At 35.8% G+C, this 144179-nt stretch overlaps 8 protein-coding genes, 2 long non-coding RNA genes and 3 pseudogenes across 11 annotated transcripts; 6 read left to right on the plus strand and 7 right to left on the minus strand.

Annotated features, from left to right (window-relative positions):
• Positions 1 to 38730: 38730 nt before the first annotated feature.
• LOC146906685 (putative FBD-associated F-box protein At1g61330) lies at positions 38731 to 41327 on the plus strand. Its single transcript, XM_085728935.1, has 4 exons — positions 38731 to 39280; positions 39494 to 39624; positions 40173 to 40337; positions 40974 to 41327. Exons 1-4 carry the CDS (start codon positions 38731 to 38733, stop codon positions 41325 to 41327), a joined length of 1200 nt encoding a protein of 399 aa, XP_085585061.1.
• Positions 41328 to 50790: 9463 nt separating this feature from the next.
• LOC146906686 (B3 domain-containing transcription factor VRN1-like) lies at positions 50791 to 53098 on the plus strand. Its single transcript, XM_085728936.1, has 4 exons — positions 50791 to 50871; positions 51508 to 51898; positions 52245 to 52369; positions 52841 to 53098. The coding sequence occupies exons 1-4, from the start codon at positions 50791 to 50793 to the stop codon at positions 53096 to 53098; spliced, it is 855 nt and encodes a 284-aa protein (XP_085585062.1).
• Positions 53099 to 59173: 6075 nt separating this feature from the next.
• On the minus strand, positions 59174 to 60010 carry LOC146906687 (uncharacterized). The gene is made up of 2 exons (XM_085728938.1): positions 59788 to 60010; positions 59174 to 59727 (listed from the first exon to the last, which is right to left on the minus strand). Exons 1-2 carry the CDS (start codon positions 60008 to 60010, stop codon positions 59174 to 59176), a joined length of 777 nt encoding a protein of 258 aa, XP_085585064.1.
• A 501-nt stretch (positions 60011 to 60511) lies between these two features.
• LOC146906688 (secreted RxLR effector protein 161 pseudogene) lies at positions 60512 to 61234 on the minus strand (annotated as a pseudogene).
• Positions 61235 to 70423: 9189 nt separating this feature from the next.
• On the minus strand, positions 70424 to 71660 carry LOC146906689 (uncharacterized). Its single transcript, XR_015020519.1, has 2 exons — positions 71508 to 71660; positions 70424 to 71383 (listed from the first exon to the last, which is right to left on the minus strand). It is a non-coding gene; the product is annotated as an uncharacterized LOC146906689 (long non-coding RNA).
• A 10134-nt stretch (positions 71661 to 81794) lies between these two features.
• Positions 81795 to 87395, plus strand: LOC146906690 (uncharacterized). Its single transcript, XM_085730291.1, has one exon. The coding sequence runs from the start codon at positions 85646 to 85648 to the stop codon at positions 87152 to 87154; it is 1509 nt and encodes a 502-aa protein (XP_085586417.1). The 5' UTR covers positions 81795 to 85645; the 3' UTR covers positions 87155 to 87395.
• A 5102-nt stretch (positions 87396 to 92497) lies between these two features.
• LOC146906691 (protein FAR-RED IMPAIRED RESPONSE 1-like) lies at positions 92498 to 98944 on the minus strand (annotated as a pseudogene).
• Positions 98945 to 99027: 83 nt separating this feature from the next.
• Positions 99028 to 103639, minus strand: LOC146906692 (pentatricopeptide repeat-containing protein At4g21880, mitochondrial-like). Its single transcript, XM_085730290.1, has 12 exons — positions 102822 to 103639; positions 102569 to 102751; positions 102379 to 102443; positions 102047 to 102154; positions 101740 to 101853; positions 100667 to 100771; positions 100454 to 100558; positions 100200 to 100364; positions 99997 to 100121; positions 99814 to 99919; positions 99482 to 99699; positions 99028 to 99400 (listed from the first exon to the last, which is right to left on the minus strand). The coding sequence occupies exons 1-12, from the start codon at positions 103438 to 103440 to the stop codon at positions 99160 to 99162; spliced, it is 2154 nt and encodes a 717-aa protein (XP_085586416.1). The 5' UTR covers positions 103441 to 103639; the 3' UTR covers positions 99028 to 99159.
• A 5364-nt stretch (positions 103640 to 109003) lies between these two features.
• On the plus strand, positions 109004 to 116239 carry LOC146906693 (uncharacterized; annotated as a pseudogene). Its single transcript, XR_015020511.1, has 5 exons — positions 109004 to 109140; positions 109546 to 110746; positions 114824 to 114916; positions 115025 to 115092; positions 115582 to 116239. The product of XR_015020511.1 is annotated as an uncharacterized LOC146906693 (transcript).
• Positions 116230 to 118380, minus strand: LOC146906694 (wall-associated receptor kinase-like 20). Its single transcript, XM_085730299.1, has 2 exons — positions 117507 to 118380; positions 116230 to 116749 (listed from the first exon to the last, which is right to left on the minus strand). The coding sequence occupies exons 1-2, from the start codon at positions 118363 to 118365 to the stop codon at positions 116697 to 116699; spliced, it is 912 nt and encodes a 303-aa protein (XP_085586425.1). The 5' UTR covers positions 118366 to 118380; the 3' UTR covers positions 116230 to 116696.
• A 1432-nt stretch (positions 118381 to 119812) lies between these two features.
• LOC146906695 (B3 domain-containing protein At4g01580-like) lies at positions 119813 to 137196 on the plus strand. Its single transcript, XM_085730302.1, has 3 exons — positions 119813 to 119893; positions 135624 to 136083; positions 137159 to 137196. Exons 1-3 carry the CDS (start codon positions 119813 to 119815, stop codon positions 137194 to 137196), a joined length of 579 nt encoding a protein of 192 aa, XP_085586428.1.
• On the plus strand, positions 124077 to 125155 carry LOC146906696 (uncharacterized). Its single transcript, XM_085730308.1, has 5 exons — positions 124077 to 124168; positions 124261 to 124324; positions 124431 to 124526; positions 124627 to 124729; positions 124882 to 125155. The coding sequence occupies exons 1-4, from the start codon at positions 124125 to 124127 to the stop codon at positions 124717 to 124719; spliced, it is 297 nt and encodes a 98-aa protein (XP_085586434.1). The 5' UTR covers positions 124077 to 124124; the 3' UTR covers positions 124720 to 124729; positions 124882 to 125155.
• LOC146906697 (uncharacterized) lies at positions 128379 to 129720 on the minus strand. The gene is made up of 3 exons (XR_015020520.1): positions 129569 to 129720; positions 128788 to 129468; positions 128379 to 128633 (listed from the first exon to the last, which is right to left on the minus strand). It is a non-coding gene; the product is annotated as an uncharacterized LOC146906697 (long non-coding RNA).
• Positions 137197 to 144179: the final 6983 nt, after the last annotated feature.

Genomic DNA, 144179 nt, shown 5'->3' on the forward strand with positions numbered 1-144179 from the left:
ACTATAGTAGTATCAATTCAAAGCATATAGAAAAACTATCTCCCGTCTACTAGCTTATCACTTAATCACTACCCGTGCAATTTTTATCTAAGACTCTCCTAGATATGAGATCCCCTACTCACTTCCTCTCAATCACAATCCCAGTGGTCAAATCAGTAGCAAAGACATTAATTGAGTCACTCTCCTAAACAGAGAATCAACTCGTGCTTACAAGCTTTGAGTGATTCAGAGTTTACAACTCAAATACACAGTCCAACTCTGTTATACCCTAATTTTGGACCTAAAAATACTTGCTCAAAATGTTTTCCATCTTTGATATATGTCTATTACTCTTGAGAGATTGCCAAGTTGATATTGTTTTACCCTGATATTTCACCATGCTTTATCTGCATATGTTACTGTCTTTGCTTTGAAAATATTTTCAACTGTGATTTTGTCTGTGGTTTTCTTGCATTTCAAGCCATCCAAAAGGGTTTTCTTGCATTCCAAGTCATTTGAAGTTGTCTCTGATCGATTGCATATTTCTCTACATTTTATTTCAATGTTGTTTGAATAAATCCTTGCTTTAATTCCATGTTAAAATCCATTCCAAAAATTGCATTTGAGTCATTTTCAGTCAGTCTAGTCCCTAGGGGCATTTTGGTCATTTCACATGAAATTTTGACAGAGAGAGGTTACTTTAAAGTACCTCTGTAGTTGGTTCATTTTAGTCCTTTTTGTGTTTTTTATTTGTTTCACTTTACATTTTTTCCATTTTAACCAATTTTATTCCAATTTTATTATTATTTTCATTTTAGTCCTTCAAAATTTTAAAGTTGCATTTTAGTCCAGTTTGTCAAATTGCAGTCCAGTCCCTCATTATTTTAAAGTCTATTTTTTAGTCCTTTTACTAAAATTGCAGATTGGTCCCAAAGTTCCAAAAATTGCAGATTGGTCCCAAAGTTCCAAAAATTGCAGAGAGGTCCCTAAGGCAAGAAACTCAACAAGGCCGAGCCATTTAGTCCAAGTACACATGTCACAAGCTCATTGGTTCAGATATCACACTTGACCTATAAATATAAGCCAACTCACCAATGCACAGTACCACATCACCATTCATTACACGCCAACTCATCAAATCACAGAAACAGAAAGAAATTTTCTCTTTCTTGGCAGTTACGATCAAAATCCCAAAAAACTCAAGAACACCAAGAACACCATCAAACCCTAGAATTTCCAGAACCAAAATTCATCACAAATTGAAGCAATTCGCTCCAGTTCTCAGTGATTCCTTGCATAATCATCATCATCGAACCATTATCTTCGCAATTCAAGCGAGAATTCGTCAACCACAGGGACGAATTCATCACGATCACGAAGGGTTGGTGAGGCAGAGAAGAAGAGGGATTGAATTCGAATTGATCCAGAGAGGAAGAGGAGCGTGTACACCGATTTATTTTCGGTTCGAAACAACAACGAAGCATTCACCAGAAGATCAAAATGGATTCAAGAAGTTTCTTTTGCCTTCTCTTTCAAATCTCCAAATCAAACCACAGGTAAACACGTAAACCTTCTCAGTTTCTCTTTAAAAACATCAGCGAAGATAGATCGAAGTAGATCGGTGGTTTCTGGAAAACATATGTGAAAAAGATTCAAAACCGAAAAGTTCTCGAAAAAACCGTAAGTTTAAACCCCGATCTACTCCGTTTTAGTCACAATTTCACAAAACTAGTTCCAGAACCTTAAAGAGGAGACAAAGACGAACACAACGATGTAATTTTTTTTTCCAGAAAACGTTCAGGTACGGCGGCGCCACCGGCAGACCACCGTACATCCGCCGTTGTGTTCGTCGGAGAAGAAGAGAGAAGTTGCAGAGCTTCTCTCTCTAAAACACTTAGAGAGAGAAAGGAGAAGAGGGAATGAAACCAGACCGGTTTCAAGCCTTTATATAACCAGTAAACCGGTCTGGTTCACTCCTGGTTCACTTTTCTTTCAATCTTCACCGTCAGATCTAGGTCTGACCCATTTGGATCGATCTGACGGCTCCTGTAGCTCCCTGGTGATTTGGATCCGTTTTTCCCATGGGTTTGGGCCTGTTTCTTTGTTTTTCTTGGGATTCTTGCTATATGTACCCTTGTTTGTGCTATTTGAACCTCCTGTGTATGTGTTCTTGTGTTAAAAAATTTTAGAAAAATTCCTATGAGTTTTTCTATGTGTTTGGTGATATTTTTATCCTTTTACTTGCCATTTTATCTCTCAAAAAATATGAAAAGATATTTTTGTTAAGGTTTCTTGAATTTTTGTTTTTGTTTGATTGATTAAAAATGTAGAAATGAATATGATGATTATGCACAAATAAATTGTTATGAAAATTATGCTTTATTGATCCTTGTTAATCCCTGTATTGTGACTTAGAAAATTTGTTATGGAATTAGGACTTTTGGATCAATATTCCATAATTTGCATGATGGTTTATTTAAGTATATGGTTATTTCCATTTCTTGCATTTTAATCCTCCTTTGTCCTTGACATTTTCTTGCTTGCAAAATGTGCCAAAATACATGCTCATGATTCTTGATTACCTCTATCATCTTTGCTTTGTTCTTCAATGTTTCTATCATTTCATAATGTCCTATAAAAATGCCTAAAAAATGTTGGGTTACAATATGCTTACTTGCTATATTTTTTTCTTGCTTATATTTTGGTTGATATTTTTCTATATTGTGGTACTAACCCTTGCATGCATTTCCATCTTTTGTCTCATTAGCATTTCATCTCTTATTTTCTAGCATTTATCTTTCTTGCAATTTGAATTTCCTTGCAATATTAGAATGTAAATTAGGGACTTGTAACTTTGCTTTCATGTCATTTACTCTTCTTACAAGACCATAGAATGTAAACTAGGGCATATGTAAAGGACAACGGACTCTAATGATGTACACCGACACAAGCACCGACACATACACACACATCACATGGATACTTTAGATGTATGTTTAGGAAATGTATGCTTAGATGTATGTTTAGGAATCTTGAAACTTAGAAAAATTCTCTTTTCAAAAAAATGTGAACAACTTCACTCAAATAATTTTCCAAAGAAACATTGGGATCAAAATCCCATTGAATTTTCCCTTTATTTTCTTAAACTTAAACCTTAATGAACTTTAATCATACTTAGACTTCTTTTTTGCAAAATAACTAATTCCACCTCACATTTTCGAAATCTTATGCCCTTGAGGCCTCTCTCTCTTATTCTTCAAAATTCTATTTTCAAAATTAAAATCAACCAACAAAAACAAAAACATTTTTTGGAAGAGAACTACATGGAGTTTGATCCCTTAAAAGGGTATGTAGGCAAGAAGTCAAAACTTCTCCAAGTCCAATAAAACAAAAATCCAAACACATTCTTCTCCCTCCAATTCTTAACATAGCAAACCTTTAGGTGTAAATAACACTTTAAAATAGCATTTAAAAATAAAGCGCGCGCGTAGAAAGTAAAGATGGTTCCTATAGGATACTATAGTCGTTATGGGTGCCTAACACCTTCCCATAACGAAAACAACTCCCGGACCTCGATTCTCAAGGGTTTTTCTTATTTTTCCCTTCTCAAGAAAAAATGAGTTATCAAAGGGTAAAAAGGTTCAAACTTAATCAATGTTTGACACCCGAAAAACCAAGATAAAACAGCTGGCGACTTCACTGGGGAGAAACGAGAGGTACGCCTAGTCTTTATTTTCACGCTTGCGCTTCGTTTTTACTTGCTTCTTTTTGCTTTCATATGTGAATAAATGTTTAAATTCTTGCAAAACGTGTGGGGGTGAGAATATCAAAGCCCTACACCCGGGATGAGTGAACTTAGGATTTAGGGGGGATATAATCGACAATTCAATCCGAGGGTTGCCTCGTGTATTGGATTATGCGATCAATCCCACATAGCTGAGGCATTTTGGGGGTGATGTTGTCGGCGCGTGTGGTCGCGTTTAGGCACTTTGCTTCCAATTGTTCTATGACGCTATGAACTGTAGATAACCGAACCCATCCATGGCCATTTTCTAGGATGTAGTGCGGAGGCTAAACCGAGTGTTGCCTCGAGTTTTAGTCGTCACGCGATACTACACTCAAGTTAGACCTTCTCGCAGATAATCATGGAGCGAGTGTTTGTCTCGTGGTACCATGATATACGTGGGAGAGGTTGCGACTTGGGAACCTTTTAGAACCCGGTTACTATTACCCAAAGCCTTAGTATCACCGGACACCGTGTCCACCCATGACTCCTTGGCTTTGAATCTTAACCCTCCATGTTTTCTTCATACTTGAATGTGATCATACATACATGCATACATGCATACATGCATAAATACTTTTTCCATGCATTTATCGAAGGGCTTAGACAATTTGAATTTGTAAACATTGTAGGAATGGGGAAGACTAAGTCCTACAAGTTCATGAAGGTTGATTTGGCTAGTTTGAGAGAGTTGGCACTCAAGGTCAAGGATCCGACAGGTTTTCGACGTCGTTACGGGGATTTACTTACTCTTCTTCGGACTAATGTGGAAGAGAAGCTTGTGCACACTCTAGTGCAATTCTATGACCGGGAGTATCGGTGCTTCACTTTTCCTGACTTTTAGTTGGTGCCTACTCTAGAGGCTTATTCTTCTTTGACAGGTTTACCCATAGCCGAAGGGACACCATTCACGGGTCTTGAACATCCTCCCATTCCTTTGGTTATTGCCCGTGATCTCTATCTCAAGACCTCCGATGTCTCCAAAAATCTTGTTACTAAGGCTCGCATCTGAGGGTTTACTTCAAAATATCTACTTGAGAAAACCAATCTCAAAACTACTTGTCAGGACACTCTTGAGGCTATTCTTGCACTACTCATCTATGGGCTTATCCTTTTTCCACATCTTGACGACTTCGTGGATATGAATGCTATCATGATCTTCCGCTCCAAGAATCCGGTTCCTACTTTGCTGGCTGACACATACCATGCTATCCACGATCGATCTGGCAAGGGTCGGGGATACATTCTTTGTTGTGTACCTCTCCTCTATAGGTGGTTTATTTCGCACCTTCCGAAGTCTTTCCATGATAATCTAGAGAATTAGACTATTTCACAGCGGATTATGGCTCTCACCCCTAATGAAGTGGTTTGGCTCACTCCCGCCGCTAAGGTCAAAGAAATTATCTTCGGTGGTGGAAAGTTTCTTAATGTACCTCTTCTTGGTACCCGGGGTGGAATCAACTATAACCTGGAGCTCGCTTTGCGACAATTTGGTTTCCCCATGAAAGAGAAGCCCATCTATCTTGCTACATCTCCTTATTTCTTCCATTATTCCAATGCTCCTACAGGAATAAGAGAAGATTTCATAGAGGCTTGGTCCAAGATTCGGAAGAAAGATGTGAAGCATATGGGTGTGAGATCCGGTATTGCTCATGAGGCCTATACTCAATGGGTAATAAGCCAGGCTGAGGAGATTGGCATGCCTTACCCCGCCATGAGATATGTGTCCGCATCTATTCCAACCATGCCTTTGCCTCTACCCCTACCTACTCAGGAGAAGTATCAGGAGCATCTAGCTATGGAGAGCCGAGAGAAGCATCAGTGGAAGGCTAGATACTATGTGGCTGAGAATCTGATCATGACCTTGGATGGAAAAGATGAGCAGAAGACTCATGAGGTTTTGACATTGAAGAGGGAATTGGTGATGATTCTATATTTAGTCTATTTTTATGCATTATTTAGTTTCGTTTTAATTAGATTTAGTTTTATTTTATTTAAATATTATTTCCTTTTTGAGCTAGTTTACTACAAATTGCATACTTTATATTTTAGGAACGAATATATGATGGAAGGTGTCTTGGAGCAAAGGAAAGGAGTCTGGAGCTGAATGCATTATTTAGTTTCGTTTTAATTAGATTTAGTTTTATTTTATTTAAATATTATTTCCTTTTTGAGCTAGTTTACTACAAATTGCATACTTTATATTTTAGGAACGAATATATGATGGAAGGTGTCTTGGAGCAAAGGAAAGGAGTCTGGAGCTGATTTGGAGCAAAAATACAAAAGATTCGGAACAAAAATATAAAGCCCCCAAGTCAGAAGCTTGGCACGGCCCGTGCCAATATGTGGCACGGCCGTGCCACCTCACAGAAGCCTTTTGCTGCTTTTTCTTCGGGCCCAAGTTACTCTGTTGTAGTTTTACTGATTAGCCCTTATAGTTGCTTAGATTTTAAGTCGATTGTAAAGCTATAAATAGAGTAGAACTCCATCATAAACATTCATCTTTTGTTCTTGGAATAAAAGTTCACTTTTATATTATTGTTCTTTTACTTTATTGCTTTCTCTCTTCTTCCCCCATGTCTACAATGAACGTTAGTGAGTACACTCTTCTTTGTCTTGGGATTGTTGGATAATTCTAATGACGTAATCCGGATCAAGCCAAGCCTTAAACCCTAATTATATATGTTACTTTAATTCCTAATCTAAATTCACCGTTTTAACATGAATTAATTATTATCAAACTGTGGAAGCGAACACGGAGGGTTTGATAATGGTTAATTCATCATCACAGATATCAATTCATAAAGCGAAGGCGGAGCTTTGATATCCGAACAAGTGAATTTAGACAAGGTTTGCGAAACATGAGAATAGTCTAGCAAACCTTGGGACACATAAAGTTTCGATCTTCAAGGGTCCCAAAGGCAATCACCCATGAGAATAGGTGTGGTTGTTGGAGGGATACACTCACTGACTTCGAGAGAAGCTGTGATATGCTAAAGAGAAACTTGTCCTTAGAAATTAAGATTAACGCATAATTATAAGTTTAAGGCTTGCTTGTGAAAAGATTCGTTGTTATGATGAACCAATAATCCCAAGGCTCTTTGATCATTATTGTTATTTTCCTTCAGCAATTAAACCTCCCTTTTATAATCTTTCTTCTTTTCTAATCATTCTCTAAAAAGTTAATCGAATTCATAACTCCCTAGCGGAACGATACTCTTTTACTACTATTACTTCGATAGACCGTGCACTTGCGGTTTGGCCTATCAATTGGCTAAGGCTAGAAAAGAAATTGAAGAAAAGGATAAGTTGCTTATGAGGGATTCCAAGAGGGCTAGGAGTGCCCGTGACTTCTATGCCCAATATTGCAGCTATGAGTCTGAGGCTGAGCCTGAGGATGATCCTTCTACTTCCTATGCTTGAGGATTCCTGTTTTCCTGTCGATGTTTCCAGTTGTTTTTTTGTGTTTTACAATTTAAAGTACATCCCTTGGCTTGGCATTTCAAAGGGAATTGTCCTGTAAAACTATGTGTTGGTTGTTTGTTTCCCATTTATGTTAATTGTTGTGTAGTAATGTTTACAAAAGTCCTAATTTGTCTAAAAAACCCTTCGATAACACAAAAAGAGTCTTTTTGCATACGCATCTGTACATATCATGCATCATATGCATCATACATTGGTTACCAAAAAACACAAAACTTCCCTGTGCTCATTACCTCCTGGTTCTTCTGCCGCAGTCTGAAAAGTGGCTCGTGCTCGTAAAGTTTACCAACCAGCTAGAGTTCATCAGACAAGATTGTACAAGAGAAGAAACATGGCTAACTTTAAGGAAGAGAATGCTCAGCTCCGCGCTGAATTGGCTGCTATGAAAGAAGACTTAGCCAAGGCTCATGACACTATGTCTACTCTGATGGCTGCACAAGAACAACCAGCCACATCTGTTCCGGCTACTACTGAAGTGATTCCATCCAACCCATTATCCACAGTGGCTTCTGATGCTCAATTTGTTATGCCCAATGGGCGCCCTTTTGGACTCTCAGCTTTCTATGCTCCCAACACTGCAGTCGGTGCTTCTGGTATTGCCAATCAAGGGCAGATTCCTACAATAACCTTCGCTCCTACAAATACTTCCATGCCTCAAGCGGCTACCGTTGTCACCAATCCTGTAGTACACACTGTGCCTCAGGTAATTAATGTTGACACTCCGCATGGACAGGACCCTATAGTAGAGGCTATGAGAGAACAGTTAAGAGAGCTAGCTGGAGAGCTCCGTGAGGTCAAAGCTAGCCGTGAGAATGGTGTTTCTGCTAAGGCTCGTGATCTATGCCTGATATCCCAGTTTGAGATTCCTAAGAAGTTCAAAGTGCCAGATTTCGATAAATACAATGGATCTTCGTGTCCACATAGCCACGTCATTCGGTACGTCCGGAAGATGGCCAACTACGCAGATAATAATGCACTGATGATCCACTGCTTCCAGGAAAGCCTGGCAGAAGATGCGGCAGACTGGTACACTGGCTTGAGTAAAGACAATATCCATACTTTTGAGGAACTCGCTGTTGCTTTTGAAAATCATTATGAGTTCAATACCCGCTTGAAGCCAAACAGGGATTCTCTTAAGTCTTTATCTCAGAAGGCAGATGAAACCTTCCGTGAATATGCTCAGAGATGGAGAGGGGCAGCTGCCCGTGTTTCTCCTCGGCTTGATGAGGAAGAACTAACACAGACATTCCTGAAGACTCTGAAGATGGAATATGTTGAAAGGATGATAGTCTCTGCGCCAAATAACTTCTCCGACATGGTTACCATGGGAACTCGTCTAGAGGAGGCTGTCAGAGAAGGTATCATTGTTCTTGAAAAAGGTGAACCCTCAGCTAGCGCGCCAAAGAAGTATGGTAACGGCCACCATAAGAAGAAAGAATCTGAGATAGGGATGGTGTCCGGTAACCAATCCACAGCTGCTGTCTCTCCTATTAATGCTGCTCAGTTATCTCTACCCTACCAATATATGCAGTACTCTCAACATCCTTTCTTCCCACCATTCTACCAGCAATATCCTCTGCCACCAGGTCAACCACCAGTGCCCGTTAATGCCATTGCTCAGCAGGTACAACAGCAGCCTCCTGCTCAACAACAACCGCCACAACAGGGCCCTCGGCCCATGACTTATTTTCCCCCAATACTAATGCGGTATGCTGATTTGCTCCCAACCCTACTTGCTAAAGGGCATTGTGTCACCAGGCCAGGCACACCTCCACCTCCGCCATTGCCTCCTATGTTCCGACAGGATCTCAGATGTGAATTCCATCAGGGTTCTCAGGGCCACGATGTTGAAGGGTGTTATGCTTTGAAGTACGTTGTAAAGGATCTAATAGACATAGGACGATTGACTTTTGAAAATAGTGTTCCACACGTTCTTGACAATCCACTTCCAAACCATGCAGCTGTGAACATGATTGAGGCTTTTGATAAAGTTGAAATATCTCGGGTTCCCCAATAAGTCCCCGCTCTAGATGTCCGTAACATTGCTACTCCTTTGGTGCCGCTACATGTCAAGCTTTCCCAAGCCTCCTTGTTTAATCACGATTATGCTTCCTGCTCAGAGTGTCTTCAGAATCCTATGGGTTGTTGTACAGTGCAGGGTGACATACAGAGCCTAATGGACAATAAGTACTTGGTTGTCAGCGACGTTTGTATGATTGTGCCGGTGTTTCATTCTCCTGCCAAAAGTGTACCTCAGGCAAGGGAAGTGGAACCCTTGGTGATCAGGCTACCTGGCCCATTGTCTTATGCCTCTACTAAAGCAATCCCTTACAAGTATGATGCGACCATGATTGAGAACGGGGTAGAAGTGCCTCTGGTATCCCCAGCTACGGTTAGTAATATTGCTGAAGAAACTACAACTCTGAGAAGTGGAAGGGTCCATCCACCCTTGTTCCAAAAGAAGGTTGTTACACCTGCCGTCACAGTAACTCCACTAGTTGCTCCTCCTGCTGACAAGAACGCCAGTCCATCAGGCCAGTCTATTGAAGAGTCCAATCTGGATGAGATTTTGAGGCTCATTAAAAAGAGCGATTATAAGATTGTAGACCAGCTGCTGCAAACCCCGTCAAAAATATCCATCTTGTCTCTGCTCCTGAGCTCAGAGGCCCACAGGAAAGTGTTGATGAAAGTACTAGAATAGGCCTATCTTGATCATGAAGTCTCCGTGGATCAGTTCGATGGAATAGTGGGTAACATTACTGCTTGTAATAACTTGTAGTTTGGTGATGATGAACTTCCCGAAGCAGGGAAATACCACAACTTAGCATTGCATATCTCAGTGCACTGCAAGTCTGACATGATATCCAATGTGTTGGTGGACACTGGATCATCCTTAAATGTAATGCCTGAGTCTACACTGAGACAGTTGAGCCATCATGGAATTTCTCTAAGGGGAAGCAGTTATTTGGTTAAGGCTTTTGACGGATCTCGTAAGGATGTTCTTGGAGAAGTAGATCTGCCAATTACCATTGGACCGGAGACGTTCCAAATCACTTTCGAAATCATGGACATCAACGCCTCTTACATTTGCCTCCTCGGAAGACCGTGGATTCACGATGTTGGGGCAGTAACTTCCACTCTGCATCAAAAGCTCAAGTTTGTGAAGAATGGTAAGCTTGTCACTGTACATGGCGAAGAAGCGTATCTGGTTAGCCAAGTGTCATCTTTCTCTTGTGTTGAAGCAGGGTCCGCTGAAGGGACGTCATTTCAGGGCTTGACTGTTGAAGGTGCGGAGCCTCGGAGAGCTAGTGCTACTATGGCCTCATTGAGAGACGCCTAGAAAGCTGTTCAAGAAGGGCAAGCTGCCGGCTGGGGCAAAGTGATACAGGTTCTGGAGAATAAGCGCAGAGAGGGCCTTGGATTCTCCCCGACCTCAGGTGTTTCAACAGGAACTTTCTACAGTGCTGGGTTTATCAATGCTATCACCGAAGATGCTACTGAGAGTGATTATGTGCCTGCGTTTGTTGTACCAGGAAGCACCGTGAGAAATTGGGAGGCCGTTGATATTCCTTTAGTCATGCATGCTTCCATGTAATGTGTCTTGTTGCTCATGTTTTTCTTTGCTTTCAAAATAACAATCCTTTCGCTCTGCCCAAGGCGAAAGTGATGTCTTTGTAAGGGCATGTTTGTTTCGGCATTGCCGTTATCAATAAAAGTTGTCGTCTTTTCCGCGACTCTTTGTTTTTTACTTTTTAGTGCCTTTTTCTTGGAAATAATGGTAATGCCAGAAAAAACCAAAACGTCTTTATTTTCTTATTAATTTCAAAAATCTGCATGAAAAAACCTTTTTCAAAAATCATCCCAAACATTATGCAGATTGAACCATAATAAACCCGTTGAGCACAGTGACCGTACGTTTCCTCCAAATTTTGAATTCCCTGTATGTGAAGCGGAAGATGAGGATGAAAATGAAGAAATACCATATGAAATCACTCGACTGCTTGAGCAAGAAAGAAGAACCATTCAGCCTCACCAGGAAGAAATCGTGCTCGTCAATCTGGGCACTGAAGAAAACAAGCAGGAGATCAAAATCGGGGCTGCACTTGAGCCAGAAGTGAAAAAGAAGATTACTCAGCTTCTCCGTGATTATCCAGATGTCTTCGCATGGTCCTATGAAGATATGTCGGGTCTAGACCTCAAGATTGTGGAGCATCGGATACCGACAAGGCCTGAATGCCCTCCCGTCAAGCAGAAATTGAGAAGGTCTCGTCCAGACATGGCTCTTAAGATCAAGGCTGAGGTGCAAAAACAAATTGACGCAGGTTTTCTCATGACAACTGAATATCCTGAATGGATCGCCAACATTGTACCAGTGCCAAAGAAAGATGGGAAAGTTCGGATGTGTGTTGATTACAGAGATTTGAATAAAGCCAGTCCAAAAGATAACTTACCATTGCCTCATATTGATGTGCTTGTTGACAATACTGCTCAATCCAAAGTGTTCTCCTTCATGGATGGTTTCTCCGGATATAACCAGATACGGATGTTGCCTGAAGATTGAGAAAAGACGTCCTTCATCACTCCATGGGGGACATTTTGTTATAAGGTAATGCCTTTCGGCTTGATAAACGCTGGTGCTACCTATCAAAGGGGTATGACTACTTTGTTTCATGATATGATTCACAAAGAGATTGAGGTATATGTAGATGATATGATCGTGAAATCAGGTGATGAAGAGCAGCATGTTGTGTACTTGAAAAAGATGTTTGAAAGGTTGAGAAAGTACAAACTGTGGTTGAATCCCAATAAATGTACATTCGGTGTAAGATCTGGAAAGCTGCTAGGCTTCATTGTCAGCCAAAGAGGCATCGAAGTGGATTCTGACAAAGTCCGGGCCATCAGAGAGATGCTGGTTCCTCAAACGGAAAAGTAAGTCAGAGGTTTCCTCGGACGCCTGAATTATATATCTAGATTCATATCTCACATGACTGCTACTTGTGGACCAATTTTCAAATTGCTCAGAAAGAATCAGCCTGTGGTATGGAATGATGAATGCCAGGAAGCTTTTGATAGCATTAAAGAATACCTGTTGGAACCACCTATCCTTGTCCCGCCAGTGGAAGGAAGGCCTTTGATTATGTATCTGTCAGTGTTAGATGAATCCATGGGTTGTGTTCTCGGTCAACAGGACGAGACTGGAAAGAAAGAACATGCTATCTACTATCTGAGCAAGAAATTCACTGACTGTGAGACTCGGTATACAATGCTTGAAAAGACTTGTTGTGCTTTCGCTTGGGCTGCCAAACGCCTACGGCATTATATGGTGAATCATACAACTTGGTTGATATCCCGAATGGATCCAATCAAGTACATCTTTGAAAAGCCTGTTGTTACTGGAAAGATTGCACGTTGGCAAATGTTGTTGTCTGAATATGATATTGTGTATAAAGCTCAGAAAGCAATCAAAGGAAGTATCCTTGCTGAGCATCCTGGTTGTCAACCTCTTGATGATTACCAGTCAATCAAGTTTGAATTCCCTGATCAAGAAATTATGTATCTAAAAGCAAAGGATTGTGAGGAACCGCTGATTGATGAAGGGCCGGATCCCAATAGCAGATGGGGGTTGGTGTTTGATGGTGCTGTCAATGCTTATGGTAAAGGGATGGGGCCATTATTGTAACCCCGCAAGGGCACCATATTCCTTTTACTGCCCGAATAACCTTTGAATGCACGCACAACACGGCTGAATATGAAGCATGTATCTTGGGAATTGAAGAAACAATTGACCTAAAGATCAAGCATCTTGACATCTACGGTGATTCTGCACTTGTTATTAATCAGATAAAAGGTGAATGGGAGACTCATCATGAGAAACTGATCCCTTACCGTGACTATGCAAGACGTCTGTTGACATACTTTACGAAGGTTGAGCTGCACCATATCCCTCGGGACGAAAATCAGATGGCGGATGCTCTTGCTACTTTATCTTCCATGTTTTGTGTGAATCACTGGAATGATGTGCCCATAATCAAAGTACAGCGTCTTGATAGACCCACTCATGTGTTCGTCGTTGAAAAGATGTTAGATCAGGCAAATGAGGATGTGAATGATGGAAAACCTTGGTATTATAACATCAAGCAGTTCTTGCAGAATCATGAATATCCACTTGGTGCTTCCAATAGGGATAAAAAGACCCTGAGGAGATGGGCTAGTAGATTCCTTCTAGATGGAGAAGTCCTATACAAGAGGAACTATGATATGGTCTTGTTGAGATGTGTTGATGAACAGGAAGCTGAGAAATTAATGCATGATGTACATGACGATACTTTTGGGACCCATGCTTCGGGTCACACTATGTCAAGAAAACTGTTAAGAGCCGGATATTACTGGATGACTATGGAGCGTGACTGCTACAAACATGCCAAGAGATGCCACAAATGCCAAATCTATGCTGACAAAATTCATGTGCCTCCACACTCTCTCAATGTTATCTCTTCCCCATGGCCTTTCTATATGTGGGGCATCGACATGATCGGAAGAATTGAGCCAAAAGCTTCCAATGGGCATCATTTCATTCTAGTGGTAATTGACTATTTCACCAAGTGGGTTGAAGCTGCTTCCTATGCGAATGTGACCAAGCAAGTGGTTGTCAAGTTTATCAAGAATAACATCATCTGTCGATACGGCGTTCCCAGTAAGATCATCACTGACAATGGTTCCAATCTGAATAATAACATGATGCGAGCTTTATGTGAAGAATTCAGGATTGAACATCACAACTCTTCTCCTTATAGACCTCAGATGAATGGTGCAGTTGAGGCCGCTAACAAGAACATCAAGAAGATTGTTCAGAAGATGGTCACTACCTACAAAGACTGGCATGAGATGCTACCCTTTGCCTTGCATGGTTACCGTACTACAATGAGCAGTTCAACTGGGGCAACTCACTTTTCTCTGGTATATGGTATGGAAGCAGTTCTCCCTCTGGAAGTGGAGATTCCATCTCTCCGAGTGATCATGGAAGCAAAGTTGACTGAGGCTGAATGGTGTCAGAGTCGGTAAGATCAGTTGAATTTGATTGAAGAAAAACACATGGATGCTATGGCTCATGGACAGTTGTATCAAATGCGTATGAAGAATGCTTTTGACAAGAAAGTCCGACCTCGAGAATTCAAGGAAGGCGAAATTGTATTGAAAAGGAGGATAAGCCAGCAACCCGACCCGAGGGGCAAGTGGACACCTAACTACGAAGGTCCTTATGTTGTCAAGAAGGCTTTCTCTGGTGGTGCTTTGATTCTTACACATATGGATGGTGTCGAACTTCCGAATCCTGTCAATGCCGATATAGTCAAGAAATACTTTGTCTAAAAAGGAAAAGAACAGCGTGGTAGGTCGAAAACCCGAAAGGGCGGCCTAGGCAAAAATGCGCTTCCCGGTGGATCGAAAACCCGAAAGGGTGATCCAGGCAAAAGTTAGGGAAAAAAAATGAATATGAAAAAGCTCGCTGAGATCGTACGCGACTCAGGCAAAAATGAGCGTCTCGATGAGCCGAAAACCCGAAAGGGCGGTTCATGCAAAAATGAGATTGATAATGTAAAGACAAGTAACTATATCTGGCAAATCACCACTACCCCTTGGGGCATCTGCAACTGTCAATGATCGTTTTCATCGGAAGCTTTTGTACTTGTGAATTCAAAATTTCTATGAAATGTAGTGGTCATCGTGTTCAATGTACCACCAACCAATAAAATTACCATTTTCCAAGCTTTGTAAATCCGTGGAGTTATGCCCTTGGCTAACTTTCACCCTTCTACATCAATTTGAGCCTGTGCTTTTGTTTGAAATTCTATTTTCTTTCTATTTTCAATGCTATATACGAAATATTTTCTTTCTATTTGATAATGCCAATGTCTTAAACAAACATTTTTGAAAAATTGAAAAAACCTTTTTCCGTCTATTTTGAAAGCAAACATGAGCAACAGGGTACATTCAAGTGAATCATGCATGAATAAAGGAGCGTCAATGTCTATTTCAATACATGTTACAAGCAGATTGTTCCCCGGGATGATCTGTGGTCAATGGCAAGAATGAAAAAAACAGAGTGAAAATGAAAAAATGAAAAGATGAAAATGAAAATGAAAAGCTCGCTAAGTCGAAAACCCAAAAGGGCGGCTTAGGCAAGAATGAGCACTCCGCTGATTGACAACCTATGAAGGCAATTCAGGCAAAAATGGGGCCATGAAAAGAATTTATTCCCGGCGGATTGAAAACCCGAAAGGGCGGTTCAGGCAAAAATGGGATTGAAAAATGAAAGAATGAAAAATGATATGAAAAGCATTGACCACAGATGGGAACATCCAATGTCTACCCAGCACTGGTACGCCTAGCAATGGCAACCTGTATCAAAGAATCTTCCAAGGTTCCCTCTTCTGTAAGTTTTGTATATGTGATGTGATATATTGCCCTCAGCCATGGTTTCGATACGTCTCTCAACGAAGGTCTCTCCGAAGAGGATTTCCTATGTGTATATGTTATAGCACGAGCCACTACGTGCCCAATCCTCCAATGTTTTGTCTGCCTCTGTGAAACTTCTCTGCCAAATTATAAACCAATCATGCATTTCAAGCATTCATACATGCATAATCATGCATTCTATGTGCTCATCCATTTGATAATATTGTTATACCATACATACATGTTGCATTTCCTATCTCAATTTCGATTCAACTCAATCTCAACTTCCAATTCAATTCAATTTCAACTCTCAATTCAATGGCTACGTCTATGTCTATGCCTATGTCTATGTCTCTGTTAAACTCTCAATTCAATTCCATGTCTATGTTTATGTTTGTGTCTCTGATTATTTTCAACTTTCAATTTCTCTTTCAATGTCAATTTTCAATTCAATTCAACGTCCCTGTCAATGTTAATCCACTCTCAATTTGCTTTTGGGCCAACGATAATGGTCATGTATATCTTCAAATCAAGTCGATGTCGATTTACCCTCAATTTGTATCTTGTTGAATCAAATCTCCAATGTATCTTGATATATGTTTTGTCATTGGTCAAGTGGCTAGTTCGATCCAAAGAACAGCTTGTACCTGCTTATATGCCTGTATTTCCGGTCAAACGACAAGTTCGATCCAAAGAACAGTTTGTACCCGGCTTATGTTTTGTTATCGGTCAAACAACAAGTTCGATCCAAAGAACAGTTTGCACCTGCCAGCATGTTGTGATATTGATCAAGCAGCAATTTCGATCCAAAGAACAGCTTGTATCTGCCTTTTGTTTATATCTCCAGTCAAGCGGCAAGTTCGATCCAAAGAACAGCTTGTACCTATCTATCTGGTTGTGCTTTTTGATCAAGTAGCAAGTTCGATCCAAAGAACAGCTTGTATCTGCCTACATGTCTATGGTTCCGGTCAAGTGACAAGTTCGATCCAAAGAACAACTTGCACCTGTCTTGTATTTCTATCCCCGGTCAAGTAGCAAGTTCGATCCGAAGAACAGCTTGTACCCACCTTTTGTTTGTATTGCTTGGTCAAGTGGCTAGTTCGATCCAAAGAACAGCTTGTACCTATCTTTTGTCCCCTGGTTTGTCTACCCTGTTAATGTCTACCTAGGTCCCCAGTGATATGACATGCTCCGTAGACTCCAGTTGTTTGTCTTGCATTCATAATCAAAATGTTGCATGGCATTCATGTTTTTGCAAGTGTGAGAGCGTATTTTTATGTCCAAAAGCAGTGCAAATGTTAATATTTAAGTATCTTCGTCCCGTCAAATCAAAGACTTCGTCTCTTGACCCTCCGGACAAAGAAACTTAAATAGGGGCAGCTGTTATACCCTAATTTTGGACCTAAAAATACTTGCTCAAAATGTTTTCCATCTTTGATATATGTCTATTACTCTTGAGAGATTGCCAAGTTGATATTGTTTTATCCTGATATTTCACCATGCTTTATCTGCATATGTTACTGTCTTTGCTTTGAAAATATTTTCAACTGTGATTTTGTCTGTGGTTTTCTTGCATTTCAAGCCATCCAAAAGGGTTTTCTTGCATTCCAAGTCATTTGAAGTTGTCTCTGATCGATTGCATATTTCTCTACATTTTATTTCAATGTTATTTGCAGGAATTCATGAAAAAGGGTATTTTAGTCATTTCCTGCATTCAAACTCATTTTAATCCCTGAAAATTGTCTCTGAGTCTTTTCAATTTGTTTGAATAAATCCTTGCTTTAATTCCATGTTGAAATCCATTCCAAAAATTGCATTTGAGTCATTTTGAGTCAGTTTAGTCCCTAGGGGCATTTTGGTCATTTCACATGAAATTTTGACAGAGAGAGGTTACTTTAAAGTACCTCATTCTGTAGTTGGTTCATTTTTGTCCTTTTTGTGTTTTTTATTTGTTTCACTTTACGTTTTTTCCATTTTAACCAATTTTATTCCAATTTTATTATTATTTTCATTTTAGTCCTTCAAAATTTGCATTTTAGTCCTTCAAAATTTTAAAGTTGCATTTTAGTCCAGTTTGTCAAATTGCAGTCCAGTCCCTCATTATTTTAAAGTCTGTTTTTTAGTCCTTTTACTAAAATTGCAGATTGGTCCCAAAGTTCCAAAAATTGCAGAGAGGTCCCTAAGGCAAGAAACTCAACAAGGCCGAGCCATTTAGTCCAAGTACACATGTCACAAGCTCATTGGTTCAGATATCACACTTGGCCTATAAATATAAGCCAACTCACCAATGCACAGTACCACATCACCATTCATTACACGCCAACTCATCAAATCACAGAAACAGAAAGAAATTTTCTCTTTCTTGGCAGTTACGATCAAAATCCCAAAAAACTCAAGAACACCAAGAACACCATCAAGCCCTAGAATTTCCAGAACCAAAATTCATCACAAATTGAAGCAATTCGCTTCAGTTCTCAGTGATTCCTTGCATAATCATCATCATCGAACCATTATCTTCGCAATTCAAGCGAGAATTCGTCAACCACAGGGACGAATTCATCACGATCACGAAGGGTTGGTGAGGCAGAGAAGAAGAGGGATTGAATTCGAATTGAACCAGAGAGGAAGAGGAGTGTGTACACCGATTTATTTTTGGTTCGAAACAACAACGAAGCATTCACCAGAAGATCAAAAAGGATTCAAGAAGTTTCTTTCGCCTTCTCTTTCAAATCTCCAAATCAAACCACAGGTAAACATGTAAACCTTCTCAGTTTCTCTTTAAAAACATCAGCGAAGATAGATCGAAGTAGATCGGTGGTTTCTGGAAAACATATGTGAAAAAGATTCAAATCCGAAAAGTTCTCGAAAAAACCATAAGTTTAAATCCCGATCTACTCCATTTTAGTCACAATTTCACAAAACTAGTTCCAGAACCATAAAGAGGAGACAACGACGAACACAACGATGTAATTTTTTTTCCAGAAAACGTTCAGGTACGGCGGCGCCACCGGCAGACCACCGTACCTCCGCCGTTGTGTTCTTCGGAGAAGAAGAGAGAAGTTGCAGAGCTTCTCTCTAAAACACTTAGAGAGAGAAAGGAGAAGAGGGAATGAAACCAGACCGGTTTCAAACCTTTATATAACCAGTAAACTGGTCTGGTTCACTACTGCTTCACTTTTATTTCAATCTTCGCCGTCAGATCTAGGTCTGACCCATTTGGATCGATCTGACGGCTCCTGTAGCTCCCTGGTGATTTGGATCCGTTTTTCCCATGGGTTTGGGCCTGTTTCTTTGTTTTTCTTGGGATTCTTGCTATATGTACCCCTGTTTGTGCTATTTGAACCTCCTGTGTATGTGTTCTTGTGTTAAAAAATTTTAGAAAAATTCCTATGAGTTTTTCTATGTGTTTGGTGATATTTTTATCCTTTTACTTGTCATTTTATCTCTCAAAAAATATGAAAAGATATTTTTGTTAAGGTTTCTTGAATTTTTGTTTTTGTTTGATTGATTAAAAATGTAGAAATGAATATGATGATTATGCACAAATAAATTGTTATGAAAATTATGCTTTATTGATCCTTGTTAATCCCTGTATTGTGACTTAGAAAATTTGTTATGGAATTAGGACCTTTGGATCAATATTCCATAATTTGCATGATGGTTTATTTAAGTATATGGTTATTTCCATTTCTTGCATTTTAATCCTCCTTTGTCCTTGACATTTTCTTGCTTGCAAATGTGCCAAAATACATGCTCATGATTCTTGATTACCTCTATCATCTTTGCTTTGTTCTTCAATGTTTCTATCATTTCATAATGTCCTATAAAAATGCCTAAAAAATGTTGGGTTACAATTGTTATACCCTAATTTTGGACCTAAAAATACTAACTCAATTCTTCTTTTCTTGCATTTCAAGTCATTTGAACTGTCTCTGATCAATTGCATCTTTCTCTGCATTTTATTTCAATGTTATTTGCAAAATTCACATGTAAGGGTATTTCAGTCATTTCCTGCAATCAATTCATTTTAATCCTTGAAAAGTGTTTGAGTCTTTTAAATTGGTTTGTATAAGTCCTTGTCTCAACCTCATGTCAAAATTCATTTCAAAAATATCAGTTGAGTCATTTTTTAGTCAGTTTAGCCCCTAGGGGCATTTTAGTCATTTCCTATGTCAAAATCTCTTTCAATCTTTAAAAATTTGGTTGAGTCCTTTCAAATAGTTTGAATAAGTCTTCATTTCAATTCTATGTCAAAATCCATTTCAAAAATCGCGTTTGAAGTCATTTTGAGTCAGTTTTGCCCCTAGGGGCATTTTAGTCTTTTCATGTGTCAAAACCCTGTTTAAATTCTAAAAATTGTCTCTGAGTCTTTTAATTTGTTTGAATAAGCTCTTGCTTCGATTCTCTGTTAAAAAATCATTTTTAAATTTCATCTGAGTCATTTTTAGTCGTTTTAAGCCCCTAGGGGCATTTTGGTCATTTCACATAATATTTCTGTTTCATTTTAATCTGCTTTGTTGTTTTAATCGTCTCGCTTTACGTTTATTTTTCAATTTAATTTTTCAATTCAATTTTAGTTTTAATTTTCATTTCGGTCCTCGTACTTTTGTTATTTGCATTTTAATCCCTTTTTAAGTTTGTTAGAGTCCAAGTGCCATGTGTCCAAATGTTATTGGTCCTTAAGAGTTTGTTACAAGTCCAAGTACACATGTCTCATTCCAATTGGTCCAAGGCTTACCACATCATCTATAAATGGGTCAAAGTCAAGTCAAAGTCCACACATTCAATCATTTACACAAAAATCATAAAAAATTCATTTTCTTTCCCTCCTTTCTTTCTCTCACGTGGTCTATCTCCATCACCACCCTAACAAACTTTCAACACCTCCATCACCACCCTAACAAACTCTCCTCCACCACCTTCATCCCTAACAACCTCTCTAACCACCACCAAAACCACCACAACAAACTTTAACTACCACAAACCTCCATAACCACCATTCACATTTTCTTTCTCAAACTCCAATTTCACTCACCAAAACCGCAATTCTCCCAATTTCTTCGATCCGATTCATTTCGCAATTTCATTCAATCAATTCCTCAAGCAATCTGAATCCTAATCAATCGCCATTGCTCAATTAATCATGGCGATTCAATTGTTGAATCTCGAACACAAGGAGTCGTACGGCGAATCCACAAGATTGATCACGAGAAGCCCCTTTGTAGAATAAAGTGGGGATGATTTTCTGAACCAAAACGGAACTGGAAATTAGAATCACAGCAGCAAGAGGAAGGAACAAGAACGAAGCAGAATCTCGTGGAATCAAGAAGAAGAATACGAAGCTTTATGTTCGGGAAATTGCTTTGTCTCCAATTCAAATTGAGGTAAGATTCTTGAACGTTTTGATGCACAGCCGTATTTACTCAATGATTGTGTTTCTCTGAACTCAAATGTCAGATTTGGGGGATATATGATTTATTTTCGAAGTTTCGAATTCGGATTTGTGCTTAAAATTGAAAAAGATTTGGAAATCGTTTGGAAATTTTTGAGGTCGGACAAATTTGGTGTTCGCCGGAAAACTGCATTTCTCAACGGAGAAGATGAAGTTTCCGGCGAACTATGAGTTTTCCGGCGAGTTCTTGCTGTCCTGGTGCTGTGTTCTTGTAGAGAGAAGTGAGAGTAAAATAAGGGTAGAGAGAGAAGTAATTTAAGTGAAATGAAGAAAATCAGCAAAAAAGCCTTTTATACTCCTTCAGCCCAATTCGAAATTGCCCTAAGCCCATTCCTCATGCTGTTTTTCTGATTCTCCTCTGCAGTTTCGCTATATCCACCCCCTTTCCTGCGTGTGTGTGTTATATTTTGCTAATTGCACCCCTGCGTGTTCAAAAAGTCCTTTAAAAATTCCTAAAAAATTCCTATAATTCTCTTTGTACTTTTTGATCAATTTTGACATATTGCATGTCAAGATTGATCAAGAAATACTGGAGAATTATTTTTACTTTGGTTTATTGTCTTTTCTTCAATTTTTGTTGAAAATCTTGATGAAAAACTTGTAAAAACCTTGTGATTTCTTTTACGTTTGTTTTGAGTGATTAAGACTTGTTTCTTGTGACCTTTTGCATGTTGAAAATTGTTAGAAAGAAATACATGTGAAATTGTGAGTGTTTTGTGTTGTTTTTATCATATTTTGTGAAGTCTTTTTGCACATTTTAATTACAATATTTCGGCTCATGATAATTGGTGCTTGAAGAGTAATTTTGGGGCATTATTTGTTGTTGATCTGGAATATTTGGTGCTGTTTGTAGTGTATGATATTACTTTCTTGTGTTGTGATTTGTTTGAATATTACTATGTGCAAAATTAGTGCAAAATAGGTCTAAAGTATGCCAAAACTTTGGAAGCTTGATGTGGCCTTGTGATTTTCATGTCATATGTTGAAATAAAACCCTTTGGAAATTTGCAAGGACATGAAAATTATAGGTCATGATCTTGCTTTCATATCATGGTAGATTTTAGGCATGTCTTTGCCACTTTTTAGTGCTAGTTCTCGTTGATTTGCTTAATATTTTCTTGCCTATCTCTTCTATCATTTTGTGCCTTATATTACTAACCACTTTCGTTTCATGTTTCATTCATAAGCATTCCACACTTCATCTTCCTCTCCATCTTATTTCTTGCACTTTAAGTCTCAATTTCAAGCAAAAATTAGAATGTAAAGATTTAGGAGTTCTTGTAATATTTTACTTCCATGCAATTTAAATTCCTTGCAAAGACCATAGAATGTATCTAGGCCAATGATGTAAAGGACAATGGACTCTAATGATGTACACTGACACAAGCACCGACACATGCACACACATCACTTTAGATATATAGCTAGAATATGCATGTTTAGATGTATGCTTAGGATTGTATGTTTAGATGAATGTTTAGGCTCTATACTTAGAAAAATCAATTTCCAAAAAAATATGAACAAATTTCACTCAAATATTTTTCATAATAAACCTTGGGATCAAAATCCCATTGAATTTTTCTTTTTCATTTTCTTAATCAAATTTCAATGAAAAATATCCATACTTAGACCACATTTTGCAAATAACTAATTCAACCCCACTTTTTACAATCTCATGCCCTTGAGGCCTCTTTCTATTCTTCAAATTCCAATTTTCAAACTTAAAATCAACCAACAAAAACAAAAACATTTTGAAAGAGAACTACGGTGGATTTGATCCCTTAAACGGGTACGTAGGCAAGGAACAAAATTCCTTCAATTCAACTAAAATAAAAATCCAAAAACATTCTTCTCCCTCCAATTATTCACTTAGAATACCTTTAGGTTTAAATAAATACTTTCAAAATAGCATTTAAAAATAGAGCGCGCGCGTAGAAATTAAAGACGGTTCCTATAGGATACTATAGTCGTTATGGGTGCCTAACACCGTCCCGTAGCGAAGACAACTCACGGACCTCGATTCTCAAGGGTTTTGCTTACTTTTTCCCTTCCCAAGAAAAAATAAGATATCACCGGTTTAAAAGGTTCAAACGTAATCAATGTTTGACACCCGAAAACCAAGATAAAACAGCTGGCGACTTCACTGGGGAGATTCGAGAGTTACGCCTAGTCTTTATTTCCACGCTTGCGCTCTTTTTACTTGCTTCTTTTACTTGCTTTCCTATGTGAATAAATGTTTAATTTCTTGCAAACGTGTGGGGTGAGAATATCAAAAGTCCTACACCCGGGCTGAGTGAACTTAGGATTTAGGAGGGATATAATCGACAATTCATTCCGGGGGTTGCCTCGTGTTTTGGATTATGCGATCAATCCCACATAGCTAAGGCATTTTGGAGGTGATGTTGTCGGCGCGTGTTGTCGCGTTTAGGCACTTTACTTCTAATTGTTCTATGACGCTATGAACCGTAGATAACCGAACCCATCCATGGACATTTTTCTAGGACGTAGTGCGGAGGCTAAACCGAGTGTTGTCTCGAGTTTTAGTCGTCACGCGATACTACACTCAAGTTAGACCTTCCGCGGATAATCTTGGAGCGAGTGTTTGTCTCGTGACACCATGATATACGTCGGAGAGGTTGCAACTTGGGAACCTTTTTAGAACCCAGTTACTATTATCCTAAAGCCCTAGTTTCACCGGACGTCGTGTCCACCCATGACTCATCGACTTTGAACTTCAACCCACCATGTTATCTCTGAACTTGAACATAATCATGCATTCATGCATACATGCATACATGCATAAACTTTTTTCCATGCATTTATCGGAGGACTTAGACAAGTCATCTTCTGAACCTCACGGATGTGAACACCAAGTGATACAATCTCAACTAGACTTCTAGTTTTGCTCAAGATCTTCAAATAAAACCATGTTTCCGTGATGTTCACAACCACTTTGACAAGTCTTCTGACAAAAAAAAAAAGAGTCTTTTCGCATTTGCACATCATGCATCATATGCATCATTCATCGGTCACAAATGGCCTCTCGTGCTCATTGCCTCCTGGTTTTGTCCGCCGCAGTCTGAAAAGTGGCTCGTGTTCGCAAAGTTTATCAACCAGATAGAATTCATCAAACAAGACTTCACAAGAGAAGAATGATGGCTAACTTTTAAGAAGAAAATGCTCAGCTCCGTGCCGAATTGGCTGCTATGAAGGAAGACTTGGCTAAGGCTCATGACGCTATGTCCACTATGATGGCTGCACAGGAACAACCAGCCACATCTATTCCAGTTTCTGCTGAGGTGATTCCCTCTATCCCACTGTCTACTGTGGCTACTGATGCCCGTTTTGTTATGCCCAACGGCCGTCCTTATGGTCTCTCAGCTTACTACTCTCCTAATACTGCTGCTGGTGTCTCTGGTGTTGCCGGTCAAGGACAGATTCCCGTATCTACTGCTATGCCTCAGGTGACTACTGTTACCGATCCTATTGTACACACTGTGCAACAAGTGATTGATGTCGATACTCCGCGTGGACAAGATCCCGCAATGGAAGCTATGAAAAGACAGTTAAGGGAGTTGGCTGGAGAACTCCGTGAGGTCAAGGCTAGCCGGGGAAACAATGGTGCTCCTGCTAAAGCTCGTGATCTATGCTTGGTATCCCGATTTGAGGTTCCTAAGAAATTCAAAGAGCCAGAATTTGACAAATACAATGGAACTTCTTGTCCATACAACCATGTCATCCGGTATGTCCGAAAGATGGCTAACTACGCAGATAATGATGCACTGATGATCCACTGCTTTCAGAGTAGCTTGACAGATGATGCAGCAGATTGGTACACTAGTTTGAGCAAAGATAACATCCATACTTTTGAGGAACTCGCTGCTGCTTTTGAAGGTCAATATGAATTCAATACCCGTCTAAAGCCAAATAGGGACTCTCTTAAAGCCCTATCTCAGAAATCAAATGAAACCTTCCGTGAATATGCTCAGAGGTGGAGAGGGGCAGCTGCCCGTGTTTCTCCTCGACTTGATGAGGAAGAGTTAACACAGACATTCCTGAAGACTCTGAAGAAGGAATATAAAGAGAGAATGATAGTCTCTGCCCCAAACAACTTCTCTGATATGGTTACCATGGGAACGCGTCTAGAGGAGGCCGTCCGAGATGGTATTATTGTCCTAGAGAAAGGTGAATCTTCAAACAGTGCACCAAAGAAGTATGGTAATGGTCATCATAAGAAGAAAGAATCTGATGTGGGGGTGGTGTCTGGTAACCCATCTGCAGCTGCTACACAATTACCTATGCCTTATCATTACATGCAGTACTCTCAGCATCCTTTCTTCCCACCATTCTACCAGCAATATCCTCTGCCACCGGGCCAACCACCAGTGCCCGTCAATGCCATCGCCCAGCAAGTACAACAACAGCCTCCTGCTCAACAGCAACAACAGCAACAACAGGGTCCCCGACCCAAACCTTCATTTCCACCAATACCAATGCGGTATGCTGATTTGCTCCCAACTCTACTTGCTAAGGGACATTGTGCCACCAGACCAGGCAGGCCTCCGCCTAACCCTTTGCCTCCCAGGTTCCGGCATGATCTTACATATGAATTCCATCAGGGTACTCAAGGCCATGATACTGAAGGTTGCTATGCTTTGAAGTATATTGTGAAAGATCTGATAGAAAAAGGAAGGTTGGCCTTTGAGAATAGTGTTCCTCATGTTCTTGACAACCCGCTTCCAAACCATGCTGCTGTTAACATGATCGAGGCCTTCGAAGGAATCCCCGTTCCTCAGGAAGATCCCATATTGGATGTCCGCAATGTTGTCACTCCCTTAGTGCCGTTACATGTCAAGCTCTGCCAGGCTTCTCTTTTCAAACATTATCATACTTCTTGTTCAGAATGCCTTCGGAATCCTATGGGCTGTTGTGTTGTGCAAGATGATATTCAGAGCCTGATGGATGACAAACACTTGATTGCCAGTGATGTATGTGTGATTGTGACAGGCTTGACTGTTAAGGGTGCAGAACCCCGGAGGGCTGGTACTAGCATGGCTTCATTGAAGGATGCCCAGAAGGCTGTCCAAGAAGGGCAAGCTGCAGGCTGGGGCAAAGTGATTCAGATTCTGGAAAACAAGCGTAAAGAGGGCCTTGGATTCTCCCCAACCTCGGGTGTTTCAACAGGAACTTTTTACAGTGCCGGGTTCATCAATGCTATTACTGAAGATGCTGCTGAAAGAAGTTATGTGCCTACATTTGTTATACCAGGAGGCACCGTGAGAAATTAGGAAGCCATTGATGTTCCTTTAGTCATGCATGCTTCCATGTAATGTGTCGTGTTGCTCATGTAATGTGATATCATTGTAAGGGCGTGTTTGTTTCGGCATTGCCGTTATCAATAAAAGTTGTCGTTTTTCTCACGACTCTTTGTTTCTTTTACTTTTTAGTGCCTTTTTCTTGGAAATAATGGTAATGCCAGAAAAAACCAAAACATCTGTGTTTTTCTTATCAATTTCAAAAATCTGCATAGAAAAACTTTTTCCTAAAAATCATCCCAATCATATTATGCAGATTGAACCATAATAAACCCGTTGAACACAGTGACCCTATGGTTCCTCCAAATTTTGAATTCCCTGTATATGAAGCTGAAGATGAGGAAGATGATGAAGAGATACCGTATGAGATCACTCGACTGCTTGAGCAAGAAAGAAGAGCCATTCAGCCTCACCAGGAAGAGATTGAGCTTATCAACCTGGGTACTGAAGAGAACAAGCGAAAGATCAAGATTGATGCTGCACTTGAGCCAGAAGTGAAAAAGAAGATCACTCAGCTTCTCCAGGATTATCCAGATGTTTTTGCATGGTCCTATGAAGATATGCCAGGTCTAGATCCCAAGATTGTGGAACATCGGATACCGACAAGGCCTGAATGTCCTCCTGTCAAACAGAAATTGAGAAGGTCTCGTCCAGACATGGCTCTTAAGATCAAGGCTGAGGTGCAAAAGCAAATTGATGCGGGCTTCCTCATGACAGCTGAATACCCTGAGTGGATTGCCAACATCGTACCAGTACCAAAGAAAGATGGGAAAGTTCGAATGTGTGTTGATTACAGAGATTTGAATAAGGCCAGTCCAAAAGATAACTTCCCATTGCCTCATATTGATGTGCTTGTCGACAGTACTGCTCAATCCAAAGTGTTCTCTTTCATGGATGGTTTCTCTGGTTATAATCAGATACGAATGTCTCCTGAAGATAGAGAAAAGACGTCCTTCATCACTCCGTGGGGAACATTCTGTTATAAAGTGATGCCGTTCGGCTTGATAAATGCTGGTGCTACCTATCAAAGGGGCATGACAACTCTATTTCATGATATGATCCACAAAGAGATTGAAGTGTATGTTGATGATATGATTGTGAAGTCAAATGATGAAGAGCAGCATGTGGTGTATTTGAAAAAGATGTTTGAAAGATTGAGAAAGTACAAGCTGCGGTTGAATCCTAACAAGTGCACATTCGGTGTACGATCTGGAAAGTTGCTAGGCTTCATTGTCAGCCAGAGAGGCATTGAAGTTGATCCTGACAAAGTCCGAGCCATCAGAGAGATGCCGGCCCCTCAAACTGAAAAGCAAGTCAGAGGTTTCCTCGGACGTCTGAATTATATTTCAAGATTCATATCTCACATGACTACTACTTGTGGCCCAATTTTCAAGTTGCTTAGAAAGAATCAGCCTGTTGTTTGGAATGATGAATGCCAGGAAGCTTTTGATAGCATTAAAGAATAACTGTTGGAACCACCTATCCTTGTCCCGCCAGTGGAAGGAAGGCCCTTGATTATGTATCTGTCAGTATTAGATGATTCAGTGGGATGTGTTCTCGGTCAACAAGATGAGACTGGTAAGAAAGAGCATGTTATCTACTATCTGAGCAAGAAGTTCACCGACTGTGAGACTCGGTATACAATGCTTGAAAAGACTTGTTGTGCTTTAGCTTGGGCTGCCAAACGCCTGCGTCATTATATGGTGAATCATACAACTTGGTTGATATCCCGAATGGATCCAATCAAGTACATCTTTGAAAAGCCTGCTGTTACTGGGAAGATTGCACGTTGGCAAATGTTGTTGTCTGAATATGATATTGTGTACAAAGCTCAGAAAGCAATCAAAGGAAGTGTCCTTGCTGAGCATCTTGCCTGTCAGCCTCTTGATGATTACCAGCCAATTAAGTTTGATTTCCCTGATGAAGAGATTATGTATCTGAAAGCAAAAGACTGTGAAGAACCACTGATCAATGAAGGGCCGGATCCCAATAGCAAGTGGGGATTGGTGTTTGATGGTGCTGTTAATGCTTATGGTAAAGGAATTGGAGCCATCATTGTAACTCCGCAGGGGCACCACATTCCTTTCACCGCTCGAATAACTTTTGAATGCACGAACAACATAGCTGAATATGAAGCATGCATCTTGGGCATTGAAGAAGCCCTTGACCTGAGGATTAAGCACCTTGACATCTATGGAGATTCTGCACTTGTTATTAATCAGATAAAAGGTGAATGGGAGACTCATCATGAGAAGCTGATCCCATACCGTGACTATGCAAGACGTCTGTTGACATACTTTACCAAGGTTGAGCTGCACCATATCCCTCGGGATGAAAATCAGATGGCTGATGCTCTTGCTACTTTGTCTTCTATGTTTCGTGTCAATCACTGGAATGATGTGCCTGTGATCAAAGTGCAGCGTCTTGATAGACCCGCTCATGTGTTTACTATTGAAAATATGCCAGATCAGGCTGATGAAAGTGTGAATGATAAAAAGCCTTGGTATTACAACATCAAACAATTCTTGCAGAATCGTGAATATCCAACTGGTGCTTCCAACAGGGATAAAAAGACTTTGAGACGATGGGCTAGCAAATTCCTTCTGGACGGAGAAATCCTATACAAGAGGAACTATGACATGGTCTTGTTGAGATGTGTTGATAAACAAGAAGCTGAGAAGTTGATGCATGATGTACATGACGGTACTTTTGGGACCCATGCTTCGGGTCACACTATGTCAAGAAAGTTGTTAAGAGCCGGCTATTACTGGATAACCATGGAGCGTGACTGCCACAAACATGCCAAGAGATGTCACAAATGTCAAATTTATGCTGATAAGATTCATGTGCCTCCACATGCCCTTAATGTTATATCTTCCCCATGGCCTTTCTCTATGTGGGGTATTGACATAATCGGAAGAATTGAACCAAAAGCTTCCAATGGACATCGTTTCATTCTAGTGGCAATTGACTATTTCACCAAGTGGGTCGAAGCTGCCTCCTATGCAAATGTGACCAAGCAAGTGGTTGTCAAGTTTATCAAGAATAACATCATCTGTCGATATGGTGTTCCCAACAAGATTATCACTGACAATGGTTCCAATATGAACAATAGTATGATGCAAGCTTTATGTGAAGAATTCAAAATTGAACATCACAACTCTTCTCCTTATAGACCTCAGATGAATGGTGCAGTTGAGGCCGCCAACAAGAACATCAAGAAGATTGTTCAGAAGATGGTCACTACTTACAAAGACTGGCATGAAATGCTACCTTTTGCCTTGCATGGTTATCGTACTACAGTGCGCAGCTCAACCGGGGCAACCCCTTTCTCTCTTGTGTATGGCATGGAAGCAGTTCTCCCTCTGGAAGTGGAGATTCCATCTCTCCGAGTGATCATGGAAGCAAAATTAAATGAGGCTGAATGGTGTCAAAGTCGGTATGACCAATTGAATTTGATTGAAGAGAAACGTATGGATGCCATGACTCACGGACAGTTGTATCAAGTGCGGATGAAGAATGCTTTTGACAAGAAAGTCCGACCTCGAGAATTCAAGGAAGGTGAACTTGTATTGAAAAGAAGGATAAGTCAACAACCCGACCCAAGGGGCAAGTCGACACCTAACTATGAAGGTCCTTATGTTGTCAAGAAGGCTTTCTCTGGTGGTGCTTTGATTCTTACACACATGGATGGTGTTGAACTCCCAAATCCTGTTAATGCCGATATAGTCAAGAAATACTTTGTCTAGAAAGAAAAGAACAGCGTGGTAGGTCGAAAACCCGAAAGGGCGATCCAGGCAAAAGTTAGGGACAAAAAAAAATGAATATGAAAAAGCTCGCTGAGGTTGTACGCAACTCAGGCAAGAATGAGAGCCTCGATGAGCCGAAAACCCGAAAGGGCGGTTCATGCAAAAATGAGGTTGACAATAAAGGACAAGTAACTATATCTGGCAAATCACCATCACCCCTTGGGGCATCTGCAACTGTCAATGATCTTCTTCATCAGAGGCTTCTGTACTTGTGGATTCAAAATTTCTATGAAATGTAGCGGTCATCGTGTTCAATGTATCACCAACCAATAAAATTACCATTTTCCAAGCTTTGTAAATCCGTGAAGTCATGCCTCTGGCTGACTCTCACTCTTCTACATCAATTTGAGCCTTTCTATTGTTTGAAATCCTATTTTCTTTCTACGTCCAATGCTTTATACAGAATATTTTCTTTCTATTTGATAATGTCAATGTCTGAAACAAACATCTTTGAAAATTGAAAAATCTTTTCCTGTCTATTTTTGAAAGCAAACCTGAGCAACAGGGTACATTTCAATGAAACATGCATGAATGAATGAATGCCAATGTCTATTTCAATACACGTTACAAGCAGGTTACTCCCCAGGATGATCTGTGGTCAATGGCAAGAATGAAAAAACAGAATGAAAATGAAAAAAAATGAATGAAAAATGAAAATGAAAAGCTCGCTAAGTTGAAAACCCGAAAGGGCGGCTTAGGCAAAAATGAGCACCCCGCTGATTGACAACCTATGAAGGCAAATCAGGCAAAAATGGGGCAATGAAAAGAATATTTATTCCCCGGTGAATCGAAAACCCGAAAGGGCGGTTCAGGCAAAAGTGGGATTGAAAAATGGAAAGAATGAAAAGAATATAAAAGCATTGACCACAGATGTGAACATCCAATGTTTACCCAGCACTGACACGCCTAGCAACGGCGACCTGTATCCAAGAATTTTCCAAGGATCCCTCCTTTACAAGTATTATTGCCCTCAGCCATGGTTTCGATACGTCTCTCAACGAAGGTCTCTCCAAAGAGGTTTTCCCCTGCAAATATGTTGCAGCACGAGCCACTACGTGCCCAATCTTCCAATGTCTTGTCTGCCTTTGTGAAACTTCTCTGCCAAATTACCAACCAATCATGCATCTCAAGCATTCATACATGCATAATCATGCATTTTATGTGCTCATACATCCAATAATCTTGCTATACCATACATACATGTTGCATATCCAAATGCCAAATGTCAATGTCAATGTCAATGTCAATGTCAATGTCAATGTCAATGTCAATGTCAATATCAATGCCAATGTCAATGTCGAATGTCAATGTCAATGTCAATGTCAATGTCCAATGTCAATGTCAATATCCAATGTCAATGTCAATGTCAATGTCAATGTCAAATGTCAATATCCAATGTCAATGTCAATGTCAATGTCAATGTCAATGTCAATGTCCAATGCCAATGTCAATGTCAATGTCAATGTCAATGTCAATTTCAATTTCCAAGCCAATGTCAATGTCAATGTCAATTTCAACTTTCAATTCAATTCAAACCAATGTCAATTCACTCTCAATTTACTCTTGGGCCAACAAAAATGGTCATGTCTATTTTCAAATCAAGTCAACGACAATTTACCCTCAATTGGTATCTTGTTAAACCAGACTTTCAATTTGTATCTTGTTACTGGTCAAGTGCCAGGTTCGATCCGAAAAAGAACCACTTGTACCTGCTTATATACCTATGCTTCCGGACAAACGACAAGTTCGACACGAAGAACAGTTTGTACCCAGCTTATGCTTTGTTATCGGTCAAACGGCAAGTTCGATCTAAAAAGAACAGTTTGCACCTCCCCACATGATGTGGTGATAATCCAACGGCAAGTTCGATCCAAAGAACAGTTTGTATCTACCCTTTTGTCTATATCTCCAGCCAAACGGCAAGTTCGATCCAAAGAACAGTTTGTATCTACCCTTTTGTCTATATCTCCAGCCAAACAGCCAGTTCGATCCAAAGAACAGTTTGTGTCTGTCTATTTGTTTGTATTTTCAATCAAGTGTCAAGTTCGATCCAAAGAACAGCTTGTATCTGCCTATATGTCTATGTTTTCGGTCAAGTGCCAAGTTCGATCCCAAGAACAGCTTGTGCCTATCTCTTGTCTTGTATTCCTTGGTCAAGTGACTAGTTCGATCCAAAGAACAGCTTGTACCTTATTCTCTATCCCTTGGTCTGTCCACCTTGTCCATGTCCACCTGAATCCCCAGTGGCATGACATGTTCCATGGACTCCAGTTGTTTGTCTTGCATTCATAATCAAAATATTGCATGACATTCATGTTTTTGAAAATCTGAAAACGTATTTTTATGTCCAAAAGCAGTGCAAATGTTAATATTTAAGTATCTTTGTCCCGTCAACTCTAAGACTTCGTCTCTTGACCCTCCGGACAAAGAAACTTAAATAGGGGCAGCTGTTATACCCTAATTTTGGACCTAAAAATACTAACTCAATTCTTCTTTTCTTGCATTTCAAGTCATTTGAACTGTCTCTGATCAATTGCATCTTTCTCTGCATTTTATTTCAATGTTATTTGCAAAATTCACATGTAAGGGTATTTCAGTCATTTCCTGCATTCAATTCATTTTAATCCTTGAAAAGTGTTTGAGTCTTTTAAATTGGTTTGTATAAGTCCTTGTCTCAACCTCATGTCAAAATTCATTTCAAAAATATCAGTTGAGTCATTTTTTAGTCAGTTTAGCCCCTAGGGGCATTTTAGTCATTTCCTATGTCAAAATCTCTTTCAATCTTTAAAAATTTGGTTGAGTCCTTTCAAATAGTTTGAATAAGTCTTCATTTCAATTCTATGTCAAAATCCATTTCAAAAATCGCGTTTGAAGTCATTTTGAGTCAGTTTTGCCCCTAGGGGCATTTTAGTCTTTTCATGTGTCAAAACCCTGTTTAAATTCTAAAAATTGTCTCTGAGTCTTTTAATTTGTTTGAACAAGCTCTTGCTTCAATTCCCTATTAAAAAATCATTTTTAAATTTCATCTGAGTCATTTTTAGTCGTTTTAAGCCCCTAGGGGCATTTTGGTCATTTCACATAATATTTCTGTTTCATTTTAATCTGCTTTGTTGTTTTAATCGTCTCGCTTTACGTTTATTTTTCAATTTAATTTTTCAATTCAATTTTAGTTTTAATTTTCATTTCGGTCCTCGTACTTTTGTTATTTGCATTTTAATCCCTTTTTAAGTTTGTTAGAGTCCAAGTGCCATGTGTCCAAATGTTATTGGTCCTTAAGAGTTTGTTACAAGTCCAAGTACACATGTCTCATTCCAATTGGTCCAAGGCTTACCACATCATCTATAAATGGGTCAAAGTCAAGTCAAAGTCCACACATTCAATCATTTACACAAAAATCATAAAAAATTCATTTTCTTTCCCTCCTTTCTTTCTCTCACGTGGTCTATCTCCATCACCACCCTAACAAACTTTCAACACCTCCATCACCACCCTAACAAACTCTCCTCCACCACCTTCATCCCTAACAACCTCTCTAACCACCACCAAAACCACCACAACAAACTTTAACTACCACAAACCTCTATAACCACCATTCACATTTTCTTTCTCAATCTCCAATTTCACTCACCAAAACCGCAATTCTCCCAATTTCTTCGATCCGATTCATTTCGCAATTTCATTCAATCAATTCCTCAAGCAATCTGAATCCTAATCAATCGCCATTGCTCAATTAATCATGGCGATTCAATTGTTGAATCTCGAACACAAGGAGTCGTACGGCGAATCCACAAGATTGATCACGAGAAGCCCCTTTGTAGAATAAAGTGGGGATGATTTTCTGAACCAAAACGGAACTGGAAATTAGAATCACAACAGCAAGAGGAAGGAACAAGAACGAAGCAGAATCTCGTGGAATCAAGAAGAAGAATACGAAGCTTTATGTTCGGGAAATTGCTTTGTCTCCAATTCAATTTGAGGTAAGATTCTTGAACGTTTTGATGCACAGCCGTATTTACTCAATGATTGTGTTTCTCTGAACTCAAATGTCAGATTTGGGGGATATATGATTTATTTTCGAAGTTTCGAATTCGGATTTGTGCTTAAAATTGAAAAAGATTTGGAAATCGTTTGGAAATTTTTGAGGTCGGACAAATTTGGTGTTCGCCGGAAAACTGCATTTCTCAACGGAGAAGATGAAGTTTCCGGCGAACTATGAGTTTTCCGGCAAGTTCTTGCTGTCCTGGTGCTGTGTTCTTGTAGAGAGAAGTGAGAGTAAAATAAGGGTAGAGAGAGAAGTAATCTAAGTGAAATGAAGAAAATCAGCAAAAAAGCCTCTTATACTCCTTCAGCCCAATTCGAAATTGCCCTAAGCCCATTCCTCATGCTGTTTTTCTGATTCTCCTCTGCAGTTTCGCTATATCCACCCCCTTTCCTGCGTGTGTGTGTTATATTTTGCTAATTGCACCCCTGCGTGTTCAAAAAGTCCTTTAAAAATTCCTAAAAAATTCCTATAATTCTCTTTGTACTTTTTGATCAATTTTGACATATTGCATGTCAAGATTGATCAAGAAATACTGGAGAATTATTTTTACTTTGGTTTATTGTCTTTTCTTCAATTTTTGTTGAAAATCTTGATGAAAAACTTGTAAAAACCTTGTGATTTCTTTTACGTTTGTTTTGAGTGATTAAGACTTGTTTCTTGTGACCTTTTGCATGTTGAAAATTGTTAGAAAGAAATACATGTGAAATTGTGAGTGTTTTGTGTTGTTTTTATCATATTTTGTGAAGTCTTTTTGCACATTTTAATTCCAATATTTCGGCTCATGATAATTGGTGCTTGAAGAGTAATTTTGGGGCATTATTTGTTGTTGATCTGGAATATTTGATGCTGTTTGTAGTGTATGATATTACTTTCTTGTGTTGTGATTTGCTTGAATATTACTATGTGCAAAATTAGTGCAAAATAGGTCTAAAGTATGCCAAAACTTTGGAAGCTTGATGTGGCCTTGTGATTTTCATGTCATATGTTGAAATAAAACCCTTTGGAAATTTGCAAGGACATGAAAATTATAGGTCATGATCTTGCTTTCATATCATGGTAGATTTTAGGCATGTCTTTGCCACTTTTTAGTGCTAGTTCTCGTTGATTTGCTTAATATTTTCTTGCCTATCTCTTCTATCATTTTGTGCCTTATAATACTAACCACTTTCGTTTCATGTTTCATTCATAAGCATTCCACACTTCATCTTCCTCTCCATCTTATTTCTTGCACTTTAAGTCTCAATTTCAAGCAAAAATTAGAATGTAAAGATTTAGGAGTTCTTGTAATATTTTACTTCCATGCAATTTAAATTCCTTGCAAAGACCATAGAATGTATCTAGGCCAATGATGTAAAGGACAATGGACTCTAATGATGTACACCGACACATGCACACACATCACTTTAGATATATAGCTAGAATATGCATGTTTAGATGTATGTTTAGGATTGTATGTTTAGATGAATGTTTAGGCTCTATACTTAGAAAAATCAATTTCCAAAAAAATATGAACAAATTTCACTCAAATATTTTTCATAATAAACCTTGGGATCAAAATCCCATTGAATTTTTCTTTTTCATTTTCTTAATCAAATTTCAATGAAAAATATCCATACTTAGACCACATTTTGCAAATAACTAATTCAACCCCACTTTTTACAATCTCATGCCCTTGAGGCCTCTTTCTATTCTTCAAATTCCAATTTTCAAACTTAAAATCAACCAACAAAAACAAAAACATTTTGAAAGAGAACTACGGTGGATTTGATCCCTTAAACGGGTACGTAGGCAAGGAACAAAATTCCTTCAATTCAACTAAAATAAAAATCCAAAAACATTCTTCTCCCTCCAATTCTTCACTTAGAATACCTTTAGGTTTAAATAAATACTTTCAAAATAGCATTTAAAAATAGAGCGCGCGCGTAGAAATTAAAGACGGTTTCTATAGGATACTATAGTCGTTATGGGTGCCTAACACCTTCCCGTAGCGAAGACAACTCACGGACCTCGATTCTCAAGGGTTTTGCTTACTTTTTCCCTTCCCAAGAAAAAATAAGATATCACCGGTTTAAAAGGTTCAAACGTAATCAATGTTTGACACCCGAAAACCAAGATAAAACAACAATATGTTTACTTGCTATATTTTTTTCTTGCTTATATTTTGGTTGATATTTTTCTATATTGTGGTACTAACCCTTGCATGCATTTCCATCTTTTGTCTCATTAGCATTTCATCTCTTATTTTCTAGCATTTATCTTTCTTGCAATTTGAATTTCCTTGCAATATTAGAATGTAAATTAGGGACTTGTAATTTTGCTTTCATGTCATTTACGCTTCTTACAAGACCATAGAATGTAAACTAGGGCATATGTAAAGGACAATGGACTCTAATGATGTACACCGACACAAGCACCGACACATACACACACATCACATGGATACTTTAGATGTATGTTTAGGAAATGTATGCTTAGATGTATGTTTAGGAATCTTGAAACTTAGAAAAATTCTCTTTTCAAAAAAAAATGTGAACAACTTCACTCAAATAATTTTCCAAAGAAACCTTGGGATCAAAATCCCATTGAATTTTCCCTTTATTTTCTGAAACAAAAACCTTAATGAACTTTAATCATACTTAGACTTCTTTTTTGCAAAATAACTAATTCCACCTCACATTTTCCAAATCTTATGCCCTTGAGGCCTCTCTCTCTTATTATTCAAAATTCCATTTTCAAAATTAAAATCAACCAACAAAAACAAAAACATTTTTTGGAAGAGAACTACATGGAGTTTGATCCCTTAAAAGGGTATGTAGGCAAGAAGTCAAAACTTCTCCAAGTCCAATAAAACAAAAATCCAAACACATTCTTCTCCCTCCAATTCTTAACATAGCAAACCTTTAGGTGTAAATAACACTTTAAAATAGCATTTAAAAATAAAGCACGCGCGTAGAAAGTAAAGACGGTTCCTATAGGATACTATAGTCGTTATGGGTGCCTAACACCTTCCCATAACGAAAACAACTCCCGGACCTCGATTCTCAAGGGTTTTTCTTATTTTTCCTTTCCCAAGAAAAAATGAGATATCAAAGGTTAAAAAGGTTCAAACTTAATCAATGTTTGACACCCGAAAAACCAAGATAAAAAAAACTCCAATATCAAGAGATACGAGAGTGGCTCACAAATAACAAGGATAAACTAAAAACACTAATTGACTCTTTTCTGAATTGCAACATCAGTGACAAATTAGGTATTGAGCCTTCCTTTATATAGTCTGATTGCAGAATGAGCTTGATGCACAAATCGGGCCAGACATCCAGCTGAATCAAAAAATTCCAGCACAAATTAATATTCTGAAGCAGATAAGGTGTTTCTTTAAATGTTGCAACAACATACTTAAGAAACACGATAAGTACAAACCGTCTTTCTCTGCTTCTAGAAACATCACGCTTCTTGGTCAACTCTTCACGTGAAACTGATCTTCCGAAATCATTCAGAAATCTTCGCATTTTAGATTAATCTCCAAGAAAGCGAAACATGACACACTATGATGTCGTACCAACATGTCAAGACATCTTGCTAGAACACTTGCTTTAACAAAATGCAGCCAACATAAGTCTACAAACCTAAAAATTTGCGTTTTCTTTTTCATCTAAAACTTTAAATATATATTGACGGCATATAAATGTGGTCCATCGGTGAACCACTTAATTGATGGTTCACCTTAGACATCACCGTAAAATTAGTATCATTTACTAAAACCCGTATTAATTATAGTTGGTGAAATAATTTAGTTGGATAAAATTCAATAAATAAGGGTATAATAGTGCGAAAAATAATAATAAATGCTACATTGGTATTCTAAAAAGACAATTATTTTGAGACAGAGAGAGTATCATTTTTAAATACGTATTGGTTGATTAAATTTCTCTTTCCAAGTTTTTTTCTTACTCAATTTATTTTTTAAAGTTGAGAAGTATACTTTCTAGATCCTTCAACAAATAAAAAAAATGTATACTTTCTAGAAGAACTCAGTCTAAATTTAATGGTAGTATATACATCTTGTCCATATATATATATATATATATATATATATATATATATATATATATATATATATATATATAAATTAAAGCAAATAATATAAATAATATAAAAAACTAGTTGGTGATATTTTATTTCTAATTAATTGTTGACCAAAATATATATACTTTTGTTTGACTGCATTGGTTAAATATTAAATAGTCCTTTCTCCAATTTAATTATTTTTGACTTTTTTCTTGAATTTCAATCTATAAAATCAAATGCCCCTACTTTATTCATTCATCACATTTTCAATCTAGTGGTATACACTTGAAATCCAACCTTGTTTTCATTTCTTCCTTCATTGTTTTCTTTTGTCTTTTTCACCAATGGCCAATTTTGCAAACCAAACCCAATTACTTGAAGAAAGAGAACCCAAAATTGCTTCCTCTGATAGTCTTTCAGAGGATATGATTCAAAACATTTTCACTTTCTTACCAATCAAACATGCAATTGTAACTGCAACAACCGTGTCGCCTAGGTACAAAAGATCATGGTGTCATAATCGCCGATTCCTGTTTGATAGAGACTTATGTTTTCGATATAGCCAACAAAATTTGGTTGCAATAGTTGATCATTTATTCAATTCGCATGAAGGTGACGATATTAAAACGTTTCAGTTACATATTGATCCTGTTGGGATCGAAGTTTTGCTTAAGAGATGGTTGCAAATATGCACTAAGAAGGATCTAGAGGATCTTGAGCTGTCTTTTTACCAACCTGGTTTCACAATTGAATCTACTGTTTTTAACGCACTGGACAAGTTAAAAACACTAAAATTGGTTCAATGTGTGATCCAGTTACCAGATGTCCCAAGTGGTTTGCAATTTTTGCAAAAGCTAAAGCTAGCTAACATCCACATCAGTGAAGAAATGACTGGTATGTTGATTGAGCATTGTAAGATGCTTGAAATGATTGTTTTAATTAATTGCTCTACAATTAAGAAATTGAAATTAATTGCTAGACAAAATAAATATTTCAAAAATTTAAGAATCGATTGTTGTGAGGACTTGGAAGAGATTGAAATCGATTCACCAACTCTTCGTTCAATTTTTTATCATGGAAAATTTCCAATTGTTCGAATTGCTCAAGGGATGCAATTGTACGATGCTTTCTTTCGCTTTACACCATCAAAAGAATACATGCAATCTACTCAGCTAGAAGCTCTTGCCAAAGATTTCTCGCATGTCAGCATTCTCACCACTACACCTCAACTTATTGAGGTATATATATACAGGGCCGGCCCATAGCCCGTCGAGGCTGGGCTACGGCACCGGGCCTCCAATTTTTTGGGGCCCAAAATTTTTTTTTAAAATATTTAAGACACTAAATAATGGTTATATATGTATTAAAAGCAAATAATATCAATCTACTAAGCGTGCTTCTGTGGCGCGGGTAGCTTTTGGTGAATGAAAGGTCATGTGTTCAAGTCCCACCAAAGTGTAATTTCTAATTTTTTTCCCACCAATGACTTGTGTAATTTTTTTTTCGGGCCCATAATTTAATTTTTTTTGCATCCCTTATAAAACTAAAACAGGGCCTATGAATTTGTTAAGACGGCCCTGTATATATATGAATAAACAAGCATATTCTTATTCTTATTTATTTACATTTCACTATTTCCTATTTTATTTAATCACTTACAAACTATATCATGCAATATATTTATATACATTTTTTTTTTACCAAATCTATATACATTTATTATTATTATTAGAATTAATTGATGCCTTTATTAATATGCATAAATTATTAAACCTTGTATTTTTAGGGAATGGCTGTAAGGATTCGAGATGGTGTATTTCGAGAAGCACAATATTGTTTTGGAAATTTGAGGGAGCTTCAATTGTTGATGGATGGGGCAATATTTTGCAATCCATACGATATAACTATGTTTCTCAAAAATTGTCCATCTTTGGTGAAATTGTTCATTGATGTAAGTACTACTACTTCATTCTCATTAATTGGTTAAGACTAAAATTTTAATTAATCTTTTATTGATACGAATCTAAAAGTATATGTATTATTTTTTTAAGATTGGTATTTAGATCTCAGCCAATCCATGAATTTTTTTATTTTGGTGGACAATCCACCAAAGGGTCCTTCAAAAAAAAAAAAATCCACCAAAGGGTAATTGAGTTATTCCAAATGGATAGAACTGCATGCAATCTTGATTTTTTTTAATTCTAAAATTTAAGGCGAAGTCAATATTTATTAATAATGGTTGCAAAACAATAAAATTATTGTTAAATAGGAAGAATAATAATAATAATAATAATAATAATAATAATAATAATAATAATAATAATAATAATAATAATAATAATAATAATAATAATAATAATAATATATGTGTATATACTTTTTTTTTGAAGGGATATGTGTATATATATACTTTTAACATTGATGTAAAACCCTAATTATAAACATATGTAGAAAATTAAAATTAAAACAATAATTTCGAATAAAAAAATACAATTTATATAAATAAAAAATATAGGCGTGTACTTCTAATCCCTTATAAAAAAATACAATTTATTTCTTTGAGCTTGACTTTAACCTATATTTGCAGCTAAAAAAATACAAATTTGACCTTGGAATGTATTGGGAATTGCACCATAAACCTCAGCTTGACAGATGCAATCACAAATTTACTGAACTCAAAGTTGCAGTGGTGAGATGTTTTAAGTTTTTGGCTTCTGAACTTGAGCTACTAAAGATAATTTTGCAAAGAGCAACAATATTGGAAATGGTATTTTTAATTCTACCAGAGAATGGATGTAGCGAGTTCAGACCAGAATATGCAAAACTTGTTCATTCTTGGAAAGCATCAACAAAGGCCAAAGTACATGTATATGAAAGTTATTATGATGAGAGTTTCGGTAATCCAACTCATTCAAAACGTTGGATCCTAGAAGCATTTTGAGTTTCTTCTATAGAGTTGTAATGTTATGATGTTATAATGGCAGTGTGCCAATTTTTGCTTTATGTTCCCTTATTTATTCCATGTCTTTGGTGTAACCAACAACTCTATATTTCAATGTTAAACTTCATTGTGTATCCCAATGTTTTAAAACCCACATCGGTTATCGACCCGGTCAAGGCACTGGGTCACTGGTCGAACCAGTGGGTCACTGATCGGACCGCATGACTATTGACCCGGTCTATATAAATATATTTATGACCAAAAATTACATTAAGAATGAAATTTTGATAAAAAAAAAAAACTATCATTTTTTTTTCTATTTAAAGTTCGTACATTAAAAAAAATTATATTCACATCTGCAAGTTAATTTCTTAACTACAACACAATTGAAGCTAATTCCAATCCAAATTCAAATTAGCTCATACATTAAACAACATTACTACATAAAAAACCTCACAAATAATAAGTTCTATTTCAGTTTCCATCTTTAAAACATAGTATGTTCTAAACATTGTTGGAAATCAAAATATAACTGACTTACAAACCCAAGTAAGTTGCATAGTCAACAAAAAACGGAAACTCAAATAAGTTATAGCGATTCACTAATCAATAAACTATTTATGCCCACGGAGTCAAATTGTCATAGTCTTGATACCGATATTTATCATCTTCATCGGTTGAAATGGGAGATGAGAACGGCGATTGAAAATGGCATTTGGCCTGGGAGTATGTGTTACTGCCTTTTTATAAAATAAACAAAAAGGAAAAAAAAAAAGGAAAAACGGGTCGGGTGGGCTAAACTGGTTCAGCGGTCGGCCCACTGACCCGGCCGGGTCACACCGGGTTTCAGCGGGTTAATTGCATATCCGATCCTGTAGCCTGACTGAAACGCTGCACCCTCCGGTTTGCGGGTCGACCGGTCTGACCGACCGGGTCTTTCCGGGTTATAAAACACTCTGGTGTATCCTCTTTAACTATATACTTTGATTTTATGATTTATTATTCATTTATCCGTACTTTTCCCCCTTTCGGGGATACATTGACGAAACATAACAAGAAGATATATAACATTGACGAAACATAAGACTCATTTGTCGACGATGTATTTATAACTTCCCCAATGCACACATATATAACACTCTTTTGAACCAAGAAGTTGAAATGGTTAGTGAAAATAAGGTGAAATATTTCAAGAGAATCTTAAGTTTTAATTCTGACTTAAAAAAAATCTTTGATCATACCTTACTAAATTTTCAACCGAGCCTCAAATTACCAGGAATTAGAAATGGAGGGTTAAGATGAAAAATATATACAAAATATATAGATTCGTAGATGGGCAAAGAACTTGGATACATAATTAATTTATTTTGTCACGACTAAGATGAACTTCCGTTTGATTTGATAATGAGTAAGTTGATCAATGGTGTCCACGCTCATAAACAAAAGTCTTTAAAAAGAATTTAAATGATAGGGTTTAACATAGGGTATCCACTCTCTCCTTTTTTGTTCCAATTGGTGGCTAATGTGCATAATGTTATGATGAGCAAATTCATGGAGGATTTGATAACTCATGGGGTATGGTGTATGTAGAGAAAGGGAGCTACATATTTCCTCACCTGCAATTCATTGATATTATGGAAAAAGGGTTTATCTAAAATTTTGGTGATAATGGAAACATTGCAACTACGTTATTCGATACATGGAATGAAAATTAATTTTCACAATATTCAGTTTGTTGGCTTATTGTAAACTTGTCATGGTTGAAAGATGCAGTGGGAACTCGAAACATGGGAACAGGTCCTAGGAGAATACAAACATGGGAACGGGTTTTAAACTCTGCAAAAAAAAATACTTTCATCATGGAAGAGTTGTTCTTATCAATTGATGGTTGTCTCATGCTACTAAAATATGTCAAAACTTGAACCCAATTTCGTTTGTGCTGGAGGGATCTTAAGTCGATTGAACCTGATCACGAGCAAGGACAAGAGGTTTGATTTGTAGGCAATTTTAGGAAACTGATTTGAGATGGAAGAGATACATCATTAGGGAATGACCCTTGGCTCGACGATGATAATTTGAACCTTCAATTTGGTAGACTGTTTGAAATATTTAAAGACAAAAATCAGTCAATTGCATAAAAGGTTGACTTCCTGCATAACTTGCAGCTCACTTTTTAATGGTGTATGGGTGAAAATCTTTGCATCTTCTTAGCATTGCATAAGATTTGTGTTTGTATGCTCTTTGATCTATTCTTTGCACATATTTGGACCTACTTTAAATCTTACTATGTTTTTTATTATTCAAAAAAAGGGAAATTAATTTTATTTTTATTATTAAGAAGCAACTCAATTATGAAACCTTGATCGATACATTCAAGATATCTATATTTACCATTGTTAAAAATCATGGAATCATAGGGAGAGAAGTCATAGATGTAAGCAAGATAGCAAGCATAAGAGTACTCATGAGGGAGATACTCAAAGAAACTCATTAGAGAATGAATAGATTTTGATAAAAGATATGAATGTGTACAATGGTGTTCCTATATATAGAGATTAGTTTGAGCAACTAACTCTAACTAACTTCTAACCAAGCTACTAACTCTAGTTTAGTTATCAACTAACTATAGTTGATTACTAACTCTAGTCTAACTACCTTAACTAACTCCATATAACTTCCAACTATTTTAACAACCATAACATTGCAGGTCATTCCAAATAGACTACATTTTATATTTGAAAGTTAGATAAAAGTAATATACTTGAAATTATTGGGTAGCTATTAAATGATTATAGTAAAATTCGAATATTAGATTATTTTGCCACTTAAAACCTTATTCGTTTCCCTTCCATTCATGAATTGCAGTGTTATGTTTCTCTCTTCATTAATATTCGGTGGATTATGATCTGTCAGATGGATGTTCAAGTCACAAGGATTTATTTTTCTATAGATTAACGTTGGACTTGTTTGTAGCAAACTATAATTTACTAATGAGACACCATGCTCAAGTGTATAAGCTCCAAAAATCCTATGTAGAAATCATCTCTATTTATTGTACTAACTTATCTCTATTTAGTATGCTCCAAAAATCCTATGTAGAAATTATCTCTATTTATCGTAATAACTTGACATCTCTAAGACTATACTCACTTCGTTTTTCTTTTCAAGTGTTGTTTGACTACGAATTAAGTGTTTCTGTTTAACAGTTGTTTTGATATTTTCAGTGTATAATTTATCAATTATACCATTTTTCAGTTATGTTTATCTTTTTCAATAAAACTAAAAAAATTGTTTATTTGAAAACCAAAACTTTTTCTTTAAACAAAATTTGTTTTTTGTTATCTTTAAATTTAAACAAAATTTTGTTATATATAATAATAGTTTCATGAAGATTTGAAATTCTACAAATAAAATGATTGTCATTGTTACAGTTTTCAAGAAATAAAAGATTACATGAATTTTCAAAATAAGGATTGGAAGATTCATTAAAATTAAAAGAATCCCTCAAAAAAAAAAAAACAAGAAGAAAAGCGGGAGAAATTAATAGAAATAATGCTTATTAAAATAAAACGAAGGGAAAGAGGGAGATATAAATAAAAATAATGCTTATTAAAATAAAACGATCCTTATTATTACGAAACATATTGACCAAGAAACGCACGACCGTGTATTTTGACTAAACATAAATGATATTCATTCATTCAACTTTAAAGAGGGAGAAATTAACAGAAATAATGCTTATTAAAATAAAATGAAGGAAAGAGGGAGAAATTAAAAGAAATAATCCTTATTATTATGAAACATATTGACCAAGAAATGCACGATCGTGTATTTTGACTAAACATAAATGATATTCTTTCATTCAACTATAAACAGGGTGAAATTAATAGAAATAATGTTTATTAAAATAAAATGAAGGAAAGCGGGAGAAATTAAAAGAAATAATTCTTATTATTACGAAACATATTGACCAAGAAATGCATGACCGTGTATTTTGACTAAACATAAATGATATTCATTCATTCAACTATAAATAGAGGGAAATTAATAGAATTAATGCTTATTAAAATAAAATGAAGGAACGAAGGAGAAATTAAAAGAAATAATCCTTATGATTACGAAACATATTGTCTAAGAAATGCACGACCGTGTATTTTGACTAAACATAAGTGATAGTCATTCATTCAACTTTATAGAGTACATCCATACAAAGCAAATTCACTAAAAACAAAAAGGATGATTCTGCGAACAAACTCACAACATCCATGTTAATAGCATAAAACGGCAAAATAGAAAATCCTACATATATGACTATATTCATGTCTCCAGAATATCCATGTCTCCGGATCTGCAACGTTGACAACGCCATAGCCATTGATTGGATTTGCACGGGATCGATGCTGATTTGACAATTTGAACCAAATAAATACCTAAGTGACACAAAATTAAAAGACAAACAATGACGCACAAAGACGACGAATAAAACAATGTCACACTAAGACAACGAAATCACAAAAGAAATAACAAAATAGATGTGAAAATCACTTATTTCAATAAAAGGGAAAGATAAAACGAGTTAAAGGAGTATTTTTGGGCCAAAAATTGATCCTAAATCATCCCTCTTTGTTGGATGAAGGAGAAAAAAAAACTAGGGTTTTGGTGACGGCTCATAAGACAGAGAAATAGTAGAGAGAAAAATGCACGACCGTGTTGCTTGGCTCACTTTCACAACACTTAAGCAATACTTTTTGTTTGACCGGAACACCGTTTACACTATTAACGAAACTACCAGTCTTATTTTTGTCCAAATATGTAAGTTACGTCAATTGGCTTTTTTGGAAGAATATTTTTTTTTTTGTCAAACAAAAATTATTTCTTGTCTGTCCAAAAGATTGTCTTCTGACTGTGTTGCTTTTATGCCCGTCTGTTCGAAAAGTTGATCTTCTTGATTACTTTATGTAGGTTTTTTCTGAATAAAAAAAATTAAGTGTTTAAAACAAAACAGAAAAATAAGATAATCAGAGTAAGAGAGAGACAACATAAGCAATTTATACTGAAAGTTGATTTGTGTTCGTTGTGTTGTAATTTGTTCTTTGTCTACTACGCTAGTGCATTTCGCAAGAGTTGGTTTGTGTATTGGAGTTGTTCTCCAACTTTATTTGTAACCGTGATTGAGTTAGTCACAGGGGATAATGACTAAAAAAAAGTAAGAGGGGTTTCTCATATTTAGGGGGGAGTCCTAGATAGAAATACATAATTAGTATTAGGTAGGGGTGTTCATGTCAAATCCAATCCAAAGTAAACCATAGTAACTGAACCGAAAAACAAAAAATTGAATTAAACCAAAAACCGAAAAAAAACCCGCATTTTTAAATGGATTGGATTGGTTTTCGGTTCGTTTAGTATAAAATAATCCAATCCAATCCAAACCGAAATATTTATACTTGTATATATATTATTATATAAATTTTTAACAAATGTTTCCTTAATTTACAATTCTGTAACTATTTTCTAAAATTGTTCTTTAATAATGTTGAATTTTTTTCGTTCTTTTAAAAAATACTATTAATTTACGATTAAGTAACTATTTTCTTTAACCTACTATTTTATTTGCTTTATGTTACTTTTATTTTTTATTTCTTCATCTTTTTCGTAACCTTATATTTTTATGAAATGTCACAAAATAATATTTTTTTTTAAAAGAAAATGAAAAAATATACAACAAGAAAAACCGGAAACCTATCCAATCCAAACCACATATTTTTGGATCGGATTGGATTGGATTTGATTTTAAAAGAAAACTAATTGGATGAACAAATAACAAAACCGAAAAGATTGGTTCGGATGGTCTTTCCTCCCAAAACCGAACCAATCCAATCCGCGAACACTCCAATTAGGTGAAGTGGCAGTGAACAAGGTTTGTTCACGTAAGACTAGGAACTAATACTATTGAGAGTGAATTTCTTTTCTTGGGTGCCCCCCATATGTAGGTGGCATTGCACTGAATAGGGTTACCAATCTCGTATGTTCTTCTTAATCCCACTTTACTCTATTTCTGATTGTTTGTTATTTTGCGATAATTGTCGTGCACATTGTCACAGACATTGTGTAAAACATATTTCTTGAGAGAATGAGAATATTAGAAACCCACTTGCATCCTATAAGAATAATTCCTTCAGGTGCTTCCACCATGTTCCAAACTTGATTTGTGTACATGGAATCCATTTCGCATTTCATGGAATCATTTATTCATGTTCTTTTCAATAGTTTCTTAACATGGTTGCAAGATGTGGAAGAGATTGTCCATGTCATTCATGAGGAAATTCATGACAAACTGACTGAAGCTTTCTAGCAACAATTGCAAGAAAAGATCAATAGGAAGTTTCCGCTCAAGGGATACACCCAATCGCTCGAGGTTCTCAACATACCTAATCATTTTGAGTACATGAGGTCCTACATGACTTTCTTCTGACATCTTAGTTTTGAGAAGGGTTTGGAAACATCAAACCTCTCATGCCTTGCTTGCTCTTGGTAGAGTGTCTTAAGATGTTTGATCATACCGAGCACATCCATGTTCTAATGTTGTTTTTGCAGCACACAGTCCATCGTTGCAAGCTTGATACAGGAAACTTCCAAGGCATCATCGACATGCTTCTTGTAGCTTTCATCCCAAGGAGTTGTAGCCGGTGATGCCTTTTCAGAAATAAGCTCATCGAGAACATAAAACTTCTTTTCATGTTGGAGGACAATCTGTAGGTTTCAATGCCAGTCTAGAAAGTTTATTTCAGACAGTTTGTCGTTCTCCATGATTGATCACAAAATGTTGTTTGATGCGTTAGATGTCATCTATAATTTTAAAATATACAACATAAGTAACATGAAAATTAATATATTAAATTTGATCTTTAATTAAATATGCTCTCACTATTTTATTTAAAACAACGACCTTCAACTTTTTATTCGAAAAATCTTGTTGGAGGATTTTCTAATGGTTGAGATTCTTATTTCACCTTATATTGAGTCAGCGGAGGCCGATCCCCCAAAACTAAGTTATTTATGTAGGAACTTCTTTCAATTGTATCTTATAAAACTTTCTAATAATTTTGGACGAGTAACTCTTACCTATCATATTGTAATCTTATTAAAATTTCTTTAGCTAAGTTAAACCCACAAGAACAACAATTGGGTAAATGAGATTACTGCACAACAACTTACTAGTATAGAAAGTGTGATTCACTAACTCAAACCCACACGTTTTGGGGTTTTTGAACCTTATAATTTGTTGTGTTATCTTACAAAATTATAATTTATTTGTCTATTCTTTAATCATTATATAATATTTTTTAATTTAGATTATATACTTATTATGATAGTATAAAGAATTTATAATGTTTGGTCCTAGTGAGCATAACTCAGTTTGGTAGCGACATTGCATTATATATGCATATGGGCCGAGGTTCAAATCTCGGATATCCCCACTTGCTTACCTTAAAAGGTGAATTTTTAGCCTCTAAACTACTTGACCAAAAATAAAAATATAAGATGAATTTTTTGCCTCTAAAGTACTTGACCAAATATAAAAAAATCTATAATGTTTGAATTTTTGGGTAAATGAAGTTTTTTTTTTATATATAGAAAATAAATAATCAATTTGTTAAAGTTTAAAAAAGCTCAGTCTGTTGAACCAAACCAACTCATTTTCAACGGTTTGTTTTGGTTTCGATTTAAATTGATTCAAATTTATTTTCTCTCAAAAACCGAAACAATCTGATATCTTCCAAGTTTTGTGTGAGGACAATAATAAAATGAAAATGCTAAATTCAGTGAAGGAAAAAGCTATATATAGCGAAAAGTTTTCTCACGACAACACCACGACGTGTACTGCATTCAAGCCAAATTATTATTCACACACCCATGTATTTTGCCCACCACCCATGAATTGTGCCAAAATGCAGGTCTAATAGTGCTAGTACTTTCGAGGGTTATTCATGAATTTAGCTTCGCTATGTTCTTGTTCGTCTATTTGGGGTGGGGCAGGCAGCCCACATAAATGAAGATATGAAGAGAGGAGAGGAGTTTCCCTGATATTAAGGTGTCAAGGCGGTCGAAGAAGGCCACAAGTGGAAGCAACCAAAGCTTTGGTCATTCAACTCCGCCAGTCCGTGCTTGCTGTCATGCTGGCAATCTTAACCTTTTTCGCTTAGCCTTTCCTCTTTCAACTGTTACGAGATGCAGTATCCTTTAACGTCTTTGCTTGCACGACTTTCGACCGGAACGCGAAGAGGTTTCCTCGTTGCATCTTTCCACACAGCATTGGTTCCGTCCCTTACCTTACCTTTATCACCCGTTGAAGAAAAGACCACCAGTAGCTTGCCACATTTGCTGATGAAAGAACAGCAAGAACGGGTTTTTGAAAGACAAATGCAAAATGAAAAGAAAGCAGAAGATGCAGCTTTGCCAGCTTGCTCTAGTCCCGTACGATAAGGATGAGAAAAGGCCCACTACGAGAGGAGAGAGTGATTTAGTTAGGAAAGGACTTCCTCCCCAGCCTGAATCCGAATCTTAAGCTTAAACAAAATCATTCCTGTCCTCAGCACCCGAATCATTCCTATCTGAATGAGAAGTGGTGATCTCGTCTTGCTTGCTGGGAGAGATAAAGCTTCCAGACCACCTTTCCAGCCAGATTGCGAGCGATCACTCAACAATCAACACTAACTGAAAGCGACAGGGAAAGAGTAGCCATTCCTAACCAAAGCGTCAATACAACAACTAAAGGTGACCTTTGGATTCTTAAGTAGGGGACAAAGAGGAGCACGTAGGAATGCCGAACACTACATAAGCCACTGGTGGCTGAGAGAAAGCAAGCAGCACCTTGTATAGGATGGGCAGAGCGAAGCAGCGTTCCCTTCTTTTCGGCGGCATCCTTCCGCATTGGCAGCAAGTGGAGGGCCACAATCCCATTCATAATTTTTTATCTACATAATCCAAAGCCCATAACACTGGTGACGTCTCCGGCATAAATGCAAGGAGGATATATAGCAAAGCTCTTTGGTGAAAATCGACTAATTCTTGGATGTAGCCAAAAAAACCGTGATATGCGGTTTACTTTTTAAATCACAAAACAACACTACTGAAATTTCCCGGAAAACAAATTCCCTACATGTAGCATTGTTGATAATAAAAAGATGTACGGTTTTAAAATTAAAAGAAATAAACAAACACTTTTAATTTGATGTTCTGTTTTTTTTAATAAATGATTTTCTGTTCCACGAAGCCTTGAGATTCGATCAAGTAGAAAAATGAAATAGAACAAACTAATCTTCCTTTTTTTGAGCAAGCAAACCAATCTTCCCATTAACATGGAATATGGAAAGTCGTAGTTCAATTATTCCTCTTGGCATCTAAACTTCATTAGTTATTTCTCTCAATCGTGAGATTTTATGCTTTTATATTAGGCAAGATCATGGCTAGTGAAATTGCTGAGGTGAAGCCAATCCACTTTTTCAAGATCATAGTTACTCAAAACCTTCTCCAAGGAAACCTTGTAAGCCTTTAGATTCTTTGTTGATGTTATTAATGTTTTATTTTTTTTTATAAAGAGCATGTTGTTTATGTTTGTATATCTTATAACATGATTTTACTTTGTATTTGACATATTACCTTACCTGAACCTCTCTATTCTTTTCTAACAGGAAAACAAGTAACTTCAAATTTAGATTTACACTTAGTTTTAGTTGTATATATAAAACAGAGCTGTCAATTCTGGTCAAACCTAATGGACTGCACTCCTAAATTACAGAACAATTGAATCATTTTCGCCGGTTGGTTCACTCGGCCTTATTTTTATGCTTTTTTTAAGAACGTTTCTCTTTAGGCCCCACAAATATCTCTAAGGCCCCCTAATACAATTAACTCCTGGAATAAACATAATCTGGTAGATAACTACCTGATGTGTATTTAGGTTTCTTTTTGAAAAAAATATAATCGATTACTTGTTAAAAACTTGGGCTTAGCCAAACCCAAACTGGTGTGTTTTAGGCTATGAACGATTTCTGCCAATTTATTCAATTTGTCCCATTTGGCTAGGGGAGTTTGTGTGGAGCTGCCAGTATTTCCTAAAGTAATGTAAAATAATATTGAGTTATATCATTCATATTAATATGGTGTAATTAATTGACAGATGATGCCAAGAAAGTTTGTGGAAAAATATGGAAAAGGTCTACCAAAAGCTATATGTCTAGAGACTCCAAATGGTGCAAAATGGAAATTAAATTTGGCAATGAGTGATGGCAAGATATGGTTTGAGAAGGGTTGGAAACAATTTGCAGAGCATCACTCTCTAGGTCATGGCCATCTTCTGCTTTTTAGATATGAAAAAACTTCCAAATTTGAGGTACAAATCTTTGGAAAGAGTGCTTTGGAGATAGACTACTCTTTCAAAAAAGTTGAATATAAAAAGTTCTCCAATGGTCAAGGAAATAAACCTCCAAATGGTGAAAATTGTAGAGCAGCTCAAAAGAGGAAAGCTAACTCCTCCTTTGAATTTCATCGACAATGTGAAATTGGAAGCAGTAGTTGTGTAAAATTTGGAAAATCGCAGAAGGTGGATGTGCATCAAATTGATATTCGTCCAAAGGTATACGATTTTACGTCTTCTTCATTGTGTCAGGAAAGCTTCACGTTAACATAAATTTATTAGTTTTTGTTCTCTTCATATTATATATTATCATTTTTATTTTCTGGAGTGTTAAGGGATGGAGTTCGAGTTCAATTTGAACAGTTGTAAAACAACTATTAGAGAATTTAATTAATTTGCATCTCATGTTCTAGTTGGCATGTATTTTAGCATGTTTAAATTTTTAGCAAACCCCGAAGATTATCGTCAAATATGTGCCTTAAAATGTTCCAATTTTGCAGGAAAACAAGTGATTACAACTGTTGAGAAAGTTACAACTCTTGAAAGAGCAGAGTCTTTCAAAATCTATAATCCATCCTTTGTTGTTGTCATGGGTGCATCATACGTTGAACACCACTTTCTTCCGGTAAGCTGCAAAGAAACATTTGGCTTGTACAACTTAAGTTAGTAGTCAACAACAATAAAAAGGTTTTTTCTACTATATATGATCTTTTTAACATCAACACATACGATCGAAGGTGTTTTCCTTGTTAGACACATGTCCTTGTTCGATATTGAAACATGTGATTACATTTAGTTTATTTAATTATTGAAATTCTTACACTTGCTGAAGTGTTGTGTGTGATTTCCGTGTCAGTGCCACATTATGTAGCCCATTGTCACGGTAAAATTGATTTACAGAATTATGCAGTTAAAGATGATCATCACATAGATGATAATTAATTGAAATATTATAGGAAATAATCTAGCAAAGTAACATCATGATAAAATCTGATTCCCAGTCTTTTGATCACCAAAAATAAAAATAAAAACACCCTTTGTTTTTTTTTTTTTTTTTTTTCATTCATCAACATTTGCATTTTCTATTGTTTGGCAGAATATACCATCCTTGTTTTGTAAGACACACTTTGATTTGAATAAGAAGAGAGGAGATATTCAACTTCAGGTGTTGAATAGGAGAGTTTGGTCTGCTAGGTACTCTATCAGGATGTGCGCTAAAGGACTAAAATTTGAACTCACAAGTGGATGGAAGGCATTTGCAAAGGACAATAACTTGAAAGTTGGTGATGTTTGCAAGTTTGAGCTCATCTCTAGAGAGACAGACAATGACAACACAAATTGTTTAACATTTTAAAGTAGGATCAATTGACTTAATTTTCATTTCATCTTATTTATTTTTCTCATATACAAATGTTAAATTTAATATTTGATCTTATGCAGATTCATCCCAAATGAAAGGAGAAGCTACTCAAGGATATTGAAAGGGATGGATATATCATCACTACTACCAAATCACAACGACCTCTAAAGAGTTGGTTCTAGTAATTGTTTAAGGAATACTGACAACTACTAGGAAATTCAACTTCCCAAATTACTATTTTCAATTTATAGACTTATTTGATGATATATGCTCTTGTTTGAATGAATGTTATGCTTCTTCCTCTAATATTAACTTCTTGAGTGTTATATTTTAAAGGACTCATCTAAAGTGAGAAATATTAACCATTAAATAATAAATTAAAAATATATGTACATCATAACCATAACTATGAACTTTTTGAGACTTGGATGACCTAAACGACGATGAAGAATACTTGAAGATTTTGTAGTAGACGAGGATGCATTTGTAGATGAAGATTGAAGGTAGTAAAGTCCATGTAACTCATAGCCTGTACCAATCATCTGCTTCATACTCTGATCATGTATAACAAAAGAATCAAAAGTGAAATTTATAGAGCAATTAACTCTTGGTCAAACGGCTAACAGAAATCAAATTGAACAGACAGTTGGAAACAAAAAGAACATAATAAATATTTAAAGACGGGAGAGGAGTGGCTTGACCGACACCACTTGCTTTAGCTTTAGAGACGTCTGCAACAGTGATATGATGAGGGATTATAGGTTGAGTTTTTTTTTTTTTATTAAAGAGATGGATTACCAGCTACATGATCAGAAGCTCCAAATTCCAAAATCCAAGGGCCAGCAGATGATGATTGGGAGAGACAGACCGTAGAATTACCACTGTGAACAATTGTTGTCGATCATGAGGCTTGTGAAGCCTTAAACTGCAGGTATGACTTGTACTCCCCATCAGATTCACGGATTTTCTTAGAAGCCAATAATAGAGTAAGACTAATCTTCATAATGACCAAAGCGTTTAAAATAAGTAAATTGAGGACGACCACCACCACGACCTCCTCGGCTTCCCCTACGACCACACCCGCGTCCTCCACAACATACAGTTTGAGACCCGTTCCCGCCTGATCCTTTCGGACCAGGAAGGCATAAAGGGTGCCTGATGTGATCCTCTTCTGAGCGAATATCTGATGCATAAAGAATGTTTCTCCTAACTGACACATACTTTTCATGAAGACTAACCATGCAAACATTATTCAATTTTTCAATTGTCTTCTTTGGGTCGTTATCGGTACAAGGAGCTTGAACTCAATTACGGCTGACTGAGCTTTATTAGCATAAGTCTTGATGTTATCTTCTATCATTAGTAGGGTGGCTAGATTATGAATTACATCATAAAGACGTTGGATATCATTAGAATAGACATTCATAGCTTTCTGCCAAATATAATAACAAGTGGTGTATGAGCGATAATGGACCATCAAGGAGGGCTCAAAGGTTTGCCACAAAAGACAGACTAATTGACAATCAGCTTGCTCCCATTCATCACGCAGATCTTTTTCAATTTTGAAGGACTTCTTAGTAAGGTGATTTGAGAGCTTTTGTCCAAGAAACCACATGTTAATGGTAGCCAACCAATTGAGATAATTATCACCATTTAGTTTCTCCGACGTTATAGAGGGGTTTCCGGAGAAAACATAGGACACAAGACTCTCAACAGAGGATTCAACCTTATCTGATATTGAAGTCATCTTTTTTTTTTGTGGTTGCCGGCTCAGGCGTAGAGGCATGCGCACTATCCAAGCGTTGTTTGTAACGCCCTATTTCTATTAAAGCGATAAAACATATGAATATAACAAATATTCAAGAAATAGACGCTACGTCTCAACAAAAATCCAAAATCATCATGCATATATAAAATATCTCAACAGTCACAGCGGATACTAATCATATATCTCCAACATATACATGCCATGGTCAAAATACATCATCATATAACATCCTCCAAGTCCCGACAAGTGGGCAAGTATCAACTAAATAAAAACAGAATCCAACAACAACATAAAGACACGACCACCTAATCAGAGCCTAAACCTACGACTCCAAACGATAACGGAGATAGCTCCTGCTATCCAAGCACCCACCAAGAGCAACTACTCCTGCACAGCGTCTACCAATCCATACAGACAGGTAGGCGGTCAAAACCACTGGAGGTTAGCTTTACATCAATCACAATTAATAAATAATAATTGACATAAATGAATCAATTCAACTTTAAATAGTTTGCATGAACAATAAATTTTCTTATACATTCATACAATCAATCCAAGTATCGCAAGCAAGCATTTATCAAACACTTATCACCAACAGAAATTATTCACATATCGAAACAAGATATCATTTTTTTATATGCAATGCACCTAAACTCGACACATATATGCATGTGGTACCATACAACAACATTAGATGCCAACCGTTAAGGGGAGAAAAACACAAGAAGGGGGTGTTAATTTGTGTTGGACTTTTCTTCTTTTTCTCTTAACAAATTAGGACACTTGAGTTTAGAAGCAATGATGAGCTTCTGAAGTGTGATAATGTGAGTGTACGCAGCGGAATAAAACAGAGAGAAAGGGAAGAAGAAAGACATAAGCAATTATACAGGTTCCTTCCACAAACCGGAAGTAGTCCTGTCCCCCTTGCACTTCTAATGAGAGTTCACTCAAATGTAATATCTGATTACAACTGCTCACTGCTAAAACTAGCAAGAGACTTCAAATGCTCAAGCACAACCTGCAAGAGATTTCCTATGCTCAAGCACACAAGCAAGAGACTTCTATTGCTCAAGCACAACTGCAAGAGACTTCTAACCAAACAAAATTACAATGAAAAATGTTTGAGATTGAACACTTGATATACAATCAGTGGTGTTCACAATACAAATCAGATAAGACTCTTAAGACTTAAGAATTTCTAAGATATGAACTTGAAAAACAGAAATTCTAAGTGAACTTTTGGATGTGGAATGATTTCAACAGAGTTTTGACGCTTTCAAAATGTTGTAGAGTCTTGTTCATTCTTCAAGTATTCACTCCTATTTATAGAGGTGTGAAATGAACGTTGTAAGTGCCAGCACATCCAAAAAGAGTCGTTGTTGAAGCTTGATCTTTCACCAATGATTCCCTGCCTGATTTAGTTATTGTCATATGAAGGATCAATTTCAAATCCATTCCAGTTGAGAGGGAACATTTCTGCAGGCTTGGTTGTATATTCAGAGCTGTTATCTTGTCTTGTAGCAAAGACACAAAACAGAGTAATGGATAAGGTGGTTGTACAGTTCGTACATAGTACAATGTCAACGCTCTTATTCCTTTTGCAAGCAAATGCCTTCAAATACTTTTGAAATGACCGTTGCAAAGTTCCACTAGTCTTCTGCCATCTTTAGACGAGTGTTAATCCATGAAATAACTCTTGAATCCTTGAATTCCGCAAATTCAATTGATCTTCAGCTTCTAGTGAAAATAGCTTCTGATGAGGCAGCTTCTGATGACGTGGCACTTCAGGACCTCTAGTCTTCTGGAGCAGTAGCCTTCAGGAGCACTTTGCCTTCAGGAGCTTCTAAGCTTCAATCTTGTTGATCCCTTTGCTCTTTATTTGCTCATTCAGAACATTTGTAAGATGGTCCTGTACACTTGAACAAATATTAGCAATTCCAATTGTCAATTTTTATTACCTTGATATCATGAAAACTCCACAGGTTTATTGTTAAACACATTTTGTTCCAACAATCTCCCCCTTTTTGATGATGACAAACAATAGTATTTAAAACTTGATCAATTGTTGTTAATCTAATTAACAAGTTGACTTTGGGGTTCTGAGGTTTGTAAGCTCAGAGTTTGAGGTTTGTAAGCTCTGACTCCCCCTGAGTCTGATAGTCTTTAAGGTAAGGTTTGTAAGATCCCCCTAAGTTCTATCCAGGTTAATTAAATTCTTTTAACACACAATAATATTTCAAAAAGAAAAGAAGTAGATTATAGATAAGAAGAATGGTTCAATTAATGTTATTTGAAATTTGATACTCCTTCTTCCGTTCAGAGCTTATACCTTTCAGGCAAGAATGATAGAAGTTTTACAAAATAATTTTTTTAAAAACATTAATAATGGGGCTCAAAGCCTTTAAATACCATCACATATACTCCCCCCTTTGTTCATTAGCAAAAAGAAAATAAAAAAAAGGAAGAGATGAGAAAAACATATAGTAAAAAGGTTCAGAGCGATATAAGCACATAATCAAAGCATATTAACCATTTTCAGAAGCAAAAAGAAGTTCAGAGCTGAGATAAATTTCATAAGCATAAAAAGAATAGCATCAGAAACAATAATAAAACAAAAAAAACTAAGGTGTGCATCTAAGGGTTGGGTTGTTGGATCAACGCCATCATGTGAGTAATGTCCTCAGATTGCTTCTTCAGGAGCTCAGACTGTTGCTTCACAGTTTCTTCAAGTGCTAACTGTCTCTGAAGTAGAGCATCTTCTCTAGCCTTAGATTCTTCCTGCTGTTTTATCATTTTCTGCTTCAACATCTTGAATACCTTTGCTTCTCTTAATACATACTCTGATTCTGAATAGAAAGGTGCATTTGCCAGATACAGAATTGGACCTCTAGCTTTCTCAGCTAAATGCATATCCTCCACGTGACGTCTCACCGCAACAGCTTGGTTATAAGACATTTCTGGCTCACAGTACCTAGCAGTTCAGAAGCTTTGCTCTTCAGAGATGTCCAACGATCCTCATAGACAATAGATAGAGTTGGAACTCTTCTTAGTTGCACTAGAGCTTGCATTTCTGTGCTGATTTTTAGTAACTCAGATTCAATGTATTCAGATTTTAGAATGTCTAAGGGTGGTTGTTCATGAATCTGAATATTTGATGAAGATGAATATTGGTCAAAAACACTAAGAGTTTGATTTTGAATTGGTTCAAAATCTGGAATGGTCTTATGTTGAGTAGTTTGTGGTATTTGTGGTGTTGAGGTCATTTGTGGTTCAGGTGGTTGTTGTTGGGGGCTTTCTGAAGCAACTTCCATCGGAGCTACTTCGAAGGCTTTTTCTGAGGTTACACCAGGTAGTTCACCTTTGCAATGACTTTCTAGATTATCTAATACTATGGTGTCTTCTGTAGGGATTGATGATGAAGGAGAGATGGTGATTAAGGGTTCTGAAATCTGAGTTACCTTGACTGAGTTGTCAGCTTCTAAGGTAGACTCTGGAGAAACAGCTTTTGGAACAGATCCTGAAGCACCAGCTTCTGATGTTTCTTGAATCTCCCCCAGACCTATCTGAGCTTCCTCCACAGCACCTTCTGCAGCTTCACCAGCAATTGCCTTCACCTCAACAATCTTCTTCACGAAGAATTCATCACAATTTTTCAGCCCAATAGCCTTGAGCTTTTCATCCCTTTCCTGAGCGTATTGTACAACCTTGTCCTTCTGTTCTGCTAGCAACTTGTCAGATTGTTCTTTAGCCATTCTGGCTATAGCAGGAGTCACCATAAACATAGGACTGACAATCTGTTCAGGAGCTTGCTTCCTTTTTCTAGGCTTTTGCTCTTCTGCCTCCATTTCTTCAAGAGCTAGTTTCACCTCCTCTTTGGTGATTGAGGTATCTCCTTTACCTCTTTTTCTTTTAGGAGTAGAAACAGAAGCATTGTCGTGCTTAGTTGCTTCAGACTTGGCAACCCTCTGTTTCTTGGCCTTAGCACCAGCAGCTTCAGATTCAGTATTTATCCTGGTCCTTTTGCCCTTGATTCCTTCAGGAGCATGATGAACATTTTCATCCTGAATGTTGGCATTTGATTCTCTGGCATGTGCAGCAATATATCTAGCTAAGACTTCAGGATTATTCTCCTTTGAGATGGAAGGAAAATCCATTATTTGTTCTGATTTAGCTGTGGATTTTTCCAGACCCTTCTCATCGAGAGAAACTTCCTTGATAATATTCATATATAATAGAGTCCTGCTATTGATAATCTTCTCAGAAGTATTTATCTTGAAGCAACTATCAGAAGCAGGCTTGACTCACCTCAGAATCTCCAGCAATTTGCCTTGATAGAAGATTTCAGACAGCAACCTCCCACAAGGTACTTGCTTTCTATTCTTGTTGATTCCTTCTTTGATAGCCCAGCACAGATGATGCATGAGGTATCTTGGAAGGTTTATCTTCTGGAAAGCAGCCAAGAAATACAGTACTAGTTTGTGGTCCATATTTGGTTGGTCAGACCCTCCTCCTCTCTGAAAGAAACAGTCAGTAATAAACTTCAGGAGCATCTTCTGATTATCCTCTATGTCCCCAAACTTGGCATCTGGATTTCCCTTTAGCGGAAAATTAGTGAAGCTTTCCAACAAGACATCCTTCTTGCTGACTTTCCACTGAAATCTGCCTTCAGGATCCACTCTGCATGCTTTGGCAATCACTTCTTCTGTGATGGTTATAGGAATACCCATCACCGCTGATCTGATTTCTAAACCCTTGAATGGTTCAAGACCCATTACTTCTCTAGTCTTCCCTTTCAGACTAGAATCTCTTGACACAGCTTGTCTTTCTTCCAACCTTCCAGCTTCCAGATCGTAGACTTCAGCCCTCAACCAGAAATCTTTGACCAGATTCTCATATGTTGGTCCATTCAACATACGGAAGTAACCGAACAACTTTTGAGCTTTTATCCTTGCCGTCATGTCCACCTTGTATTTCTTGAGAGAGGTGAAATCCACTGGTGATTCCTTTTGAACGACCAATGATTCAAATGGAATGGACATGGTTTTTGGTTTGATGATGAAACCAGATTCTGGAGCACCTTGTTGTTGCATGGTGGATGTTGATTCTGGAATCTCTTGATTAGAACTGGATGATGCCATTGATGATGATGATGATTTTAGGGTTCTAAGGTTTGAGTTGCAGAGAGTTTGCGCTTACTTGACAAAGAATGGTTTGAGAGAAGAAAGTGTTTGTTGTGAAGTGAGTAGTGTGTGAATTGACTAAGTGTTTTTACTAAAAACGTTTGCAATTCAGAAAAACGACAAACAAACATAACATTAATGACAAAGGGGGTGCGTATTTAGTACATTCAAAGCTTATAATCATCATTGCCCTTTGAGTTATACAATAATACACTTAAGCCACGTCAGAAGTTCTCAGAGTAACTGCCAAGTTAGTGGGCCAGTGCTACCATAAAGTAACTTCCAGCGTTTCCACTAACTTTACTATTCAGAAGCACAAAATCCAGCTTCTGGACTTCAGATGCTGAAGTCTTCATTAGAAGCACATTTTCCTCAGAACCTCAATCAAGAGCTTCTGATGAACCATGGCTTCTGAACTGACTTCAGAACCTAAAATCCTATTCAAGAGCAAGCAAGCTTTTAATCAAACACAAAGTGCATATTCAAATTTTTCTTTATAAAATCAAATCTTTCAACAGTTAAAGGCTTAGTAAATATATCAGCCCATTGATTCTCAGTATCAATGAATTGTATATCTAAAATTCCTTTTTGAACATAGTCTCTGATAAAATGGTGTTTGATTTCAATATGCCTAGCTCTTGAATGCAAAATTGGATTTTTAGATAAACAAATAGCAGCAGTATTATCAAAATAAATGGGAATACTGTTAGCAATAATCTGATAATCTTCCAACTGATGTTTCATCCAAAGTAGTTGTGTACAATAACTTGCAGCTGAAATGTATTATGCTTCTGCTGTATACATAGCAATAGTTGTTTGTCTTTTGCTAGCCCAGGATATAAGATTATCACCCAAAAATTGACAATTGCCACTCGTTGACTTTCTTTCAATTCTATCACCAGCATAATCAGCATCACAGAATCCAATCAACTTATAATATGAGGATTTCCTATAGAGGAGTCCAAGATTAGTTGTTCCTTTCAGATATCTGAAGATTCTCTTAAGAGCTGTTATATGAGATTCTCTAGGATCTGATTGGAATCTTGCACACAAACATACACTAAATAAAATATCTGGCCTAGATGCAGTGAGGTATAACAAGGAACCAATCATACCTCTGTACAGCTTCTGATCTACCTTTGCTCCTTCATCTTCTTTGCTTAAGGTGCATGTAGGATACATTGGAGTGTTCATCACTTTACAATCTTCAAGCTTGAACTTCTTCTGAAGCTCCTTTATATACTTTGTTTGATGAACATAAACTCCATCTTTGCATTGATTAATTTGAATGCCATGGAAGAACTTCAGCTCTCCCATCATGCTCATTTCAAATTCATCCTGCATTAACTTCGAAAATTCCTTGCAAAGAGATGCATTAGTATAACCAAATATTATATCATCAACATATATTTGCACAACAAGAATATCTTTCCCAAGGGTCCTTCTGAAGAGTGTTGTGTCAACCTGACCTCTTTTAAAATCATTTTTGATTAAGAAATTACTTAGTCTATCATACCAAGATCTTGGAGCTTGTTTCAAGCCATATAGTGATTTCTTCAGTTTATAAACATGATCAGGATGCTTAAGATCCTCAAAACCAGGAGGTTGTTTGACATACACTTCTTCTATGACACCATTAAGAAATGCACTCTCGACATCCATTTGATATAATATCATGCCATGATTAACTGCATAGGAAAGAAGTAACCTGATTGCTTCCAATCTTGCAACTGGAGCAAATGTTTCAGTATAATCAATGCCTTCTTGTTGACTGTAACCCTGTGCAACAAGTCTTGCTTTGTTTCTAGTTACTTCTCCTTGCTCATTCAACTTGTTTCTGAATACCCATTTTGTTCCAATAATGTTCTTCTGAGAAGGTTTGGGTACCAGATCCCACACATCAATTATTTGAAATTGATTCAACTCTTCTTACATAGCTAAGATCCATTCATCATCTGAAAGTTCTTCATCAACTGTTGTAGGTTCAATCATTGATATCAGTCCAATCATTGAATCTTCTTGTCCGAAGTATGATCTTGTTCTTCTAGGACTATCTTTGTTTCCAATGATTAGATCCTCAGGATGTGAAGACTTGTGCTTGAAAGTGTTCCTGGATTGAATAGCTTGCTGAGAGTCATCTTGAGCTTCATTAGAAGCAACTTCCTCACGTGCTTCTGAGGTAGGTTCAGCTTCGGGACTATCTCTAGATTCATCTATCTGATCAGGTTCTGGAGTATCTACAGGAACCTGTATCTCTGCAAAACTTTCATCTTGCTTTGGAGTTTTATCCCCAAGCTCTTTGTCATCAAATTTAACGTGCATAGATTCTTCAACACAGAGTGTCTTTGAATTATACACTCTGTATGCCTTTGACGTTTCAGAGTAACCTAAGAAGATTCCTCTTTGGCCCTTGGCATCAAATTTCTTTAGGTAGAGCTTGTTATTCAGAATGTAACATGTACATCCAAATTGATGAAAGTAAGAGATATTGGGTTTTCTTCCTTTAAAGAGTTCATATGCTGTTTTCTCCAAGATAGGTCTGATATAGATCCTGTTCTGAACATAACATGTTGTATTCACTGCTTCTGCCCAAAAATGTTTTGCTAAATTGTTTTCATGGATCATGGTTCTGGCCATTTCTTGTAAAGTTCTATTCTTTCTCTCTACAACCCCTTTTTGCTTTGGAGTTCTAGGAGAAGAAAATTCATGGACAATTCCATGTTTTTCACAAAAAGCTTCAAATGGCTCATTTTCAAACTCTCCACCATGATGACTTCTGATTTTCAAAATCTTTGTTTCTTTTTCAGATTGAATTTGTGTGCAGAAATTACTGAATACATCATATGCATGATCTTTACTTCTCAGGAATTTCACCCAAGTCCATCTGCTATAATCATCAACAATGACTAATCCATATTTACTTCCATATAAGGATGCAGTACTGACTGGTCCAAATAAATCAATATGGAGTAGTTCTAAGTGTCTGGAGGTTGAAACAATGTCTTTAGTTTTAAAAGATGATTTCACAATCTTTCCTTTCTGGCATGCACCACAGAGTGCATCTGAATGATAATCTATATCAGGAAGGCCTTTGACAAGTTGTAACTTACTAAGCTTAGAGATTAATCTCCAGTTAGCATGTCCTAACCTTCTGTGCCACATCCATTTCTTATCATTCATTGACAGAAGGCAAATGACCTTCTGGTCAACCAGTTCAAAAAAGTTGATTTTATAGACATTTTCCACTCTTTTTCCCCTGAACACAATGAATTTGTCTTCCTTGTTGATTACAGTACAGTTGGCTTTTCAAATAACGCATCATAACCAATGTCACAGAATTAACTGATGCTCAATAGGTTATGTTCAAGCCCATCTACCAACCACACATTATTAACTGAGGTAGAGGAATTACCAATAGTTCCTGTACCAATGATCTTGCCAGATTGGTTGCCTCCAAACTTCACATTTCCTCCTTCTTTCATTGCTAGGTTGAGGAACATGGACTTCTCTCTTGTCATGTGTCTTGAGCAACCGCTGTCTAGGTACCATGATTTTTTCTTTGGCATTGCTTTTAGACATATCTGTATTTTTCACAAGTTTAGATTTAGGCACCCATTGTGCTATGCGTCCTGGAAGGTTAGTACTGGAAGTTTTACTCTTCACTTCTTGTACTTTAGGCTGTGCTTTAGGTTACTTCTAATTAACCATTACCATAGGTTTAACACCTTTTGGTATTGGTATTTCAGAAGCAGAAACATTTTTGTTCTTTTGAATACCAGACTTCAGGATTTTAGATTCTGGTTTCAACAGACTCTGAGGGACAGATTCTGATCTCTTCAGAATCCTAATCTTTGAGGTTTTGGATTCAGAGTTAGTCACAACCTTAGACTTAAGTTTCTTTGGCTTTGATGCAATCTTAGCCTTAGAGCCAGAAGCCTCAGGTTCTGACTGAGAACAGTTTCACCTTTTACACCTTCAGGTACAAAAACTGTTTTCAGTCCTTCCTTGATGCATTCACAACAGGATTTAAGATTGGTTTCATTAGTTTTTACTTCTGAAAAACCAATTCCTCTGACATTGTTCTTGTAAATTCTATAAATCATAAAAGCAACTCTGCTTCTGTCAATGTCAGACATGATAAAATCTTCAAGAGCAATCTCATGGTTGTTTAAAGGTTTTCCATTACACTTTTCTTGTAGCTTCTGACACAAGAACATGAGCTTATCTTCATAAGTTTTACAAATGAAGTCAAAGCCTCTAAGTCCTTCTTCAGAAGGCTTCAAATCCAATAGAGTTGATTCTTGTTGTTTCATTAAATCAACATATTTTTCTTTTAAATCCTTCAACTCATTGGTTCTTACTTCAAAATGTGTAAGGAGTTCTTTAAGAGACTCAATTAACTCTTCTTTGGGAATTTTAGAATATACCTCATTTTCTTCTTCTGAATCTGATTCTGATCCAGCTTCTGAAGTTGCTGTAGCTACTAACCCAACAGCTATCTTTGCACCTTCACCAACTTCCTCTTTATCAGATCCATATTCACTTCCCAAATCATCCCAGGTGGCGATTAAACTCTGTTTAATCTGCTTCTTGAATTTGCTTGGTTTGAAAGTTGACTTCTTTGACTTGTCCTTTGACTTATCTTTCTGATGATCAGGGCAATCAGCAATGAAATGTCCAGGCTTCTTGTAGTTGAAGCAACCCTTCTGATCTTTTCTCTTTGAGCTTCTGAAGTTACTCATTCTGGTTAGAAACTTTCTATTCTTCTTGGCCAGATACTGCAGTCTATTGGAGAGCATAGCCATCTCAACAGCATCTTCTTCAGAATCTGAACCAGATGGTTCTTCTTCTTCAGATTCAACTACTTTGAGAGCTTTTAATGACTTGCCTTTGGATGGAAGAGCTATTGATTTACTCTTCTTAGTAGACTCATGTTCATTAATACTTAACTCATGAACTTTGAGAGAACTAACAAGATGTTCAACACTTAAAGTGTTTAAATCTTTAGCTTCCTCAATGGCAGTCACCTTTGGTCTCCATCTAGCATGCAAACTTCTGAATATCTTGCTCACATGATCAGAAGCAACATAGCTCTTTTTTAGTATTTGTAGTCCAGAGACTAGGGTTTTAAACCCTGAGTACATCTCCGCAATAGTCTCATCATCCTTCATCTTGAATAACTCATACGGATGAACCAGCATAAGAGCCTTTGCTTCTCTAACTTTCTTGCTGCCTTCATAGATTGCACAAAGAGAAGCAAACATTGCTTTAGCAGTTGACTTGTCACTCATCTTCATATATTCTGCTTTAGGAATAGCAGTGACAAGTGCTCCTCTGATAATATGATGCTTCTTGTAAATCTTCTTCTGAGCAGGAGTATGTTTCTTTCTATCAACAGCAGCTCCTTCTTCATCAAGGACTAAGTCACCAACACCTTCTTCAAGTATGTCCCATAGTTCCTCATCTAAACTAATGACATAGCTGTAGAAGTTGGCTTTCCACCAAGAAAATTCTTCAGCGTCTCCATTAAACTTAGGAATCTTTCCTATACTGGATTTCTTGTTGTCACCATAATAATATGAAACAGTAGTATGATTAGGTCCAGATCCAGAGATAGAAGTATCACTAGACATGTTTTTCTCAGATCTTTTTCTGTTACACTCTTAAGTGTTAAGGCAATAGACCAAGGCTCTAGATACCAATTGAAGGGGAGAAAAACAAAAAAAGGGGGGTTCAATTGTGTCAGACTTTTCTTCTTTTTCTCTTAACAAATTAGGACACTTGAGTTCAGAAGCAATGATGAGCTTTTGAAGTGTGATAATGTGAGTGTATGCAGTGGAATAAAACAGAGAGAAAGGGAAGAAGAAAGACACAAGCAATTATACAGGTTACTTCCAGAAACCGGAAGTAGTCCTCTCCCCCTTGCACTTCCAAGGAGAGTTCACTAAAATGTAATATCTGATTACAACTGCTCACTGCTAAAACTAGCAAGAGACTTCAAATGCTCAAGCACAACCTGCAAGAGTCTTCCTATGCTCAAGCACACAAGCAATATACTTCTATTGCTCAAGCACAACTGCAAGAGACTTCTAACCAAACAAAATTACAATGAAAAATGTTTGAGATTGAACACTTGATATACAATCAGTGGTGTTCACAATACAAATCCGATAAAACTCTTAAGACTTAAGAATTTCTAAGATATGAACTTGAAAAACAGAAATTCTAAGTGAACTTTTGGATGTGGAATGATTTCAACAGAGTTTTGGCGCTTTCAAAATGTTGTAGAGTCTTGTTCATTCTTCAAGTATTCACTCCTATTTATAGAGGTGTGAAATGAACGTTGTAAGTGCCAGCAAATCCAAAAAGAGTCGTTATTGAAGCTTGATCTTTCACCAATGATTCCTTGCTTGATTTAGTTATTGTCCTATGAAGGATCAATTTCAAATCCATTCCAGTTGAGAGGGAACATTTCTGCAAGCTTGGTTGCATATTCTGAGCTGTTATCTTGTCTTGTAGCAAAGACACAAAACATAGTAGTGGAAAAGGTGGTTGTACAGTTCGTACATAGTACAATGTCAACGCTCTTGTTCCTTTTGCAAGCAAATGCCTTCAAATACTTTTGAAATGACCGTTGCAAAGTTCCACTAGTCTTCTGCCATCTTTAGACGAGTGTTAATCCATGAAACAACTCTTGAATCCTTGAATTCCGCAACTTCAATTGATCTTCAGCTTTTGGTGAAAATAGCTTCTGATGAGGCAGCTTCTAATGATGTGGCGCTTCAGGACCTCTTGTCTTCACGAGCACTAGTCTTCAGGAGCACTTTGCCTTCAGGAGCTTCTAAGCTTCAATCTTGTTGATTCCTTTGCTCTTTATTTGCTCATTCAGAACATTTGTAAGATACAATTTTTTTGTCTATGGTCCTGTGCACTTGAACAAATATTAGCAATTCCAATTGTCAATCTTTAATACCTTGTTATCATCAAAACTCCAAAGGTTTATTGTTAAACACATTTTATTCCAACAAACCGCACATCTATGTAAGAGTACACCTCCTCTTACAAGCAACTATGTAAAAGTACACCTCCTTTTACATTTCAACATACGACTCATATGATATGATGCATGGACATACAACAACAACCCGGTAATGCACAACTTCAACATAACAACTATCATTGACAATGTAAAAGTACACCTCCAATTACATTGACTATCTCAACAACAATTGCATTATCAAGTATTCATGTCCACACATTGAACAAATCATAATTGAAATAAGAGTCATCAACATGGATCAACATACATCAACTTCAACTACAAAATATCAAAACAATTCCATATACTCCTCATGAACCAAGTAAAATGGAGCAACATAACATTTCATGATAAATGTCATATTCAACCTTCAACAATCACCCACATATCCTCAATTAATCATGTAAAACCATTCACAAAAGATTTATAAGGTAACTGGTTTAATCAAGTTCATCTATCTTACTACCATTTTCAAAATAATTGAAGCTATTGAACCAAAACCAAGTAAACAAGATCCAATGCCTCAACTAAGTATGCCTTTAGGCTACATATAAGTGCTGTAGAGTATACCTTGGCGTTTCACCGGCTAAAAACGACGAAATCATGAAATTCACTAGGTTCGTCTCACTTTATCACTTTTCAAGAAAATCCCATTTTCAAAGCAAAACAAACTAAGACTTGATGAAACCAATCACATCCATTTTTAGAAATTATATAACCAGTACACAACCTTAACCCTACTTCAATTCCATGAGAAAAACGAGTTTCCGGAAAATTGACGTTTTGGACCATTTTTCAAAAGTTAAGTGAAATTCACAAAAATCAAGTCCAATTCGATTCAAATGAAGTTCCAGTAGGTTTAAGTGTGTAAACAGAGGTTAAACAAGTTAAAAGAAACATTTTAGAAAGCCCGGATTGGTCCCTAAGTGCGTGAAGCGAAGAAATAAAAATGGCTGAACTGGGTGTTGCACGCTTAAGAGTCCGCTGCACGCTTAAGCGTCCAACTTCCAGTAGCTTCTGGGAGTGTACGCTTTTCAGTACGCTTTTGGCACGCTGGGTAGCTCTCTTAAGCGTCCTACACCAGAACAGTTCAAAAATGTTACGGGTTCCAACCCTTTTCACCCCAAAATCCCAATTTTGATCCTTCCAAACCCCAAAACTTAATCCCAAAGATGTTTATAGGTCATATACACTTCAAAACACTTTAACATGCATAAATTTTGAGATTCAAACACCAACACAACAAAATTCACAAATTCACCAAACTTCCACAACTTTCAACAACAACAACAATTCTCATCACCAATTCACCAATTCATGATACCCATTGCATCAATTCATCAACAACACATCTAACGACAACAACAACAACATATAGTCATGAAATCATCAACCATCTAACAAGCACAACATGTTTCTTCATCAATATCACACAAAAACATGTCATATACATATAAACCCATTTTGACTTACAAATTCAACAACAACAACAACAACACAATTGACATTCAATTCATGTACATAATCATGTCATCAAAATTAAGCACGAATTTCTACAACCAAATTCAAATTAACCATTTAATCAATGAATTAGGGAAAGACTACAACTATTAATTATGATTGAATTCTAACCCCCTTACCTTAGTTCTTCACAATCACCAACTAAGGCTTCACTTTAGCTCCAAAGACTTGAATCTCTAGCCTCCTCTAGCTCTCTCTAGATCTTCCTCTTCAACCCTTCCTCTTCTCTTGCTCATTCTCTCTCTACCTCTTCTCTCAAAATGAAAAATGATTAGGTAAACCCTATTCTCTCTAACACTAGAGTTTATATAGGCTCTACCTAATTGGACTCAACTCACAATGCCTTAATGGGCCTAACCCATTACTAAACTAATCCAAAATGTTTCTACCCACTTAACGGTAAAATGTAATAATAACAGTCACTCACCGGTAATAAAACAATTCACTACAACTCTCTAGCACTTAGTAAAATAATACTAGTTCTCACTAAGCACTAAAAATAATCCTCATCAAAATTACTAAATTACCTCTACTCACCCAAAATGACTCAAATACCCTTCTAACACCGAATTTTACAACTCCCAATCAAAAATACACATAGAGGCAATTCAACACATAAGAGCACATATAAACACATATAAATAATTAAATAAATAATAAAATAAATCTAGCGAAAAATCGGGCTGTTACATTGTTCCCCTAAGAATCGAACCCGGTATTCCCCGGATACGTCCTTGGAAGGAGCTTCTTGCCACTAGAGCCCAAGAAAGTTGGTTCATTACGTGTATCTCAACTGTACACATTTATCATTATTTTTTCTCATTGAACATATTTACCATAAAAATCCATTAATATGTATGTGTTTAATAGATATTATTGTTTTAATATGTATCAATATAGCATTAACCATCTCCTCCCTCCGTCTTATTTTAATAGTCGTTTTAGAGTCGTGCGCGGTTTTTGAAGAATGAATAGTTTAGTTGATTTTAATGGTAAAATTGGTATAATTTACTAAAACACTCTTATTAATTGTAGTTAGCGAAATAATCCAGTTCAGTGAAATTCAATAAATAGGGATATATTAGTGGAAAAAAATAATAAATGTTGCATTGATATTCTTAAGTCACAATTATTTGGAGACTTAAAAAAATTGCTAAAAATACAATTAAAATGGGATGGAGGGAGTAATTTGTTACTCTATCAAAGTTTGATATACTCCTTCCGTCATATAATCATTGTCTCTTTAACATTTTTTCTCTGTCTCAACAAAAGTGTCACTTTAAAATATAAATGCAACATTTTTTTTTTCTACTATTATATCATTGTTTATTGAATTTTATACAACGTAACTACTTCACTAACTACGATTAATACATATATTTTAGTAAATATTACTAGTTTTATTATTGAAATTAACACAATTAATAATTTTGCAGGAAAGCAATCACTACAAGAAATTTGCCATATAGCAACGGCAAAAACCATTGGTAAAGGTCGAAAAAACCGTTGCTATAGGTCAAAAACCTATACCAACGGCCACTTGTTGCCGTCTACAATAATATGCCTATACCAACGGCAAAATGCAGTTGCAATAGCCTATACTAACGGAAGTTTGGGCGTTGGAAAAATATTTGGAGCTATAGCAACAACTTTTTACACCTATCTTATAGCTTTTGCCCGCTCGTATATCCGTTGGTATAAGTCAAGACTGTCCGTTGCTATAGGTCTGTTTCCTTTTTTTTTTTTACAAATAATATTTTTGTCAAAAATAAAATATTTTTTATATGCACCACACAATATTTAAAGCAAAATAAACGAAAATTTCAATTATATTGTCAAATTAACAAGTCTTACAAACATGTGGAACTAACATCTTACAAACTAACAAAGCTACATACCAAGCTCTTATGCTTATAGAACTTACTTAAGACCAACTATTGATGACTTAAGCTTGGATTTCTATTAACAATTTAATCATATTCTCTTAAGAAACTGGAACTGAGAAGATTATCAACACAATCTTTGAATCATATTTGGGGCCGACACACACTTCAGCAGATGTTGTAAGGAAGTAAACTTTGAACTTGCCACTTTCACTCGTCTAAAAGATTCTGATGACCTGATGTCGATTCATTGTGCTCTCCATTCTTATTCTTTTGAAAATTAGCAGTCTATTTAATCCTTGTCATCCTAGTATAGCAAACCTGCAATAATAATTACAATTTCAGACATATAATTGCAAGTATTTTAATCAGGCTGAACAAGTATATTATAATTCTTAATGGAGATGTAGTTATCAAACTGAAAATAGAAAAATAGCAGATTATCATAGAAAGAGATAAGTCTTAATGTTCTCTTTCTTGTCCAACACAGTCAGGATCCTTTGGTTTACACAACACCAAACAGGAAACACAAAGCACACAAAAATCCTACGTCCTACAATAACAAAACACAACATTTTGCCCGCGATCATCTCGATCATATTTAAATGTCAATATTAACTCAGCACAACAAATCACAATCAGAATGTCTATTCTAGTCAACTCGCAACAAATAATGCTAAACAGTCCCTCAAATGATAATGGTATAGGAAGTACCTTGCAAGGTCTGAAGAGAAGTAGCTTTCTATTTGTAAAAATTCACATGAGGTGCTTGAAATTTGGTAGTATGATTCTTCAAGGATCAAATTACATCAAAGTATTTCAAGAATCAAACTTGCACAACGTTCTTGAACATTTGTAACTTCAAAACGGGTTTTTGTCTCCAAATATCTGGAAAAATGTTAAGTTAATATATATTAGAATATCATATTAACTTAAAAAACACAATAAACACAAATAATAAGCTGCATATTCTCAATTTGCAAAAATACAAGATTGATTAAAAAAAGTTGACCTCGACAGCCTTAGTAGGCTTGTAATTGTATGTCCATAAGCTGCCTTATCCTCACAACCAACATAGTATGACCTCATACTGCAGCATAGAACGCAACATAGAACACAAGGACAGTCCATTATCAGGGGGAAATTATAGCAAACCATATATCTCAATGAGCTAAAAATGGAAGCAACACAGTACATGTATCTTATCTTTAATGATTAATAATTCTACTTCCAAACACTTAACTACCCATGGAATCCAGGTACACTTAGACCATGCTTAAGCAACCAAATGAAGTGCCTAACTCTCTCAATCACGTTTAGCTTCCAAATTTTGGCCCATAACAGCCTCATCAAAATTACACAGCTTATTATACATGCTTGCAACAGAGAATTCGTTATTATTATCCCCATACCAGCCTTTAAATCCTTTCAATTATCATCACTCAGTGACAAAATAGCAGCAATATTCTGTTTGACACTCACTGGAGCCCAATCACCAATTAACTAATCAAATTTTTATTAAAAGAAAAATAATTAATCTACTACAAACTACAAAATTATTAATAAATTTTTGCATCATCAACAGAGAGGTGTGAAACGATATCAGATGAGAGCTGAACAAATGAAAAATTGATGTGTCGGCACTACATAACTAATTCATGAAAAACTGAATTAACTACATGTGTCAGTGTTAAACTACTACATAATTTATTAATGAAAAAGTGAAAAAAAATTTAATAGTCAATCAATATACCTCTTGGTTTATTCTCTAAAGTATGTCCCTAAAAACTTCAAAAACATGAGGCAGCAACCTTAGCAGTAGAGCTGTCAAAACGGGCCGGGCCGTACGGGCCGGCCCGAAAGCCCGAATAAAATTGAGGGCTTGGGCCGAATAATTGCAGCCCGAAATATGAAGAGGGCTTTTTAGCCCGGCCCGTAAAAACCCGCAACCCGTTAGGGCTAGCCCGTCCGGGCTCCGGGCTGCCCGGAAGCCCGCAAAAAAATACAACTGTTTTTTTTTTGGTCTGTGTGTGGTGTGGACACAGCCCAAACCCAATTGCATTAAAGATCCGACCCGGCCCAACTCCTAATTGAATTGAAAAAGAGAAGAAACCCTAATTATTCACTCCATCACTCTCACTGACTAGTCATTTGCGGCGGCTCTTCTCTTCTCAGCCTCTCAGGTCTCACAACTCACAAGCTCAGCATCTTCAGAATCAGAAGCTCACTCACTTCTCACACTCACAACTCACGGGTTCGATTTCTTCCTTTCTTCCTTTCTTCGTTTTCTGTTTTCTGCAGTTTCTTTGATCCTCATTTTTTCTTGGTTTCTAATTCAGGCTCAGCAGCTATGTTTCTAATTCAGGCTTAACAGCTCTGTTTCTTAATCTTCATCTTTTTCCAGGTTCGTATTTCTTTTGTCATTGAAGTGAACTGTGTGCATGTAATAACTTGTTGTTTTCATTATCATGATTACCAGTAGCTATAGGATTCACTGATGAATAAGAATTCCTAATGAACCACTCCAAATTCCAATAGCTATGGCATTACGTGACAGTATATACATAAAGAAATTGACAGAACTAAATTTGTGATTTAAGAACATGAAATAAAGCACAATACTGGATCTGACTGAGTTGGGTATGGTGAAAACGAAGTAGGCTCCACAACTATTTATTTATAAGTGTTAAATCTTGATGATGGCCACTATCATTTTGGCATTTGGATGACACTAAATATATATTCAATTAATTAATAGTGTAAATGTGGCATAGAGTACATCAGTACACGTTTAAATTGAAGGCATGTTTGATATAATTACATTGCGCTACACGTTTGGAGCTTACTTGAAATCACAACATGAAATAAAGCACAATATTGTCATGGTTATTCTATATTTAATGAATTGATTATTTATGTAATCTTTAATGATTGATTTTCTGGTTTAGAAGTCGTTATTCTACATTTAATTTGGCTTATAACTTGGCATATAATATTGTAGGAATTACAATCTGTTTGTGCTTCAAATATGATGGATAGTGATACTGATAGTAGTAAAAGTCATGAAAATATGTGCGTTGATGGGGAAATTGAGAGCCAAGCTAGGGAAATTCCACCGGTATCACAAATTGATCAAAATGCACAAGAAGTGGCTTCTGATCCAAAGGATAAGAAGCGTAAGCAGGGGAAGGCTAAGACCAAGGCCAAGAGAAAGGGCAAGGCCCTAACATCTGACGTGTGGCATTATCTTGTGAAAGTTGGTATTGTAGATGGAGTAGAGAAATGTAGATGCAAGGCGTGTCACAAATTATTGACTTGTGAATCAAGCAGCGGAACTAGTCATTTAAAGCGCCATGTAGATAGTTGTAACAAGACTATCAAAAATCATGATGTGGGTGAAATGATGATTGATACTGAAGGAAAATTGAGAAAGAAAAAGTTTGACCCTATGGCTAATCGAGAAATTTTAGCTAGAATCATGATTACACATGGTGCACCATTTAATATGGTCGAGTGGAGGGTGTTTAGAGAATACCAAAAGTTTTTGAATGATGATTGTGTTTTTGTTAGTAGAAATACTATAGCCAAAGAGATTTTGAAAGTTTATGGTGATGAGAAGCAAAAGTTGAAATCACAGTTGGCTCAAATTCGTGGGAGAGTTTGTTTAACTTCTGATTGCTGGACTGCATGCACCAATGAAGGTTATATTTCTTTAACTGCTCATTATGTTGATGTGAATTGGAAGTTACAAAGTAAGATTTTGGCATTTGCCCATATGGAACCCCCACATACTGGGAGAGAATTAGCATTGAAAGTGTTGGAAATGTTAGATGATTGGGGCATTGAAAAAAAAGTTTTTTCCATCACTTTAGATAATGCTTCTTCAAACAATAGTATGCAAAACTTTTTGAAAGAACATTTAGGGTTATCAAATAGTTTGTTGGCTGATGGAGAATTTTTTCATATAAGATGCTCAGCTCACATCTTGAACCTCGTTGTTCAAGATGGACTCAAAGTAGTTAGCGATGCATTACATAAGATTAGGCAAAGTGTGGCTTATGTGAGGGTAACAGAAAGTAGGACACTATTGTTTTTCGAATGTGTTAGAACTGTTGGTGATATTGATACAACCATCGGATTGAGATTAGATTGTGTTACTCGATGGAATTCCACTTTTATAATGCTTCAGACCGCACTTATTTATCGTCGTGCTTTTTTTAGTTTAAGTTTGCGGGATTCAAATTTTAAGTGTTGTCCTACAAGTGAGGAGTGGAGAAGGGCTGAAATAATGTGTGATATTTTGAAACCATTTTACAATATTACAAACTTGATATCCGGCTCTTCATATCCTACTTCAAATTTGTACTTTGGTGAAATATGGAAGATAGAGTGCCTTATAAAATCTCATTTGACAAGTGAAGATCTTTTGATTCAAAAAATGGCTGCAAGTATGAAGGAGAAATTTGATAAGTATTGGAGTGACTATAATGTTGTTTTGGCATGTGGGGCTGTTCTTGATCCAACCAAAAAGCTTAACTTTTTGAAGTTTGCTTATGAAAAACTTGACCCACTCACTAGTGAGGAGAAGTTGAAAAATGTTAAGATGACTTTGGGGAAGCTTTTTTCCGAGTATATCAAGAATGGGATTCCTTCTGATCTAAGCTCTTCACAAGTCCAAACGAGCTATAGAGGAGGAACTCCAATTATGTCATCTTCATATGATGTAAGTTTATATATTCTTTATTTATTTTATTCTTTTATTAATTATTTTGTTTTTTTTTGTATGAATATTTTGTAACTTGGTTAGGTTGGGTGATTTGTAGGAATTTGAAGAATATGAAAGCCAATCAAGTAACAACACCGGAAAATCTGAACTTGATACTTATTTAGACGAGTCTCGGATGCCTCAATCTGCAGAATTTGATGTCTTAGCTTTTTGGAAGGAAAGAAGTCGTAGAAGTCCAAATCTTGCAAAGATGGCTTGCGATATATTGAGTATTCCAATAACAACGGTGGCATCAGAATCTGCGTTTAGTATTGGCGCCCGAGTTGTGAATAAGTATAGAAGTTCAATGAAAGATGATTCTGTTCAGGCTCTCTTGTGCGCACGTAGCTGGCTACATGGTTTTGAAGGTATGTTTTTCCTATGTTGATGCTGCTGCGTTTAAAGTTCTATCATTTATTGCCTATTTTGCTATGTTGCTGCTGCTGTGTTGCTGATGTGTTTATTTATTGCCTATTTTTAGTTTATATAAATGCTTAAGCTAGAGCCAAAACAGTAGAGAAATTGAACTTTTATCTCTTGAAATTACTACTGAATTGCATATGAAAAATTGTCTTGAAATTTTTGCTATTGAATTGCCACTAAACAAGTAGTGCCACAAAACAGCAATAACAAACAATACAACAGGGATCACCAACATTGTGATCAAGTTTCACAACTACCTATTGATGCAACAGACTTTGCAAATACCACATCAGACCCAATTTGCCAAACAAAAAGCTAGGGACACTGATGCACCTCCCACAACCAATTTTGTTATTCTTATGTCTCTCTTTATACTTTAAGCGTTTAATTAAACGGTCATGCTTTTATGCTTCTATATTTAACAATCAAATTTCTTAATTTGTAGAATTATATGATGACAACAATGATGTTCGAGAAGATGAAACTAATGGAAGTGGACAAGCATCAAACAGTGTGGAAGTTGTGAACCTTACTGAAGATTAAGTGACTTTGTTTGGGAGTGACTTTTTGGATCTCATTAAAACTTTTGTTATGTTATTTTGGATAATTGGTATTTTGAATTTAGAATCTTAATCATTCTGGATAATTGGTGACTTATGATAATGTTACTTTGGACAATTGTTATTCTGCAATGTTACTATTACTATGGATAATTGTTATTCTGCTTGATGATTTGTGTTTTTTGTTGTGATGTTCTTGTTCCTCCTTCTTAGGTAGTGATTCATTGTTTGCACTTTAGTGGCTTTTTGGTTGGGAGGCAGTGAGGCACTCTTTTATTTCTTTCTGCCAATGTTACTCTTTGTTGTTGTAACTTGTAGGCTTGTAGCAACTTGGCTTTTGCAAATCTTCTTAATTTAATGAGTATGCCGTTAAACAAAATGTGTTTAAACTAAAGAATGAAAAAAAAAAAAAAAGTATGTCCGGGCTGGCCCGTTAGCCCGGGAGCCCGTATAGGGCCGGGCTCGGGCTCCATTTTTCGAGCCCATATTCAAACAGGGCTTTTTAGCCCGGCCCTAAAAAGCCCGTTGCCCGACCGGGCCGGGCCTAAACGGGCCGGGCCGCCCGTTTTGACAGCTCTACTTAGCAGGCATTTGACAAGCGTAACACACAACAGAACCTTGGGATATAGTGCCACCATTTCCAATCATGCATGATTAACTACTTCAACAAAAACCCAATAATTTTATAAATAAAAACATCAACAATAATAAAGAACATTGATAAAATTAAATTAACATAATGAATGAGATATAGTAAAAACAAAGATGATATCAGAATAATGACTTAAATCTGTTTGTTCTGTGAGTTTCGAACGGCTACACATAAAGGAGATAATTGGATTTTTTTTTTGTTTTCGAAGAAGCAAATAAGATATTGGCTTTGTATTTTGAACCCAAATAAGAAAAAGAATTTTATAAATTCTTAACAGTGGATTGCTACCTATACCTCTAAGTGCAAAACTTAAATGGATTTGTGTTAGTTTGTCTTGTGTTATTCAAGAATACAAATTAAAAGATCGGAAAGTAGTTGGAAACTTTGAATTGAAAGGACTCCTTGACATGGCTCACATCATAATGGAAAACAAATTAATCAAGTTAACACAAGAAAGATCAAGCATCAATAATGTCCTCAATAATGTAAATATTTTCAAGTTCTTTTGTATATGTCAACAGCAAAACCTGCAGGCCAATTAATTATAAATTAACCATCATTCATTGCTATTCACCAGGCAAAAAGTAATACTCAAAAACTAACAAAGTTTAACACCAGACTATACACATCAACCATTACCATATACTTTCAAAATTAGAACTAAGAGACCAAAATTAGAACAATTTGTATATATTCGTAACAGAATGTGCAATTAGGTCTAAATAATAATCCATTCTCAATAATCACCAAAATTAGCATCTAACCTTTCATTGACAAAGAATCATTTTAAAGGGAAAATAGCATTCAAGGAGATCTCCAACCTCGAGTACAGCCCAAAGGAATATTTTATAAACCATGTAGCACCATAAGCTATAATGCTTAGAATTGAAACAATTATATACAAACACCTGGACATTCGTTTTCTAAGTGAGATTGTTGAGCACATTATACTTGACTCTTGCAGTTACCCTGCCATCAATGATTGCTCTCCCCAAAAGCAACAACAACAAAATATCATGGTCAAAGAATGCATTATTATAGTATTAATAAAACCTCCGTAGCTTTGACACTGAAACGTCCCACACCGACACACATCACTGCAAACGAATATGAAAAAACATTCCATTAAAAGGCTAAATAGAAATAGTAACAATGTGGCTCCTTATATGGGAAAAAGCATGCATGTCCCCTAAAAGAACATAATCTTGCTAACACCAAATACTTTCACACATAATCTAAATATTTTACACATAATCTAAAAAAATAATCCCTCCATTCAAGAGTCCTTTATAGCGATAACTGTAGAAAAATGTTTATTTTAAGAGATTTTCAGTCAAATTTTAAGCACGTTTAGGAAATCATAAGTGCTTATCATGACAAGTGCTTGTGCTATAAGCTTCAAAAAAGCAGTTCATCCAAACAGGCCCTAAAACAAATTATTAACAATTGTATATGTTTAGAATAATACGCAACAATATTAATTACAAAAGGTAAAACAAAACAATAACAAGTTTCAATTTCAGAAAAGCCACATTTATTTTAAATGACCTACAAAAATCTCGAAGATGGACATATTAATAGAATAAATCATCATAGCAAATTTAAAATTTAAAAAACTAAAACAAAACAACAACATATCAGAAGGTTCATCAGATTCATAAAAAACAAGCATCAAATTAATATAATTAACATAATCAAAACCCTACCACGGAACCATAGAATCCACAGAACAAAATGGAAAATCCAAAAAACTATGTAACTAACCGGCCTGAGCAGGAGGAAGAGGCTTAGAAAGAAACAGAGCAGACTTATTGGGCTTGCCTTGTTCCTTGACAACAACTTTCTTCTACAGGAGCAGCATCTTTGAGTTGTTTAGATACAAAGAGCTGAGAAGTGTCTTCAGCGTCATCACCAAGCAAATCAAATGGATTCGGCCATCTATTAAATGACTCTTTGAGCTTGAAGCTATAAAAAGCTACTTTCCTCTTTAAGCTTTTGTGGGTTTCGCGGCGACGGCGAGTTGATGAGAGGGTTTCGCGTGGGTTTCGAGGCGACGGTGGGTTTGAGGGTTGATGAGAGGGGCGATGTTGATAGATTGATGAGAACGATTGAAGATTTAGAGGGTGGATGAAGATTGGGGTTGTTTCGCAGAGGAATGTGGTTTGGACGATATAAGAAAGTAGATTTGGGGTTCTAATGAATTTAAATGGGGCTACACGACTTGATATGTATTGGTCTCAAAATCCTCCCCTTCCCACGAGTTTTTAAGTCAAATGGACATCATCCCACTTAAAACCCCTGTATTAATAAGTGTTTTTTTGCACTAGTGGTTGTGAGAATCGATTCTATTGGAAATTGATTGAAAGGATGTGTGATTGAGTTCAGGGAAGGCGGGATCTTGAATATGAGACGATCTGGATTTAATTTGGGGTGAGGATCGATTTGGGATTAAGATTTCTCAAACTAGGGATTGAAGTTTTTGTTCTGTGAGGAGTTTTGTGGTGTGAGAGAGAGAAATACGAAGGAAAAAAAATTAAAAGAGGGTGAAAAAATTGAGCGCTTGTGTTTGGCGGTATCTGAATATTTGGTGAAAATTGGGAAAATTTGGGCGCGTTTTATCTCGGATCCTATATCAACGGACAGTTTGGAATTTCGGTTGTTATAGGCTATCTATATCAACGCCTTCTTTTACGGTTGCTAAAGGTGACTGTTGCTATATGGCAAATTTCTTGTAGTGAATTGGCTGTTGCTAAGAAAGTTACAACCTTTGACAGAGCAAACTCTATGAGAACTTCTAATCCATCTTTTATTGCTGTCGTGCGTCCATCATACATTGATGCTGCTTGTAATCTGGTAAGCTGCCTACAAAGATTTTGCTTAAAGCTCATAACTTTTTTTAATGGATGAAGGTCGTTCTTTTTTGTATTAATCCTCTGGTTCATAGGAGAAGCGGGCCCTGATTATTTGAAGTTCGGTCGTGAAGAAGTATAACCTAGCCAAAAATTGTTCCACCCAAAATCGAACTCAGGTTCTCCTGAATGATTCGCCCTTGAAAAACAACTATAACAAATGACCAAATTTTACCCATTGAGTAGGGTCAATAGTATTTATTTTTAGTTAAATATGTTTGGTCCCTATAAACATCTCTGATCAAAATTTTGTCCCAACAATTTTATATGGACTTAACTCAGATTTGTGGTATTTTGTAAGGAGTAAGGACTACAAACATACCAAGTGAGTTTGGTAAAAGACACTTATTAGGTTTAGGCAAAAAGCAAGGAGATATTCATCTTAGGTTATTAAATGGGAGAGTTTGGCATGCAAGGTACCTAATTAGGAAAGGCAATAGAAAAGGAGAAAAATTTGAAATGTACTCAGGTGAATGGAAGACATTTGCAGAAGACAACAACTTGAAAGTTTGTGATGTTTGCACTTTTGAGCTCTTTCCTACTAGCACTATACTTACCTTCATTGTTCACATGTTTAGGGATTCTTTTGAGACATAGACAATTGAATTTGTCCAATATTTCAAGGTAGGATCAAGTTCAATTTTGTTTGAAAACTATTTCTACCTTGTGCAGAATCAACAAACTAAGGAAGGGACATGAAAATCATCTTTACTACCAAATCACCATCACACAAACCGAAGAGTTTCAAAAATGTTCTATGCACTCAATGTTTCATCCAGTTCATGTTTTTCAACACTACTATTAACCAAAAAATTGTACAACTAATATTTTGCTTCTCTTTGATGTTTTTCGTCTGAGCTTCACTTGATGGAATGTAATGCCTACTTTGTTGTTTTTCTTCATGAATTTTTGCATTTGTCTCCGATGTTTATATTTCTTTTATACAAAAAAAAAAAACCTTCAAAATAGTCTTTGGATGAGGATAATAATATATTAACCCACTTAAATTAATTTATTAAAACAGACACAAATACACTACACCCGACACCTCGTACGTCAATTCGCCACATCACTCAATATCATAGGTTGAAGTTTCTCTAGCATAAATCCACATGACTATGTTGCCGCAAAAAGATCAGCTTCGAAATTTACCTTGCAGAAACAAACACCACAGGTTGCTTCCTGCATCTTGAGGGAGGCTAGCAGTAACCTCCTGGAAGCTTGAAGGTCAGCTTGGATTGTGGCGTTTAAGCCTTTGAGCAAGTCTATCAATAAAACTCACATGCTCCTTTGTAGTATCGGATATTATGATCAGGACATGTTGCTCCACCTTCACAACCATGCCAGTACAACTTTAACATTGTTTCCGGGTTCAAAATATTTACAAAGTTCCTTTTCATTTACTGCAAAAGTTTTCTAATAATAAAGCCAAAAAAAATATGCAGACTTACATGATAACCCTTTCTTCACCACTGTCATACCCCAAATTTTGACCACTTTGCTCTGTTTTTACCTATTTTTGTCCGTATTTTAAAACGGCTGAATTTCTCTTCTTTTCGCTTTAACGAGTTAAAACCTTTCCCAGTCGTTTTTTAAAAACGTCTCAAACGCTTTTTCACTTTAAATATGTAAAGTCATTTAGTCGTCTTTTAAAATTTTTGAGGCTTTATTTTACAGTTCAAAGTGAAATTCTTTTTGTCCAAGCTTCAATCATGTCTGTTGCGCGCCAGCATTTTAAAATATTTTACGCGCTCTTTTTAAGCATTTAGTGTCATGTTTTTATTTTTATTTCCTTTAAAAGCCTTTAATTTAAAATTTCCTCTTTGTCCCTTTTTAAACTGCTTTAAAAGAATTTTGTTCGCACTTTAAAACGCCGTGTTATTTTAGACGTTTCAGTCCAAATTTCGGCGGAGAAGTATTTTAAAATACCTAATTTATTGAAAAAGTTTTTTATTATTATTATTGTTGCTGCTTTATTACTCTTATTTTTATTCTTCTCTTTTCTTTTGTGTTTGTTTTAAAAAAATATTAATAATAAATTATTTTGGTCTTATTAAACATGCCACTTACGTGACATTCCATTTCCTCCCCTTTTAATTTCTTTTTTATTTTCATTATTATTTGTTATTTTGTTTTAAGTCTTTTGTGTCGATGTGTCAAGCTTCTAGTGGTCTTTTGGTACAAACTTTTCCCCCAAGTCTCATTTTGTCTTGCTGTCATGTAGCAGAGGCTCTTTAAGGGCAGTGTGGTAATTGCAATTTATCAGGGGAAAACCCTAAAAATAGCAGTATTTATAGAGCATTAATTGCACAGCACTGTTCACCCAATCATTGACTGGAGCCGCAGCTTTTCCATCAGAAACCCTAATTTCTCTTTTCAATTCCCAATTTCGAATCAAACCACAAAAAAAATAAAAAATGTCAAGAACAACATGAACACATGAAGAACACATGAACATGAGCTTATTTGCCAGAATCATCTTCCATCAAAAACACTAATCACCATAGCCTCAAATCCGAATCCAATTGTCTTACAACAACACAAATCCGATTTCACCACTTTTACAACCTCAAATCACGAGCAATTTTCGGACTACAACAATAACCAAAGCACATCGGTTCAGATTCACCGATAACAACTCAGTACAAGTTCAAAAAGGAAGAAGAAAGTGAAAGGAAGCACAGCTGAGTCGGATCTGGACATATAAGGAAGGAGCAGCAGCTTGTTTTCTTTTCTTTACAAGTCCAAATTGATCTACAAGAGGTAATCCCACCACTCCTTTCTTTGTTTCAATTTTCGTTCATAAACTTTTCTTTCAAAAAATGACGAATCTAAAAGTGTAGATCTATGATTTTGTATTTGTTGTTTGAAATTTTTGAGTTGATATTCGGTATGAGGGGAAAAATGGAATGTTAAAAATGTAAAAAAAATTGGAAACGGAGAGTTTTTGCTTTCCGGTACGGCGGCGCCGCCACCTTTGGCCGGGAGCCACCGTACCGGAGCTTTGGAGCTCGCCGGAATCTGAAATTCCTAAGAACACCAACGTGTTCTGTGTTATAATGAAAGAGAAGCTTTTGTTTTGTAAAATTGTATTAGAAAGAAAACCAAGGCATAAGAGTTTTTTTAGGCAGCAACAACACTTTTATATGCTGCCATGACCCATTTTAAGTGAACCGACCCAATCTGCTGACTTGCTCCAACTGTAAATCCAGCAGCAGCCCATTTAGAAATAGCTTTAGCTCGCTGCTGCTTGTTTGCAGTAGGTTTCTGGTTGCTTTTTACACCCTCAGTACTACTGTCTAAACCTCCATATCTGCTTTTGTTTTCTTTCCCTGCATGTTTGTGACATTTTAAGCAACCCTTTTTTATAATGAAATTCATGCATTTTCATTCAAAAAACTCATACTAACACTTTGACTATTTTTTTTTTTTTCTTCCTCACGTATGTTCTTTGGTACTTTAATGATCATTTTTTCCTCTAAATTTGTCTTAGCGTTTTAAAGCTTTATGTTAGTATGTGATCCTTTTTGGCATGCGGACCCAATACCTTGTTATGTTATGCTTTATCTTACTACATGGTTGGATTAATTGTCATGCATTTTAATTCAAACATCTTTTATGTCATCCATTTTTTTACTATGCTTCCTGCGTTTTATTGATGCTTTAACCCGTAACACTTTGGTTCATGCATGTTCTTAATATTTTCATTTCATGATTTTATACATGGTTAAGTGTAGCATATAAGATCTTTATGCCTTTTGTGTCTATTTTGTTCCCATTGCCGTAACACTTTGGTTCATGCATATTCTTAATCTTCTCATATCATGTTTTATACATAATTAATTTTTGCACCTAAGGCCTTTATATCTCCACTGACTCATGATCTAATAGTCTACTACATTTCAATTCTGGCATCATCTCTAATATTGCACCATGCATCTTTTAATTCTTGATAGGTGATTTATTCTTTTATTTTGCTTACCTTTTAGTGTGTGTTTTAGGTATTGATGTAATTTATTTTGAGCATTTTATTTCTTGTCTTAGAATGGATCTAGGGTGGTATGTAATAGCGTAGTAATTGCACACACCGACACTTGCACCGACACCATATCACTTTATTTATCGCTTTTATCTCGCTTTATATTTCCGCATCGTTACGCTACTTTACCGTTAGTTTAGTCAAACTTTTTTATCTCAAAAATCAAATAAGCGAAAGTCAAATTATTTTCTTAATAAACCTTGGGTCCAAATCCAAGTTGTTTTCCCTTTATTTTCTTAATCAAATTCCTAAATGAACTTTAATTAAACTTAGACAAAATTTCTCAAATAAAATGAAACAACCTCACTTCTATTTTATTCTTCTATGCCTTGAGGTCTCGCAATCCTTCTCAAAAATCATTTTCAAAAATCAAACTAAAATCAACCCAACCCACAAAAATATTTTTAAGAACGAACTACGGCGGTTTTGATCCCTTTTAAAGGGTACGTAGGCAGAGGCTTTAATCCTTTCAAATCGATCAAATAAAAATAACCAAAAACTCCAACTTCTTCTCCCTCCATTCTTTCACTCATACTTTAATCAATAAATTTTCAAATAAAATAAAGTTAGAAAGAGGTTCTCACGGAGTACCGTGAACGACGCGGGTGCCTAACACCTTCCCGAATCGTAACCAACCCCCGGATCCAAAAAGGGTTTTTCAATCTCTTTTTCCCTTCCCAAGAATAAAATCGAGCAAGTCCGGTAGATTGAAGGTTCAAGTCTAATTAATGGCTTGACACCCGAAAATCTTGGTCTACAAAAATGGCGACTCCGCTGGGGATCCTACGCGGGTTTAGCCCACCTTTCTTTCTTTATGCTTTATCATTTGTGTATACTTTGTAATTATTTTTAACGTGAGTGGTGAGACAAAGTCCTATACCCGGACTTGAGTGAAATATAGGATTTAGGACGGGGTAAAATCATAGTGACATACCAAGAGCATTCTTGGACCATGTTTACAAGTGATAACCCTACTCGGCGGAGGCCTCACGGAAGGTAGTAGTCTTGTTAACATGAGCATTCGTGTTGGCGTTATTACTTTCAATGTGAGTGTCCGGTGAAGCCGTGGACCTTAGTAACCCTTAACCCCACTTGGCCTTTTTAGGACGTAGTGCGGAGACTGAACCAAGAGCATTCTTGACTTTAGTTGTCACGCGATACTACACTCAAACTAGACTTCCTTGTGAATGATATTGGACTAGGAGCATTCCTACGCACCGATAAATTCATAAGGGTAGTTGTAATTTGGGAACCTTGGTAGAACCCTTGTTACATGTGCAAATGGAAACCATAGTCCTTACCAAATGGCGTTGTGATCCCTAAACTCCAACTTTGTGGAACTTAAACCTCATCATGTATTCTATGTATTCTAGCATAATCATGCATACATGCATTCATTCATAAACCTTTTTTTCATCAAAAATTGAAGGACTTAGCCAAGTTATTTGTAAACATCAAAGGAATGGACCTTGTAAGAATGAACACCAAGCAATACAATTTCAAAAAAAATCTTAACTAAGCCTTTGCTTTTGTTAAAGAACTTCGTCCTTGGTTTCGTTCTTACCTCTTGAAAAAGGAACCGATTGCGATATCTTTACAATTTTCAAATGAAACCCTGTTCCTCTACAATGTTTACAGATTAGCTTCGATAAGTCCTTCAACAAAAAAATGTATATTTTTGCATAAACATATCATGCATCACTTTGCATCCATAGTTTCTACTCAGTGTCTCACATTGTGTCTTCTCAATAAAAGGTCAATCCATCAGTCTACTCGTATCTACAACACTCAGGCAAATCAGAATGGATCATCTTGGACAAGAGAACCACAAGCTTCGTGAAGAGGTGATAACCCTCCGGGCCGAAAATGAGATTTTGAGGAACTTAGTGTCTTTGATTACGGTTGCACAGAGTCAACCATCATCTCTTCCTATTGTCAGTACTCAAGCTCAGACGGTTGCTTCCACAACTCCGATTTCAACAGTGTTTGCTAGTACTCCTCAACATGCTATGTTGGAAGGTTATCTCTGGAACACACCTTTAAGTTCTGGTGAAATATTCCGTCCTGTTATCTCTAAGGTTCAAGCTCCTTTTGTGCAACAGACAATGCCTATCCCTCAATTAGGCCCTTTGATCCCTCAAGCTGCTATGACCTACTCAGCTCCTTTGATTCATGCTACTCAGCAGGGCCCTAGACCCATCTATCACTCAGGAAATGTGGTTGCATACGACCGGATAGCTGAACTGGAAGAAAAGTTTGACAAAATACAATTGGAATTGAAAGCTCTCCGTGGGAAAGAACTGTTTGGGAAAAATGCTTATGATCTTTGCTTGGTTCCCAATGTCGTTATACCACCCAAATTCAAAGTCCCTAATTTTGAGAAGTACAAAGGGAACACTTGCCCTGAGCTTCATTTGGTAATGTACGTGAGAAAGATGTCTGCTCAAGTAGGTAATGATGAACTCCTTATCCACTGTTTCCAAGATAGTTTGACTGGTGCTGCACTGATATGGTACATGGGTCTGAGCAAGGATGATATCAAAATTTTCAAGGATTTATGCGAGGCTTTCGTCCAGCGATATAACTACAACTTGCATTTGGCCCCAGACAGAAAGGAACTGCAGGCCATGACCCAAAATGATAATGAATCCTTCAAAGCTTATGCCCAACGATGGAGAGATGTCGCCGAACAAGTCCGTCCACGTCTAGAAGAGAAAGAGTTGACCGAGATTTTCCTGGAAACTCTGGATCCGTTCTATTTTGAGCATATGCTTGCAAGTGCATCTGGCGATTTCGCGGATATGATGACCGCGGGCATGCGTATTGAAGATTGGGTTCGAAAAGGACATTTGATCAAAGAAGTTGTTGCCACTAATGGTTCAGAAGAGGAAGACCAGGAAATGAGTATGGCAGAAATTCAGCCTCAACAACAGTATCTGGCTTATCATCCTGTGGCCGCTATTATGCCTGTCACAAATGCTCCGCAAAGTTCGGGTTATCAACCCCAGTTTCAGCAATATCCACAACAACCTCGACAACGCATTTCAAGGAAACAGATTGACCCTATTCCCATGACGTATGCAGAGTTGTTTCCAAAGTTGCTTGAAAGGAATTTGGTCTCTCCCAAGGCACCTCTACCAATGCCAGCAAAATTGTCAGCCCGGCATAGGCCCGACCTCTTTTGTGCTTTCCATCAAGGGGCACCAGGTCATGATATTGAGCACTGTTGTGCGTTGCAGAAGATAGTTCAGAAGTTGATCCAGAAAAATCTCATACCTTTTGAAGAGTTTGAATTGGAATATGCAAGTTAATCCGCTATCGGATCTTGGAACCTGATGTTGATGCATTGAATGTTTAGCTGCAATTGGGTCTTTGCTGATGTTTCTTTCTACTACTCATCTGTTTAATTAATATGTTTGTTTGTTGCTTTATGTTTTTCAAAAAAAAATCCTTTCGTCCTACCCGAGACGAAAGTGAACTTGTTTAGGGCTTTTTGCTTTATGTATTTTCATCATTAATTAAAAAGTCGCTTTGATCCCGACTTTATTTTTATTTTGTGCTTTTTCTGGAAAAATGGTAATACAAAAAACCAAAAAAAAATTCTTTTTCTTTAAATCATTTTCACATACCTGCATAATCATAATGTTTATATCAATAATCAAATCATGCATTAATAAACCCGTTGAACACTTTAACCCTATGCTCTCTCTCGACTTTGAGTTCTCTGTGTTCGAAACAGAAGAAAAGGAGGATGAAAGTTTCCTAAATGTGATATATTGCCTACTAGGGCATTTTGGCCGTCGAAGCTGCAAGTATCAAGAAAGATTGTCCAGAAGAGGACTTTCATGTACAAAGACTGGCACGAGATGCTTCCATCTGCCTGCAGGGATATTGTACTTCAAGTGCACACTTTAACAGGGGCAACCCCCCCACCATCCCTCAATATACAATATAAAAGCAGTGCCCCACATGGAGGTCAGAGTTTCTGTCAACGGGAATTCCAATGAAAGCTAAGCTGGATTGAATTTAAAAGTGTTATTGCAATGTGCCCTGTACAGTTATGACAAAAGGATAAAGCAAGTATTTCACAAAGAAGGCTCGTCCCCGTGAAAGTCAAGAAAGTGGCTTTGTGCTAACAATGTGTTACCTGATTCCAGGGGCAATGTATGCCTAATTACCAAGGATAGTGATGAACTTGTGTGTCCTATGAATGCCAGTGCAGTCAAGAAATACTTTGTTAAAATGAAAAGCTCGATAAGTCGCAAACTGGAAAAAGCGGCTTAGGCAAAAAAGAGCGTCTCGATGGACTGAAAACCCGAAAGGGCGGTCCATGCAAAAGTTAGAGACATGTAAAAAAAAAAAGTGATAAAAAAAAATGTGTTTATCCTGATAGGTTGACACCCGCAAGGGCGACCTATGCAAAAGTTAAGGATTGTGACAAAGTAACTGCATCTGGTCGGACATGACTCACTTGGGGCAATTCTGCGTCAAAAGACGTCCGATTTATGGCAAGGTAACTGCATCAATTCAGATATGATTCATCTGGGGCATTTTCAACTGTCAAAAGACCTTCGACATGAAGCATCTGCAAATCAAAGACTCGGAACAGTGGAATTCAAAGTTGTTAGAGAACATAGCGGTTATCGTGTTCAATGTACCTTTTCCAATATAATTACCATTTTCCAAACTTTTTAAAATCTTTGGACCCACGCCTTTGGCAGGTCACCACTCCTTTACATCTAATTTGAGCCTGTGCCCATTTATTTGAAATTCTCATTTATTGTGTTTGCATAATTTTCTTCTATTTTTGATGTGAATACTTAAAGCAAAAAATAAAAAAAAATCTTTTTTAATGTCTTTTGAAAAGCATAAACAACAGGTACATCTTCTTTGAATTTATGAGTAGTAGAAACATACATCAACATTCGTCCCAAGGACAGTTAAACTCTGCAAGATAGTTATGGACAAGTGTTGTGCGATGACCTCTGTCAAAAAAAAAAAAAAGAAAAAAAATACAAAAAAAAAAGGAAGAGCTCGCTAAGTCGAAAACCCGAAAGGGCGGCTTAAGCCAAAAATGAGCGTCCCGGTGGATTGAAAACCCGAAAAAGGCGGTCCAGGCAAAAATTAGGGGCATAAGAAAAAATATACTCCCGGTGGATTGAAAACCTGAAAGGGCGATCCAGGCAAAAGTTAGGGACTTTAAAAAAAAAAACAATACAAAAAATGAATAAAAGACAGAGGTATCACAGTTCAAGTGGGCCAAATGGAAAGAATGCACTTTGTGCTGGCTTACGAGTGGCGACTTTTGCTGGAATGGTTGATTGAGAAATGGCGACTTTTGCCGGTGATTTGATGAATGGCGACTCCTGCCTATGGTTTAATTGACGGTGTCTCCCATCTGTGGCTTGATTGATGTATTTTATCCCTTAGAGATGGCGACTTCTGCCAAATTGTTGATTGATGAGCTGTTTCCCCAAGAGGATTAATTATGGGGCATTCTGTCTCCAAGCGGTTTGATTACGGGGCATTCTCCCTTCAGTGGTGTGGTTATGGGTTGTTCGCCCACCAGTGGTCTGAGTTTGAGCTTTACCCTGACAGTGTTTAACTCATCTCCAGTAATGTTATCCCCAATGAAGATTGCCGAGTGTTTGTACTGCGGTGTCAGTCTATCTCTCATCTTACCTATCCTCTTTTGTTTCATCAAGTTCACCTGTCATATACAGTCATACATTCATACATTCATGTACTCATACATTCATTCATACATATAATCATGCATATAAACATTCATGCACGTATTGCTTGCATACAAATATCATTTATACATGATTGCATTTACCACCTCGTATCTTATGTCAACTGTATCTCATAAAAGCGTCTACCCCAGTGTGTCTGGTCCAGATATGTCACTCACTGTAAGCCCGGTGGATTCCGGCGAACTCTTACCAAGCCCGGTGGATTCCGGCGAACTCTTACCAAGCCCGGTGGATTCCGGCGAACTCTTACCAAGCCCGGTGGATTCCGGCGAACTCTTACCAAGCCGAGTGGATTCTCGCAAACCCTTCATCAAAAGCCGAGTGGATTCTCGCAAACCCTTCATCAAAAGCCGAGTGGATTCTCGCAAACCGTTCATCAAAAGCCGAGTGGATTCTCGCAAACCCTTCATCAAAAGCCGAGTGGATTCTCGCAAACATTTGGTCAAAAGCCGAGTGGATTCTCGCAAACATGTCGTCAAAAGCCGAGTGGATTCTCGCAAACCTTTCCTCAAAAGCCGAGTGGATTCTCGCAAACCTCTTATCAGAAGCCGAGTGGATTCTCGCAAACATTTCGTCAAAAGCCGAGTGAATTCTCGCAAACGTTTATTTTGCTTCAAATGGTCAGTCCCAAACCACGGACAGCTTGTGTTTACCTGTCATTCCCTTAATATGTCGTCCCCAGCTTGTGTTCAAGAGGCGTCACTAATCCAATACATAAAAAGGTCATCCTCAAGGTGTTTAATTCATAAATGTCACCAATCAATTTGTGTTCAAGTGGTAGATCCCATCCAATAATAACTTTATCAATACTAATCAGTATAGACAAGCTTTATCTTCTGTACTTTCGTCCTTACCACGGGCTGTTGGTAATGGACAAGCTTTACTTTCCGTCTTAAGCTTTATTTTCCATCTCAAGCTTTATATTTCGTCTCAAGCTTCATCTTCCGGTTGAGCTTTATGTTCCGTTCAAGCTTTATCTTCTGTATGTTCGTCTTTACCACGGTAGTCGGTAATAGACAAGCTTTATCTCCCCAGTGATACCTATCAGTTTGTTCCCCAGTCAGTTTATTTCCGTCGTCTTTGCATTCATATTTGCATCGCATGCATTCATATCATTATATTCATCGCATTCTCAGCTTTTCAATTGGTCAAAATTCGGTGTACTTAGTATTTAAGTCTCTTCGACCCGTTGATTTAAAAATTTTACGTTTTAAATCCTCGTGACGAAGAAACGTAAATAGGGGCATCTGTCATACCCCAAATTTTGACCACTTTGCTCTGTTTTTACCTATTTTTGTCCGTATTTTAAAACGGCTGAATTTCTCTTCTTTTCGCTTTAACGAGTTAAAACCTTTCCCAGTCGTTTTTTAAAAACGTCTCAAACGCTTTTTCACTTTAAATATGTAAAGTCATTTAGTCGTCTTTTAAAATTTTTGAGGCTTTATTTTACAGTTCAAAGTGAAATTCTTTTTGTCCAAGCTTCAATCATGTCTGTTGCGCGCCAGCATTTTAAAATATTTTACGCGCTCTTTTTAAGCATTTAGTGTCATGTTTTTATTTTTATTTCCTTTAAAAGCCTTTAATTTAAAATTTCCTCTTTGTCCCTTTTTAAACTGCTTTAAAAGAATTTTGTTCGCACTTTAAAACGCCGTGTTATTTTAGACGTTTCAGTCCAAATTTCGGCGGAGAAGTATTTTAAAATACCTAATTTATTGAAAAAGTTTTTTATTATTATTATTGTTGCTGCTTTATTACTCTTATTTTTATTCTTCTCTTTTCTTTTGTGTTTGTTTTAAAAAAATATTAATAATAAATTATTTTGGTCTTATTAAACATGCCACTTACGTGACATTCCATTTCCTCCCCTTTTAATTTCTTTTTTATTTTCATTATTATTTGTTATTTTGTTTTAAGTCTTTTGTGTCGATGTGTCAAGCTTCTAGTGGTCTTTTGGTACAAACTTTTCCCCCAAGTCTCATTTTGTCTTGCTGTCATGTAGCAGAGGCTCTTTAAGGGCAGTGTGGTAATTGCAATTTATCAGGGGAAAACCCTAAAAATAGCAGTATTTATAGAGCATTAATTGCACAGCACTGTTCACCCAATCATTGACTGGAGCCGCAGCTTTTCCATCAGAAACCCTAATTTCTCTTTTCAATTCCCAATTTCGAATCAAACCACAAAAAAAATAAAAAATGTCAAGAACAGCATGAACACATGAAGAACACATGAACATGAGCTTATTTGCCAGAATCATCTTCCATCAAAAACACTAATCACCATAGCCTCAAATCCGAATCCAATTGTCTTACAACAACACAAATCCGATTTCACCACTTTTACAACCTCAAATCACGAGCAATTTTCGGACTACAACAATAACCAAAGCACATCGGTTCAGATTCACCGATAACAACTCAGTACAAGTTCAAAAAGGAAGAAGAAAGTGAAAGGAAGCACAGCTGAGTCGGATCTGGACATATAAGGAAGGAGCAGCAGCTTGTTTTCTTTTCTTTACAAGTCCAAATTGATCTACAAGAGGTAATCCCACCACTCCTTTCTTTGTTTCAATTTTCGTTCATAAACTTTTCTTTCAAAAAATGACGAATCTAAAAGTGTAGATCTATGATTTTGTATTTGTTGTTTGAAATTTTTGAGTTGATATTCGGTATGAGGGGAAAAATGGAATGTTAAAAATGTAAAAAAAATTGGAAACGGAGAGTTTTTGCTTTCCGGTACGGCGGCGCCGCCACCTTTGGCCGGGAGCCACCGTACCGGAGCTTTGGAGCTCGCCGGAATCTGAAATTCCTAAGAACACCAACGTGTTCTGTGTTATAATGAAAGAGAAGCTTTTGTTTTGTAAAATTGTATTAGAAAGAAAACCAAGGCATAAGAGTTTTTTTAGGCAGCAACAACACTTTTATATGCTGCCATGACCCATTTTAAGTGAACCGACCCAATCTGCTGACTTGCTCCAACTGTAAATCCAGCAGCAGCCCATTTAGAAATAGCTTTAGCTCGCTGCTGCTTGTTTGCAGTAGGTTTCTGGTTGCTTTTTACACCCTCAGTACTACTGTCTAAACCTCCATATCTGCTTTTGTTTCCTTTCCCTGCATGTTTGTGACATTTTAAGCAACCCTTTTTTATAATGAAATTCATGCATTTTCATTCAAAAAACTCATACTAACACTTTGACTATTTTTTTTTTTTTCTTCCTCACGTATGTTCTTTGGTACTTTAATGATCATTTTTTCCTCTAAATTTGTCTTAGCGTTTTAAAGCTTTATGTTAGTATGTGATCCTTTTTGGCATGCGGACCCAATACCTTGTTATGTTATGCTTTATCTTACTACATGGTTGGATTAATTGTCATGCATTTTAATTCAAACATCTTTTATGTCATCCATTTTTTTACTATGCTTCCTGCGTTTTATTGATGCTTTAACCCGTAACACTTTGGTTCATGCATGTTCTTAATATTTTCATTTCATGATTTTATACATGGTTAAGTGTAGCATATAAGATCTTTATGCCTTTTGTGTCTATTTTGTTCCCATTGCCGTAACACTTTGGTTCATGCATATTCTTAATCTTCTCATATCATGTTTTATACATAATTAATTTTTGCACCTAAGGCCTTTATATCTCCACTGACTCATGATCTAATAGTCTACTACATTTCAATTCTGGCATCATCTCTAATATTGCACCATGCATCTTTTAATTCTTGATAGGTGATTTATTCTTTTATTTTGCTTACCTTTTAGTGTGTGTTTTAGGTATTGATGTAATTTATTTTGAGCATTTTATTTCTTGTCTTAGAATGGATCTAGGGTGGTATGTAATAGCGTAGTAATTGCACACACCGACACTTGCACCGACACCATATCACTTTATTTATCGCTTTTATCTCGCTTTATATTTCCGCATCGTTACGCTACTTTACCGTTAGTTTAGTCAAACTTTTTTATCTCAAAAATCAAATAAGCGAAAGTCAAATTATTTTCTTAATAAACCTTGGGTCCAAATCCAAGTTGTTTTCCCTTTATTTTCTTAATCAAATTCCTAAATGAACTTTAATTAAACTTAGACAAAATTTCTCAAATAAAATGAAACAACCTCACTTCTATTTTATTCTTCTATGCCTTGAGGTCTCGCAATCCTTCTCAAAAATCATTTTCAAAAATCAAACTAAAATCAACCCAACCCACAAAAATATTTTTAAGAACGAACTACGGCGGTTTTGATCCCTTTTAAAGGGTACGTAGGCAGAGGCTTTAATCCTTTCAAATCGATCAAATAAAAATAACCAAAAACTCCAACTTCTTCTCCCTCCATTCTTTCACTCATACTTTAATCAATAAATTTTCAAATAAAATAAAGTTAGAAAGAGGTTCTCACGGAGTACCGTGAACGACGCGGGTGCCTAACACCTTCCCGAATCGTAACCAACCCCCGGATCCAAAAAGGGTTTTTCAATCTCTTTTTCCCTTCCCAAGAATAAAATCGAGCAAGTCCGGTAGATTGAAGGTTCAAGTCTAATTAATGGCTTGACACCCGAAAATCTTGGTCTACAACCACCCTTCAAGAAATGTCCTTTCTTTCTATTTGCAAATAAATTTGAGCCCGTCAAACTTCGGTATATATTCTATCTTCATTTTTTTTAGGGTTAATAGGCTTTTACCCCCCCTACATATGGGCGAATTTTGGTATACCCCCCTACGAAAAAAAAACTTGTAGATTCCCCCTTGTAAAATAAAGATTCTTTGGTTTACCCCCCTAAGGCCATCTGACTGGATAAATGAGATGATGTGGCTTCCTGACTGGGTATTTATTTATTTTTTGATTTTTTTTAATTTCCACGTGGCACACATAATTTTTTTTTTACAAAAAATAAACTAAAGATATGAAATACCTAAAGTACCCCTAATGCTTAAAAAAATAAGAAATTTTTCCAGACTTTTTTTCGTAAATTATAAAAAAAAATTGATTGAAATAATATCATCTAATTTTTTTATTTTGAAAATTAAGTTTCATAATTTTTTTTAATAAAAATATATGATTTTTTTTTTCTAATTTGTTAATTTCGAAAAATATTTTATAAAAATTATTGAATAAAATTCCCAAAAAAAAAATCTGAATTTTTTCTATATTTAATTTTTAAAAAAAATCTGAAATTAATATTTTGACAATTGAAATAAAATAATTTTTCAAATTTTAATTGCAATTAAAAAAATTATATCTAGATTTTTAAAAATTAAAATATTTTAGATAATTTTTATTTTTTGTAGAAAAAAGAAAAAACTTTTAATTTTGAAAAAAAATCTGAACTTTTTTTAATTTCTATTTTTTTCTATTTTTTATTTTTTATTTTGATAATTAAAAGTCATTTAACCCATTAAAAAAAATTCAATTTCTTCTCTCTTCTCTTCTTCTCCAGCGACTCTCTTCTTCTTCCCACCAACATTCTTCATCTTTTTATCAAACTCAATCCCCAATTCATTTACCTCATAATCTTCTTCCCTCTATCTCATCTTCTCTTTCAAGAACACAACACAACACAATTAGCACCACACAACAAAACAACAACAACCCACAACAACACAATTCTCTCTCTTTTCCTCTCAAATTCAGAAACACAAACCACAACAACAACAAACACAAACCCAGAAAGCTCCTTTCCTCTCAAATCACAGCAACAACAACTACCCACAGCAACAACAAATTTCCCTCAAAAAATTTGCCGCCGCCGCTGTCAAACAACCGTAAAAAATAGAAGCAGAAGAACCGTCACCGCCCAGTCTTCAACAACACCAACACAACAACTCAAGTTTTGGATTTTTATGTTGATGATTTGGGAAAAACATAGATCTTGAAAATGGGTTTGAATAAAAAAAAAAAGAGAGAAGAGAATAGGAAGGAGGAAGAGAAGAGAGGAAGGAGGAAATGGGAATGAGAGAGAAGGGCGAAAAAAAAGAAGAACATAGAGGGAAGGGAGAATGGGAACGAGAGATGGAGAGAAGGAAGGAGGAAATGGAGAAGAAAAGAAAAAATAATTTTTTTTAATGTTTTTAATTTAAGAAATTAAGTTTTTAATAAAAGAAATTCAAATGGAACAAAAAAAAATGGAAAAGAAATTAAAAAAGCCACGTCAGCGTGCCACCTCCTTAATTAGTGCACAGTCAGCGTGCCACATCATCTCATTTATCCAGTCAGATGGCCTTAGGGGGGTAAACCAAAGAATCTTTATTTTACAAGGGGGAATCTACAAGTTTTTTTTTCGTAGGGGGGTATACCAAAATTCGCCCATATGGCAGGGGGGTAAAAGCCTATTAATCCTTTTTTTTATTTTTATTTTCAACATTTCCGGATCAAGTTCACCCCACATGACATTTTCAGCATCTTAACACTTTTTGTTTGAATCTTTTTTTTTCTTCTTCTGGAAAACATACTATTTACTTTCGGGTTTGTTTGATTTTTATCAACTCAATTGATTTGTAATTCGTTATTGAAATTGGCAATCCACAAAAGCAATGAAAAAAAAAACTGAAAATTCCAGAACAGAAGAATAATATAAGCTTTGAAGAATCGCTTCAAACTTAAAATTAATAAACAAAGTAAACATGGCTGAAAATGATATTGCATCCCTAAATACCCTAAATACTAATTTTGTTATTTTTTAACTTCTGTAATATTCAACATCTTCTATTTAATTTTTTATTTTGCATTTTAAGTAAGAAAATAAAGCAAAATATGAACATCCATCTTATCATTCACCTCCTCTTCTGGTTACCACTTCTGCTGAATTCTGGCTACGCCATGCTCCAAAATCGGTAATTCTGAATCTTTAACTGATATTGTTTCTATTTTTCAAATCGATTTGATTGATTTAAGATCCCACCGCTTCAATCATATCCATTGCAGCTCCACCCTCTTACCGGCTCTTTTTGAATTTCACATGTTATTTTCAATTTAGAAAACTTTATTTCAAACTAGAAAAGGTTTATCGAAAATTTTTTGCAAGCAGGAAAGCATTAAAAAAGGTTTTGAGGAAGTTTTGTAAACTGAAACAACTCAAAGTTTTCTTGTTTGTCACTTGCTCTTTTGTTCTCGGAAAATTGTAAAATAGGGGTGTATGGTTGATCCTAATTGCAATTATTTATGTTGCCTAATTTGTCATTGAACCAATAAACATAAATGAAAACCACATTCACAGTCATTTAGCAACAAATGCAAGAAAATATAATCCTAATTCGTATTAATAAAGCATGCTAGCCATGTATGTGTACAAGGTTCTTGGAAAATTTATGTGCACAAGGCAAAAGTAATACCTTTTGAGCATGCTAGGCCTCTCATATTGCACTTGTCTTTGAGAATCCCTTAAGTCACCATGTTTTCCTGTTTTTGGGAGTTGGCCATTAACCCTCCTCTGATCTTGGTTCTGCGTATAAACACATAAATGTGAACTTTTTTATTTGACAAAAATTAATATTGAAATTCAATATTTTGATATTTTGATAATTTAAATGTGAACTTTTTACTTGTGTTGAACCATCAATGTTACTTTCAATTTCTTCAACTTTGCTAAGAAACACATTCACTTGAGAATCACCTACTTGACCATTTTGAAATTTCAGTATTAGCCTATCCAATTCATCAACAACTTTGGTAATAAAAGTGAAAGCTTCCGGACTTCTACATGCTTCACTGGCAATCCTAATAAGGCGGGGACAAATCTTCTGGTAGCGTTGCTTCGGAGACAAATCAACATCTTCCACCACATGACTAACACCGACAATAGGTAAAGCCCCGCTTCTTGCTGACTTTGTCCACCTCTTCAAGATACATGGTTCAGGCACAGATCTCACATCCATATGAATAAAAAAACTTTTAAACAATGACAACAAAGTATACCAAAGCTCTCAAACTTACGACAAGAGCAACAAATTGATTTCTTACCAAAATCAAAGAACACTTGCCATTCTCCCAACTTCTTTGCCATGACGATAACATATTCAATTGATGATGGTTGTATGTTCATACTCTTGACATAACATGCTTCAAATAACTCATACTCCTTTTGGAATAGATCAAAAATAGTGGGAGTATATATCTCAGACATTTGTTGCAATATTTCAGAATGTGAATTTATGAGTCTTGGTATTTTTTGACGTGACTCAAATTCACACTTCAATTCATTATATCTCTTTTCTTCTACAACATCCTCAAAACGTTTGAAAAAGTTGATAATATCCAAATCCACATTCATAAAACTTTTAATAATTGAATTCACACTTTCACTAAGTTGGGTGCTTCGCATTCCTAATGTAAAAGCCTTCTTCATGTAGCAAGATGCCCATTTCTCCTTCAAATTGTATACTCTTCTCAACCAACTGTTGTCTTCAGCATTGTGTTTTGCAAGGAGGGTTCTCCAACCTTCTTCAAACTGTTCTTCATCGTCGTTGTCGTACACACACTTCGTAAAGTCACTAAGAAGATGAGATTCATCTTTCATCAAATTTCCTGAGTGCTTGATACAATTTTGCATCAAGTGCCACGTACACATGCCATGGTAAGCTCTAGGCATAACCTCACCAAGTGCTTTTGCCATTGAATGATCTTGGTCTGTAAAAACTGATTGGGGCATTTTCTGCTTATGTGCCTCTAGAAATGTCTCAAAAAGCCACGTGTACGACTCTGCTGTTTCATCATATAGTAGTGCAGCCCCAAAGATCACAGCTTTTCGATGGTGATTAAGTCCTGAGAAAATTGCTAGTGGTCTATGTGAACTAGTTGTGTAATATGTCGCATCAAGAGAAATCACGTTACCAAAATATTCATAATCAAACAGCATTCTTGCATCTGCCCAAAATACATTAGTAATTTGATCGTCCACATCCATTTGATGGGCATGGAAAAAAGAGGGACTTACAAGCGACATCTTCTGTAAATATTGCAATAGATATCCGGCTTCTCCATTTTCTAAACTTCTTTGCCTTCTTTTTTGGAGATAATTTTTTGATCAAGGCGTATGCATCCCAATTTGGTTCTGCCACCTACTTCCTTACTCATCAAATCAAACGAACTCTTTTGTTGAAGACCAGCATCATCTGCTAGATCAATTTGTTGACGTTGAATTTCTGAAACTTTTCGTTGAGATGGCATCATATGAATTGTTTCTTGTGAGTGTAACATATGGTTATGTTCTTGCACAAAATCATGCACCGTCCATTTTTCACCCATATTTTTCACCGTCCATTGTCTATGTTCACTCCTGTTCTAACATGTCTAGCAACATGACCTATGTATGAAACATTGAACAAATCACTTTACCAAGCTTTTATCCATTTTCGAATGTACAAAAAATAAACTATGTTGCTTTTACCAAGCTATTATCGTAAGAAAATATAAAAGAATAGACAGCAAACAAATTTGTGGTAAAAACAATATAATTAACAAATTGTAAGGAAAATCCACCAACATAAAACAAATCTTAAATTAAATCGAACAACCAAAATAATCTCATAATGATAAAGAAGTCTAAAAAATAAAACACAAACGAGTTAAGTGGGTCGACCCGCCCCACCTCGTGCCTGCCCCGTTTTCATCGAGTTAAGCGGGGCGAACCAACTATAGGAAGCAAGTTCAAACTCGGATACTGGTACGCCATTCTTTTTGACGTAGCGGTGTCGGTAGTAGTGCTTCAGATCGGAACAAAGACCAGAGTAAAAACTTGGAATTTTATTAACGAGTATACTGTCAGCAGATTTGTGTTCTCCTGAGGCCAAAAGTACGTCATACATTCTACAGCCATAAAGTAACATCATAAGGAGAAGGAAAATATTATGAGAAAGGGAAAAAATAATATAAAGGTTAGAAGCCCACCTCCAGTAGCATTCTTCTCCATAAGGATATCCAGCCAATGCATATTCTTTCCAAACCAAATTAGCTTTATTCAAATCTCTTGATTTGGCACAAACAGATAGGAGATAATTAAGACATTGCTTTGAAGGAACAAGGCCAACCTCTTTTTTTATTAGATCCAGCAAGTCCAATCCAAATTGCAAATGTGTGGACCCATATTCAAAAATTAGCTCAAAGGGCTATACATACATGAGAACAATATGTCATGCTTCATACAGGCAGAAATATTAAACCAACAATTAATTCTTATAATCGTGAATCCTTATTCAAGTCATAAGGAAACAAAAACTTACTTCAACACAAAGACAATACATACTACTTCCTCCAAAAAGATCCTCTCTCTTGAATGCATCACTTTCGAAATGATCCTTGAGTTGTTTAAACATTTCAATGGTAGAACTGTGAAATATACAATGAACATAAACAAATGGCAGAATAAAATCATACTTTAATATTCGGAAAAAATAATATCATACCTTAAATTTTTGAATTGAACCGAGTACCGCATAACCATTTCGCAACCTTGAACCCAATCTTTGCCACTCAACTCCGTGCGTAGGAGAAGACCCCTCTCCAACTCGCCGTGTAAACATAACACATCCTAAGAGTGTACAATGATTGATGAGTTTTAAGGTTTAAAGTGGAAGCTATACAAATTAATAATAATCTAAAACCTTACCATGAGACATAAAACAGCTCTAGGGTTCAAAGTTTGTCCAGCTTTCTTGATTTCCTCCAACAAAACAAGTGCCTCGGACAATTTACCGTGTGATGCAAGAGATGAGACAAGCATTCTTTTAATTTCAATTAACCACTTCACTGGTATGCGTTGATCTTGAACAACCTGTAATGTTAAGGACAAAATGCTACGTCCTTTACAAGGTCACTACAAAAGCGAAACTGTAGAATGACAGCATATATATTTACACATACCTGTTTTGCTTTCTCAAATTCATCGTAAGCTGAATATGCATGAATAAGGGCTACAAAAACTTCTTTTGCGAAGTTGATTCCAGATTGTTCCATCTCTTCATAATACTACAAGGAAATATTCTAATTAGCAACTTGATAATATATTGAAAGAAAGCTTTTTACTACAATGATATCTTTTGAAAGCATACTTTAAAAAAAAAAGGTAAAACTTACATCTTTCATCACTACACTAAAGTGTGCCGAAAGCCAGTAAATCTTTCCATTTATCTTGAAATGGTGAAGGCGATGGTGACTTAAGATGGAATAGATTTGATCAACCTTGATTGTCAATATAGCAAAAGGAATAGAAAATCAACAACTAGATATTAGTAAAACAAGACAAATAAGAAAGAATGCTTCACTTAATGTTAACCCATAGTTGCTTCATTATTTATGTCATTTCCTGAAATTACTGAAATGGGAAAAAGGAGTCATACATTTCATTATGTAAGTGTAAAAGTTTTAGGCGAGCCTTGGAGCAACGGTGAAGTAGTTGTCACGTGACTGAAAGGTCACAAGTTCAAGTCTTAAAAACAGTCTCTTATTTAAAAAAAAACATGGTAAGGCTGTATACAATACACCAAATGGCGTGACCCCTTCATGATCCCTACATATGCTGGAGCATTTGTGCACCGGGGGCCTTTTCTGTTTTTTTGTAATTTTAAAGGTGATTTGGGGAAGAATAACTTGAACCGGTTTACATGTCATAATTAAATCTTAGCGTTTATCTTTTGGAGTTTTCTTTTGTATGTCGTATTTTGCCATAGTTCAATAGTTTAAAGACAATCTTACATGACATATTGTGCGAAAAATACAACAACAATCGAGCCTTATCTCACTAAGTGGGGTCAGTTACATTGATCAAATTATGCCATAGTGTTCTATCATAAACCATATATGGATCCAACTCGTTAACCTCTAAATCTTTCCTAACAGTTAATATAATTTTTCTTGGTCTTTCTCTACCTCTTCTAATCTCACCCTCCTCCATCTGATCTACTCTTTGTACTACAACATCTACAAATCTTTTCTCTACGTGTTCAAACCACCTTAGCCTATTTTCTACCATCTTTTTTACTATAGGTGCTACCCCAAATCTCTCCCTAATGGTGTCATTCGTAATCCTATCCCGTCTAGTCTTGCCACTAATCCAACGCAGCATATTGTGCGAAGAAATGGATTAGAACATAACTCAAAGAAGAAGAAAAAAAAAACAGGGAAGCTGCTCTACGTAAGATATATAATACCTGAAAATCTTGATTAGTTTCTGGGCAAGTCTCTAATACAGATTGCATTACATGACTGGAGGGCATAAAGCCTGCTTCACACATTTTATCAACAACATAAATAGCTACATCCACCTGCATAAGTTAAAAAGAAAAATGAAATGCAGTTTTGAAAAATGACAGAGTAACATAAAATAGAAAGAAGAGAAAATTTGATCTAAAGGGAGCAAACGTCTTGTTATCGTTTTCCTTCTCATCATGGATGACTTTATGACAATTACTTAATTGATAACCATAATATGAGAATGAATAAAGGAGAAAATTATACCTTGTTCTTACCACAGCAATACAAAATTAGCTTTTCATACAAAGAGAATGTAGGTGAAATTTTCAACAGACCATGCAAATTCTCAATCTCTTTTATGATATGCTCAACCTTGAAATTACCAAAAACTGATATAAGATAATTTCTAAGAAAAAGAAATTGTAACATACAACTATTGTAAAAAAAAGTTATGCTTTTAGCATCGCTTTCTTGCTGGCAGTCAAAATGGACAAAATCGACAGTGAAATCGATTGAAAATTGTAGATAAGCGCGCACGCATAACAGTATCACATGACATATCATCTAAGGGTGTTTACGTATGATAAGTTCGTCACCTCTAAATTTGGAATGCTAAATGCATAAATATCAATGAAGTTTGAAATTGCCTCCAGATAATCTTCTGCACGACATAAGAATATGTCATTAACATGAATACAAGGCAGTACTTGGACATTTGTAAAGTTTCTGATCTTTGAAAACTGAAATTCTAAAGGTAAGCAATCAATAATAACATAATAATGGTACCATCATAATAATCGAGTAGTAACTTTTCCGCCTCAGATTTCAACTGTAGCCTTCCTAATAATTTGAACACATTTGCTAATATTTCATCTGTAGAAGTAAACTTTGTAATGTCTGTATTTTTAAACACATCTGAAATCTGTGCCTTGCGGTCATCACTTTCACAAAGAGCCAAAAGGTAGTTTTCTGCAACAAGATTGAAGACATACTACAAATAAGCATCTTGGATTAAAAACAGATTGATTAATCTACCTACCTCGTAATTCTTCAGTTGAGTTTCTCCTTTTAATATATTCACAAGCATCGCGGATCATGGCCTCGTCATTAACCCTTATCCACATCAACATGTCATAATAACCCAATCGTGAAATTGATTTTGAATTGTGAATATGATCTTTAATCAATTTAGAGAAAATTTGAAATTGTCCAACATCTCCCATGTCAATTATATACTTGAGAAGTGGACCGTATGTTTCTTCTTCTAGTTCTAGTTCTAGTTGAACTGGCATTGACTGCAAAAGATGACGAATCAAATTCAATTCTCCAGTCGACCTAACCTTCTCTATCTCCAATTCGAAACGTTGTTGTTGCTCATCAATGATATCCTCTCTAGAATTCCACAATTTTTCCCTCTCAATTGTTAGTCTCTCTAGAAATCCATGAAGAAGCTTCCCAGCCGGAGGAGTAGGAGGAGGAGGAGGAGCATAATGGAGTTTGCGGGAAGAGAGGATAGGGTTCCATGAAAACGATGTTTTGCGAATGTTGTGCAAATCAGAACTGAAATGATAGCTAATAACCTGTAGTTTTTGAAGGGAAAAGGCGCGAATCATCTTTGATCTGCACTGCAAGGAGTTAAGCAAGGTAGTCGCGGTCATGATCTAGTTTGTGCGTGTGCTCAATTGGAGATGTCTATAAACGAGTGGAGTCGCCGTCAAAAACTTAGGGTTCAACTTAGAGTTCGTGCAGCACGTTTTATAAAATTGGAAGAAAAAATAAATAAATAAATAAAAACTAATTGGGACCCGATAAGGAAAAACAAAACAAACATAACCCACCTACCCTTTGAAGATTTCAAATGAATGTAGAATGCTACACGTCATAAGCTAGGACACTATGAAAATAAATGTCAGCTTCGGGAAGAAAATACAAATATTGCTGAATTTGAAGAAGGTGTAATGCATCTCATTGATGAATAATGCCTGAATACTAATGCCAAAGATGAGGTACGATTTATTGATTCTAGATGTTCCGATCATAAGGTAGGAACAAAAGATCGATTATTTGATTTTGATGATAGTTTTATAGAATCAGGGATATTAGGGATGATTCTAAGATGTTAGTTATCGGAAAACAAAACATGAAGTTGTGTGTTGGTGGTATAATTTAAGTGATAACTAATCTTTACTATTTGCATGGACTTGAAAAAAATTTGCTTAGTATTAGACAGTTTCATCAGAAGAATCTCACTATAGTTTTCAAAAAGGATTCATGCAACGTGTGTCATATTGCACCATGAAAAAAATTTGCTTAGTATTAGATGTAGAAGGAATGATCATGTCTACACAGATGATCTCAGATAGAATGTTTGTCATATTGCACCATGATAGTTTTATAGAATCAGGAAAATTAGGGATGACTCTAAGAGGGGCCGTTCCTATGTAATTGGAAGCCCGGCTTTCGTGTAAAAAAGGTCCCTAATAAAATAAAAACATAATTTTTTTTAAAAGAGCAATTATCAATTTAAATTGAAAATAAGATCCGTAAAGAAGAAAAAAAAATCATTATTCTAACTAACACAGAAAAAATTAATATTCTAATCAATAACATAAAAATACAATTGCAAGCGAATATCTTTATCAATCTTCTAGGTTGTTGTTTTCCTTAATTTGTACAAAGGCAAAATTAAAAGGTATGTTTATTTCTTGAGAGAATACTTATAATGTTTGTCTTTTCAAATAAAAAAATATAACATTTGTTGTTTGTGCTTTACTATTTCATAGGACAAGTATGGGTCGAAAATTACAAGAAGTGCTCTTACAAAAATAAGAAGAAAAAAATTATAGTGTGTTTTTATTTGTATATATATAAACCAATATGTTAAGGAGAATTTAAATGAATTAGAGATAGGGTTGATGAGCCTCAAATCTATAATAAATTATGTCCAAATCAAAAAGTTTTATCTCATACTAAAAAAATATATAATTAAAGAAGAAAAAAGGAAAAGAAAAGGATCTTGGGTGGTTAGAGATAGGATTGATGAGCCTCAAATCAAAAAGTTCTCTCATACTAAAAAAATATATATAATTAAAGAAGAAAAAAGGAAAAGAAAAGGGTCTTGGGTGGTTGTTGAACCCAAGATCTTGCCAATGCCAGCTCAAGTTAGTTCCACTCGGGCGCGTCAGCGAACCAGATATTCACATAACACCATTTGTATTTATTACTTATTTACATGCAATATATGTTAAAAAAAATATACGAGTCCCAAATTTGGAGGTTCAGCTCAGTAGAGTTGTTTGTACCTCCTAAGAGTCGGCCGTGATTCTAAGATGTTAGTTATGGGAAAACTAAACACGAAGTTGTGTGTTGGCGGTATGATTTAAGTAATAACAAATCTTTACGATTTGCTTAGATTTGAAAATAATTTGCTTAACCAGAAGTATCTCACTGTATTTTTCAAAATGAATACATGCAACGCGTATCAAGTTGTAAAAGGGATGATCATGTCTACATAGATGATCTCAGATAGAATGTTTGTCATATTTGCACCAATCAGATGCTCATTGATGAACAAATTTAAGTAAGTCTACAAAATCGTTATCAAGGAATAAAGTGATAAGTTATTATCATATTCACGGAGATTGTCATTTCAACTAGGCAACCAGAATTACTTGTTTAAAACAGAAAATATAAATAAATAAATAAATATGCGATAAATTGGGGGGGGGGGGGGGGGGGGGGGGGTGTTGCAAGTTAAGTCTGATAGTGCAGAGCAATAGTGATTTTTTAACCTGGTTTCGATTGCAGAAGTTTTGACTGCATAATGTTTGAGGCAGTCCTCTCTATTTAAATTTTGCATATTTTTCAAGAAAAATAAAACGATAGACATTCAAGAGTAAAAAACATCAAAAAAATTGGTCTCTTAAAAAAAGTAATAAAATAAAGATAAAATGTTCTACTTAGTACCTATCTTTTCTTGTTTTGGTTTAAGGACGAAAGGTTGAAAATGAAAATGCTTCAATGTCTAGTAGGAATCCATAGGTTGAAAATCAAACTCCAAATTGTTTTATTAGCCTACTTTCCCAAATATATACCATAGACCAAATATGTTGTAATTTGAAATATTAGAGGTTGGAATAAAAATAGCATGCAAATAAATGACATCCAAAATATAAATTTTACGATAAAAGAGTTAAACAAATGACATCCACAAACTAACAAAATAATCACTTCTATATTTCTCACCAACACTAAAAGAGTGAGGTTGATACGACATCTTTACTTAAAATTTTTAATAAGAATTTATTTTGTTAACTCAACATAACACATTTTTTTTGACAAATCAACATAACACCTATATTTTGCAATTATCAAATACCAAAAGTGAAGGGTATTGAAATAATGAATGTTGAAAAAAAAATAGCATCAAAATAAATGACATCTAAAACTTAAAATGCAAGATAAAAGTATTAAGCAAATGAATCCAAAAACGAAGAAAACTATTCATCAAAATATTAAGACTTCTAGGGGTTGAGGGGTGGCTAAATTGATGTGGATAATCACTTCTATATTTCTCACCATCTAGTCCTGCATTCAATGTGTAACTTTAATGGGTAGAAGAATACACTTAATTGGATTAAGACCAACCACACAAGTGAAATGAATATCAATCTTCACTGAAAATCTTAGGGTTAAATAAGTAAATAGTCCCACTAAATATACCAACATTTGATTTTAGTCCCTCTGAAATATTCTTTAGCTTTTTAGTCCCTCTAAAATTTTTAATTTATGAAATTAGTCTCTGCACTAGTGTAATATTCAATGTAGAGTAGAGACTAATATCATAGATGAAATTTTTTAGATGGACCAAAAGCCTAAAGAATATTTTAGGGGGACTAAAATCAAATGTTGGTATATTCAAGAGGACCATTTACTTATTTAACCCAAAATCTTAAGACATTATGTATACAGGTCATCTCACTTATATGTTTCTCAATATCCACTCTTGCATAGAATGTGAAATTTTTACTCACTTGACACAGTATTTGTGTTCCACCACCAAGAACTACTCCCCACAATGTTGAATCGGGATACCATCGTTATACCTTCTGGTGGAGCCAACTTTGATGTGGATCAACACATTGAAGAAGGAACAACGATAAGTGAGAATTATACTACATCTTCATCCCAAATTGTATTGCTTAAGTATGATATATTTTTTTTCACTTATTTGTTAATCAACCTCCACTGTTTATTTATTTTTTCTTAAAAAGGAAGTAGCCTTACTGACTTTAGGCTAGGTTTGACCTATCACAAAAGAAAAGGAGTCATATGTGTTGTCTTTTGACCTCTTGCGTCCTTAGGAATAACGCCACAATAAGCGACCTCTCTCTATTCTTGTTTGTCAGGTTTGTTCTCTTACATACTATGCGGTTTTGATAACTGATGAGTCCTCAACCTTTCCCCTCTTTCTGCAACTTTTTTTTTATCTTTTTCCGTATCAAGTTTAGCGCAATTTGTGCTATATATAATAATCATTGACTTGGTTTCTTGTGTAAAGATGTGTGATGCTTTTGTTTACCCGTTAATGTGTTCATATTTCTCTTTCAATGCATGATTATTAGCCTACAAGTTGAATGATATCATCTGTGCATTTGCCTCTTTCAATTAAAACATGAAGATTTTAGTGATGATTATTAATTTTGGTTAGTTTATTTAATTGGACAGAGATATGAGTTAGATGTAAAAATATGATATATAATAGAATATGACAGTGATATATCCATATATTTGACTGCTAATTTTTTGAAGGTGAAATTCATATTAGTACTAATAAATCAATATCAACCATTTCACAAAATGAAAAATAATCCAAATTTCTCCCGTGTCCACAATAATGCAAAAAGAAGTTGTTTGACATTCTCTTGACTATGAAGCCAGTACACTTTTTCAAGATCATACTTACTCAATGCCTTCAGGAAGGAAAGCTTGTAAGCCCTTGACTTAGATTCTTTGTTCATGTACTTTATTATTTATTTTCTCTATTTTGTGAAAACTAACAGAGTAGCATGTATCATGATGTTTTGGACCACCAAATTGGAAGGGGTAATTGTTATAAGTGCAATCTAACAGATTCTATTATGTATTTTTGGAAAATTAAAACAGTTGTCAAAAATGTTAATGATAAATTCAACTATGTTTGTTAATAATAGTTAGAAACTAACTAGTTAGGTAATTGGTAACGTGTGACGCAAGCTACCACACTTGGCCCATAAATACTTGGTTATGTAATCAGTTGAATAATCTTAATTCATTTCAATTCATAGTTTTACAATTCACCAATCTATACTCTCTTTATTCGCATCACAGAACAGAACATTATGATCTCTACCAGAACACTCTGACTCACTTTTTCTCTCATAATTGATCGTATAAAAACATCAAGCTTTCACCAACAAACAAGTTGGTATCATGGGCCTTCTGGCTCTTGTAGGTATAGGTCACAAATTCTAGGGGTTGAATTCTTATCAGTTGCTGTGATGAATAGTGGAATCAGTATTCCAAATTCACTTCCTGTTCTTGGTGGCAAGAATTGGGAAAGATGGCATAAACAACTATGAAATCTTTGTTTACCTTTCGAGAAACTCTCAAGGTGATCACCAATGGCGTCGTAGAGCTTGCAGAAAATGCAGTTAAAGCTCAAAGGAATCTTCAGAAGATTCTAGAATGAAGGATTACAAGGCAACAATTTGCATTCAATCAACAGATGTGCAAATCTTGGCAGGATTGCTCATGTTGAGTCTATGAAAGGGATGAGATATACTTGTAAATATCATGAAGGAGATGAAAAAGTCAAAAGTGTAAGTTGCGGTCATTGCGCAGGCTGTATGAGTTACTACAAATGGGAGAAAATGGGAAAATAGTAAGATATGTGTCCAGGATTCAAAATCTTATGCATTTGATGAAGAGTGTTCGTGAAACTACTACATAAAAGATGATCATTGAGAAATTTATGAGAACCTTAACTCAGGGGCGGATTCAGAGTCCGGCGACCCCGGGCGGTCGCCCGGGCTCGATCGGTAATTTCCTCACTTAGGCCCAAGTAATAGGCCCATTTACACATTTCAAAAAAAAATTTGGGCAAATTAGTCACACCACACGCACGCGTATCAGTTCACAAACAACACAACACAAACTCTCGGTACTCACCAGTCACCATTACGTCTCAGACCTTAGTTCTCTCATCACTCAGTCATCTCTCTACCTCGGCGGTGCGGGCTTCAGTTCTCTCATCTCTCTCTCTCGGTTGCTAAGTTTTATTGGTTGCTCCTCTTCTCATTCACTCTAATTCTCTAAAGGTAATCTCTTCTTCTCCTTCCTTTCTTACCTTGTTTTAGGGTTTTAGAAAAATTGTTAAATTGGTTGTGCAATTGAAAAATTGATCATTTGAAGGTCAGATTTAATCGACAACAAAGGGGAATGATTATTTGATTTTGAAGTTAGAAACTTAGATGATTATTTAATCGACAACAAAGGGACAGATTTAATTAAAAAATGAAAACTATTATGACTACTACATTAAAAGATTAGTAGTAGTTGTTATGTGAATTGAGATTAGTAGTTGTTATGTGAATTGAAAAATTGATTAATAGATGGTAAGGAAAAGCTAGTGATTTTTTTTTTTTTACAAATTGAAAAGCTAACGGTTATTTTTTAAATTTGTTATGTGAAATGAATATTCAATTTGAATTATTAAATTTCAGAGATGAGGAAGTTTTTGGTAGATAGAACAAGGATTGAGAATGTAAATGTTGTGCAACCGGAAGCCGAAGTACAAGAAATATGTGTGGAGATGAATCATCGCTTTAGTGAAGGAAGTAACATTGTCCTTGACTGCTTCTCATGTCTTGACCCCAAGAACTCTTTCTCCAAGTTTGATGTTGATAAGCTTGCTCGTCTTGCTGATATTTATCATGATGACTTTTCTGATGATCACCGTGGAACAATAAGGGAGCAACTTGACACCTATGTACTTCAAGTGAAAAGGCATGCTTCCTTTTCTTCTTGTGAAGATGTTCAAAGTTTGGCTATGAAGATGGTTCAAACTGAGAAACATTTGGTATTTCCATTGGTCTACAAACTCATTGAGTTGGCTTTGATATTGTCGATGTCGACAGCTTTCGTTGAAAGGGCTTTTTCAGCAATGAAGATTATCAAGACTAAATTGCGTAACAAGATCAACAATGAGTGGTTAAATGACTTGATGATATGTTACACCGAGCGGGAGATATTCAAATCACTTGATGACATTGATAGTATTCTTTCGCACACACTCTCTCTGAACATGGCGGGTTGTTTCAGCTTCACTGCTTCCCGTGACCGTTGTTACCGTTTCTCCTTCTCCAACGCCGGTCTCAAATCAACCACCACCGATCTTGGCAACACCACCATCATGCACTGTTGGGTTCCCAAATCCCACAAATCCACCAAACCCTCTCTCCTCCTTCTCCACGGCATGGGAGCTAATGCAATGTGGCAATGGAACGAATTCATCTCTCCACTCACCCGTCGTTTCAACCTCTACGTTCCTGATCTTCTCTTCTTCGGTGAGTCTCACACCTCTAAACCCGATCGAACCGAATCTTTTCAAGCTCAGTGTGTTGCTGCTCTTATGGAAGCGCATGGTGTGAGGAGAATGAATGTTGTTGGTGTTAGTTATGGTGGTTTTGTTGGGTATAGTTTGGCGGCGTTGTTTCCGGAGAGAATGGAGAAAGTTGCATTGTGTTGTGCTGAGGTTTGTTTGGAAGATAAGGATATGGAGGATGGGTTGTTTGTTGTTAAGAATATTGATGAAGCTGCTATGATTTTGATTCCGCAGACTCCGGAGAAGATGAAGCAGCTTGTTAAGCTTACTTTTGTTATTTCAAAGTTATGCCGGCTTCCTTTCTTACTGATTTCATTGATGTGAGTGGTTTTTCCTCGTTATAAAGTTTGAGTTCAGTTTAATTTTAATTGTTTTAATTAGGATCATAAACTATTGTTATTATTAGGGGATATAGTATAGTGTAATGTTATTTACTTTAGAAATTCCACATGATTGGTTAAAATTTGACGTTTTATTACTGGTTTAAGTTGAAGTTTATCACACTAGATAGATAATGAGTGAATATGGATTTGTTGAGAAACAATATTATTAGTTGTAATTAGTTACAATAATTAGTTACATGGTTAGTTAAGTTAGACTAAGGGTCTGTTTGGATTGGTTTATTGTTGTTCTATATGTCTCAGTTGCTGCTTCAGAATCAGGGGCGGACCTAGACTTCTAATATCAGTGTGGCAAAGGTTTTTTTTTGGCTAAAATGTACTTTTGGCCCCCCAAGTTTCCAAAAGTTGCGATTTTTGCCCCCCTATTTTGAAAATAGCACTTTATACCCCCCAAGTTTCAGCCCCTTTGCAAAACCTTGACATCCCTTGATTTTGACTCGGTCAAAGCTGACATGTCACTTTTTTTTTGGCCATGCTGGATATTATTAAAATTAAAATTTTGCCTACACTTATTATGACAATTAAAATTAAAATAAAAACCATAAAAGGTAAGATTTCTCACGTGACCTTTCATTCCAGATTAGAAACCGTACAAACCAAAATCCAATTGGGAATTAGGGTTAAGTCCAAACTCCAAATCTCACTCTCATTTCAAAGCATGTATGTTGCTTAAGACTCCTTATTTGTGTTAATCTGGTTGCAAAATACTTATGCTGCAAGCACTTCTTTTATTTTGTCTTAATCTAGTTGTTAAATGGCTGCAAACATTTATTTTGTGCTATCTAAATGTGGTTGTAAAAAACTTATGCTGCAATCACTTATTTTGCAAGCATTTCTATGCAAACAACTTTATTACTATATTTTGTGTCGTCTTAATAGTTGTAAGCACTTATAGATTAAATCACTTATTTGTGTTCTTTCAAAAATTTAGATTGCAAAATATATATGATTCCAAAAGGAAAAGATAGAGGAATTTTTTTCTTTGCAAAAATCCACGTGAGGGTTTTAATTTTTTATTTTTTTTTTGCAAAAATCCAAAAGGAAAAGATAGATTTATACCAAAAAAAAAAGGGAAGAGATAGATTAAATCACGGTTACGTGAGGGTGTGAGGGTTTTAATATTTTTTTTCAAAAATCCACATAAGCTGTCTATATGGCACAAAAAAATGTGACATGTCAGCTTTGACCGAGTCAAAATCAAGGGGGGTCATGGTTTTGCAAAGGGGTTGAAATTTGGAGGGCATAAAGTGATATTTTCAAAATAGGGTAGCAAAAATCGCAACATTTGGAAACTTGGGGGGCCAAAAATGCATTTTAGCCTTATTTTTTTTAATCAAACCATTAAATAATACTAAATTTAATAAGAAGTTATATTAAAAGTAGTTGTACCAACCAAAATTGTAAATAAAATGCTATATTTTCCATTTGTTGAAAATGTATCACCGGCTCGAGCAAACAATTCTTGATTCTTTCCGCAATAGGTCTCTATAACACACTATCAACTTAAAATCAACAAACAAAACAATACATCCTAATTCAATTTCAACTTCAAACAATATAAAAGCAATTTCAATAATAACCAAACGCTAAAAGATAAAATCAATTTCAATTTTATTACGACTATCACTATCTCAATGTCAATTTCAATTTCACTATCCTGATTCAATTACTCTCACTAATACCGCCAATTTAAGTTTAGTAATTTAAAATTTGACCTGAAAGAGGAGAGGAGAGTGACGGTTCGTGGTGGTGGACCGGTGGTGTTGTTTGTTGTGTTCGTGCTTTGCGAAAGTAGAAGGAAAGAAAAAGAGGGTGCGTGTGAGAACTCCGTGCTGTTGATACTACTGGAAAGCAAAAAAAAAAGTGTTGGGCTGACTTTGGCTGTTGATTGAGTGTGGACTGCTTAATTTTTTTTTTAAACAAATGGCCTGAGCTGGTGTGGCTATTGCCACACCCTGCCCTGCTCAGGTCCGCCCCTGTTCAGAATAGAAAGTTCATCTCTTACTGCTTGTTAAGCTTACTTTTGTTATTTCAAAGTTATGCCGGCTTGCTTTCTTACTGATTTCATTGATGTGAGTGGTTTTTCCTCGTTATAAAGTTTGAGTTCAGTTTAATTTTAGTTGCTTTAATTAGGATCATAAACTATTGTTATTATTAGGGGATATAGTATAGTGTAATGTTATTTACTTTAGAAATTCCACATGATTGGTTAAAATTTGACGTTTTATTACTGGTTTAAGTTGAAGTTTATCACACTAGATAGATAATGAGCGAATATGGATTTTGTTGAGAAACAGTATTATTAGTTGTAATTAGTTACAATAATTAGTTACATGGTTAGTTAAGTTAGACTAAGAGTCTGTTTGGATTGGTTTATTGTTGTTCTATATGTCTCAGTTGCTGCTTCAGAATAGAAAGTTCATCTCTTACTGCTTGTAATTTTTTCACAACCACTTACTTATTATCTATAAGTTGATCAACGAGGTTTCTTAGTTCATCTGTAATCTTCTTTTCCTCATCAATCTGTTGAAGATCTTTCTCTTTCTCCATGACCAAACTTTTGTTTTTTGTCTTCTACTTTACCGGCAATGTCCAGTTGCTTATTAAGTTCAGTTTTCTCAGCATCAGTTTTCATATCCTTATCAATCTTGTCTGCTGATTGTATCTTGCTCAGGGCTGCAAGGTGTTTTGAATTTATGTCCTCCTTCTCTTCATGCATAACTGTCAACTTCTCCTTATGCACCGTTTCAAGCTCTCGCTTTAATCTGTCAATTATATACTTAAATTCATTTTGCATTCGTCCCTTTTTGCTTTCTCTGTCCTTTGACGAATAATCCGAATCTGAGTCAGTGCTAGATGAAGAACTTCCCTTTTCTTGCTTGCCCTTGATCCCATTTTTTAACTAGCCTGTCATATGATCATATTGTGTATAAAGCGATTGGTATTCAATAAATATCCTCAATAAACAGAGCAAGTGGAAATCCTCAATAAATAAATCAAGTGGTTCCCTCTTCAAAATATGATCATATGACAGGCGAGTTAAAGAAAGAGGTCAAGGGCAAGCAAGAAAAGGGAAAATACTTGCTTAATTTTGGTCCGGTTTGGCGGTTCAGTTCGGTTCTCGGTTCTTTTTGCTCGCTCCCAGTATTTATTGTGGAAATCCTCAATAAATAAAGCAAGTGGTTCCCTCTTCAAAATTTCTGCTGGGGTACCATCGTTTTCAAGGTTGTCATCTTTAATAAGTTTCAATATTCTTTTCACTTTGTTTTCAATTTCCATTTTAGCTCCATGGAACTGCTCTTCTTTATCAGGGTCAATTTGACTTTCAAACAGGGATTTATAGACTCTCTCGAGTGTTGTTTCACCATCTTCTCCACTGATATCCAATTTCTTATCTTCTCTTCTGAATCTGTTAAGCTCCAAGAACAAGATTGCAGCAACGAGACGGATTTCAGTTTGAAAGCAGATTAAGTTGATTTGTTCGAATCCAAAAGGTGAAACCAAAGAGCTTCTTCAAGGCTTCAACTTCAAATTTCATTATTGTTTTAGAACATTGAGTTCATGAAGGATTGGTTTGACTGAATAATTGATTGATGTGTTTTTTATTTTATATCATTTGTTTTGTAAAGGATAATCAAACTTTTCTTGCCTTGACAGTGTTGATGCAATCTGGATTATGTTTGCATAAAAAGTGGAAGGTGTGTTTTTCTTACTGATTATTTGATACTTGATGCCTGAATGTCTTATCTGTTACCTATCTTAGGTTTCACCACTTCAGCGCTGCAGAGGTTAAACTATTTTTGAAATAGAAGAGGTTATAGATATATTCATGTAGAGCTACTGCCAATATGGATCTAAAAACGGTTTTGTTGTTGTTATTATTACTAATTTTTAGCTGAAATAATCTCATTGCCTATCCCTTGACGTGAATACACAAAGCTGGCATGGCCTTTTTATTTCACAAAAATTGGTTTCTGAAACTGATTTTACTTGCAGGTGATGTGCACCGAATTCCGACAGGAGAAGAAAGAACTAATTGAAACATTATATAAGGATAGAAAACTGTCTAATCTTCCCAAGATAACCCAGGTTTCTCTTCTCTTTTATTCTCTCGTGTTTACTTTGCGAGTTAGTTTCACTATGTCTTGCACTCTCTTGCATTAATAACTTAAGATGTATAACTGTTCAATGATGTAGCCTACACTAATAATATGGGGAGAACAGGACCAGGTATTCCCACTGGAATTAGCTCACAGATTGAAAAGGTAATTTAACAAACTTATATTTTTATCTTCCAAACATTTCTCTACAATTCAGTGCCATTGTTTTTCTTGTTTCTTTTGAGGCAATGCGTTTATTAAGTGGCAGAAAACAAACATCTTTCGAAATTCGAATGGTAGCTGGAAAAAAACAAAAGAAGATAATCCAGAAAACCAAAAAAAGAATTTATGGGGTGAGAGAGGCTCGAACTCTCGACCTCAGGACCACTCAGTAGCTATGAGACCTACGCGCTAGCCAACTGCGCCACAATCCCATTTGATGTTCTTCCCCATTATTATTATTATTAATATGTAAAAGCTATCCATTCTCCAGCTTTATTGACTTATATATCTCAAGGTTTTGAAAAAGAAACAAAGTGGAGTAATCTTCTACAAGATAACTAGTGCAACCTGAAAAATATAAATGATATATTTTGTTTTGTCTTACACTTGATTGTTTTATTTTTACATTTCATTCTTTCTTCTGGTTTGTAGGCATCTGGGAGAGAATGCACAACTAGTTGTTGTTAAGAATGCAGGGCATGCAATCAACATGGAGAAGCCAAAGGAACTGTCTAAGATTTTAAAATCCTTCCTCATAGATTCCACTACTCTACCAATGCAAGAAAACGTCAGTAATGGTCGCAAACTTGATTAGCAGGGTCACCCATAAAAATTATACAGAATTTCAGCATTACGATATGTTTGTGTATCTATATGTTTGTTGCATAGTAAACAACCATGCAGTATTTTTTCTTGCATGTGATGTAGAATGTGAAGTTTGGAAAGATGGTTCTCTGCAGGAAAAATAACCACATCTTCTACCAATTCAAAGGATGTAGATCAGCATCCGTAAAGAGGTTTTACGGATCAACCACTATAAACTCGTAAATAAGGAAACTAGGATTTGATGCAAACGCAAATATTGCTAAGGGAACCCTCGAACAGGGACTACACATATGTATTGTGATATATTATGAGCTGGTGTATGTATTTCAACATTTATTATTATTGTCTGTATATGTATTGCAAACAATGTTTGTAGCATAGCATAGCATAGGAGGAGTAGCATTATGGTATGTAGCATAGCATAAATATAACAGTTGTTTGAATAAAGATATCTAAATTTAACATTTGGACTCGTTTGACTAAAGATAGATTTATTGTTATTCAACATCAATATGTAATGGTGTGAATTTTTCACCATGCAATTTTTTTTACAGAGATAGCAATACACCAAAAGGGGGAGCCTTGACGCAAAGATAAATTTGTTGTCGAGCTCAAGTCTTGAAAACAGCCTCTTGCCAAAAAATGGGATAAGGTTGTGTACAATACACCAAATGGTGAGATCATTTCCCAGACCCTGCGTATGCCCGAGCTTTGGGCACTGACTGCCCTTTTTTTTGACAATACACCAGACTTGTACCAAAAAAAAAAAACAATACACTAGACTTCATAGGAATGGATGCTCAATAACTTTATTCCATTTTTCTTTGAATGTACTTTTCTAAGGTAACTTTTGTGCATTAAAGAAGGCTGATGATGACCTCCTCTGAATGACTTAACTGTTAGTATTAGTAATAATCAAACCCAGCAGCATTATCCTCCGATTACACTAGGCTGAAAATGATACCAGCCAAGATGGAACTCCAGACATTCCCAACTGTTCATAACAGAACAGGTTATTAATGATACATATGAGTAAAAAGTAACAATTTTTCCAAGAGAGAGAATCAATATAAAGCATTGTATTCTTGCATCTGATTCCTTTCAAGTGTACAGAATAATAGTTACCCATTACTTTGGCATATTGGTTTTACATATTCTAAAGCTATCTATATAAGAAAAACACATCTCCAATGTCCAACCATTTATTTTTCCTTTTTCTTGTACTCAGAAAATGTAATGTATAAGATATAAGACATAATTACAAAATGCAGTAGTCATTTGACTCATTTCCCTTAATTACTTATACATACTCCTATATGATATATGAAAATGAAAAAAGACCCGAAAACTATGGGGAATTTCAAAAATTGTTAAATAATTTATTCAAAATAATAAAGGCTTAATTACACTTTTGGCCCCCTAAATTTCCCAAAGTTGTGATTTTGGTCCCCTAAAAAAAACAACTCTTTCCAAGCCCCCTAAGTTTACTTTATGTTGCAATTTTAGCCCCTCATGGCAATTTTAGCCCCCTAAGTTTACTTTGCAGGCCCCCTAATTTCGAGTCAAAAAGTAAACTTAGGGGGCTAAAATTGCCATGAGGGGCTAAAATTGCAACAGAAAGTAAACTTAGGAGATTTGGAAAGAGTTGTTTTTTTAGGGGGCCAAAATCACAACTTTTTGAAACTTAAGGGGTCAAAAGTGTAATTAAGCCAATAATAAAAGAAACAACAAAAAGAGAAGGAAAAACGTACTGTTGTACATGGGAGGAGGAGATACAGAGTCCCAAAGGAAATCCTGGTTTTGATCGTAATTAGAGCAATCAAGGCTGGTATTAAATCCACCTTTACAAACACAAACAAATCCACTTCCTGGAGGAGCGTATCCACACACACCACCACTACTCTCACAACTAGTACATTTAGTGGTCGCAAAGTTATCAAAAGCACCATGACTATATTTCAATGCCACGCCACAAACCCAATGAGTAGGATCGGTAGGGTTATCATCAAGTGACACAACCGAAGTATAACTACTACAATCATTCTCTCTAAGATTCAAGTCCCCGTTGCCGTCGAGGTTCCCCGGTGAGTATACACAACATGTGTTAGTAGGAGAAAAAAGAGGCATACCAAGTGAGACTACTTGAGGGCAAGAGTAAAGAGAAGCACAAAGGTAATCAAAAGAAGTGTCACAAATGGTTGAACTTTTTTCTTGGCAAGAGAGGAGGATGAAAGTGGAGGAAGATATTTGGAATGGTGCAGTTAAGTCTATGCCAAAGTTTGGTGAGGTTTGCATGGCAGTGCAAGTAGACATGTAGGGTGGTGTGAGTATGAGAGTGGAAGTGGTGTATGAAATGGAGGTTATAGGGTATGAGAATGTTTGAGTTTTAAGGATGAGTTGGTCTAATGTTCCGTTTGATGTGCATGTTATGTATGGGTTGAATAGTGGGGATCCGCAACCAGGACCTGTGCCAAAAGGATACTTGACTTGTATTGAGCCACATGTGTCATGGCACACTGGTGTTGAGGCTGTTGGTGGAGATGCTAAGAGGAGGATCATGAAGAAGTTGAGGAGGGTGGAAAGAGGTGGTAGTAGTAGTGGTAGTGCCATTGGCTTTGCTTGTTTCCTCTTTCAGGTTTCACCTTCCACTCTTTGAGGATTAGAGTTAGTGGATGAAAAAATCGATGCTTGATTGATGTTAAGAATATATTCTCTTCAATGTAATTTTTATTTTTGGTTAAATATATTTTTAATGATTAAATTTTTGTTTTTATCACTTTAAAATTGCTGTTCCTTTCAGCTTTTTATTATTAAAAAGTGTGTTTTTTTACTTGTAAAACAAACAGAATTTGATTTTTCTAACAAGAACAAAATTTGGCTTTAATCCATATAAAACTTTTTCTTTCATTTTTATCTCTTTAAAACTTGACATCTCCAACCAACAATGGATTGATTCAAATGGTAAAAGACTTGAACCCCTTAAGCATGTGTTTAATGGTTCGACTTCTAGTTCATAAGTTTATAAAAATCTGATTGGGAGGGAAGAACCCACCTTGTACGCCCCACAAGTTCCCAGACAGAGATTATTCATTGCTAAGCGGCGAATCGGAGATGCATAAACAAGTTGTCCAACATTAGAAAAAATTCATTTTTTAAGGGGAATAAGTGTGGTGTTCGAGTTCGAACCTCGACCCCTACATATATAATGCATATTTTTAAATGATATTTTAAAAATACTTTATGTACTTTTTTTAAATGATATTTAGTCTGCTTCACAAAAGAGCTACACTATTTTTAAATGATATTTTATTGATGAAGTATCAATGATTTTTTTTTCCGAGGGAAAATACTTTATGTACTTTTTAAATAGGCTTGATTGTAATTTTGATTCTGTATTTTTATCGTTTTTTGGATTTGGTCCCCCTATTTTTAAATTTGGTTTTGGTCCTTTTAGCGTATTTTTGAATTAAAAGATCAGTGATAGATAGAATATGTGTATATATGATGCGATAATGGTTTGACGATGGGAAATATGATGATTTGATTATGGAAAAGGACAACATCGATGACATGTATGAAAAATCTCAATTTTTTAAATTTAAAACATGTCATATCAGCGTATTTTATACCAAATATTTGATCGAGGGATCAAAACTATCATATTTTAAAATAGGAGAGCCACTTTATCCTTAAAAAAATATTGCGACCATAACTGTGAATTAACCTTTTAGATATCAAACTAATAATAAAGCGTATAAAAATATTCTTATAAGAAACGTATAAAACTACTATATTGTTGACTTTAATTAGTTCACTGACCGTTGAGTTAGAATGTGTCTATGATATATAATAGACATGACAGTGATCCATAAAGCCAGGACAAGGCTTGTTTGTGAAATTAGACTGCTAAGTTTTTGAAAAATAATCTTACTCTTCTCTCCACAATAATACAAATAGCAGTTGTTTGATATTCCTCTTGACTTACATTGTCATCAAAACTTCATTGCAGTATTCTCTCATAAGGTTATTTGTTATCTAAGCTAAATTAAGCAAGCACATGGATACTGAATTTTCTGAGGTGAAGCCAGTCCACTTTTTCAAGATCATGCTTACTCAAAGCCTTCAGGAAGGAAAGCTTGTAAGCCCTTGACTTAGATTCTTTGTTCATGTACTTTATTATTTATTTTCTCTATTTTGTGAAAACTAACAAATAATTAATGTGGGTATTATAGTATGGAGTAGCATGTATCATGATATTTTGGACCACCAAAATGGAAGGGGTAATTGTTATATGGGCAATCTAACAGATTCTATTATGTATTTTTTGGAAAATTAAAACAGTTGTTAAAAATGTTATTGATAAATTCAACTATGTTTGTTAATAATAGTTAGAAACTAACTAGTTACGTAATTGGTAACGTGTGATGCAAGTTACCACACTTAGCCTATAAATACTTGGTTATGTAATCAGATGAATAATCTTAATTCAGTCTCAATTCATAGTTTTACAATTCACCAATCTATACTCTCTTCATTCGCATAACAGAACAGAACATTCTGACTCTCTTTTTCTCTCATAATTGATTATAAACATCAAGCTTTCACCAACAAATTGGTATCATGGGCCTTTTCGCTCTTGTACGTATAAGTCACAAATTCTAGGGGTTGAATTCTTATCAGTTGCCGTGATCAATAGTGGAAATGGTATTCCAAATTCACTTCCCGTTCTTGATGGCAAGAATTGGGAAAGATGGCATAAACAAATATGAAATCTTTGTTTAGCTTTCGAGATACTCTCGAGGTGATCACCAATGGCGTCGTAGAGCTTGCGGATAATGCAATTAAAGCTCAAAGGATTCTTCAGAAGATTCAAGAATGAAGGATTACAAGGCAACAATTTGCATTTAATCAACAGTTCATGTGCAAATCTTGACAGGATTGCTCATGTTGAGTCTATGAAAGGGATGAGATATACTTGTAAATATTATGAAGGAGATGAAAAAGTCAAAAGTGTAAGTTGCGGTCTTTGCGCAGGCTGTATGAGTTACTACAAATGGGAGAAAATGGGAAAATAGTAAGATATGTGTCCAGGATTCAAAATCTTATGCATTTGATGAAGAGTGTTCGTGAAACTTCTACATAAAAGATGATCATTGAGAAATTTATGAGAACCTTAACTCATCACTTTGATCATGTCAATGTAGCTATTCAAAAATTAGATAATGTTCATACAATGAAGATAAAAGATCTTGTAGGAACCTTAGAAGCACATGAGTTGAGAATAATTGAAAGAAAATGTGTCAAAGAATTTACTCAGGCTTTACACTACTACAAAATATATATTTAACATCATGGGGGTTTTAGTTTTCACATCAGCAGGGAAAATATCTGATGGGAAAAATACACACTGTGTGTTTTTACATCAGTTGACATAAGCAAATGAGGGGAATTCCTAATAGCATTTAGCATTTACATCAGTGGATAGTTGAAATGAGGGGAAAAAAACGCGGTGGCATTTTCGCAATTTGGATGAAAACTTTGGCTAACTGTTTTCACATCAGTGGTGAGAAATGCATAAGGTAAAAACAAATTTTGTCACTATTACCTTATCCCTTCCTCTTTTGTAAAACGCACACCACATATCCCTTCCTCACTTTTTCACCGTCCAAGTTGTTCTCCCGTCTAAGCTCACCGCCCCTGTCACCGTCGAAGTTCACCCTCTCGTACTCTCAATCTCACCCTTTCACCGTCCAAGCTCACCCTCTCCCGTCGAAGCTCAATCTCACTGTCGAAGCTCACTATTGAAGCTCAACCTCTCTCCCGTCGAAGCTCAATCTCTGTTTTTCTCCGGTGAGTTCTCTCTCTCTCTCTCTCTCTCTCTCTCTCTCTATATATATATATATATATATATATATATATATATATATGGCTTTTCAATCGTGAAACCCAAACCCCTTTTCAATCGTGAAACCCTAACCCTTTGTCAATGTCATCACCGATATTCTACCATATTTGAATTCCAAGTTTCAAGTTATAAAAGTTTCAAAGTTATACCACGTTTTGGTAGGTATATGCTCTGACCAGAAATGGTGATTTCATTTGGGGTTGTTTTGGAGGCCGATTTTGAGGATGAAAGCGTGGATTTGAGTTAGTTTTGGGAGTTTGTTGCGTGAATTTGAGTTAGTTTTGGGATAGTTTGTTCTGTTAGTTTGTTTTTGCAATTACTTTTTAATTTCTGTTGATTTTGAATGTATGTGTATCTTTACTTTAGACACATTTAATTGCAATAAATCCATTTTGCTAGTTACCTAAGAGAAGATTATGGTCTCAGCTTCAGGGCAACTGTATTGGTATATGTCAGTCCCTAATGGACTACCAGTATCTGTATCACCATCATTCACTCTGGCTGCAAATGCTGAAGTGAGGTTGAGTATCACCAAACACAATAATATTACTAACTTCATAGTCATTTTTAGTGGACAGTAACTATTTCTAGTGATATTAATGTTAATGAATTGGATTGTTGGGCACTATTGTATTATATATATATGATAGGAACCTACTGAATCAAACGGTTAAAAGACAGAGTCAAGGATAAGAACTAAGAAGTGGTTTTGTGAGTAGTTTTTGATCACATAATGCCATGTGCCTTTTGGTTCATTGTAGATTCTTTCATCTGCTCCGTTTTGATATCATAAGCAGCAGTGATACTGATAGTGATGCTTGATTACCGTTTTGATATCATAAGCAGCAGTGATACTGATAGTGATATTGACTTTTGTTCAATATTTTTGTGTTTTCTGTCTGATGTTCTTAATTCATCCTTCGTGTATTATGATGGCTAATACATTAAAGAAAAAAGTTAGAATAGAAATTTTACGAGAAGCTGTAGCATAGCAACAAAAATTGAACTTGATGAATTGTACCAATATGTTGAGGTATATAGGCTGATTTTAACTCGTGCAGAAAATAGTTAATTAGAAGACTTGGTCATTTTGTGAACTATGTTTAATTGAAATCTGAATTTGTTTATTTTAACAGGTTGTTTCAATTTGATTTGACATGCAGAAGTTGTTTGTGTTATATTGTAACTGTGTTGTTGTTATGATGTTTTTGGTTTTCAGAAACAAGCTGTGACGAAGGATGTGTATCAGGTGTTTGCTGAGAAAGTGAGTTTTGAAACAGAGGACATTGCTAACATTTTACTTGAGAAAAATCTTTTAGTTTGCTGTGATCGTGTGGTAAAAACTCTTCGTCCTGGGAAGAAAAAGCTGTCTACTTGGCCTACTCATTTAGAAATTTTCCCTGTAAGTAATTTTTCTTGCTGCAATCATTGTGTTGCAAAGTAATGAGTGCGTTAGAAGTTTATCATATATGTGTTTGCATGTGGATCTGTCAATGTTTCAGTATATTTCTTGCGCTTTGTGGTTATTCCTCTATTCAAAGGTTAAGCAAATTAACATAGAAAATTTTCTATGTTCAAAATTTATGGTCACTACCATTGGTCTTTGTAATTATTCCTCTGCCTGACATGGGTCCATGTGCCATGGTGAGAAAGAATGACCTGCTGATCTAATGAACCACATTATTGGCCACTTTTTTTGCGTGTGGCTGTCTTATTCTTTTGGTTTTATCTTGTGTAGTTATGTTTGCATCAATGAGTTATTCACGTTTTCCAAGTCTTGCTACCATAATTATTCACGTTTTCCATCTTTCTTTTGACATAATTTGTTATTTAGTGTTGTTCCATGTAAGTAGTTACGTAGCTGCTTATGTCATCTAAGAGATTTCTAGCTAGTAGGGATGGCAATGGGTACCCTATGGGTAGGGTACTACAGTGCCCTTCCCCATACCCACGTATGTAAAAAATACCCGTACCCGAACCCATACCCTCGTGGGCAACAACTTTAGTGCCCTTCCCCATACCCTATGGGCGCCTTAGTGCCCATACCCGCATCCATTACCCGCACTTTAACTATGAAAATACAATAAAAATATCACAGTTGAAATAAAACTATTGTTCAAATTTTTTGAAATCAACTCATAAAATAGTACGAATCCTAGTATTTAACAAAATAAAAAACATCTAAAACATCCTTTAAAAATTGATGGATCAGTTATTGTATTATGTAGTTTTTAGGTTTAGGCTTAGACTTAAATAGCTAAATAAATTAATTAATTATACATAAAAAATAAATTTAAATTAAGTATATATTTAAATTAGCACCATATCTATTTAAGTAAGTATATATTTAAATTAATATTTTTCTTATTTATCTTTGATAGCTTAAACCTTAATAATTGTTCTTCTACGTTGGCAGTTAATAATTATTTGTCCCAAGGACAATAGTTTAGTTGTCCTTTGTTCAATGCACCAAGATCTTAATGAAGCAATGATTAAGATTGTTTCAAAGTAAGTATATATTTTACGTTGTATTTGATATATTACTTCCTACAACACTAAAATGTATAACTTTGATGATTTTTTTAATTTGGTTAACACAGAGCTTTAGAGGTTCATCAACTTGCTCAGGGCAATAGAAAGAAGGCTAAATGGTTTCGTCCCAAAGTAAGTATGGTGTAGATTCTGTCATTTTTTTACGTTAACAAATGAAATTTGTTTTTTTTTTTTTATATGAACTAATCACTATATAAAAATGGCCATTCATTTGTAGCCAAGGAAGCAACCTAATGTCAATGATTGTGGATACTATGTGATGAAGAATATGCTAGATATCATCTCTGCCAATATTGCTAAGTCTTGGATGGAGGTATTTTAATTTTATGATAACATGTTTATACTATATGTATTGCCAAATATAAACATATCCTTATTAATATTAATTACTTATATTAACCTACACATTGTAGGTATTCAATGATCCAACGACATTAATTGAAGATGACTTGTATGATTTGCGAAACCAATGGGCAACTTGTTTTCTTGACTTGTATAACGCTTAGGATTTACATGGTATGTTTCAAAGCCAATCTCATAATTTGACATTTGTAGAGAGAGTAGAATTTTGAACGGACTTGTATCTGTCTTAATGTGTGGTGGTTTTGGTGTGTCAAGTGCGTTTCTGCAGTTTAGATAACTTTTTCAATTGATTTTGTTTTTTGTAGCTGAAAATTGATTATGATGTGGCTGAGATGGGACATTGCCGATGAGATGAGATGCTTTTTGCAGCTGAAGTTTAGCGTATTTACAATGATGATTCTGCTGTGGATTTTTTTTTTGTTTGATATTTCTGCCTAAAGTTGTTTTATTGGATTATTTCTAGCTATATTGTATTCATATACCTCTTTTATAGATTGGAATATTGACGTGAAAAATTGAGGATTCATTATGTAATATCCAATTAGATAATATGACTTTTTTTTTTGCATTAAAATTATACATAATTTGTTTTCATTTTATTACTATAAAAAAAAAAAAAAGAGCATGGGTCAAGCTTATTTGATAAGCCATTTAAAAAAATATTTAGAAAAAATAATTATTTCACTACAGTGATATTGTATAACTGATGTGAAAACTAAAGGGTTAAATTTCAAAGTGCATCTATTACATCAGTGCAAGTGGACCTGATGTAGAAATTCAAGATTTCACATCAGTCGCAACCTGATGTGAAAGGATGTGGACTTACCACATCATATCAGTTTACATCGGTTACAAACTGATGTAAAAAGTCATTTCCAACTGATGTAAAAAATAATTTCTGTAGTAGTGTTACAAGCTCAAATATGGAAGAAGCATGGTGGTTTTAAAAAGTTCAAAGGAAAGAGTGATAAAGGAAAGAACAAGAATGGGTCTTGGTAAAACTCACAAAAGCACAAGTATGATGAAAAACCTAAATCCTAAAGTTAACAAATCATAAAGTTTACAAGAAATTTCAAGATTAGAAATATTTGCAATGTTATAACTGTGAGAAATGAGGTCACATGACAAAGGATTACTGGTACAACAAAGGCAAATAAGCTGCTAAAGATGATGATAATTGTGGTGATGGTGGTAGTGGTGGAGGATTTTTATGGTGAACCTATTGTGTGGTGTTGATGGTAGCAGTTTCAAATGATTTTGATTATTCTGAAACCTGGTTCTTAGACTCACGTTGCTCCAATCATATGACTGGTCATAAGGCATGACTAATTAAATTTGATGATACAAGAAGATTCAAAATTAGGCTAACTGATGGCAAATCATTGCAAGGAGAAAGAGCAGAAAATATCGTCATCAAAAGAAGTGATGGTATATCAACAATCGTTGAAGTTGTACTTTATGTGTCAGGTATGAAATGTAACTTATTGAGAAATGATCCAAAGTAACAATGAAGAAGGAGGTCCTTGAATTGTTTGATACAAACAATAACCTTGTCTTAAGATGTCCTTGTTAAAGAACATAACCTTTAAGACTTTGATAAGTTCCACATAAGTTCAGTGTTTGTAAACTATGGTTGAGCACAGGAAAAGTTGGCTATGACACTTAAGATTTGGCCATTTTAATTTCATATCACTTAATAAATTACTGTCACAAGAAATGGCGACTAGTTTGCTAAAGTTTTCAATGCATGATAAACTATGTGAAAGTTACTTGGTGTGGAAGCAATCCAGGAATGCTTTCAAATTCTACTTACCAATGACATCCTCTTGCATATTAGAAGTTGTTTAGTAAGACGTTTGTGGTCATTTTGAGGATCGCACTATTGGTGGTAATAGATGTTATACCCTAATTTTGGACCTAAAAATACTAGCTCAATTCTTCTTTTCTTGCATTTTAAGTCATTTGAATTTGTCTCTGATCAATTGCACCTTCCTCTGCATCTTATTTCAATATTGTTTGCAAAATTCATGAAAAAGGGTATTTTAGTCATTTCCTGCATTCAAATTCATTTTAATCCTTGAAAATTGTTTGTGTCTTTTCATTTGATTTGTATAAAATCCTTGCTTCACTCTCATGTTAAAATCTATTTCAAAAAAATACATTTGAAGTCATTTTGAGTCAATTTAGCCCCTAGGGGCATTTTGGTCATTTCCTATGTTAAAATTTCTTTCAATCTTTGAAAAGTTGTCCCTGAGTCCTTTCAATTGGTTTGAATGAATTTTTGTTCAATTCCATGTCAAAGTCCATTTCAAAAATTGCATTTGAATTCATTTTGAGTCAGTTTAGCCCCTAGGGGCATTTTAGTCTTTTCATGTGTAAAACACTCTGTTTAATTTCTAATAATTGTCTCTGAGTCTTTTAATTTTGCTTGCATAAACTCTTGCTTTAATTTCATGATAAAATCCATTTTAAAATTGCATCTGAGTCATTTTGAGTCGTTTTGGTCCCCAGGGGCATTTTGGTCATTTCACACGAAATTTCGACAGAGAGAGGTTACTTTAAAGTACCTCATTTAAGTAATTGGTTCGTTTTAGTCCGTTTTGTCATTTTTAATCGTTTCACTTTACGTTATTTTCCGTTTACCAATTTTAATTCAATTTTATTTTTAATTTTTTATTTTAGTCCTAAAATTTCTAATAATTGCATTTTTAGTCCTTGTTGTCATTTTTCGTTTTAGTCCTTCAATTTTTAATAATTGCAGATTGGTCCAGAAGTTTGTTACAAGCTTGTGTCCACGTGGCAGTGTCTTATTGGTCCAGAGTGCACAAGTGGCAGCCTATAAAAGGCCACCTCATCAGTCAGAGTCATCAGATCCATTGATTCAACGCCACATCAACAACATTTCAGAAACAGAAATCAATCTCTCTCTTCCCAAACCGATCAAAACCCAGAAATTGGTGAAGAACATGATGAACATTCATCAAAATCATCATCACATTCATCTCCAGAAAACACAATAACTGAATCAATCAAGAAGCATTCAACAAAATTGAACCAAATCCAGTAAAGATTCGAAACAGCTTCATCAAGATCAAGTCAATTTCATCAACGCCGAATCCACAAACATCCAACAACGACGAAGCAAAATCCAATTCGAGCCATTCGAAAACCCTAGGGTTTCGAATTAAACAACGAATCAAGGATCAGCAACGAAAAGAGCCTCAAACCTGCAAAGATTGAAATGGTTAGGGTTTGAATGTTTCCAGAAAATCAAAGGACGAAGAAGAGTCGCGTGGATCTCATCAAAAGTTCATCATCACAAGCTATTCGGTATCGTTTCTCTCTTTCTCAATTTGATTCATGTACGTTCTTGGTTTGTTACTATGATCACTACTACAAAAATGGGCTTATATAGCGCTTTTTTTTTGCTTTAGATAGCGCTTTTGAAGCGCTATTGTAAATGGCGCTGGTAAAGGTAATATAGCGCTTTTTTTTCTGTATAAAGCGCTAGCTAAAGCAAGGTTTATATAGCGCTTTATGTCAAAAAGCGCTAGCAAACGTTCTCCTTAGATAGCGCTTTCAAAAATAAACGCCATGTAAGACAGGTTTAAAAGCAGCGTTTTTGTTTTAAAAACGCTGTGTAACAATAGGTTTAGATAACGCTTTATAAAGGAAAAAAAGCGCTAGGAAAAGCATTTATTCTTTTTTTTTGTCAATTTTTTTTCCTTTCCAGATAGCATTTTTTATTAATTTAAAGCGCTAGGAAAAGCATATATATATAATTTTGGCACATTTGAGACTATTATTTATCAAATAAAACTTAACCATATCATAAAAAATGTATGTACATATAGTATAAAAGTCAGAAATGTATAGCCTCTAATATGGTAACATGGATATCTCTAAGAGTTACAACTAATTAGTTAACATAAAGATCAAAATAATCTTCTATGGTATCATGCAGTCTTCATCTATCTTCTTGGTCTTCTCAACATTTTTATCCAAAACGAGCAGGCCAATCATCATTCATTTCCAAATTTCGTTCACTCTCATCCACCTAAAATATACCAGAAAACACCATTAAGCAATAACACAACATTATATTAGAGATAAATTCAAAGTACTACTGATCATGAGTACAAATTAAAGCAAGATTATAAATTGAAACAACTACAACTTCTAGCAAATATATTTAGACACATTAAACTCACCTTATTATAAAAAATTCATATAACTTTTAGGCTGATCATGAACCGAAACCATTCTTCTTGGATTTCTATTAGTTTATCTTTTGAGTATGTCACACAGTTGAAACCATTAATGTACTGCATATATTATAACATAAAAAATAACCATGTTACTTAATAAAGTTATTCGGAGAAATTCCTTAACCATGTATGCTTGACTGGTTCTTGATCTGCTTCCATTATTACCAAGGATATTTGATGGGGATAAGAAGGAGAATTTCCTTGTTAAAAAAGATTGCAATATATGCAACCCACAGAGCAATCTCTAAAAAAAACTATAAACAATACTAATAACAAATCTGAAGAACAATATAATTTCAACAGCAGAATTAGCAAATACACATCTGAACCTGTATTTAAATAATGTATTGTGGAGCAATAACATTTTGTTCAAATTTTGCTATGCAATAGCGCTATATGCCGCTCTAGCCGCTATTTAACCAAACACGTACATTTAATTTGAAGCTTCAGTTGCAGAAAAGGGGTGTAAATTAGATAATAATATAAAATAAAAAAAACTACCTGAAGTTCATCTCTGGAGATACCTTCGGACGGAATAGCCAACATAAGTTGAAATTCAGGGGATCCAAAAGTAGCATAAGTGTTTCCTTCATCATTTAACACCCATGTCTACCTCTTAATATCCTATATCCACATCATAACAAACCAAAATTGTCACAAACGATTTACATTTTATTGCATATAAAATTAATTTAATTTTGGATATATGGAAAAAGTTACTTACCGTAGCATCGACGACGTATTTGAAACCATGCAGACTCTTGATGACATTGACGATTTCATTGTGGTCAATGCCACGTTCAGTAGCAAAATCACCTGAATCTTTAATCTCATCGTTGTTTTGCAGGTAACCAAGAATTGACTTCGATTGGGTTCTCTCCGAGAAGAATTGAGGAAGGGTTTTCTTAGAAAGTTGAGGGTTTAAGAGGATGATGGAAACCAATTGTTCAGATAAAACGAGGGTTTGAGTTCTTTGAGTGGAAGTAAAAGGGTTTGGTGGAAGAAGACGAGAAAAGAAAATTCTAGGAAAAAGGGATGCGATTTTTGTTTTATCTACAAATTATTTTATTCAAAAAAAAGGTGAAACGTGGATGAATGATGGAACCTAAGATAAACACACTCATTTTTATTTTTTTTTTGTTGAGGATCCAAAATATTAGCACTTTTAGTTAATATATTAAGCGTTTATTTTTAATAAAAAAAAAAAACCAAAGCATAAAAAGTAGGCTTTTAGTTAATGTATAAAAATAAATTAAAAAAAAAAACAAAAACAAACTTTTTTTTTGAGGATAGCACTTTTAGTTAATATATTAAGCGTTTATTTTTAATAAATAAAAAAAAACCAAAGCATAAAAAGTAGGCTTTTAGTTAATGTATAAAGATAAGATAAATTTAAAAAAAAAAAAAACAAAAAAAAACAGAGCTCCTTGAAGTGAAGAGAAAAACAAAAACAGAGCTCCTTGAAGAGAATCGAACTGGTGCCAGCAGGGAAAATCGGGTATACACTCCACCACTCGGCTACATGAAATCAATTGATATATGGCGCTTTTCATAAAATATAAACGCTATTAAACCCAAACCTACCATAGTGCTTTAAAAGCGCTATTTATTGTTGATCTCAAAATAGCGGTTTCCTATAATAGGCGCTATCTAAGATAATTTTTTTTCTTTTTTTAATATTTATTAATTTTATTGAATCTAGAGTGACACTTTTTAAATAAAGCGCTATATGAACTTAATATCAAAGATAGCATTTTTTTAAAAAGCGCTATCTAAAGCCTCCGTGTTTTGATATATAGCGCTTTAGTGGTAAAAGCGCTAATAAAGAGGCGCTATATTTTCCCAATTTTGTAGTAGTGGATGTTGCATCGTTTAAATACTTCGAAGAACCGAATCCATGCACCTTAGATCTAGTAAAACGAAGAGGTTCTTGAACGTTTGAACATCAGGAACGAGAACAGGAGAGGGAGACGGTCTGTTTTATGTATTTAGATTCAAAAATGGCGTCAGATCGCCGGAGAAGATGAAGATTCCGATGAATCTTCATCTTCCTCAGCCTTCGACCACCGTCCTCCGCCCCCTTTCTCATTTCCCGGCCAGGCTTTTGTGTATAGAGAGAAGAGAGAGCGTTACAAGGTTAGAGAGAGAGAGAACACTAGCAAATGAAGAAAAACCGGCTCCCAGCATATATATAAGGTGTGAACCGGACCGGTTCGCATAAACCAGTCTGGTTTACCCAGGTTCAACGTTCCCTGTAGTATAGACCGTTAGATCCAGGCCTGATCCATTTGGATCAATCTAACAACCCCTGTAGCGTCCTGTGTACCCAAATCCATCTCAATCTTTGGGCCTGGGTTTGGTCTTGCTAGGTATTTCGTTTTCACCTCAATTTCTTGCTATTTTACTATTGTGCTTTAAATTTTTACACCCCTGGCTCACTTGAAAATTTTAATAAGCTTCCTAAAATTTTCCTAGTTGTTTTCTTGTATTTTTTTTTTGTAATTCCTGATCTGTTTTACATAATAAATCTTGATTAAAAATATGTGTGGAATTTTTCTTGTTAGTTGTTTACTATTAATTTTTTGATAAAATTTGTGAAATTTTGCATGTTCTTGAACTAAAAGGTCCCTTAAAAATTCTAAAAATTTCCACGTATGCTTCTTGTTATTGTTGTGATGTTTCTATGCATTTTGTTTACTGAAAATTTGGTAAAAGAAATACTATCACATTTTCTTGCATTATTTCTTGACTTTATGTGAAAAAACCCTTTGAAAAATTGCTCAATTTCATTCTATGTTCTTGATATTTGTTTGATATACATGTCATATGATTCTATGAAGCTTTGACTACTGTTTGTATATGCTTTTGCTGCATGTGTGTGAACTTTGGTTAATTGCTTGGTTTGCAAGTTATGTTTGTGAATAAATAATGCATATATGTCCAAATTCACTTTAAAAATGTCAAGTTCATCATGTTGTCTTGATTCTCATTCTAAGATTTGAGTTTATGCCTTTAAAAATATGGTGAATTATGAGAATCATAGGCCATATGATCCTTGTATTTTTTTTTTTGAAGTGGAGTTTTTAGCTATATTTTGCATTATCTTGTGTTAATTCCCATGCTTTTGTTATAGTGTTTCTCTTGCTTTACTTTTACCATATTATACCTTATGCTACTAACAATTTCATTGTGTTCCATTCATTTCATAAACATTTCATCCTCCCTCTCACATTCTTAGCCCTTATTTTCTTGCATTTTACAATTCATGCAATACTTAGAATGTAAAGACTTAGGAATTTTGTATTTTACTTCATGCAATTTTAAATTCTTGCAAGACCATAGAATGTAAACTAGGGCATGATGTAAAGGACAATGGACTCTAATGATGTACACCGACACAAGCACCGACACATGCACACACCTCACTTTAGATGTATGGCTAGGATATGCATGTTTAGATGTATGCTTAGGATTGAATGTTTAGATGAATGCTTAGGTTTTACACTTGGAAAAAATCAATTTTCCAAAAAAACATGAACAACATCACTCAAATCATTTTCTAAATAAACCTTGGGAATCAAAATCCCATTGTATTTTCTCTTTATTTTCATAATCAAATTTCAATGAAAATTAATCATACTTGACCTTTTTTCAAAACAACTAATCAAACCTCACTTTTTCTTAAAGTCTCATGCCTTTAATGCCTCTCAATCTCCATTCTTCAAAATCCCATTTTCAAACTTAAAATCAACCAACAAAAACAAAAAACATTTTTTGGAAGAGAACTACGGTGGATTTGATCCCTTAAAAGGGTACGTAGGCAAGGAATCAAAATTCCTTCAATTCAAATAAAATAAAAATTCAAACACTCTTCTCCCTCCAATTCTTCACTTAGTAAACTCTTAGGCTTAAATAAACATTTTCAAATAGCATTTAAAAATAAAGCGCGCGCGTAGAAAGTAAAGACGGTTCCTATATGATACTATAGTCGTTATGGGTGCCTAACACCTTCCCGTAGCGAAAACAACTCCCGAACCTCGATTCTCAAGGGTTTTGCTTGTTTTTCCCTTCCCAAGAAAAAATGAGATATCAAAGGTTAGAAAGGTTCAAACGTAATCAATGTTTGACACCCAAAAAACCAAGATAAAACAATAGATACTTTGTTTCCTTTGTAGATGAGCACAACAAGAATTTTTTGGTGTATATGCTCTAACACAAAGATGAAGTGTTTGAATTTTTCACCAAATGCAAAACACTGGTTGAGAATCAAAGTGAAAAGAATATTAAGGTTCTCATAACATATGGTGGGGGTGGGTATTCCTCCAAAGTTTTGGAAGAATTATATGGAAATTATGGAATTGACCATGAAGTCACAACTCCACATACCCCTCAACACAATTGTATAGCTGAAAGAAGGAACATAAGCATTTTGGATATCACTAGATTCATGTTGAAACAAAGAAGCATTCAAAACAAATTTTGGGGAGAAGCAGTCACAACGGCTACATATGTGTTGAATTGATGTCCAACAAAGAGATTAACAAACAAATTTCCAAAAGAAGTATGGAGTGGTAGGTAACCATTTGTCATTCATCTTAGAGTTTTTAGTTCAATTTTCTATAGGCATGTTCTTGATGCTAGAAGGAAGAAATTAGATGATAAAAGTGAAGAAATGATACTTGTTGGCTATCACAGAAGATGGAAACTTATTTGACTTTTCATTACTAGCAGATGTTGAGCCTATTAACGGTAATGAAGCTTTGAAAAATGAAGCATGGAAAGTTACAATTACAGAAGAACTGACAGCTATTGGAAACGACAATACAAGGAAACTTATCAAATTGCTAGCGGACAAGAAAGCAATCGAAGTGAAGTGAGTGTACATGTTGAAGCATAACCCTAATGGTTCCATTTCAAAACATAAATTCAGATTAGTTTCTAGAAAATTTCTTCAAAGAGAAGCGTTTAACTGTTCAAAGAGCATGCTTTTAGTAGTAGCTCTAGCTTAAAAGAGAAATGGGTCCACATTTCATCTTAATGTAAAATATGCTTTCTTGATTGGTTCAATAGATGAAGTGGGTTTTGTCACTTAACCTCGAGGTTTTATGATAAAAAGGAATGAAACCATAGTATATAGACTGCACATAGCTTTATATGGCCTTAAATAGGCACCGAGAGCTTGGAATAAGGAAAGAAATTTTTATTTGTTGGAGTTAGGCTTCACAAAATGCAAATTAGGATATGGTGTGTATGTTCAAGCAATTGCATCTAACATAACACCTCAATAAATAGGGTGTGTATGTTCAAGCAATTGCATCTAACATAACACCTCATATGTCTATATGTTGATGACTTGTTAGCAATAGTAGCAACATAAAAAATATGAAGAATTCAAGTAGTTAACGATGAAAGAATTTGAAATAAGAGACTTAGGAATCTGGCTTACTTCTTAGGCATGGAGTTTATAAGAACCGAGAAAGGGATCATATTACATCAAAGAAAGTATGTTAGAGAGTTTCTCAAAAGGTTCATAATATTATAATGATATTCTTCAGCTTTACCTGTTGAAACAAATTTCAAACTTGAGAAGGATGGAGAGGAAGATAAGGTTGATGCAACCTTATTCAAACAAATTGTAGGCTCATATAGGTACCTATGTAATAGCATACCAGACATATGTTTCTCAATTGGTTTAGTGAGCAGATATCTGGATGATCCTAGAATCTCTCACATGAAAGTTGCAAGAAGAAAACTCAGATATCTAAATGGCACAGTTAGCTATGAATTTTCTTTTCTGCAAGTTTAGATGATAATGATTTAGTGATTACATGTTACTCAGATTCCGATTGGTGTGGAGACAAATCTGACAGAAGAATAACAACAGGTTACTTTTTCAATGTTTTTTGTGCTCTAGAAAACAACCAGTTGTGGTATTGTCCTCAATGAGGCAAAGTATATTGCTGGCTCTTTTGGTGAATGTCAACCCATTTGGATTGAATTTGGGCTGAGTGAGTTGAATTTTCAAGTTAGTAATCCGATTATTCTGCAACTGGACAACAAGTCAGCCATCGACTTAGTAAAGAATCCAGTTCTTCATGGCAGAAGCAAACATATTTCTCGAGGGAGAAAGTGAATCGTGGGAAGCAAGAGGTGAAACATTGCCCAAGTGAATCTCGACTTGATGGCATTCTAACTAAGGGATTGAAGATTGATAAGTTGTTGTCTCTTAGGAAGAATTTTAGAATCATTCAAATTGATTGATTTGTATACTTTGTTGTTCCATAGTTGGATTGTAAGGAGCATGTTATTGATAATGCCAACTATGTTTATTAATAATAGTTAGTTAGTTAGAAACTAAGTAGTTAGTTAGTTGGTGACGTATACAAGTTACTACACTTGGCCTATCAATACTTATTTTTGTAATCAGTTGAATAATCTCAATTCATAGTTTTGCAATTCACCAATCTAAACTCTCTTCATTCTCATCACAGAATAGAGCATTTTGATCTCTACCAGAACATTATGAACTCTTTTTTCTCTCATCGTTGAGTGTAAGCATCAAGCTTGCACTAATAAAAAAAGTCGAGCTTGTCCCAGCCCAAACTGATGTGTTTAGGCTGGGCTGGACAACAAAGTTGTGGCCTAATGAAACTATGAGCAGGCTGAGCTGGACGGTTCGGTTTGGAAGCTCTATAAAATTGATAAATGTTACCTAAAGTAATGCAAAATAATCATATAAGCTATATCATTCGTATTAATCCGGTTGAATTAATTGACAGGTAATCCCAAGAAAGTTTGTGGAGAAATATGGAAAAGGCTTACCAAAAGCTATATGTTTGAAGACTCCAAATGGTGGGAATTGGGAATTAAATTTGCAAAAAAATGATGGCAAAATATGGTTTGAGAAGGGTTGGAAAGAATTTGCAGATTTTCATTCTCTATCTGATGGCCATCTTCTAGTGTTCAGATATGAAAGAACCTCTCATTTTAAGGTACAAATCTTTGATAAGAGTGCCTTGGAGATAAACTACCCTTTCAAAAGAGTCGAAGCTAAGAGGGTCTCCTCCAATGGTCAAGGAAATAAATCTCCAAATTGTGAAAATTGTATATCATCTCAAAAGAGAAAAGCTAATTCATCCTCTAAATTTCCTCAATCATGTGAATTTGGAAGCAGCAGCGGTATTAAAGCTGAGAAATCGCAAAAGGTAGATGTGCATCATACTCACAAAAAGTGCGAAGGTAAAATATTTTGTTTCATCGTCTCATGAAAGAGTTTAACATTGTAACTTTTAGAGACATTTCAAACCCTCTCGGACTCGGAGTATGTTGTAAAACAAGCTTTAGTGTCATTTTACTTAATAATATAATTCCCTCTTTTCCAATTTCTTTTTTAAAAGTATAGTAAAACATGTGCAATCGGCAAACATTTTGATTAGGTTTGAATTTTTAGGAACATGAAAAATCATAATGAAATGGTGTCCATTTCTTGCAGGGAAACAAGTGATTACTACTGCCAAGAAAGTTACAACTCTTGAAAGAGCAAAATCTTTCAAAACCTGCAATCCATCCTTTAATGTTGTCATGGGTGCTATTTTGCTCTGGTAAGCTGCATAGAAACAATTGGCTTGTAGATCATAATTAAGTTGATATACAACAATAATAATCAAATATTTCTCCGGTCTTTACTATATTAAGGAAGGAGGATAATATTTGCTTTGTATACTGACTTGTGTAACCAGATATTGACACACACATATGTCTATTGAGATATATTATAAGAAATATTATAATAAAGTAACATCATGATAAAAATCTGATTAGATTATTACTATTTATAAAAAAATTACACTATTGATACATTGTAGTTAAACTCATTTAAAAATTTATACTTTTCAACAAGAACTTTATAGTATTTATTCATTAACATCTGCCTTTTCTTTTGCTTGGTAGACCATACCATCCATGTTTGGAAAGACACACTTCAATTTAAATAAGGATCGAGGAGATATCGATTTTGTGTTAAATGGGAGAATTCTGTCTGCAAGGTACCTAATCAGGATGACCCCTACAGGACTAAGATTGGAACTCTCAAGTGGATGGAGAACATTTGCAATTGACAACAACTTGAAAGTTGGTGATGTTTGCAACTTTGAACAAATTCCTAGTACTATTATGGCCTTCCACGTTCACATCTTTAGAGACACAGACAAAGACAACACAAATTGTTCAAATCTCAAAGTAGGATCACTTGATGTTTAAATTTGATTTCCATCTTTTTTCATATGACAAATATATTTATTCTTCTTATATGCAGAATCTTCACAAGTGACAGAAGAAGCTACACAAGGATAGAAAAAGGAGATGGAAATCATCACTTACTAAAATCAAATCACAACTATCACCAAAGAGTTTTAGTTGTTTTGAATGAAGCTTAATCAACAATGGACATAGTCCATGTTTAAGGAACACTACTAACAAATGAAAACACTACTAAGCAGTTCAAATTTTTAAACTAATATTTTTCATTTGTAGACATCACTTGATGATATATGCTCTTTTAAATGAATTCCTATGTTTTTTCGTTTGGGTGGGCAAAAAACCGAACCAAACTTAAAAATAGTTCAAAAAAGCATTCACTTTCGTGCTATTTTTGATTAAATTAACGTGAAGCTAGAAACTTAGAAGGGTGCGTTCTTGTCTGTTATGGGTTGAGTTTCACTTGTTAAGTCTATCATTCATGGCATGCTTGTTTTTGCCTTTCATATTTACTGTTGGTCGATCAGAGTTCTTTTGATGTTAGACAGATGGATAAAAAAAAATTATTTGGAGCGCCGACATATATTCAATGAAAAACTGTACTGTGGCTTGGTCTCATCTTTACCATACTTGGGATTCTGGGGGATTGGATTTGAAGTCCACGAGAGACATCAATATGGCCTTCTTTTGCAGTTGAGTTGGAAATGTTTTGCATATGAGTCTCAATAGTAATCTCTTTTATAGCGCCGCTTTTTCAATCATGGGTGTCCTCTTCAGCATCTTTTTCAATCTTCGATTTAGCATGGTGTTAAATTGCACACTGTCATGGTTAACACGAACCTTTTACCAATGGAACAAGTGTAAAGAGTTGCAAGCATTGATAGAAGCCTAACACGAACCAGAAAGCCTGAATAAATCAAACTTTTTTTTATGTATGGCATATGATCCTACCGCCAAACACGGAAAAGCTCACGAACCATATAATCCCTGGATAGATCATAGCGAGCATTAAAAGCCCTTTCGAGCCTAACGAACCCCACACGAAGCATTACCAGATCTGGAAAAACAGAAACCAATGCAATGACAAATTTTGTAGAAAAACTTGTAAACGAACCAACTAACGAACCTAACCTCCTGGGTTTTGTACACCACTGTGAGTCAAGAACAGCACCACCGCATACCAATAAACACAACCCTGCTTGGGGTTTCAATGGAACCAGATAGAACAATGGATATAGTCCATGTTTATTTTTCATCTTATCTAATTTATTTAAATATATTATATGAGTTCCAAAAAGAAATAAAATTGAACCCCGGTGGTATATATCTAGTATATAGAATATTGTTACCATTTAATTGTTATTTTTTGTTAAATATCAACTAATTTAGTTTATTTTACTCCATCTGTCTCAAAATAATATTTGTTTAAGGTTTGTGCACAAATTTTAAGGAAATGATTAATTGTGTTGATTTCAATAGTAAAATTAGTATCATTTACTAAAATACTAGCATTTTATTTATTTATTTTACACAAAAAAGAGTGGGGGGACGACGACTAGGCCAACACCCCCTCAAAAGGGAACAAACCTAAGGTTATGCCATCCTAACTTGTTTTTAAAGTAAACATCATGCAAATTACTTGGAATGATATGCCAGGCAGTGAAATCATTTAAGGAAAGACCAAAATTAGCTAAGCCATCTGCGCACTGGTTACCCTCTCTGAAAATATGAGAAACAAAGAAATTTATAGAACTTAGCAGTTTCTTGCAGTTAAAACATCTGTTTCTTAAATTGCAAGGCACCTGAGAGTTTTTGTTTAGAACATGCACCACCATTGTTGAATCCAGCTGTAACATCCCGCCTGTCAGTGTCTGAACTGTATCAGTCGATCGTCCCAGAGAACTTATTTTGAAAGAAAGTTAATGGAGAATATTTATTATGTAATATCAGCTTATTACGGAGTAAGTATCAGAGACAGATATAACACGTTTAAGTCAAGGGTATTATGGTAATTTCACGTGGAAAGGATATTTAATTGATTTTGGCCCCAAAATATCTCATTTTCTTCCTTCCTTTCTCTCTCTAAGTTGGAAAAAAAAAACGGGGGAACTTGTGCTCTCCCTTCTCTCTTCTCCATCGATCTCCCTCCTTCTCCTCACCTCACCACTTCATCAAAACTACTTCCTCACATGGCATGCTTCTAGATTATGTTTCTCATCATCTCTTAAGCTTGGAGTTTGTTTGATTCCTCTTTTTCTTCCTTTCAAGAATGGATTTAAAGTTAGGGTTTTGATCAAGTTGGAAGTGAAACATGTTTTGGTGTAAGCTATGGTTTATTCATGGTTAAGGAGCAAAGAGGAAGATGATTGAAGATTGATTGTTAAGCTAAGGCCTTGGATGTTGGACAATCAAGAATTAGGGTTTGTTGGAAGAAGCTTTGGGGTTGAATTTGAGACGAGCTAGCAAGGATGAAGAAGCTTTGGATAGCAAGAAAACAACAAGAATGGAATGGTATGATCAAAGAAAGCAAAAGGGAACAAGAAGCTAAGGTTTGGTTTGTTGATGCTTGGAAGCTATTGGGAATCAAGTATAATCTTTTAGGTGAGTTCCATAGATAGTTTTCCCACCCTTTGGGATTATGTTTAAGCCTTGTTAATTGATATGAATCATATGATATTTCTAGGGTTTTAAGTATATGACTAGTTGCCCTTTTCTTGCCATGCTTGCTAAACATGATAATACTTACTATATGAGCGTTTTATAAGTATTCCATGATCAAATGTGTTTTAAAATACTTAGAGGCACTTGGTTTGAGGTTTTTGGGTCAAAAATACCATTTTTAAGTGTTTTGGACTGTCACAACTCGCCACGGCGAGCTAATACTCGCCACAGCAAGTTAGAAGGCCGAACAGGGGGTCCTGCTAGCCTCCTACTCGCCATGGCGAGCAGTTGCTCGCCTCCCCAGTAGTGTTACTCGCCATGGCGAGCAAGTAGTGCATTCTGGTACTGCTTGCTCGTTCTGGCAGATTCGGTGATTTTTCGTTCCGGATCTTTTGTGCAGTCCTTTTATAGAAGTAAACCCCTCAAACTAAGGTCCTAAATGATGATCATTGTAAGCAAGATTTCTATGATAAAGAAGCAAGTATTAAGCATGTTAGTAAGGTGATAGAAGTTTGGCAAGTGCACCAAATACTATCGAAGTAGTAAAAATATCGATCCCACGAGGACTGTGTTAATCTCAATTCAGCAATAAGGTAAAATATTTAGGATGTGTAAAAGTTATTTTTGGTTTGCCACTAGGCAGTAGATTTGATTGCATAAAATTAAATAACATAAAATAAAGATCTGGTTAGAAAATAATAGAGAGATGAGATCAGGTCTTTCGAATCATCTATGTTCCCCTAATTGTTATGCTGCACCTATTCTTATGAATGATCTTCTAATCCCACGATAGTTAACAAAATAGTCCTAATCAATCCCTTGAGTTAGGACCCTCTTCTTAAACTACAGCCCCTAATCCCTTAGGTGGTCTAATAATCTTTGAAGGTTTAAAGCACGTTAACCTAATATCACTAATAAACGATTATCCATTCCTAGACTAACCATGTTTACTAGAACAATTCAATAGGTCTAAGTCGAAAGCTATGGTCAGTAGTCATTCGTTCTCACAAAATCATGTTTATATTTGATTAGGATATAAAAAGCATTAAGAACAATTTAATTGAATAAAGACTAGAATATCATTCACAATAAATAGAGTTTCACAGCATAAGGTATCAATTAGGGTTACAAAGAATCATCTCAGACCTAATCTCTAAGAGATTTAGCTACTCATAATTGAGTTTACAAATAGCATAATCAATGAAAGAATTAAAACATACATAAACTGGTAAAGAATGGAGGAAATCGCCCCGTTCTTCAGTCTCCAGGTCTGCAAATCGCACTTTCTCTCTCCAGAATTCGTAACCCTTGTTTTTGGAATAGACTTCAGCTTAAATAGGCACAGAAATTCGCCTAAAATCGTGCCACGTTTTAAGTAAATCGTGACACGTTTTTACAAACAGCTGAAGAAATCGTGTCACGTTTTTGCAATCGTGACACGTTTTACCCCAACGCCGAGAGCATGTTTTTCAGGTCTGGTAAAATCGTGTCACGTTTTGGTAAATCGTGACACGTTTTTGGCGTTTTTCCAGCATCTTCAATTTTTCCTCTTTTTAGCACTTTATCAGCTTTTCATGCTTTTCTTGCTTTTCTTGCTGCTTAAGTTGCCTTGTGAACTCCAAAATGTGATGAAAATGACACTAAAAATAGCGCATAATTGACTGTCATCATAAGGCATGGCATATGAGAGAAACATGTTATGAATCGGGTAGCAAGTTAATCATTAAGCAAGGGAAAGAATATAGAGCCTCAACATAGTTTGTTGAGAACTAGAATAGTTAGTAAAGAATAGAATGCTATGCATTAGTGATATGCTTGTTAAGGCGCGAGGTGATATAGATTATTATCTTCGCATAGAAGCTAGTGCCATACGAGTATGGCAAGACGTGAATCGATTTTATATCCATTCACAAGGTAAGCTGAGCAAGCATATAGTTACCTCTAGTGGGATCGTCTAGGGATCCGAGGTAAAAGAGTTAGAATGATTAGGTATAACCTTCATTCATGCATAAGACCAAGTTTTAAGAAGAGTGTTATGTCTCTTGAATTCCTTCCAAGGTTGGATTCAAGGGGTTCCTCAAGGGGAATGGGGTAAGCCGTAAGGGACCCACACGTTCACTAAGGGAGTCCGGTGCGCTCTTGCTAAGCACTTCACCGGTAGTAAGGGTTTAGCTTCCGGGGTTACTCCACTCGGGACTAGTCCGTAAAATGAACTCAGATAAGTTGTTTGTTACACGCTAACATAATCAATGAAGCTAACTATGCATATCTATTATACATGTTTATGTTATGTCATAGAGCCTTGACATAGATCGTCAAGAACAAGAGGAGACTTGGCGTAGTTCGTCATGAAGTAGTAAAATAGCAAGAATCACTTAGGTGATAAGAGATGATATGTTGTAGATACAACATATTAAGCAAGTAGAAGCAAGTAAATAAAGATATGCCGACGACGATCTTAGGTTACCCCTAATCGTCCGGTTTAGAATCGTGTCATGATAGAGATATAAGAGAGCCTTGATGCTTAGAGTGTACTCTTGGCAATGCGGTTTTAGCTTCCCACCCTTCACCACCATGACACGTATAGCAGAGAAGCTTATAACAAGTTAAGAATACTAAGACGGCCCTAGCAAGCACCGCCGTCTAAGAAAGCAAAAGCCCCCACACACGTATAATCAACCGTCAGGTTGTATTGTAGACACGTGGTGACCGTAGGTTTCCCCCGAGGTTGCCTATAGCCTAGGGATAGGTGGAACTCACTGAGACATTATGTCTCATCCCAATCCTTATTTGTTTCAGATATCAGGATGGATTAGCAAGCTAGTAGCCGAATGGGTGATGCGACAAGTGTTCGTTCGTACCCGCTGCTGGATGATGTGGATTTTCAAGGGATGCATTTATTATTCTTTAGATAAGCTGAGTTGTAATATTATGGTGCGAACGCCTTTGTTGTATATTATATTCCTTTGAGGTGTTATTGTTGTAAAAATTTAATGTATCCAGTACTAAACTAACGCACATGCTAGACTTTCTAGATACGTCTAGTATGGGTGTTACACCAGCTCAAGCCAAAGATGATGCCAACCCTTTTGGTGAGCAATCTAAAGTGGTCTCTTAGCTCCACATAATTCAACCTGAAAAGAATTACCTTCTTCTAAGTTCAAAACAAAGCACAAGATTAGGTTAGAACTAGCATTTCTGAAAATTCCTCCACAAGGGGATGAAGTAGTTGTTGAGCACTTATCAGAGTTACATTTAATCCAAGGCGCAATAGGAGGATGCCACAAGACTTCTATAATTTTAGGATCTCTAGGGGGATGAAAGACCGATATCAAACTTTCTAAGGAGAGTGAATTCTGACATAGAGAGAGGTTTTTTTTAGAAAGGTTGCATACAAGAGAAAAAAAGCAATGATAGAAGCAATGGAACTTTTCCAATGGATTTTCTAGCTATTGAATCTGATTTGATTCCTTGCAAACCAAATAGCATTTATAATATTAATGATTGCAGAATTAACTACTAGCTTGGTTTGATGGTTAGAGAACCTGTCATTAGTGTTCCATATTTCTTCAATATACTGGAAGTGTAAGGGCATATTTAGCATTCTAGACAGCCAACACCATATGTGTAAGATTCGGGTGTTTTATCTTTTTTTTATTTTTTATTTCTATTTCAAATTATTTTATCGTAATCTGACTTTGAAATATTTTCTTCTATGATTTATTGGGTATTGTATTATTTTATAATTTCTATTATGTGGTCGAAATCTTTACTTCTAATTACTAAATCATCTAATTCGAGTGCCTAATGTTGAGAAACATGGCATCCATGGAAGTGGAGAGAAAAAGCTTAGAATATTATTGTATTGATAATAGTTGAAGAGATACAAATGTGAAAAGGGGGTTACAAAAGAGTCAACTTGTGACTTATATAGTGACTACACTAGCACCCTTAACTAACTCTAAAATGAGTATATCTACATATATTTCAATAGCCTCCCTCAAACTCAAGGTAAGAGACCTCTTAGCTTGAGTTTGAGTTACAAAGCAAACACTAAACAGAAAAAGAAATGACCAATACAAAGCTTCAAACCATAAGAGAAAGCTTCCAAACAGAATTTGCTCTTCAATCTTCATACAAGAAACACTGTTGACCAACTACTAACAAAAACAAGATCATCATCAGCGAAGTATGAACAGCCAGCAAGTATGACATCAGTAGAAAACTTCCAGAAAGTGTGAACAACCAGCCATTCCATAACAGGAAGGTAAGAGTGGTCCATCACAAACTACAAAGGCTAATCATCAGCAGAAAACCATGTCCATATAACTCCTCCAACACAGTATAGGAGTAAGAAATACGCCACAAAACCATATCCAAACAATGTCCAAACTCTGGCCGAAAACTGATACAAAGAA

The sequence above is a fragment of the Medicago sativa genome, chromosome 7, assembly GCF_051527215.1.
Source record: "Medicago sativa cultivar Bolivia chromosome 7, Bolivia_mono, whole genome shotgun sequence".
In the NCBI taxonomy this organism is placed as follows: domain Eukaryota; kingdom Viridiplantae; phylum Streptophyta; class Magnoliopsida; order Fabales; family Fabaceae; genus Medicago; species Medicago sativa.

Bases quoted from the DNA above. Each gene is read 5' to 3' on its own strand.
- LOC146906686 (XM_085728936.1), top strand. From the start codon at position 50,791: ATGGCTAGTGAAATTGCTGAGGTGAAGCCAATCCACTTTTTCAAGATC. The intron at 50,872-51,507 runs GTAAGCCTTTAG...ATTAATTGACAG, and splicing joins ACCTTCTCCAAGGAAACCTT to ATGATGCCAAGAAAGTTTGT. The intron at 51,899-52,244 runs GTAGTTGTGTAA...CCAATTTTGCAG, and splicing joins ACAATGTGAAATTGGAAGCA to GAAAACAAGTGATTACAACT.
- LOC146906694 (XM_085730299.1), bottom strand. From the start codon at position 118,365: ATGGCACTACCACTACTACTACCACCTCTTTCCACCCTCCTCAACTTC. The intron at 116,750-117,506 runs GTACGTTTTTCC...TGTTATGAACAG, and splicing joins TCCTCCTCCCATGTACAACA to TTGGGAATGTCTGGAGTTCC.
- LOC146906690 (XM_085730291.1), top strand. From the start codon at position 85,646: ATGGATCATCTTGGACAAGAGAACCACAAGCTTCGTGAAGAGGTGATA.
- LOC146906695 (XM_085730302.1), top strand. From the start codon at position 119,813: ATGGATACTGAATTTTCTGAGGTGAAGCCAGTCCACTTTTTCAAGATC. The intron at 119,894-135,623 runs GTAAGCCCTTGA...ATTAATTGACAG, and splicing joins GCCTTCAGGAAGGAAAGCTT to GTAATCCCAAGAAAGTTTGT. The intron at 136,084-137,158 runs GTAAAATATTTT...TCTTATATGCAG, and splicing joins TACTCACAAAAAGTGCGAAG to AATCTTCACAAGTGACAGAA.
- LOC146906687 (XM_085728938.1), bottom strand. From the start codon at position 60,010: ATGGCATCATCCAGTTCTAATCAAGAGATTCCAGAATCAACATCCACC. The intron at 59,728-59,787 runs GTATGTTGAATG...TGAGGGCTGAAG, and splicing joins AAAGTTGTTCGGTTACTTCC to TCTACGATCTGGAAGCTGGA.
- LOC146906692 (XM_085730290.1), bottom strand. From the start codon at position 103,440: ATGACCGCGACTACCTTGCTTAACTCCTTGCAGTGCAGATCAAAGATG. The intron at 100,559-100,666 runs GTAAGTTTTACC...ATTTCCTTGTAG, and splicing joins TTAGTGTAGTGATGAAAGAT to TATTATGAAGAGATGGAACA. The intron at 99,401-99,481 runs GTGGGCTTCTAA...TTATGGCTGTAG, and splicing joins GGAGAAGAATGCTACTGGAG to AATGTATGACGTACTTTTGG.
- LOC146906685 (XM_085728935.1), top strand. From the start codon at position 38,731: ATGGCCAATTTTGCAAACCAAACCCAATTACTTGAAGAAAGAGAACCC. The intron at 39,625-40,172 runs GTATATATATAC...TTGTATTTTTAG, and splicing joins CTACACCTCAACTTATTGAG to GGAATGGCTGTAAGGATTCG. The intron at 40,338-40,973 runs GTAAGTACTACT...CTATATTTGCAG, and splicing joins TGGTGAAATTGTTCATTGAT to CTAAAAAAATACAAATTTGA.
- LOC146906696 (XM_085730308.1), top strand. From the start codon at position 124,125: ATGCACCAAGATCTTAATGAAGCAATGATTAAGATTGTTTCAAA. The intron at 124,325-124,430 runs GTAAGTATGGTG...ATTCATTTGTAG, and splicing joins CTAAATGGTTTCGTCCCAAA to CCAAGGAAGCAACCTAATGT. The intron at 124,527-124,626 runs GTATTTTAATTT...TACACATTGTAG, and splicing joins TTGCTAAGTCTTGGATGGAG to GTATTCAATGATCCAACGAC.